At 39.0% G+C, this 119,429-nt stretch overlaps 7 protein-coding genes across 7 annotated transcripts; 5 read left to right on the top strand and 2 right to left on the bottom strand.

The window, feature by feature from the left end:
* The first annotated feature begins 14,940 nt into the window (after window positions 1-14,940).
* Window positions 14,941-22,096, top strand: LOC139710543 (cytochrome P450 2U1-like). The gene is made up of 7 exons (XM_071622478.1): window positions 14,941-15,298; window positions 17,224-17,366; window positions 17,957-18,260; window positions 19,460-19,668; window positions 20,344-20,525; window positions 21,232-21,350; window positions 21,915-22,096. Exons 1-7 carry the CDS (start codon window positions 14,941-14,943, stop codon window positions 22,094-22,096), a joined length of 1,497 nt encoding a protein of 498 aa, XP_071478579.1.
* Window positions 22,097-25,789: 3,693 nt separating this feature from the next.
* LOC139710542 (cytochrome P450 2G1-like) lies at window positions 25,790-31,029 on the top strand. Its single transcript, XM_071622477.1, has 5 exons — window positions 25,790-26,147; window positions 27,400-27,428; window positions 28,337-28,640; window positions 29,925-30,133; window positions 30,883-31,029. The coding sequence occupies exons 1-5, from the start codon at window positions 25,790-25,792 to the stop codon at window positions 31,027-31,029; spliced, it is 1,047 nt and encodes a 348-aa protein (XP_071478578.1).
* Window positions 31,030-34,873: 3,844 nt separating this feature from the next.
* Window positions 34,874-40,138, top strand: LOC139710524 (amine oxidase [flavin-containing] B-like). The gene is made up of 4 exons (XM_071622459.1): window positions 34,874-34,958; window positions 37,021-37,132; window positions 38,630-38,692; window positions 39,885-40,138. The coding sequence occupies exons 1-4, from the start codon at window positions 34,888-34,890 to the stop codon at window positions 40,041-40,043; spliced, it is 405 nt and encodes a 134-aa protein (XP_071478560.1). The 5' UTR covers window positions 34,874-34,887; the 3' UTR covers window positions 40,044-40,138.
* A 7,271-nt stretch (window positions 40,139-47,409) lies between these two features.
* Window positions 47,410-52,873, bottom strand: LOC139710541 (cytochrome P450 2J6-like). The gene is made up of 6 exons (XM_071622475.1): window positions 52,486-52,873; window positions 51,719-51,861; window positions 50,537-50,834; window positions 49,890-50,098; window positions 48,912-49,093; window positions 47,410-47,479 (listed from the first exon to the last, which is right to left on the bottom strand). The coding sequence occupies exons 1-6, from the start codon at window positions 52,871-52,873 to the stop codon at window positions 47,410-47,412; spliced, it is 1,290 nt and encodes a 429-aa protein (XP_071478576.1).
* A 5,156-nt stretch (window positions 52,874-58,029) lies between these two features.
* On the top strand, window positions 58,030-77,078 carry LOC139710529 (cytochrome P450 2U1-like). Its single transcript, XM_071622463.1, has 7 exons — window positions 58,030-58,438; window positions 59,534-59,676; window positions 60,282-60,585; window positions 64,219-64,427; window positions 74,433-74,614; window positions 75,955-76,073; window positions 76,677-77,078. The coding sequence occupies exons 1-7, from the start codon at window positions 58,081-58,083 to the stop codon at window positions 76,856-76,858; spliced, it is 1,497 nt and encodes a 498-aa protein (XP_071478564.1). The 5' UTR covers window positions 58,030-58,080; the 3' UTR covers window positions 76,859-77,078.
* Window positions 77,079-80,227: 3,149 nt separating this feature from the next.
* LOC139710540 (cytochrome P450 2U1-like) lies at window positions 80,228-87,823 on the top strand. Its single transcript, XM_071622474.1, has 7 exons — window positions 80,228-80,585; window positions 81,519-81,661; window positions 82,794-83,097; window positions 84,684-84,892; window positions 85,671-85,852; window positions 86,683-86,801; window positions 87,642-87,823. Exons 1-7 carry the CDS (start codon window positions 80,228-80,230, stop codon window positions 87,821-87,823), a joined length of 1,497 nt encoding a protein of 498 aa, XP_071478575.1.
* Window positions 87,824-91,668: 3,845 nt separating this feature from the next.
* Window positions 91,669-115,033, bottom strand: LOC139710551 (CMP-N-acetylneuraminate-beta-galactosamide-alpha-2,3-sialyltransferase 2-like). The gene is made up of 7 exons (XM_071622485.1): window positions 114,606-115,033; window positions 111,093-111,674; window positions 98,234-98,424; window positions 97,525-97,704; window positions 95,868-95,913; window positions 94,355-94,474; window positions 91,669-92,746 (listed from the first exon to the last, which is right to left on the bottom strand). Exons 2-7 carry the CDS (start codon window positions 111,417-111,419, stop codon window positions 92,564-92,566), a joined length of 1,047 nt encoding a protein of 348 aa, XP_071478586.1. The 5' UTR covers window positions 111,420-111,674; window positions 114,606-115,033; the 3' UTR covers window positions 91,669-92,563.
* Window positions 115,034-119,429: the final 4,396 nt, after the last annotated feature.

Genomic DNA, 119,429 nt, shown 5'->3' with positions numbered 1-119,429 from the left:
GACGTATTTTTTGACAGTACCCAAAAGTCCGTTGCCATGGTAACGGCATATTATGGGCAAAAATGGGTACAAATCTTGCGTCGCGAACTCCTCCCACAGTTTTTGATCAATTTTTATGAAATTAGGTACAGATGTTCATCTGAATATGTTAATGTGCAAGACACATATTTCCGCAGTGGCAAAAAGTGCGTTGCCATGGTAACGGCATGTTATTGGTAAAATATAGGGCAAAATGCTTCATGGCAAAACTGCTTCATCAGTGTTCTTCCAATTCTCATGGAATTCATATTGAATGTTTGTCTTAGGATATAGGTCAGCATGACACATTTCTTGACAGTGACAAAAAGTATGTTGCCATGGTAACAGCTCACATATTATGAGCCAAAATGATGGAAAATTTTGTGTTGCAAACTACTTTCTCAGTTTTTGCCCAATTTCCATGAAACTTGGTACAGATGTGTGCCTTTGGTTGTAGATGTGCAAGACGCATTTTTCGACAGTACCCGAAAGTACGTTGCCATGGTAACGGCATATTAATGGCAGAAGATCAAGGAAAGATCTTGCGGATTTAACTACTTCCTCAGTTTTTTGACCAAAGCTTATCAAATGTTGTTTTGACCAAAGCTTATGAAATGTTGTTTGGCGGGGGTATAACCAGTTGCTGTAGCGACATTTCTAGTTTTTTTTTTTTCTGCGGATTTTGATTTTTCGTGACTGCAAGCAAAACACTCATTTCAATGACATTTGCAAAGTACTCTGTAGTAATTAGACACAAAGACTATCCGGTATTAATTTCCACTCAAAGATTTTACTCTATATTCTTTGTATGCCATTTATACATGACGTATTTGTACTTTTTAAGTCATTTAATGTTTTCACATAATCTATTTTTTTTGTATAGTACAGAATATATCACACTACTTATGCATGAAATAATGTCACTCATGAAATTATGTATTTTATACAAATAAAGACTATCAGTCTAAATAAGAGAATGTGTACCTGTAGTCTGGAAGATGTACTATTATAAGGTGGATATACCAAAGTACACTTGTACATGTTTATTGTTGACACTATGAGACAGTGAATAAAGCAAGACTAATAGTATGAAATGTTTTCATATCAGCTACATTCAGTTTACTGTGTTTCATTGTATTGCCCTGTTTTATGAGTCTAGCAATGAATCAGTGCAATTTATCCTGTGCATGCATGAGTCATCCATGAGAAACAAATGGTATGCATCAACCCTGACTACAATGCAAACATGCACACACACACACACACACATACACATACACACATACACATACACACACACACACACACACCCACACACACACACACACACACACACCTAGTAGATTTGTTCTCACATTGATTTGCACGAGAATTGTATTGTATTCTCCTTTTCGTTTTTATATCCCACAAGTATTCTATTGTTTTATACAATGTATATCATATGCCAACAAGCATGAGGGAATAAAATTGATTTGTACTCTACTGTTCATTGTTCTCCACCAATGAAACTCGTCATCTCCGACAAACTAAACAAATCAAACTAATGTAGAGCCAACTACAAAATTGAATTAATTGCAAAACAAGAAACATGATGGAAAATGAAGGGTCAACACGCAGATATTCAAACATAAGGTAATTCTGAAAGAATCTTGAAAGTGGCAAGAACACGAGATATTTTGTAACAGGGAAGATGAAAGGGTGAAATATAAACAAGTGCCAGTAGAGTGAACGAGTTGCTGAATTCGACGAGTCGACTCGCTCTGAACTTTTATACATGAAAGTACCATGCAGTTAATAAAAACGTTGACTTGTTGAGAACAGAAACACAATGGGACGACCTGTTAAAAATTGACTGGTCGACATTCTAGGAACCAGTACACACACAAAATTATGTTGGTCAATCTTGCCGGTGCATTATCATCTTGTCTCAACCATGCTTGCTTGTCGAGTAGAAACAACTTTTAGCGTTTATTACGAATTCATCCCGTTTACTTTTTGTCTCGCTGTCGAAAAGAGAATCATCTTTGTACTTCAGAAAAATTCAGGCTGGAAATCAAATTGGCACTGTGGATCGAGTTTTCTAGAGAACTTATAAAACAAAAGCAGAGGGCCTAATAATCATGTTTGAAATGTGTAGCTCAGCCTTTGTGGGCCACTCAAAGTGAGATTATGCACTGACAGAAAAAAAAAAGAGGTTTATATTTGCCCTGCTCATGCGATAACCTCTGTACCTTAGCATCTACTTGGGATAATCACTTATTAGGTAGCTGTTTTCCTATCTCAATGTAGCCGTTTTATCCAGGTTTATCTATCGAAATTCAATCATGGGCATACATCCTTATTATAATTCAATGATATCTACAAGCCAGGTCAAACCGTCATCAGATGTCATCCCATGTAACAAGCCGTAACAACTATCTCGTATGGTTTGGGGACACGAGAAAGCACGAGGAGGACCGTCCAGCGAAAGGGTCTCGGCTCCCTCCGGCACGGACACCCGATGGTGCTGCAAAAGGGTGGTGACGAAGAGAAAGAGCTCCTTTTTTTTCGCCAGCTGCTCACCAATACACACACGCTTTCCTATAGAAGAAACAGACAAATAAGATAGATGGATAGATTACTACGGCGTATTACAGTGATTTTTCCCCCCACTGGGCTATTTATCATTCTACATCAAACGTATATTCAGCTAAACACATAATAGGCTACATCATGATATATCAAAAAAGCACTTTGAAAAACAGGCAATGAATTTATTATCGTGACTCAGACCCTTAAAATATGCATATCAAGAAAACAGATGTCTAAACAGACACCATCTTTTTTTTCTGAAACACTTTCAGCTTATGATTATTTCTTGCGATAATTTTTCCTTGTCATAATATTCCCTTATACAATCTTTACATAAATAAAAACGAGATGTTACTCTTGTTTTAAATCATAGATTTCATTTCTTATAGGCATTCGATTGTAATACAATAGTGAATGCCGAATTTCTAATACCCCCCAACAAAAAAAAATGCTTTATTTTCCGTCGTAAATGTTATTTCTAAACCCGCATGGATATCAATCCATTCTCTTACTTCAGACCATAATCTATCAACATATTGACACTCACTAAACAGATCGCCATCACTGAGAGAGAGAGAGAGAGAGAGAGAGAGAGAGAGAGAGAGAGGTGGGGGTGGGGGAGAGGGGGCATTTTAATGGACAGCATCGCTACAAACTATGGTGTAGGCCTACGCCCATGTGAAAGGGAAATCTTACATCTGTAGCAAATAGAGTTAATTGCAAGATAAAGAAATTAATTCCTGCATCATGTTACCGACGAGAGCTGAAGGTGACGTAAAAGACTAAATGGCAGAGCAAAATGGGCACCCTCCTTCAAAATTCACTTTGTGAATTTAACATTCATTCTATATGATTTTGCAGTAATACAAGTTAAAGTGGCTACCTATGGAAAACGGCAAGAAGTTATTCAGTTGTTCCATCGGCGCCTATGAAACGGTTCGGATCGAACCGATCTGGCACAGGCCAAAAATCTGGATTTCGATGAATGGCCCTGTAGTGAAAAAAAAAAAAACCCAACCAACCAAACAAACAAACAATACTGAAAAAGATGACATTACGGGGGACGAATATGACGAAATGTCTTTTTTTTAGGAGTATGTTGCCGTTTATGCATGATACATAGGAAAAAAAAACAAGAAATAAGGACCAAAAAAAAAAAAAAAATCCAGCTTGATATTATGCGCATGATAATCTGGAGATGTTGTCTAGACTCTGCTAAGTTCAAGGTAGGGATTACAAAAATCTCTAAACTCGGAATAAACGAGAATCAACAGTCTAAAAATTGTAGACATCTTTAGCTGTGTAGAAAACAGAATTGGAATGACCGAGTACCAAAATGTGATGCCATAGCCATTCATCGCCATGGAAACTGGTTCTTTAAAAACAAACAAAAAACACCTGGCCCGAGTGTTTATGTGCGCACCTGTTTTCAACCCAAGCTAGAACAAAAGGCCGTGACATCATCATTCGGCATTCTATTGACAAAATGAGCTATAAGCGCAGGCCCGTAGCCAGGGGGGGGGGGGGGTGCGTCGGGTGCGTACGCACCCCCCCCCCCCCCCCCAAAAAAAAAAAAAAAAAAATCTGAAAGGTCCACTTTTTCATAATAACGGTTTTTAGCAATTCTCAAGATAACAATCCAAATAAATATAAAGACACATTATATGCTACGTAAATGTGGAAGAGTACGTTTAACAATGTTAAAAATAATTGTACGAAACCCTTTTGTTGTATGAACCATCGGATCGTCCCCATGCACACAAACACAAATGTTATGTATCAATTTGTGCGAGCTATTACATATTGAAAACTTTCGGTCATCTGCGAAGCCGCGCTTCCGCGCGAACGCTATAACTACAACACGTAAAACGGGTCAAAAATCGACGCATTTTTCCACAAAATCTGCCATAACTTTTAAACTGTTTAAGAAGCAAACTTGGGGCGCCCGGATTCTGAAAGTGGACACTTTAGGGATTATTTATGTGTATATATCTTTATTTTAACATTTGTAGCAGTGACGCAAATTAGATCAGAAAAGTACCTTATGAGTAGAATTGTCTATGGCGAACAGTCCAAATTTGACGAATTTGAGCATATTTTGCCGTCTTGCAATTCTTCCAGACGGGATATCTCGAGAACGGAAGATCGCACAAACTTGGGGCGCACGGTTTCAGAAAGTAGAGGTTCTGCCCATTTTTGTGACATACGAATCTTGTCCATTGGTTGAGCAGTCCTGACGCAAATTTGCAGTAAAGCTAGACTACCCATTCACAATTGCTGTCATATAGGGACGTGTACAATCCATACAGAACTATCACGTGACGAGGCTACCAACGAAAATTTGAGCCGTTGACCTTCACTGTCTGCCGTTGTCAGCAGTGTGAATTCCTGTGATTTCAAGCTTTTGTTTCTCGCCAAATATCATTTTCAACGCAATATCCAGATACAGTTGTATGTGAGACATTATCTAGATACGTAGCAGCCTTATTGACAACATAACTGTTAAGTTTGGGAGCAAAAACGACCAAATACATTCCACATTCCATCTCATTTTTCGATGATTGCTGTAGTCGGACTGGTGCATTTCCTTCGGAGGTGGTAATAATGTAAGTAGTTGCAATGGTCACCTTGTCACCTGCTGTCTGCAATCGGGCGCTTATATACCTACAGTACTTCAAGACGTATTAGTATAGTGATTTCTTGAGCCTGCACCGTTTCAGGCTCTGTTCTGGATACGGCGGTAGAAACTCATTCTTTTTTGTTGTTTATTTTATCATTATTTACTAATCTCTTTTCTAACTTACAGGTAGTGGATTTCTTTGCAGGCCAAATTCGGAAATGTACTGTTGATTATTACTTATACATTTTCTCATGTTGTGACAGTTCTATTGGTTCTCATTTTAAAGTGAGCCAAAACCTAAGAACATTTTCACTTATAATTTCCAAAGAGTATTATGCAGGCACGCAAACTCATTTTAGTTGTATTTCATTTGAATGTAATGGGTAAGAGGGTATGAGAGAGAATGGAAAGTGCTGAGCTATGAAGTAAAATGGTAAAGTAAAAAGTTTGTCAGATAGTATTACAAAAGAAACTCATTCTTTTTTGTTTGTTTATTTTATCATTATTTACTTATCTCTCTTCTAACTTAAAGGTAGTGGATCTCTTTGCAGCCCAAATTCGAAAATGCCCAGAGACAGCTAGTAACCAAATATGCTACTATAATTTAATAAATAAGAAATAACCATTCCAGTATGTATCTTAGTGTGCACAGTAAGACAGATCAAATCAAATAGGAAAACATCTGAGCACTAAGCCTGAGGTCTGAATTTGCACTCAACTTCTTCCAATGGCTAACGGATGTTTAATTTTTGAATTTCACTGACCTCCAAATTTCACAAAGAAAACCTTCTTAGCATGATGGTTAATATGACATTTGACTGATATTGGAGATGTTTGCGAATCGGATCTACTACCTTTAATATTATTAAATCTAAAATGATTATTTGAAAGTTCGGAAATGCTGGAAATATCCTACCACAAGGAGGCAAAATATAAATGGTTCACATTTACAATTCATTTTGTTTTAAAAATTCTCTTATTTATTTTCGTCATTGACAAACTCGCATACCAACGGCTGATATACTGTATAGTAAAGTGAATGTTTCATCTTCCAAACAGCATCCAATGGGATGGAAAACTCCAACTGAAAGGTGGACACCGTGACCATACTCGCTAAAGAAAACGCGTAATAGGGGTCGTTTTTTCTCACGGATTAGATGGAAAGTGTGATGTACGAGCGTATATAATCAAAGGGTATCAAAAAGGCCGAAATTTGGGAAAATGGTATATTGTTCAATCATGATGAAGTACTTCTTTAGGGTGCAGGAAACATTTAAGGAATACTTGTTTTTAAGGCCCGAAAAAATCATATGATCATTACTCGTTTAGGGGCCATTTTGAAAGTCCATGTATGAGCATGGTGTCCACCTTTTGATTGTCGCTACCCCTCCCGGGATAGTATCAAAGGACCGTTTTGTTAATTAACGCAATTCCCCCTTCCTTTAAAAATCCTGGCTTAGGCCATATGTAGGCCTGCTAACGCGGGTATACAATAGAAAAAATAAAAGTTAAAACAACACCAGGAAAATCTCTATTCTAAATTTTGCGGCGCGCTACACGCGCAGAGTCTCGAACACAATTAAACTTTGCAACTTCCTGGCAAAATTAGTTTTTACTATTTCCTAGATAAAATACCGTAACGCGATTGCATGCAACAGACAAAAATACAAATTTCCTCGAGACTTTAAAACGTCATTAAAACAGTCAAAATTTGCACGCTTCGCGCGCAAATTCTTATACAACTTTTGTAGTTCGGTCGTCCAAAGAATATATATATATATATATATATATATATATATATATATATATATATATATAATTGTGTGTGTGTGTGTGTGTGTGTGTGTGTGATCATTGGTATTGGTACCGAAGGTCCGTTTTTTTTTAGTGACCAGCACCCCCCCCCCCCTTGAAAAATCCTAGCTACGGGCCTGTAAGCGTAAACATTTAAAAACATTTGTCACGTTTCTGCAAGTCTCACCACCTGTTACAAACATTCCAGATTTCTCTGGTGTAAATTCCGAGTGAACTTGTAGACAAATTTGTTTGCAACACGTTGAAAGTAGGGTCCCTGCAGAGTCTACATGTCGATTGATACATATACATCTCGTTCGGATATTCAAAGGTTGGAAGAACCACCGTGGGATTTGTAACATAACCGATGATCTTGCCATGCTAGTTAACATTTACTACAGCTGCCTGTTTAATATTACATTGACATAAATATTTTATTCAAGACATGTCGATTTAAGATATGTTTAATTCAAATCTTGTATCTAATTCAACAACTAATATTCTATGTCATTATGAGCCAATCAGTGCGGACTCAATAGCGGGCTTGAGATCTGCGACGCGAACGCTAAGGCAACGCCGTCTCCCGGGCTGGACAACAGAAATGGCCGTCTTGCGCGTGTGAAGAACCAATGAGCTATAACTCCTTGGAAGAACACCATTTTTTTTTTTTTTTTGGCTTAATTAACGTCGTCTTAGCGTTCGCATCGCAGATCTAGAGCTGGCTGATGTCCGCCAACATTATTTTTCCTCATTTGGTATTCCGGAATACATACCTATCGAATTCTATCCAGCCCAGAAATTCAATTGTGTCTAGTTAAGAGAAGTATATAATATGCAATGATTTGCGGTGTTTATGATGTTAAAGCATGAAGCTCTCCGATTGCTTTTGAGTTTCTGAATACTTTATGATGTAACGTGCGTCAAGAAACGTGCGTCAAGTAACATTTGCCTAAAGTGTCCCGATTGAGGGAGAAAAAAAAAGGACTCGTTTTAATATTTTATAGAAATAGATTTGCAAAACGAAACGAAATTCGCGGGGTCTTTCTGCTCCTGTACGAGATAGGCATCGACGAAATCCTTCCCTTGCGGATCATCTGCATCAATAAATCGTATGTTAATTGTCTCTTCTTTTTTTGTCGATGAAAAATCAGCCAAAAAGATGAAGTATACAAGCGGAGAATATGATATGCTTTACAGAATCTGATATAGATTAAATCAAATCAACTCATGAAAACAGATCTTTAATTTCAAGTTTAAAGGAGACCGCCGCGAAAAAAAAGATGATGCCTGTCATAGGAACATTCCCTAGTGCGACTGCGTCGATGTACAAGCAAGTGACAAGAGCAATTAGACCTAATACACATAGTGCTTACGTTTCCAAATGATCCTTTTTTTTATGCCGGGTTTAATTATGGAGTATGTGAACCAGCTGTGCAAGAGGCTAGACTTTATCTAGCCCTCAAACAAGTTACGGGGTTGAGCGTCGAAGAAACGACTGTTGATTTTGATATTTTCGGGCGTAGCCTCCGGAGGTCTTACCTATTTGATTCAGTCGTCCCTCACGCTCTTAAACCTCACGCCGCAGAAAGTCCATGACTTTGTCCCACAACTGACGGACCGTCCTCCACCTCGTAGAGTGCTTGACAACGGGCCACATCAGTGGGATAAACATGACGAGGGGGTCGTCGCGGAAGAACATTAGGTGCCTGATGTTGCCCATGAGTTCGTCGTCGCGCTCGGAGTCGAACTGCAGCCGACGTCCGAACGCTGATTGCCAATGTTGCTGCGGAGACGTAAAGGCACGGTTGGGGATCGAATGAACTGCCAATTTGACTGTGGAAAATTAAGAATGGAAATTACATTCCTTGATGTTAGAATTATTCTTTAGATTTCTTTACTCATGACGACTGAATCGAAAATGCTTGTCAGAACTTCATTGATGACCTGATAACTGTCGTGGCTCTTCGTTACCAATGTGTACTGGTGCAATTACTGGCAATGTCGCTATCGTCCTTTTAAAAACAACGAAGTGAATGCCTTCCCAAGTATCCCGTGCCTATCGAGGGGACCACTCTGTATCTTATCACATAGAAGTTACCTTCGCAAAAAGGTCTTGCCAACACAATGTCATGTTAAGTTATGCAACAAAGAGAATTGTTCGGTCAGAGAAAATGATACTATATGCAACAATTCAAATCATCAAATTCGCTAATAATCAATTATAAGCTTTGACCAATTAATGTTGAAAGCACGTCTTTGTGCAGTGTAATGATGTGATATGATCTGAATTCTTCTTCTTATATCTTATTCTTTCATTCACTTTATCAGATCAAAATAATGTTAAGGATATGATTTGTATTGTGGTCCTGTGAACATGATATGTGAAAATTTAAAGTTATCTTGAATGGAATTCTTTTGTAAGATCTGGATAATATTGAGAAAACCAATGAGGTTAATGCTCACCGATTGATATTAATTCTTCAATGCGTATTATCGTAATAGGCGTGGTTTTCGAGCATAATTTGTGTAACATTGATGACAATTTTAAACGCTACATATTTAACAAGGGTCGTGTACAACTTTGGTAAGTTGCAATTCCCTACAGACGCCGTAAAATCTAAAAGGGTTTACCAACATTTACAAAATAAAATTTCCAATCTGAGCATGTCTCAGTTTTGCACAAATTCAAAATCTGAACGTAGACGTCTGTATTCGATGCGTTCATTTTGCCAAACCTTCTCTTGTGATAAGCTTTCCATTAAATAATCAGCTGCAGGCGGAAATTACCTCGAAGTGTGAGAGCAGCTCGTTTGCTTCATCCAGGATGATAGTTTCCATTGCAGGGAAACGGATCCAAAAACCCACGCCGCGAAAGGACGCATGCGCGAACTTTCTCAAAGTTTGCCAAGACCGACTTACGGGGGCGCTAAATATCCCTGCATGCCAGATTGAGAATATCCCTTAGCTATGTGCACTGTGATGTCAAGTGAAGTCGAATAGGTGCAGATATTTCAGTCATGAAAATAGTAATGAGAACTTTCATAGATAAAAGTGACTTTTTTTGTTGACCGGAGTTTTGCGTTCACACTTTCTTACCAGCCAAATGAAAGGGAATTTACTTGATTCATATCTTATTCTGTCAAACAGGACTTACACTGTAAATAGACAACAAATGCGTATCTGTGAGCCTAAACTTGTGTGCTATATGTACACACACGTTATAATACATGGATACAAGTATGCGCGTATATTTTGTTGTACATATATTATATATATATATATATATATATATATATATATATATATATATAGCTTTGTTTAATGTATTCTAGAGTACAATTAACTCTTGCTGGAATATAGCAACAGTCACTCAGGATGCTAGATTTGTGTCATTACCATGGCACTTGCCATTCCAGCATGGTGTTGCTATCATATCAACTTTTTATGAAAATGGCGCCCTGATTTTTGTGGGAAGGTATACAAAAAAAAATGTAGCGAATTTAACCAGGGGGGTTTGTGAGTCCGCATGGAATTACAGGAATTATACATACAGTTCTTTCTTTGCTGATGACCATGTAGTTACCAAGACGCTTTGGATCATATTCGCCGTGCCATGCCTGTGTTTGCACCAAGAATTCGTCGTTCGGCTTCAGCGACAATGCGTTGCCGAACAGCGAAACAGCGCCGGGAACGGCCGGGGCACTGTGCGGTGACCACCGCTGCTGGCCTTGCCCTTGGCTCGGTTCGCAAAGATATACAAGGCCAGCAGAAATGTGACGCTGAAAACTAAGAGGGTAGGCAGCTCTGTTTCATAATATCATATCACGGATCCATCGTGGCAATCAGGAAACTCACCACCAGTTGACCACAGGGGAACAGGATAAAACAACCTCAATCAACATGGGTTTAGCAGGCATGCACGAAAACTCCTAAGGTTTCGATGTAAAACTTATAGGCGGTCTGAAATAAATATGATAATCATTTGTCCGCTGTGTGTTCCGTTGTGGGCAGCGGCACGGGACTCATGCCATTGTTGAAAAAAGAAAAAAACAAAAACAAAAACAAGCCTAAGGCGACAGTATGACCTATGACCTATTTTTTCTTTTGTACGATACAATACCTGTATACCTGTTAAACAATTTGTGTTCATTGTGTCAATTTAATTCAATTCAATTCAATTCAATTCAATTCAATTCAAATTAGAGTTTATTTCCAATATCGCATTTTGTCGATACAAGTTCAAGAGAAAAAGTACAATATACATGTATAATAATACTTGATATACATAATCGATAGGCCCTACATGTGAAACTAATGTTCAAAATAATTGTGTTATTTTGAACGAAAATAATTGTGTTAGCCATTAGATAAAATCCCAAGGGTGAGGAAATGAAGCCGATGATATATGGACTGAAAAAGTTGAGTATAAGAAGAGATGCGAGCGCAATGTCGGTGGAAATTCTCTGTACATTCTAGTCTCTGTACATACAAAATAATGTGTAAAATTAAAACGTCCATTATACGCACACACGTACCCGTCACACACTATATATCGTACATAGCCCAATATTGCAGACGGGCCTCGATCGTGTGTGTGTGTGTGTGTGTGTGTGTGTGTGTGTGTGTGTGTGATGTGTGTGGGGGGGGGAGGTAAAGGTTGATTTTGGCAAAGGGTCAACTCTCCCTCACACCTTCCCCCCCCCCCCTGCCAGGTGCCTGTCTTTCAAAAGAGTGTGGGAGAGGGGGGTTAGGGCTTGTGAGGGGGCTGCACCCCCCCCCCCCCAAACCGCCGGTTCAGTGGTCCCTTTGTAGGTCAATCAACATGGATTCATACGTCCGATCGAAGTGTGAGCAGAGAATTATGAATGTAAACCTAATTCAATACGCATCGAACAAAGTTCATGCTTCAAAGGCGGAATTTATGTTTGCTAATCCCGACGTTCATCTGATTATAGGGAGGTGAGACTCGCCCACCTTTCTGGCGTGATTTTGAATTTCTCATCACGTGCAAACACCCTCTGTATCAAACGCAATCTATGGAGTATTGGGGAAGAGATAAAGGCTTACACACTTTCTGGCAACGTGCATGAATGAGTGTTGAACGTGTCATTTACTAGTAATACGTATCCGGATACACGTCACAGGTGCTTGAGAGCCCCCCCCCCCCCCCCCTTTGATGACAACATTGCACGCACGTCATTAACAGGCTAAATAATATTACCGAACGAAATGTCAACATGGAGCTTAGCTATAGACTCCATTGCGTAATTGCATATCTATCATTATCATTCTGTGTGTGTATTTGTTTGTTTGTTTGTTTGTGTTTGTGTGTGTGTGTGTGTGTTTGTGTGTGTGTGTGTTTGTGTGTGTTTGTGTGTGTATGTGTGTGTGTGTATGTGTGTGTGTGTGTTTATGTGTGTGTGTGTGTGTGTGTGTGTGTGTGTGTGTGTGTGTGTGTGTAAGCCAAGGTTTAGGGACACTTGCAAAAAAGATTAATGGTTTTAACTTTTATGGTGCTAGCAGTGCAGAAAGAAGGGGTAACTCAGACACCAGCAATACAAACAATAAAAACATAAAATATTTAGCCAGACAATACCTTTTAGAAATTACGTAGAAGGCCTACATATATAGTATAGATACATATACATAAACGTATTTATATATCATATATATAAGATATGTGTGTGTGTGTGTGTGTGTGTGTGTGTGTGTGTGTGCATGATGTCATCATTATTTCGTTGTGTTTGCAAACGTAATGTTGTTACCGCGTCCTTCAGTTTTCAGTTAATCTATATGACAAAAGATATACAGGAAAGTTTGGAAACGTCACGTTTTTCACGTATTTACAGAACGATGATCATTTAGCACAGCATCCACAAACGCGAATTAGATGAATTGATGTTAAAAGTTCATAGAACCACTACAGAAATGTCGATTTAGGTATATGGCGTTATCACCCCATTCCATTTACACACAACAGATACGACCTCAGAGTGAAAACATGAGAAACTGAAACTGAAAACTTCAAAACTTTTCTCGACATTATGTGGGAAAATGAAAGCTTACATCACGCTATATTGGTAGGAGTTTAAGCCTATTACCCGATGTCGCTGCCTTCAGTATGGAGCTAGAATCACAGATAGCGATGATGATCATAATAGTTATGTATTTGTAGTTATTCATATTTCACGAAATTTTCAAATACAATGTATCATAGTATAGAGCATAGAGAAAGACAATACACGGATCATAATCTATAACATACAGTAATTATACCAATAAAAACAAAGTCGAAGGGTCTACTGGGAATCTTAGCTTGTATATACGACGTAGATCTTCTGGATGTACATGTATCAACACACTCTGATTAAAACCAGCAATAAGTCAGCGAATTTTATGAAGAAATGGAAACAAACGCTTGAACATTTCTTTTTGGATGTACATTTTTTTGTGTGTGCAAATACTACCTACAGTTTTGTTCTGACTCTAATTTTAGTCAAAATTAAGTACTGCAGTCAATACAAAAATGCATGAGGTATCTGATGGAATCAGCATAATTCTTTTTTAAACAACTGATTTAAATCTATTATGAGTAGCTGCCGTTTTTTGTTGTTTTATCTAAAGAATTCTGGTCTTTAGGAAATGTGAAAATCCAGTTTTGCTGGAAAATGGAGATCAAATTGATATATGTATGACAATGTCATCCTATATAGTAGTAACCGCGAAAGATATTTTTTTTTCAATACAATTCGGTCACCCGCGAGCTGTTGTGGTTATACTCGACCTTCATCACGTGAATGCGGGCAGATGTATAATTACATTTACATGTCTATTGACAGTTTGTCGCGTGACACTGGATCTCGAACGTTGATCAAATACAATGATCACGTCGATGGGGTTGCACAATGCATATAGAGTCATCGTAAATTGAGAAGCTACAATGCTCGTAAAATACGACGACACGGAAAGGGGAGAAGTACGTGAAATCTATACAGCAAGGGCCCCTGCACAGACTTCTTAACTTACTTACTGTCAATTAAAGGAAAATGTAGGTCAAACAAGCTATCACACACACACACCAAAATATATATCCATATACCAATGCAAATACAATATGGCATTACAAATCATCATTATAGATCCGATGGCGTTGATGATGATCAACATATGAAACTTTAGCATAATTTCTAATCATTATTATCATCATCCTTATTATTGATAATAGTAGTATAAATACAGCGCAGTACAAAACAATTATAGTTATTATGATTATTGTCGCTGTCCCTTCAGTTTTTGTATCCCCACTTCATCCAGTTATATTATTGATTCCAGTCAAGAATTCATTTATGTTATTCATTTGTTAATCTGTTTCTCTCTCAGGTTATGCGCCGCAGTTTACAAATTCCTATATGGAAACTGCGCAATACAATGCACAACCATTATCGTAATCATGATTACTATTATTGCATCACTATCGGCCATCAACGTCATCGGACGTCACAATTGCATATCAAAGAGGGACAATGAATTTCTGACACAAATATAAAAAACTCGTCAATATGGTGAAAGGTTTCTCTGCTCGCTTTCAAAGTTATTTCCAGCAACTCCAATGTCTGTATCCATTCTATAATCCGTTCGATCGCTCGAAATTTTCCTCTGCAGTGGAAGAGGGAAAGCTGCAAACGCATTTTATTTGAACAAAATAATGCACTGGGCCGTGTAGAGCTCCATGGTATGCCCATTGAGCTAGCTGGCTCCTTGAGAAGTCATGCGCATGAAAGATCAACACATCTTGGCCCTGCTTCATAACGAGTACTACTTACTACATGTAATAGTGCACCGACCCGCCGGAGCGTCATTTCGGACGAGCCGCCTGTGATAGCGCAACAGATAATAATATAGTACCAGCGAAAGGTCGTCTCACGTATACGCGCAACATGGAGACTCAAAGCTTCCTCGAGTCAAACTGGACAACGTTATGTCTGTTCAGCCTCACTGTAGTGGTCATTTGGACCATCTTAAAGCCCGGGGCAAGAGGTCGACTACCGAAGGGTCCTCGACCTCTGCCTTTCTTCGGGAACCTGTTGTCGTTTCCAGAACACGACGCCTTTCTCAACATGCTGAATGAGCTTGGGAAAGAGTACGGGCCCGTGTACACAATCTATCTCGGCAACAGACCAGCTGTGATCGTCAACGGATGGGAAGAGATCAAAGAGGTGACGGTGAGAGCGGGAAACGATTTCGGTGACCGAGCGGAGTCGATCATCTTCAAGTCAGTCAACACCAAGCGACTTGGTAGGTATAGGTGACTCCACGAAGATAGTCAGAAGTATAAAGTAGCTAGTATGTGTGGTAATGATAATCATAGCGGTGAGTATAGTACATGTATGTTCACGTGAACTCGATCGATACCATAGTATGCATCATTCCTGTACTGTATCATACAACACTGAGATAGATGTAAGTAATATGCATGTAGTGCAAAATGCATGTTATTGGCAAGAGTCGTACATCGACCATGGTAGTATATACATGTAAGTAGTAGTAGTAGTAGTAGTAGTAGTAGTGTAAGATGGAGAAATATCCACCCCAAACCCTGTTTACAATTCCCACAGTTTCAGAGTTCCTATATTCTTTCATTAGTCGGCAATGTCATTGAACTTCCCATGTAAACTCCTGTTTACAATTCCCACAGTTTAATAGTTCTTATATTCTTTCATCAACAATGTCATCAAACTCCCATGTAAACTTCCTGTGTAAAAGCCCACCATCACAATATACTCCTTCCTCTAGTAATCCGCAATGAACTTAATACTTAATCCTTCCTCTTGTTCTGTAAGTAATTCAGACTAACTTTGTTTACAATTCCCACCGCCAGTCCCTTACACAGTACTGTTCAATGAACCTATAATCCCCACATCATAGACCCTCTCCTACTAATATCTTAACTTCTATCCATGTCCCTATGTATCTTATGCTTCTGGAGTTGAGGAATCAATCTTACTCCGGCCCCGACTCTGTTCGGTCATGTGCCAAGAAGGAGTGGAACAGTATTCTTTATATATACTACCGGCAATATTCCCTCGTCAGTATTATGCACCATTCTGGAATTCCTGATCAACGAGTTAGGTATCTAATCAGACACTTTACACTGACAACGGTTGTAATGAAATCCTTGGTCTGATTGGCTGATAGCAAATTTGTCGGTGAAAACTCCGACGAACTCGTGTGAAACTGATCATTATATCTGCTTGGAACCACCACCTTGTCTCCTGCACTAATATTCGACTGTGGCTTGACATCGTATACTACAGTTATGAGTGCACACCACGCTACCAATACATAAAACAAGCACTCTTACAGTAGTAGTAGTAGTAGTAGTAGTAGTAGTAGTAGTAGTAGTAGTAGTTAGTAGTAGTAGTATAGTAGTTTGCAACTGTACTAACACGAATGTTTAGTTAATTGCAAAATGGCTGTACACTGTAGTTGTGGTAGTAAAATTAGGAGCATACCACTGAGTATCAGGCTGTGGCTATCACGACCATATTCTATCGGTACCTACAGCAATATGTTCGACATCATGCAGCGGTGGCAATTCAGAGGTCTCCCCTCCAGAAATGCCACGGGAAATAGATATCAAGCCACCAACATTTGTGGATGTGTAGGCCTACATTGTTTCATGATTTTTTTCTCATCCAGAAATTACATAAAGGGAAAATTAAGTCGCGCTGTTCTTGATAGACGTACATTGAATTTGTAATTTAGAATGGCTGCTATAGCTGCGCCGCGACAAGGATTGCAAAATTACGGCTAGTGCTTATGACCAAAGTTAGTTTATTTCTCGGGTCAAATTCAGCCAAACTTCATCTTTAAGTAGAACTAGAGAGGAAAACCTTTATAATATATTAAAAACTCATGTAAAAATGTGAAGAAAAAAAAATCAGTTTATACCAGCTTGGTTTACAGAAGTGTATACCTCAATTCAATATTGAATAATAATTATTATGTTTGATTTTCGTAGTGAGCTTAGTCACAGTTCGGCGTACTTATAGTATTTTAAAGCCATATACTTCCAGGTATTCACTGACGTGAATTATGCAGTCATTTGCGTTTATGATATCAAAGGGTAATTTACCTCAAATATACACGGGGATTCTGTAAATGCGGAAATATTATTGCCTACGTGAATATATATTATATTCTGAATGGATATTTTCCAGGTATTTTCGACACCCGAGCTGACGAGATGTGGAAACAGCACCGTAAGTTCGCTCACACCACCCTGAGAGGTATGGGATTTGGAAAGGTGTCCCTTGAACCACTCATCCAGGAAGAAGTCAACCACCTCGTCAAGTACTTCAAGGTTGTAGTTCATTACCCTTTATTTGGAGTAGGAAGGGGGTATATCATTTTGCTATGCATATTCATCATCGCTTCCGTTATTCATGCAGATTTTCTAGTCGTTACCTCCGCATTATCAGCTCCAATTTATTTCTACAATTTATTTTTTCCAAGAATGCGCTGTACAAATGAAAGTACAAAGATAAAAGGGACAGAATGGCAAGTTTTAAAAACAAAGGGAATATATGTAGAAACAAATTAAAATAGATCGTGCCATTTTCTCTTCCGTGACATGTTCCACGTTGCAGGGGTCGTCACTATAAGCATGTGTAATGATTCTTGATGGAATGACAGCCCTTTCATCGCGACAAAGCGACTAAAAACTAGCTATCCTCAAGAAATTATACACAGAAACAGAAAAAATACTGCAAGTACAGGGAATCACGACTGACCTCGTTTGATTTTACTTTAAAGACAAGATCTGTAAAGATTATGCTTTATGAAGTGACTTTTATTTGAGTAAGGTTTGTTGACATTAAATCAATTAATTTTCATGAAACTCCATCGTTACAGTGTAATTAACTCCCACCCCTCCCCACATTTATTCCACAGAGCACCGGAGGTTCAGTGATAGATCCTCGAACAGCTCTTGGGGTGACTTCTTCCAACGTAATTTGCACCCTTGTCATGAAGAGGCGAGAAGAACATGGGTCAGACTCGGCCAGCGAGCTCATGGAAAACGTCCGACACCTCATGGTTGGCAACGAGGGAGCCTTGTTGACACTCGTGCCGTCCGCCTGGCCGATCATGCAATTCTCCAAGAAATGGCGGGATTTGCTCTCGACATGGGAGGTAGTGAAGAAGATCTTCAACGAACAGATCGAGAGTCACCAGGCGAGGTTGGACGCGGCGACTGGTGAGTAAGTGACTCCGAGTAACCACGCCCAAGCGACCTGCTGGATGAATAATATCAGCGTTATAAAAATTCCTTTGTCATAGTCAAGATAGGATAGTGGAATGAGAGATGTCATAATCTTTATTTCATAATTTGTCTCCAGTGATTAGAATTAAGCTAAAACATTCTATCCCTCTGACGGAAATAGAACAAAGGTCTCTTGTGTAAAGGAGTGGCTGCCTACCACCTCACTTCTCGCGAAGTGTACGGTGAAAACAAAGTAAAACAATACGGCGGCGCCCTGACGATCCCCTTATTTCACCTGAATTGACTCTTGAATACCAAACATAGTCAGTGAACCACATCACCCAAACACTTGTCTTTTGAGAAAAGCTAGACCACTGCAGGAGAGGTTATTTCAATGGAAAGGGAGAAAGGGAGGCTGGCTTTAAGGATTGCTGTGAAATGAACCAACATTCGTTAGCCAAGCAGGGAGGTGGGAATCTCTTCCCACCTCCCCGAGCCAAGCTATCACGAAACAAGACAAAAAGCCTCCCTGGAGACAGGTATTGAAACAAGGCCATCGCATTGTCTGCTGGATAATGACGTCACAAAATTCTTTCGTTTACCTTGTCAATTTACTGGTTAAATATTCTTAATCGTTTATGTTTGGATGAATCACGTCAAACCCTTTTTTTCATGAAGAAGATATTCCGCTAAAAATTAATCGGCTGTTGCTTGCAATACACAATTAAATGCAGTTGACTTATACCTCATGACGTAACCTCTTCAAACATTTTCGTAGAATATAAATGTATAACTGTTCATTGACATTGTATATTCATCCATTAGAATTATGTATGAGCATTTTCACTATCTGGAGATCATCGTAGATAATTGGCAATTATTCGTATTAAAATGATTGAAATTATTGTAACGGTTATAGCAGTTGTAAAACTACTACTTATAGTCATAATGTTGACAATAAATACAATGAAGATAATCGAAATGATTGTATAGATAATCGTGAATAATTGTATTATGTTTATAATTGTTAAACACCATTATTGTAATTAATTATTGTATGATCATCATCATCATTGTTATCATCAATATTCGTTCATAGTAATTATCATACCTACTTTGTTCGTGTATATCTTTATTGTGATCATCATTGCTCTCGTAGTCATAATTTTCCAATGTTATATTCAACTCTTCAGGTGAACCGGAAATCCACGATTTCCTCGATGCCTACCTGGTGCACCGGAAGTCTGACCCGGACACGTTTACCATTGAGGCACTCCACTTCGACCTGCTGGACCTGTTCTTGGCGGGCACGGACACCATCTCCCTCACTCTCTCCTGGGCCATCAAGTATCTTGCCGTCCATACCGATGTCCAGCAGAAAGTGCATGACGAGATAAAGAAGGTAGGATCGAGTGGGGAAGGGGAGGGGGTGAAAGGTCCGGGAATGGGTGAAGTGGACCAATGAAAACTCATGGGCGTGGCACTAATTGTTAAGGGGGAGGGGAATGAGTGAGATGGAGCTATATGGCTACCACAGGACAATGCGACCAGCAGTCTTCGTGGGCGTGGCACCATAATGTTGTTCCCTTGTTTGACAGAATTGAAACTTATGTTAGGCTCCGACTTGGCTAGAAAACACTGTTTTCTCCCACCGTCACTGGATGGATATTTTTATGGTTACTAGGTATTTTTATATACATAATCATGATTATACGTTGTCTCAAATCTTGAGAGTACAGGTTTTATGACCTGTATTGATAAAGATGATTATTTGTGTCATGAGATTTTAAGATGATGATGATGATTGTTATCGTTATTATCATCTTATTATCATTTTTATTATTATTTGGTCAGCAATTGTAATATAACATACATACATGAAGAAGATATAAGGGAATGACACACGTTAGTACAATAAGTGTATTGTAGTGAAGATTACCTCTGCATCGAACAAACTTTCAATCAAGCTCAAATTGTATATTATAGCACACACGCCTACAATGTTATCCTCCAGCGGCAACAGGATTTCGTATTCATTATCTGTTTTGATTGTCTTTATTTCATCCCACGTATATAGATCGTTGGAGACCAGCAGGTATCCATGTCACACCGTGGGCAGCTTCCTTACACCGAAGCTACAGTGCTCGAGATTCAGCGGCTTGCCTCCGTGGCACCGATCGTGCCCCGTATGACGGTCAAAGACACCTCGGCAGGTGGTCAGAACATTCCTGAGGGAACAGAAGTCTTACTCAATCTTTGGTAAGCGTTGTGCCATTAGTGAAAAAAAGAAGAAAAAGATATGGAATCTTCCTTACTAGTATCTGGAATTATTTTAAATGTTTAAAACTACATGTACTATTGTACGTATCACTTTTTGAGTGAATACACTTGCGGAAGATAATGTTTTTAAGATTCTGCGAAACTTAAATTTGTATTCTTCAATTATTTGCCGGACAGGTTATTTATTTGTTTTCCATACATTATTCTTTTGGAGGATATATATCTCCTTTCTCGCGATCAAGACGCAGTTCTATAAAAATGCATTCATTTCTGTGTACATTGTATTGTGTGTATATCGTGAAATGTGACTGTCAAAAATCCGTAAAAACAAGATCAATCTGCATGTATTCAGCAAAACATTCCAGTATATATACAATCTTACGTATATATGCATATATATGTATATATATATATATATATATATATATACACACAAACCAATGGGAGAATATTTAACGAGGTGCAACACGAAAAATTTGAAGTACCGAATGAAATCGCATTCACACCTCATCTTGGACAAGCTGTCTCGTGATTAAATTTGTTGTTGGGCCTACAATAATGATTGCATTCAATTATTTGATTTTCATTGCATAGAAAGTTGCATTAACTCATCGTAGCTTGGCAGAAAACGAAACATTTGTGGATTTCTTTTAATGAATAAAATGTTTTATTTTCATCATGAAAGGTCTCTGCATCGTGATCCAGATGTGTGGACTGACCCAGATAAGTTCAATCCTGAGAGATTCTTGGAGGATGATGGGACTGTCGTCAAGCAACCGAAGAACTTCCTCCCATTCTCTGCCGGTAAATTGACCCCCCCCCCCCCCCCCCCCCCACACACACACACACACATGGGCGGTGTCCCCTCCATACTTTTTGTATAGATGGCAATTCATAGGAATTTTTAACCTGGAGTTTCAAGCACATAGTGATACAACTTTCGTTTTGATGGCTGTAGTTTGCGGCCCACTGCAGCGATAATGGATGGAATGGCGTTTCTCACTTCCAACTTTTTCGAGTTAGTCTCTCACTTATCTGAAGATGGTCCTTTTTGGCCCACTTTTATCACTATGCAAAGCTCGAAACTACCTTCAAAGGCTTAGGATCGGGAATTAGTACAGAGCCTTACTCGCTCATGTTTATCACACCAAGTGCTCATACATCGTCTTAAAATACACACACACACACACACACACACACACATACACACATCAGCAACCTCTCACAATCTAACTGCAAATCCACAAGTGTTCGCCTTATACATTAAGTCAAGGAAACCAATGATTTATCTGCCCATATTGCACATTGATGATTTTGTCTTTACTCAAATAATTGCCAATACTGTTTGTTTTGTATTCTTCTTTCAAGGGAAACGCGTCTGCATGGGTGAGCAGCTGGCCAAGATGGAATTATTCCTCTTCTTCACGACCATCATGCAACAGGTCAAGTTTTCACTTCCGCCCAGCGAATCAGTCTCCTTCGAAGGTTTTATGGATTTGACCCGTGACCCAGCACCGTTTGGAATCCAGATTTATCCCTGGAATGACTAATTCAATGACATCCTGGATTATGCAGAAACTCTAAAAGAAGAGATCCTGCTTAGAAACCGGATAACTAAATTTGTTCTATATCTCACACTTTTGCTATCTTAGAGGCGCAAACAGCACATACACTCATGCATTTTCAGATATGTATGTATGTTCATATATATATATATATATATATATGAAAAAAAAACCCACATTTTTTTTTTGTCAGTCACTAACCCCCCCCCCCCCAAGAAAAAGCAAGCAAACAAACAAAAACCAGACATTGTAATGCAACCACCATATTATGGTGTATACAGTGTAGTTATATACATGTGGATCGGACACTGCATGAGTAAAAATCACTGTAGTCATACTGGCAACCAATAGCAGACTTTTTTTTTCTTCCGTATTTACTTTGATTTGTTAGAGGTTAGGGCGGGGTTTCTTTTATCAGCGATATAACTTTAACCAACAAAGGATCATTTCTCCCCAGGATCAGAGGGGTAATACTCGTGAGTTATTTGTATGATATTCGTGTTATGTTCCTTTTTACATTCCTGGGATGTCATCTTTCGTACGGATTAAAGAAAAAAAAATGTTTTTCACGATAATAAGTGTTCCACAATCAGAAAGAAAAACATCAGTAGTTTTTTTACACAGCTGAATGCAAATAACATGACATAATACTGTACAATATTGTTAACTTAAACCATTTTATTTCTTTTCATCAAAAAGGAAATAAAATGCAAAAAAAAAAAGACTGAAGAAGAGAGATGATTATAGAAGAACTTAAAGAATAAAGGTAGCCAAAAAAGTTTGTTTTTTTTCCACAGGGTATACCTCCAACCCTGCATTCCAATCATTACGCTTGCAAAGAAATGCACGTTGAGAAGGAAAGATATTATGCAATTAAAGAGCATTATTGTACTGTTGTATATATGTCTTACGATGATAATGATTAGTGAATAGAAGAGTGTGTAATTGTTGAGATTTCATCTATTTTTATCATTTTATCTTGAATGAGCATAAGTTTATATCAAATCATTATCATTAAATATACATGTATATACAATATATAATAGTATAACTCGGATGGCTGATGTTGATAATTGAATTGTATTGCATGTGTTTTAGTCTTTGTCAAAATTGTACTGTACACATTATAATGCACATAAGAAAGACTTGGTAATACTGTACTGTACAGGGAATCCCACTTTTTAGGCCAGGCTGTGACGTGCGCAAAGTGATATTTTCGTGTAAAAGGAAGCAGTTTTCATAATTGTGTCATTGCGCCCATCTCATACCAAAGCTGTAATGTGTACATGCAATCTTGTAATAAAACTGAATTGTTCATCTATACGGAGGTGTCATGCACTACTATTTATGCCTTACTTTGATCATATTCTCTACATGTACTCTATATAAGTATAACAGAGGTGGATTATGATTTGTGACGTAGCTATAGGACTAGTTTATAGCAATGTCTATGGACAGTTTTTGTATTTGTTTTCTGGGAGCTGACATTAACCACTAATAAGAACAAAAACCGCCACACAAAAAGTATAGAATCGCACGCACTGCACCGAGAGATAGTGATTAGTGGATCATACCAATTAGGAGGTATAAGAGATGAATTCCTACTGAATGTATTATTCAAACATCTGTCAGTTTTCTATAAATGTGAAAAAGAGTTCCACAGGTGCATTTTTGCCTTCATTGCTGTTGTCTTTGTGAGCAATCTGAAGATTCGTTTTCAACACTAACATAATGTCGGCTATATTTTGCTTGTTTTTTATGAAATGAAATAAATTTAACTTAATGATAAAGCATATGAAACGAAAGTAAATCCAGTCCAGAAATATGTGCCAAGGTGTATATAAATCTGAGCTGTAGTCGTGAAAGTATTTTAAACTGTTTTACCTTCACTAAAAAGCCAATTTTATCATCTTTCCAATCACTTCTGACATATCGAACTGATATGGTATAATCTCCAAGTATAGTTCTTTATTCATTTATAATGTTAATTAATGTAAAATCATGTAAGGTCGAGTAATTTCGATTTTTTTTTTTTTTTTTTTTGGGGGGGGGGGGGGGAACAATTCTGCGCAATTTTTATTCGCACATCTCCGTGTCTGTACCTGCACCTCTCATATTTCTTGAGAAGGGACGGCGAAGAGTGTGACTACGGTAGTCATGATGCAATGACACATGGATCAATAAATTGTCTTCCTATCTGTTGGGCAGCCCAAGTTTTGCTACATACCCGTACATACTTCAGTATTTCTGCGTGGAGGTATCAAACGTGGGATCAAAGGGAATAACAAAAACTGTTGTCACTAAAATCTCCTTTACAAGAGTCAACTCACTGATTGACATAACATTGATTGACGCCAGCAGATTTCTCACTGACGCGCAGGCGCGCATGCCCCCAAATGTATGATTTTCTTTTTTTCTACCATGTGCGCAAGTTTCTAAAACAAACAAATGTTTCGAAAGAGAAGTGATTGTCAAAAGAGAAACTATTTATATTGCTGTCAAACGAAAGTTTAGGTCATACAAATAAGTATCTGGCACAAGCACGTGTCATTACAAATCCATGCATAATAGTCACCCATGCAATGCATACAATGCTGTACAGTTTAATAGGTTCATATTTGTGTTACTAAAGACCAGTATTACAAATTAGCATTACGATGATGATGGCTTTGATGATTATAGGTCATGTCATTATTGTTGTCATCATTAATTATCACCGTCATTTGGCGCCTTTGAGCGTTCCGTACAGAAAATGGCACAATAGAAATTATGTTCGTCATTATGAGCGTCATTGATAACAGCATTAATGGAGTAGTATAGCAACATCATCCTTATCATTTTTTATGTTACCATGAACACATCATCATTATCATCGTCGGTCATCAGAAAGACTTAATGAGTACATGTAATTTGTACCGTAGAGAAGATTATATTACTCGTTATAGCATGCAGACACTTTTTCAAATTGTGTAACAATATATTTTGACAAATGTATTTATTGTTATCATCATTATTATTATTATTATCATTTATTTATCTATTCATTTATTCATTCATTCATTTATTCATTTATTCATAATTTATTTATTTACTTATTTATTCGGCATTTGCAAGGCACTACAAGTGATAACAGATAAACAAATAAAAGAAGCGAAATACAAGGCTACAAGATGTCAGGCTTTCCCTAATGCGGTTCCCTAAGTTGCCGGGTTGGAAAAAAGCAATCAAAATCACTATGGCCCTTAATTGGGCCTCTCCTTTGTGGGCGAATTATTACCTTTTGTTTGATGGAAATAAAGTATAATTTGATTTAAACTGAACAATGAAAAACACGTTCTTCGGAAAAGTTTGCTGCGCCTGCTTTCAAACATATCCCTTCACATACCCAACAAAACTCGGGATTCTCCCTACCATGGCAGAGATCGATATTGCATAAATGCACTGGGCCGTGTAGTGCCCAGCTCATTGGTCAGACGAGGAAGGTCACTTCTCTGATCAGACATTTTCTATAGTTTTTCATGCATGAAAGGTCAACGTTTATTAGGTCCTGCTTTGTTGTCCACTGCGACTCGCCGGAGCGTCATTTCGGACGAGCTGAAGCCTAATAGATATAAAACCAAGCTGAAGCCCAATAGATAAACCAAGAAAAGATACGGAGTCTCTCGTTGTACACGCAACATGGAGACCCTGGGCTTTCTCGAGTCAAACTGGACAACGTTATGTTTGTGCAGCCTCACTCTAGTGGTCATTTGGACCATCTTAAAGACCAGGGCAAGAGGCCGACTACCGAAAGGTCCTCGACCTCTGCCTTTCTTTGGGAACCTGTTGTCGTTTCCAGAAAACGACGCCTTTCTCAACATGCTGAATGAGCTTGGGAAAGAGTACGGCTCCGTGTACACGCTCTATCTCGGAAGCAGACCCGCTGTCGTGGTCAATGGATGGGAAGAGATCAGGGAGGTCACAATAAGAGCGGGAAACGATTTCATTGACCGAGGGGAGACCGTCATTTTCATGAAGATGAACTCGAAGCGACTCGGTAGGTGACTCCGCGATGTTGGTTGTGAATGGAGTGGTATGATTGGTAATAATTGTGGTGAGTATAGAAATCCAATAGCTACAACTCGATCGTCACCATAAGGAAACGAACTATGTATTTCTTTTTCCATGTGAGAGAAGCTTAGACGATAAGACCCTCGATCTGTTAGCTGATGGAAACGGTAAAACCTTACCAGTAAAGCAAACAAGAATAATACGTGTATATTGGGGAATGGGTGGGATAAGTTGTAACAGCACACGGGGATTTCTTTTTCTTTAACAATTTAGAATTAAATTATACATGCGGAATCGGGTAAAAGCAGATCTGATTTCGAATAAATCATGTTAGTAGGCCTATTTATTGTATACCCGTGTGTGTATGCATGTTCGTTCATGCATATCTCAGTGTTTGTGTATGTGGAGGGCAGGTGCTACGTTTTTACAAAATGAAGGGGCCCACTTAATGATTGTATAGAGTTAACAAGAAAGTGGGGGCGTTACCCCCCCCCCCCCCCCCGTCTCCGCAACTGTACTGTGGTACCATTACATCAGTATTAAATATGATAGATGTTGCAGGGATGGTTATGGTAAAGTAGCAACAGTATGCAACTACACTATCTGCATGTAATGATAAGTGTCAGGCAACTAGTAACAGTCAGTGATGTATCAGGACAGTGGTATCAGTTATACCATGGACCATACAAGGTTACTCTCTAAAAAAAATCGAGTGAAAATTTTCACTCTAAATAGAGTGAATACAAAAAAGAGTGAATTTCGAGTGAAATTGGAGTGAATTTTGAGCGAAAATGTTCATTTTCACTCATTTTGGAGTGACGTCAGGGATCACTCCAAAATCTTCGAGTGATCCCTGACGTCACTCCAAAATAGTGAAAATGAACATTTTCGCTCAAAATTCACAATTTCACTCGAAATTCACTCTTTTTTGTATTCACTCTTTTTAGAGTGAAAATTTTCACTCGATTTTTTTTAGAGAGTATACCTACTTGCCTACAACGGATACCACGTCAAGAGTTCGACACTCACGAGTCATAGAGCCCGCGAGTCACACAGCCCATGGGCTTGATAACAGGCATATAAAACCCATGGATCCGACACTAGGCATAAAGGCCCACGGGTCTTACACTGGGTACAAGGCCTATAGGTGTCGAACTTGGCATAGTATCGAACTCGTGGGCCTTCTTTGTTGGGTACTCTTCTATTTTTCGTGGGTATTTTCCAGGTATTTTTGACAGCCGAGCTGACGATATGTGAAAACAGCACCGTAAGTTCGCTCACACCACCCTGAGAGGTATGGGATTTGGAAAGGTGTCCCTTGAACCACTCATCCAGGAAGAAGTCAACCACCTCGTCAAATACTTCAAGGTTGTAGTTCAGTACCCTTTATTTGGAATAGGGAGGGGATATATTTGTTGTGTATACGTTCATCATCGCTTATGTTATTCTTGTAAATATTCTAGTCGTTACTTCCTCAATATCAATTTTTCACAACTTTTTTTTTCAAGCAATAGTTATAATAACTACAGAATTTGTAATGCATTAATAATTGCAAGTATGTAGCCTTATGTGATGTACAATGAAAATATAACAATAGAGATTGTGGTATTTTTAAAACGAAAAAACAAGATATACAAACAAATATTGAATAGATCATGTAGATGCAAAATACGTTAGATTTTGTCATCTCTTCTAAGATATTATGTTCCACTTTGCGTAATGATGTCTGATAAGATGAGAGCTCTTTTTTTTTTCGTGATGAAACGAAAGAAAGAAAAAACTGTTCTAAAAGATTTACACACAAAAGAAGGACGAGAGGTACAAGTGAAGGGTGAGGAGAAAAGAAGAATCACTAATATAGGCATAAAAGATTAAATTATGCTTAAAGTGACCATAAATTATTGCTACTCTGCGTTTCCGTTATAGTTGTCAGTGCTGCAGTGTATTCCGATATATTTTGTTTTTCAAAGATTGTTCGGTCATAGAACAATATGTATCAATCATCATTGTCTTTAATTTTCAGATTTTAAGGACGCCAATTGCTTCAGATTGTTAAGGAGAGCGTTTTTGTACATCAGGTCCATAGTGTCTTTAAAAAGGATTTGTGAGCCAACATGATTCTGTTGTTATTTGAATTGATTCTACATGTGGGGACCTCAACCATTTCTTCCACAGAGCACCGAAGGTTCAGTGATAGATCCTCGAACAGCTCTCGGGGTGACTTCTTCCAACGTCATTTGCTCCCTTGTCATGAAGAGACGAGAAGAACATGGGTCGGACTCGGCCAGCGAGCTCATGGAAAACGTCCGTCACCTCATGGTTAGCAGCGAGGGAGCCTTGTTGACGCTTGTGCCATCCGCCTGGCCGATCCTGCAATACTCAAAGAAATGGCGGGATTTGCTCTCGTCACGGGAGGCAGTGGAGAAGTTCTTCAACGAACAGATCCAGAGTCACCAGGCGAGGTTGGACGCTGCCACTGGTGAGTACAATTATTTGTGATTCGAGTGTCCACATCCAAGCGTCCTGCTGGATTAATGATGTCAGCATTATAATTTCTTCCTCGTACTTAATATAGACATTTAGGTCAGTGCAGGAAGGTGGTGAGAGCACACCTTCCTGCATGGTCAGTACAGGGCCCTACTACACATGGACTACTAACAGAGATCTTTCATTGATCCCATCTGATCACCACCGCGACCGCCGCCGCCCGATTACGAAGTGTAATGTGCACTGCAAGTGATTGACAAATTTCCCAACATCGCAAATGCTGGTTCTAATCTCCGTAGCATGCAGCGGCTACTGCGTATAATCATTCAAATTCATGAAATTGGTTTGTCGAAATGTCGGGATGAAGCTGTGATCTAATGTGACATGAAGGAACAATGCATGTCTCATTGAATGGATGAGATCTGTCACTGGAAGTGGCCAAATAAACAGGCCAGCCGGTATGAATACAGGCGTGTGTGTGTTTAGGATTTTTTTTTCTAACATTTTATGGTCCATAACCTTTAACATGCATGACCACATGTCCGATAACTTGGTTAGAAGAAACCCTAAACACAAACCTGCAGTCATGCAAGCTGGCCTGTTAATTTGACTACTTTCATTAATATATCTCATCCATGTAGTGAGACATGCATTTTTCCTTCACAATAATAACCCTCAAAAAATTAGGAAAAAGTGCAATTTACCATTGCTGTCTTAAGTTCATGTGCTCAGTCACACAATATGACATTTGTCAACATAATTAGGTATCAATAGAAAGAGGTAGAGTTCCCCTTTCCTCACAACCAATATTGCGCTCTCCATAGCTGACGATTATGAAATAGTAGCCCTTTAAGGTTGGATTTCCTGTTTTGATTCACACTGCATAGTTCGAGTTCCAAATACAGTAATATAATTAGTTTCATTAACATTGAGAATCAGATTATTTGTTGTCATCCTTTTGCTATACTTCATATAATTTTTCTTTAACATGATGAAATCAAGTTTTGCTATCGGAACCTTTACAACGTTTACAGAATACACCTGTATCCTCTGCTAGTAATATGTAATGAAGATTTTAAGCTAAACAAGGTAAGATATTGATATATCTCAGAAATAATAGAGGTCATAGGATAGATCCTGAAGAATGGTGTTGTCAACATTATCGTCATTATCATCACTATTCATTCATGATATCCTACCCACTTTCTTTGTGCATATGAGCATGATCAATACTATTCAATTATTCAAATATCATCATCAATATTCAACTATTCAGGTGAACCGGAAATCCATGATTTCCTCGATGCCTACCTAGTGCACCGGAAGTCTGACCCTGACACGTTTACCATCGAGGCGCTCCACTACGACCTGCTGGACCTGTTCTTGGCGGGCACGGACACCATCTCCCTCACTCTCTCCTGGGCCATCAAGTATCTTGCCGTCCATACCGACGTCCAGCAGAAAGTGCATGTCGAGATAAAGAAGGTAGGATCGGGTGGGGGAGGATGTGAACGATCCGGGAACGAGTGAAGTGGATCAAGGAATACTCATGGGCGTGGCACTATGATTATTAAGGGGGAGGAGAATGAGTGAGATGGAGCTATGTAACTATACAACAGGACAGTGCGACCGAGGAATCTTCGTGGGCGTGCAATATTAATTGTTTAACAGAAGGGGACGGGAATGTGTGGAGTTTAACTATGAGACTACGACGTGACTGTCCTATCGAGGATTTTTCATGGCGTAGCACCAAAATCGTTTAAGAGAAGGGGGCGGGAGTGAGTGAAGAGAAGCTATGCGACTACCATATGACTGTTCGATCGTGGAATCTGCGTGGGCGTGGCACCATAATGTTCTTCTCTTGATTTACAGAACTGAAATTTATAGAAGGTAGCATATCATACTCCGAATTAGATGCGAGATCATTTTCGTCTCCCAACTGAATTGCCACTTGTAAGCCTACTGGGTCACCTTTTCACGTTGTATCAAATTCTGCCATTACAGGGCCTATGACCGATCAGTAATATTTAAGATGATTATTTGTGTCGAAAGGTTTGAAGATTGTTTGTAATGGTTTACCTCTGCATCGAACAGACTTTCAATCAAGCTCAAAATTTACGTATGATATATAGATATGCAAGTACAGGACTTGTATATACAGTTGTACAGCATACATGCCTATGACGTTATCATTATCAATTTGCATTTCATTTCTTTTTTTTTTCATGATATAGATCGTTGGCGACCAGCAGGTATCCATATCACACCGTGGGCAGCTTCCTTACACCGAAGCCACGCTGCTTGAGATCCAGCGGCTTGCCTCCGTGACAATAAAACTCCATCATCATGTTACCATAAACTCTCCTCAATCCGGTGGCTAACGATACACTCTGCTTTTGTTTTTGTCAGTGTCTCAATGTTGACAAATCAAAGCTGTTTCCAGCAAGTAGACAGAGATGTAAAATTCCATTCACACCTCCGTTCTACCGCAGGTTCGTAGCTGGAGATGCGGCCAGAGAATGCTGTGAAGTTTCTAAAGAAGAACGGTAAGAAGTTGTCTGATTTTGCTGCCTCTTTTTTTTTTTTCTGCAGGCTAAGCAATGAAATATTTTTAATCTCAACAAAAACTTTGCATATGTCTTCTCTTAGATAAGTTTTGTGTCTTGCAAGACAAGTTGATCATGTTTTTTTTTAATTGTCAGATGAGAAGAATGTTTAAGAAGACAAGGGATATGGTGTGTTTCTTGGTTTGTGAGCTAGAATAACGACACAGTATCATTCTGTGCACCTTGAATGTCTATGAAATACCCCCCCTCAAGGTGTATAACTGCCAGTCTGTGGATAGTTTGTAGCCTTCTTATTCACTTTACTTAGTTTGTTTTGTTTTCTTTTGTTTTTCTTTCTTGCAGTGTTTCCTGATCTACATCCATTGGTTACCATGTTGAACAGTAATTTTGCAAAAATTATGTTAGACGCACTGATCTACCTTTGGAGTCTTGCAATAAATCAGTTATGTCTCTTGATATAAGGATTAACTGCTGTGTTCTTTTTTTTCCCCTGTGCTATTCTTGCTTCATCATTCCTGCCTTCAGAAAACAGAAGATCTGTCAACATTATGCCAAGATACTGAAGAGTGATGAGGCCCTGAAGGTAATTCACTTGCTATTAGAGAGCTGCCAAGTCTCCCTGATTCTGCGGGAGTCTCCCTGAAAATGTCAAAATCTGCCCCTGCCTGAATAAGAGAATAATAAAATCTCTCTGATTTGGGAATTATTTTTGCCCATTGAAATGCATGTAATACACAGATATCTCCCTGATTGCTGTGTGGAATCTCCCTGATTTGGATGTGGGAATGTTGGCAGACCTGCAGTTATAAAATTAATTCAGTTGTGATGATAAAGTCGTCAAAGGGACACCTTTATGGTTGAAATAAGGACAAGAATGTGCCATGCCTTTGCTCCGCAAATCAGATACCAAAGAATGAGTATACTTTGTACATGAATGGGCAAGAAAGGCAATGTATACCTTTAAGTGAAACATTATAAAAATGCAATTCCAGTTCGTGTTCAATTTGACTTCACAGTACACTCAAACAGACAGAATCATAGCAGTTTCATCAAATTCAGGCACAAAAATAAATAACAGTCTGGCTCTATGTTGTTGTTTTGTTTTTGTTTTATACAAGAAAGCAATATATATTGCTACCACAAATGGAAATTACATGAGGTGATATCATTGCCTAAGAATTCTCATAGTAAGTTTATTTTATTATTATTTTTTACTTTACATGAAATGAAAGAGAAGAACCTGTATCTTGGATCAAAGTATTTCTTTTTTGATAACCCAACAATGTTGACTCACAGGGGTATGGTGTTGAAGTTGCTAGATCATTAACCACAAATGTGATTTGAATGATGTTCATGTGTGCACACTGACAGGAGAGTTGTGAAGTGATCACCATTTATTTAGCTACTGTGCACATAATTTTGTTGGCAACCAGTAGCAAGTGCTTCTTCATAGAAAGCATGTGCAACTGTGAAATTCCATAGCTCCAGCGCTGTATGTATGATTTGGATAAGACCTTTACCATTCTGTTGGTCTGATTCTATTCCGATTGTGAAGATAAAGTTAAACATGCACTTAAATGTTGAATTCACTAAATCTTGGAAAAGTAATTTCTTTTAGTGAAAGTTTGTCTCAATTCATGCAGATGATGACTTGTTCATCGTGAGATTAAACTAAAAGTATTTCTTTCCAAAAATAGAAGAAAAAAAATCTTGCTGTGACTTCTCAGTAACTTTCAGACTGTTCACAATAACATAAGATAGCAGTACCTGTTCATACAAACCAGGGGTGGTATTCTGAAATCCTTCGTAGGAAGAAATTTCTTCCTAAGTCAGGATTTTTTCCTAAGTGGTATTCTGAAAATCTTACTAAGTTTCTTCCTAAGTCTGTTCCTAAGTTTTTTCCTAAACTTAGGAAGAAACTTAGGAAGATTTTCAGAATACCACCCCAGGGGTGGTATTCTGAAATCCTTCATAGGAAGAAATTTCTTCCTTAGTCAGGAATTTTTCCTAAGTGGTATTCTGAAATCTTCCTAAGTTTCTTCCTAAGTCTATTCCAAAGTTTTTTCCTAAACTTAGGAAGAAACTTAGGAAGGGGGCAGGAGTATGCAAATTTCTGACTTAGGAAGAAGTTGGTATTCTAGAATGCACTTAGGAAAGAAATTTAGGAAGATATTTAGGAAAGCTCCACCCCTGTCCTAAGTACGTTGTTAAGAATAGCAATCTGCAGATATCGTGATAGGCGCGCTTGTCATTCACTGCGCGCACATGTACTCTGATGCGTGAAACGAGCTTGAGAAAGGGGACATGTCGCGCACACGTGTATTTGACCCTACGTCATAGTAATATGCGATTGTCATTGGTTGGTTCCTGATGATACGGCATTTCGTATTGGCTTAAGAAAGGACGTGGGCGGGGATAAGGATGGCCTAATTTGCATTAAGAAGTGCCTAGGAAGAAATTTCAGAATACCAATTTTGTCTTTCCTAGGCACTTCCTTAGTTTCTGACTTAGGAAGAAACTTAGGAAGAAACTTAGGAAGATTTTCAGAATACCACCCCAGGGGTGGTATTCTGAAATCCTTCCTAGGAAGAAATTTCTTCCTAAGTCAGGATTTTTTCCTGAGTGGTATTCTGAAAATCTTCCTAAGTTTCTTCCTAAGTAGACTTAGGAAGAAAATTAGGAGGGGGCGGGAATATGTAAATTTCTGACTTAGGAAGAAGTTGGTATTCTAGAATGCACTTAGGAAAGAATTTTAGGAAAATATTTAGGAAAGCTCCACCCCTGTCCTAAGTACGTTGTTAAGAATAGCAAACTGCAAGCATCGTGATAGGCGCGCTTGTCAGTCATTGCGCGCACATGTACCTTGATGCGCGAAATGAGCGTGAGAAAGGGGACATCCCGCGCCCTCGTGTATTTGACCCTACGTCATAGTAATATGCGATTGTCATTGGCAGACATCGGTTAGTTCCTTATGATACGGCATTTCGTATTGGCTTAGGAAAGGACGTGGGCGGGAATAAGGATGGCCTAATTTGCATTAAGAAGTGCCTAGGAAGAAATTTCAGAATACCAATTTTGTCTTTCCTAGGCACTTCCTAAGTTTCTGACTTAGGAAGAAACTTAGGAAAAAACTTAGGAAGATTTTCAGAATATCACCCCAGGCCTGCAATTTTCTGTTGTCATGTATAAAGATGCATGTTCATTACCAAAGGACTGCAACCTTTCGAAAGCACATTCTTGACAGATATCTACTGCTCAGGCATGTCCCTTTCAAACTCACCTTTCCCATAATCCTTTTATTTCTTCTGGGTCAAATGTCATTCATGTTCTTTGCGTTGATTCTAAAAATGCAATGATTTTTTTTTATTTTATAAATGTTATACAAATCGCATGGCATGTGATTTCATTGCGCAAACAAAGGCAAAGAAAGGTCTACCCAGGCCTTGTGGACCTGTATACATTGTGTAGATATAAGGGCTCTGAGTACAACATACGGCAATTTTTTGCTGGTAAGTAGGGAGATAGGATGTGGGTTTGATGTTGATTTTTGTTTGGTTTATCACTGTGTATTCCTTCATTTTTATTTGTGTGTGTGTTTGTGTGTGTTGGTGTTGGTTCCTGTTCCCTCGTCCATGTCATTTCAAGCCTGTGATGTACATTGAAAAGAATTGGATGGAGGAGCCATACATTGGTGGAGGTTACGTGGGCTACACCGTTCCAGGCATCATCACAAAATACTGGAAGTGAGTTACATAGTCACCGGTGCCCAGTTTAAATTTGTTGGAATTCATGGGAGACAGACAATAAGTCATAGATTGTAGGTTCAAAGGTACAGTCATTTTGGGAGATCCTCAAAAAAGTACAGTCAACCTTGCTTATTACAGTCGACCTTGCACAAGACGAGTAATCGCCTAAGTCGAAGGTCTTTTCAAGTCCTCTTCACTTTATATTCTATTGATTTTAATCCCTCATAAGTCTGATTTTTCTCTTAAGTTGAAGCTCTTTCTTCAGTCCAAATAGTTTCGACGTAGGTGAGGTTGACTGTATTCGTTTTTTTTTTGTTGTTGTTGTAAACATTAGTAATAACTCAATAACTATTCTTCTTTTTTTTTACATTAGTAATAGAAAGATTTTTTTGTCTTTAAGATACTACTTTAGAATTGTCAAATGTTTGTCTCATGATTGGATGACAGAAAGCAGAAATGTAAAACCAGAAATGTTCATGTGCATTTTAATTTTGCGAATTTCACAAGAGCCAACAAAGATTTGGGTAGTCAAACTGCATGCGAAAGTTCTTGTCTACACTGTAATGCGTTGGACGCCAGTGGCAATAAGCAAAATTTTCATGCAGCGAAAAAGGTCGTCAACTGCAATTTGTGAATATTTCTCTTGCTTTACGGTATGTATCGTGCTCAAGTGAGTGTATCTCTATCACAGCCAAAAGCAAGATCCTAGCATGATATACTGTGCAGCTGTAAAAATTTATAAGTGTGAGCCAGAGAGGATTAAGACAAAACAGTTGCTGAATAACCAAGTTCCTGACAATGGAATTGTCTGAATTAAGTCTCTGTTTGTGACTAATCAATGTATTGATCCTTATTGTGCACATCTAACTGTTAGGTTAGTTTGGGCATGGTATGTGTGATCTTGGCGTGTTTTTGACAGTTTTCAATGAATGACGTAGTCATTGATATCATAGATGAGTGTGAGGAAAATTGAAATAATTGACTTTTCACAACAAACTGTTACTGGTTTCTGTCATGATGGATTTTGTAATGACAGCAGTATAGTCAGGTATCCTATCACCGAACGGTATCCTATTACCGAACGCGTACTTTGTCAATGGAGCGCATACAACAACTCGAATACACATTCATTGCACTACGCGCTGTTATCTCACAGGGGAAGCCAGTGCCGAAAATTGCTAAACTGCAGCAAAAAAAAAAAAAAAAAAAAAAAAAAAAACGTAATTTACCTCAAATTTACGCAATAATTGCTAAAATTTCGATGTTCGTTGTCCTGCGTTAATAAACATTGACCGAAAATACAATGTACAATTTTCCCCACACAGAGGGCGCACGTTCGGTAATACAATACGATTTGCGTCAGTAAAAAGAGACAATTTTTGTAGAAGGGTTATTTGAAATACGCATTTTTTCTAGAAGTTGGCTTATTTTTCAAGTATTTTCATTACAGCTAAAGTCATCAGCATTTCAATTATCTAAAGGATATTTTTGGCTGAATTATTGCATAATGTTGCCCGTTTGGAGCAATAAAACAAAAATCATTCGGTAATAGGATACACCTCCATACCATTTCTTGAGGCTGCCATTGTAGTGCAGAAAAATTGATAAATGGAAAAGAAATGTCCATCATTAACGAGTTATTACAGTTACCATGTATCATTGTGTACAGTCTGACATTAAATTACCTCCTCTTTCTGCAGTGGAAAATTGAAATGTCTCATCCCAGAATTTCCTTATTTCCTGTGAATGTGATTACTCTAGACATTATTCTCTAACACAATAATTATTGTCATTTTTCTTTATTTTTTTCTTTATTTATCTATTTTTTTTTTTTTACGTAGACAGTACCTTCCAGCATAAGAAGTGAAAGTCATTTTCAAATAGATCAATTGTTATTAAGTAATATTGATGTTTGAGTCTATAAACAGTAATTTGCATGCTAGGGACTTTGTTGCTTTTTTTTCCCAAAGAATTTGTTAATGTGATATTGCCAAGATGCACAAGAAATACTAGAAATATTTCCTAGAACTTGTTCCTTTGTTGTACTTCTGTTGGGCAGAGCCCTGCGAGAACCTATCGGTCGGCTGTACTTTGCTGGAACAGAGACAGCCACTAAATGGTCTGGATACATGGATGGGGCAGTTCAGGCTGGAGAAAGGGCTGCCAGGGAGGTCGGTAGTCATTCTTTTCTTTTTTTTATTCAAATGTAGCATGCACAGTGATTATTAAAGTCTATGTTATAAAATGGGTAGCGAGAATCCTGCGATCTGACTGGTCGAGAGCTATGCGTTGATTTTTACTGGCCGCACGCCGAGTCACAGTGGTAAACATGTAATCGCGCACTTTTCAAGAGTACGCGTACTTGTAACAAAGGTTCGCGCACTAAGCAAGCGTTCGCGCACTTAGGTTGGCCATGCGTCCAGTAAAAACTAATTGCATGGCTGGCCGTGCGTCCAGTAAAAACTGATGCATGCTCGTTTACGGCAAGCCAAAAGCAAATGCATCCAGTCATTTTGTCATCGGGTAACACGATAGAAAAATAGGTTTTTGGCAAGAAAATTACCCATTCTATAAATCAAATGACGCACATGTCTTTTCGTGCGTCAGTCTGAATATAGTGTGCATGCGGTAACTATGGAATTTTATAGCCTAAACCCACCACTCGGCTTCGCCTCATGGGTTAAGCATTCCATAGTTACCTTATGCACACAATTCCGACTGACGCACTCAGACCTGTGCGTCATTTGTATATTGATTAGCCTCATAAGTTGCGGTGTGATAGGCTTTGTATTGGTCTATCCAAGGACTATCATTCTTCCTAGTACATACATCTGTGAGAGAGAAAGAGATGAAAATTAATTAATAGGTCAAATAACTTGAATCTCAAGCAAGTGGATTGTGAATACTCAGAAGATAAAGTGTAAATTTTTTTAGAGTGTCTGGACAGAAATTGTATGTGCCACAGAGAAAAGAAAGATAGAAATAAGATGTAAATGCAATGGTAAAATGCATTTGAATACCTTTGTATGGGCCTTCATCTTGCATGCAGTACACCTGTATCTTCATTACAAGAGACTCAATTCACAGATTTGAATGCAAATCCTGTGTGGATGTTATAGTGATTTATAGACTGTGCTGAGGTGATCAGTGGACCAGAGATGCCAATTGTTCCTTTTTCACATTATTTTGTATTTTGTTTGTTTGTTGTTTTTTCTTTGTCAAGAGCACTGCAAGGTTCATGGAAAATAGTGTTTTTCTCAAATTGTATTATTGCACTTGACTGTTGTAAGTAAGATAAGAATATTGTTTTTCCTCCGAATATGCACCTATTCGGGCCTCAGGACTCTGCAGTGCTATTTTCAGGGTTGGCATCCCTGTAATATGGACCACGAAAGTTGGAAATATGTAAACATCAGGAAGTCATAGAAGATGTGGTGGAGGAGGAGGGTGATTAAGGTCAAGAAGAAAGAAATATCATTGGGGGTGGGGGGGAGGGAGGAATGAGAATAAGGGAAGAAGGAGGGTGGAAAGGGGTAAGGATGAAGGGTGAAGAGGATTTACTTGCTGGTGATTGTTCCATGTCAATCGAGGACCACCTGTCACCTGACTGTCACATGACCTAGCTGTCACATGACTTCAGTCAATGATTTTGCATGTCTCTTGTACAGATTTTGCACAACATGGGGAAAATATCCGGGGATGAAGTATGGCAGGAAGAACCAGAAGCACAGGTGAGACTGGTAATGTGAAAGATTTTGAAGCAACAGCTGCTGGAGTGGTCAGTTTTGGTTTTTTTTTAATCTTTTTATCTATTTTTGCAGCATTGTCATAATTTTCAGCAATTTCTTTTTTACTAATCATCAGCCTACTTCACATCAGTATTTTCATATCATCATCATTATACTCTTAGTTATTGGTATCATAACATAACATCATACATGCATTTATATAGCACCTTTTAACCACCAGGATGAAAAAACTCTCTTAACACATCAGTCAAGTGTGTACAAACTTAACATTGATTTATTGGAAATTCAAAGTCAGATAGAGTTGGATAGAGTTGGATAGAGTTGGCATTCATCATTATCATCTTTATATCATTATCTTCACTACCATCATCATTATCACTGATACCATCCTCATTTTTGATCCTCCTATTCAAGTAAATGAATTAATGATGCAATAGATCTGTGTGAAAGATTACAGGTCATTCAGTGTGTTGGTGGTAAATAGTCATGATCATTTGATATCAGCCCTCCAACAAACACAACGCACCATCGTTGCCTCAAAATGGCTGTCTTGAATGTGAGTCTTACCAGGAAACACAGGCATCATCAGTCAACACATATCTCTTGAATTTTTTTTTTTTCAAATACAGAGGAATAAACACCCTCTGTTTCCATGCTTCTTAACCCTTTTTAATCCGAGGCCCACTTGGGCTCTCGCAATTTTATTTTATTTTTTTTTGAGGCCCACTGATATTGAATAAGAACCCTTTTTTATTTCATTTTTGGCCGACATCGTGGCTCACCTGAGAGAGCCTACTGGTTGAGAAGCACTGCTTTATTGGGTATGCACATTATTTCATCACTGATATATTTTTGTACCTTTCATAGAGACAGGAGGTGAATGGCAAATGTTAAAAAAAAAAATAGAAATAAAAAAACAAAGAAAAAGGGGGAGGAAAGGCATAGCTACCAATACTTCATGGTGAGAACAGAGAAAAAGAAAGAGAGTAGAAAATTAAAAAAAAATTAAAGGGCAAGCCTGAACAAAAAGAGAGAAAGTGTGATGAGGTAGATTTAGACAATGGACGTATCAGCAGGATTAGAGGTTTCATGGTAAAATGCATGCAAGCACACGTATGCAAACCGATCAGCTGTATAACATTTTAACTTTGTTGTGCATTACCACTTCTCGCAGGACATGCCCGCCCTGCCGTTTGCCGTGTCGTGGAAGGAGAAATTCATTCCGTCGGTCTCGGGCTTTCTCCGTTTCGTTGGGACCTGCGTCGTTCTGGCGGGTGCAGGGGGTGCCGCCTGGGTGCACAAGGACAAGCTTCAGAAGGTCTTTGCCAAGTAAAGCATGTGGGTTGAAGTGTTTTCGCCGCCAATCAGGACGGGGTCCACTGGGTTCTAGAGGTGTTCCAGACGTGTGAGATACCAGCACATCATGACAGAGAGATTTAATGAAATGAGATTCGAATTGGCCTTATTTTTGAGATTGAGTGCAGGAAGCTGAACATCCTTTACTGTTCAGCACTTTTTTTCTTAAAACCACAGAGGGAGTGCATCTGTACTAACCTTGCATGGAAGCAAAATGCTTGGTGTTGTGGAGGCATGTCACATAACCAATAAAGGTTGACGCAAGACATGTCTCTATGTATGTGTGTACAGTGTCAAAATGGGTCTCGTTATTTAATCCATGTCCTGCCCTGTACCTGCACTTGCAAAGAAATGCCTGGTTGACTGGGAGTTTCTGCGTTATCATTTTCTCTAAAATTGATGCAAAGTTTCTGGAGTTTTGAGGTTTGTATTTAAAGGTGTGCAATTTCAAATCAATAATTTCTTTTCAGCACATACTCCAGGTTCTTATGATTATGGGTAGATTATGTGTCATGTCTTTTTAGTTTAATGTTCTGTGACATTGGTATGAAGGGAAATAATTCATATGTGAACAAAGATCTTTTTTTGTTTTAACTTGAAAAGTTCTTAAGTGTGTGTGTGTGTGTGCAAACTAGTTATGCAACTAAATTTTATGTGATATATCAAAATAGTACTGCATGTTTGTTATGCAAATTGTACATATTTTTGTGATATAATATCTGCTATCTAGAGTATGTTCTACACAACATGGAGCTCAGGCTGCTTTCTACTTATGTAATTCTTATTCTATTATGGGGAATATTAATGCAGTGTTCTTACAGGTGTACATTTGATGAAATTATCGTTGTGTAAATCTCATATTTCACAGAGATATTGAGTGAGTAACCTGCATATGTTTCACTGATGTGGATGAGGTCACACAAGTAATATACAAAGGGAATAACTTTCATGTGTTTCGATCAATGTTACAAGAGTCATGAAGTAATATACAGTGAATGGGGAAATCCACCATGAAATTTAGTTTGAAAGTGAAAGCTTTATCATATTTTGATGAACAACGAGAAAGTCATGATTTCTTGTAGGTGAGATCAGTGAATTCTCTTGGTCACAATGCAAGCTCATCCACCATTTGCTCTGTGCTATAAAATAAGAAATTGTCAATTTTCCAGTCCAGGAAATTTCCAGTCATTTATGAACCCTTAGTGTTATCATTACAAATATTTTTTTTTTCTACACAACCCCTTTAAAAGAATATTCTGACATTAATGACAGAAAAAAAAAGGTTTCCATGGAATTTTATGCACAGGGTAAAATTTATCGTGAGCTCTCATGCTACTTCATGGAGTTGCCAATTTGTGCCTGATTGAACACAACTTTAAACGTACCTGTCTTCATTCTAATCAGAATATCCTCAAACTTTCACTGTCCTCTTCCTTTCACTCTTCTGCCTCTATTCACACACACACTGATTTTTAGGATGGGCTTTTCACGAAATGATAACTCTTATAGAGGTTTTATATTCTGTGTATACAAAGGTATGGTTTAGCTTTGGTTGATATAGGGGTTGTGTTTTTTAACTTTTTTTGTAAGATATGGAGAAACCACTTATGAAATATGAGAGATCATACAATTATAAGAGGTCCCACCTTTTCTTAGGGCCACTTTGTTTTTGGATATCTCAGGCATTTCAGAACTGAATTTTATGAAATAAACTTTGATTTCCTATTAGAATTGTATACTTTTTTTCATAATTCATAAGTAGTCTCTCTTTATCTTACACACACACACACACACAAAAATAATGAATAAAAAAATCTGAAGCCCCTTGTAAACCAAAACTAAATGTCAGCCTACTGATGACCAAGCTAGGTCAGCAAAATCCCAGAGTCACATGTGTAGAGCATTTATTTTTCATATCAGTACATTCTTTTCCTGACCATTTTCAAAATTTCTCAAGAGGATGGTGATTTAGGTAACACTGGACTCACATGCACACAGCATTCCTTTGTTTTCCACATGACAAAGTCTTTCCTACTCTAGATATTAGGGAGTTTTTGCAAGCACGATGTGGCTGGGAGTTGAGCGTGCCGTGTGCAAAATTTGCTTCTGCGCATGTTCAAATCCAAGAAACGTCCCATCCTGAGGAAAATGAGTACGGTACTCGGCCAAAATGGCATTCGGTCCCGATGCTGGGCACAAGTGAGCCAGCCAATCAGTGATCTTGTCCCCACGCCTCCGTCCTGTACAGGAAAGCGAAACTGCTTACATATGGGGACGGGAGTCCGAGTACGGGGACTGTCACAGCTGATTGCTTCCGTGTATTCTCGGTCTTCCCGTCGTGTAGAGAAAACTCCCTGCTATGTCATGAGAAAGGATGAAACAATTTTGGCCGAGGTAGAGAAATTTAACGAGTAATACGATGTTCATCAGTGTAAGGAGACCACTAATCTTGGTGCAGGGGTCATAGGTTGAAGTAGTATTCTTATCATTCGTCAAGGATAATGACTGTTTCAGAGCCAGAGGGGCCTTATTGCAAATCTCAGATACTTATATTGTTACATATGAACTCACCATGCGTGAACGCCCGTCTAGCATTTAAACAGAAGGGAAACTTGCCTTTTGATGTGATGTGCAAATAGATTAGGTTGTCTGAAGATGTTCAAATTCTATGTGCACTTTTGAAACAAGGGTTATGCCTGATAATAATGGAATAAAATGTGCCTGCAGAGCATTGCCTGACATAGCAACAAATGATGGGATGAAAACCAGGGGCCACATTATGAGATACTGTATATTCAAAAGCAATGGATGATTAGCTCTCGACTATGTCATTGAGGAAAATGTATCCGTAAATTTGAATGCAGATTGCAGAATGCAAATTTGAATACTTGTTATTCCCCCCCCCCCTTTTTGACAGCTCATATTATGTGCATTAGCCCCTTCCTTGGTCAAACCAAAGCAGGTCAATTCAATTCAGTTCAATTCATTTATTTTCATTCTTCTTCCTTTTTTTTTTCAACAAAAACATAACACAAGATAAATCAGGTTTTACATCATAAACAAAGAACATTTGTCTTAATCAATAAATGGTATCAATAAACATAGGAGCGCATACTGGCAAAAAAAAAATAATACAAAGTCATGCTTCAGTTGAAAAAAAAAGGAAGAAAGAATAGAGAGGTCCACTAAAAAGCAAAGCTTGTAGATTGTGAACCACTCATAAAACCTATAAATTACTTATTTACAAACACTTGTGACGAATATAATATACGACAGGACGGGACAAAACAGAAGAAACGCAACAACATGACACAACTTGCCAGAATAGATGAAAAGTATGGAAGGAAAGAAAGAAGAAAAGAGAGAATGAGAGAATACCTACACGCTGAATAAGGGAAATGGAACAGAGGATGGTAGAGAATGTGCTTCATAGAGTTGGTGCTGCATGCAGCTGAGCAAGGATTGTAATGGCTACTTCTTTACGTAATAATAAATTCAGTGTTTGGATGATTGGTGGGTGGATGATGAACTCTGAGGTCAAAATTATTGAGAGTGCCTTTTTTTCTGTTTGATACTTCATCATAATTATTCAGGGAAAATGTAGAAATGGTGCAAAATTGAATCAATTTCCTTCTGGTTCATGAGTGACAAAATGGAAGTTAGCTGTCATTTTCAGGGACTTATCATCTTTTCCAGTTGTACCAAGAATTCCCAAGACATTCCAATTTCCGTGTCTGTTTGTGCCCACTTGCGTCGAAAACAGAAGATGAAAAAAGTAACAGAATGATCTTGTAAAAATATGTTTTGTAAACAAATCTTGCCTGTCCAGATCACAATGATAAAGTGTCAGATGTTGCAAATGACAGCCTGTATCTTTACAGACATGTGATAGAATATCATGTAGGATGATTTAAGGTGTAGAAGAAAATTATGTAGAGTGATGTAGTAACATTTGATGCAGGACCATAAACTTTCTTTCGTCTGTGAAATTATGAATACTGAAATATGACTACATTGTATCACTTCAAGCATGATATTGTACTTATGATGCACTCGCTGTTGATGCATGGCTAGATTTACCATATGATTCTTATTGTGCGTAGTGATGAACTCAACTTTTTTTTTTTCAGATTCACTTTTTCATCTAATTTCACGCTATGTCAAGAAGTATCCATTCCAACTGCCTTCTCTCTCATGATTCCAGAGGTTATTATTTCCCTCATAACAAATGTGAAAGGCAAGAAGTTACGTATAAAAAACAAAGAGGGTTGTCTGAAAGTTTTTTAATATTTGAATACTGCCCTCTTGAGTTTACTAATGAAACAAAGCTGTAATTTCCACTTTCTTTGTTCATCATTATTTGATCATCACTGATTTATTTAGACTTTTTAAAGCTGTACATGAAAGGTATCTTTACAAGAGTGTCTGGGTGCTCTTTTTGTGCAAGGAAATTTAGTGCATATTACCATCGAATTAAAACAAGCAGTTTCACCTTCTTAAAATAGTCCTGGCAAGTAACAACTTTCTCTCTTGCTAAAATGAAGAATGAACATGCTTCATGTTGTTGCAATTTCTTGTGTGAAATCCTGCTCATAGTGAGTGATTAGTAGTGTTATCAGTGAAAGTGCAGAAATATACTCTTATATTTGCCTTTTGATAAAATGATTGCTCTGAAACCAGAATTGCCAAGTGATTATGTTTGTATATGGTCATACCTTTCCTATATCTTGAGTGATTATCAGGAAATGCTTTTTATGTGTTTTTTTTTCCTGCGAATTTTGATTTTTCGTGACTGCAAGCAAACACTCATTTCAATGACATTAGCAAAGTACTCTGTAGTAATTAGACACAAAGACTATCCGGTATTAATTTCCACTCAAAGATTTTACTTTATATTCTTTGTATGCCATTTATACATGACGTATTTGTACTTTTTAAGTCATTTAATGTTTTCACATAATCTATTTTTTTTTTGTATAGTACAGAATATATCACACTACTTATGCATGAAATAATGTCAGTCATGAAATTATGTATTTTATACAAATAAAGACTCAGTCTAAATAAGAGAATGTGTACTTGTAGTCTGGAAGATGTACTATTGTAAGGTGGATATACCAAAGTACATGTTTAATTGTTGACACTGAGACAGTGAATAAAGCAAGACTAATAGTATGAAATGTTTTCATATCAGCTACATTCAGTTTACTGCGTTTCATTGTATTCCCCTATTTTATGAGTCTAGCAATGAATCAGTGCAATTTATCCTGTGTATGCATGAGTCATCCATGAGAAACAAATGGTATGCATCAACCCTGACTCCAATGCAAACATGCACACACACACATACACATACACACACACACATACACACACACACACACACACACACACACACACACACACACACATACCTAGTAGATTTGTTCTCACGTTGATTTACACGAGAACTGTATTGTATTCTCCTTTTCGTTTTTATATCCCACGAGTATTCTATTGTTTTATATATCATATGCCAACAAGCATGAGGGAATAAAATTGATCATTTGTACTCTACTGTTCATTGTTCTCCACTAATGAAACTCGTCATCTACGACAAACTAAACAAATCAAACTACTGTAGAGCCAACTACAAAATTAAGGTAACTGCAAAACAAGAAACATTACGGCAAATGAAGGGTCAACACGCAGATATTCAAACACAAGGTAATTTTGGAAGAATCTTCAAATTGGCAAGAACACGAGATATTTTGTAACAAGGAAGATGAAAGGGTGAAATACAAACAAGTGCCAGTAGAGTGGACGAGTTGTTGGAATTCGACGAGTCGACTCGCTCTGAACTTTTATACATGAAAGTACCATACAGTTAATAAAAACGTTGCCTTGTTGAGGACAGAAACACAATGGGACGAGCTGTTAAAAATTGACTGGTCGACATTCTAGGAACCAGTACACACACAAAATTATGGTGGTCAATCTTGCCGGTGCATTATTATCTTGTCTTCTCGTCTCGACAATGCTAGCTTGTCGAGTAGAAACAATATTTGGCGTTTCATCCGAAATCATCCCGTTTACTTTTTGTCTCGCTGTCGAAAAGAGAATCATCTTTGTACTTCAGAAATTTAAAGTTGGAAATCAAATTGGAACAGCGGAGTTTCCTAGAAAACTTGTAAAACAAAAAAACAGAGGGCCTAATAATCATGTTTGAAATGTGTAGCTCAGCCTTTGTAGGCCACTTAAGGTGAGATTATGCACTGACAGAAAAAAGAAGTTTACATTGGCTTTGCTCATGCGATAGCCTCTGTACCTTAGCATGTACATGGGATAACCACTTATTAGGTAGCTCTTTTCCTATCTCAAGGTAGCCGTTTTATCTAGTTTTCTCTATCAAAATTATATCATGGTGATACATCCGTAAAGTTCAATAATATCTACATGCCAGGTCAAACCGTCATCAGATGTCATCCCAAGCAGTAACAACTATCTCGTATGGCTTGGGGACTCGAGAGAGAACAAGGAGACCGTCCAGCGAAGGGGTCTCGGCTCCCTCCGGCACGCGTTTTTTTTTAAGACGGCACAGATTGGGGCATGGCGCGTGTTAAACCTATGGGAAAAACGTTGGGTTAGGGTTTTTGGTTATGGTTATGGTTAGGGTTAGGGTTAGGGTTGGGGTTAGGGTTAGGGTTAGGGTTAGGGTTACGGTTTGATGGTTAGGGTTAGGATTAGGATTAGGGTTAGGTTTAGGGATAGGGTCCCCGATAGATATTTAGTTTCCCCAATCTGTGCCGTCTAAAAAAAACACGCCTCCGGCACGGACAGCCGATGATGCTGCAAGAGGGTGGTGACGAAGAGAAAGAGCTCCTTTTTCGCCAGCTGCTCACCAATACACACACGCTTTCCTGACAACGATAAAATATAGACAAGTAAGACAGATGGAGAGATAACTATTACAGTGATGATATCATTATATTCATCACTATCATCATCGTCATCACTGAGAGACATACTAACAGACAGCATCACTATAGACTAAAAGATTATACGGTGTAGACCTATATGCCTATGTAAACATGGTAAAAGGGAAGGTTATATTTGTAGAAAATAGAGTTATAATTGTAAGATAGGGCAATAAATTCCGGCATTATGTTACTGACGAGAACTGAAGGTGATATGTGAAAGACTAAATGGGAGGGCAAAATGGGCCTCCTCCTTCAAAATTCTATTATGTGAATCTAACATTATGATTCAGTCTCCATGATTTTGCAGTAATAATAAGTTGAAATGCCTACCTATGGAAAACGGCAAGAAGTTATTCGGTTGTTTGATGACTGCTCCATCGGCGCCTATGAAACGGCCTGAGCCAGATCGAACCGATCTGGCTCAGGCCAAAAATCTGGATTTCGATGAATGGCCCTGCAGTGCAAACAAACAAACAAACAAAATACTGATAAAGATGGCATTGGGATGGGGGACGAATATGACGAAATATCGCCATTATGCAAGGGGCAGCTTTATAAGCTCGAGTCGCATTGCGTCCCCATCATGCATTGCAGAATTTTGTCTTTTTAGGAGTATGTTGGCGTTTAAGTTGATACAAAAGGGGGAAAAACCAAGAAAATGCAACAAAAAAAAATCCAGCTTGATAATATGCGCATGATAATCTTCAGATGTGATCTAGACTAGAGCTGCAAAGGTCAAGACAGGGAATACAAAAATCTCTAAACTCGGAATAAACGAGAATCAACAGTCTAAGAATTGTAGACATCTTTAGAAAACAGAATTGGAATGGCCGAGTACCAAAATGTGATGCCATAGCCATTCATCGACATGGAAACTGGTTCTTTCAAAAACAAACAAACAAACAGACAAAAAACACCTGACCTGAGTGTTTATTTGCGCACCTGTTTTCAACCCAAGCTAGAACAAAAGGCCGTGACATCATCACTTCGGCATTCTATTGACAAAATGAGCTATAAACGTAAACATTATAAAAACGTTTGTCAACATTTCTGCAAGTATCATCACCTGTTACATCATTCCAGATTCCTCTGGTGTAAATTCCGCGTGAACATGCAGACGTAAACAAGTCAGAGTTTGCAACACTATTGAAAGTAGAGTCCAAGCAAATTCTACATGTCGATTGATACATACAAATGACAGATATAGAAATGCCTCGTTCGAATATTCAAAGTTTGGAAGAACCACCATGAGATTTGCAATAATGTTATATTGATGATCTTACCATGCTGGTGAACATTTGCTATAGCCGTTTGATATTGCACTGACATATTTTAATCAAGACGTGTCGACAGCGTAACTAATATATTATAACGTGACTGTTTGTGTAGGCATGCATTGGTGCGTGTGTTCAATTCAAATCTTATACATGTATCTAATTCAACAACTAATAATCTATGTCATTATGTGCCAATCAGTGGACACGACAGCGAGCTTTAGATCTGCGACGCGAACGCAAAGACGACGCTGTCTCCCGGGTTGGACAATGGAAACGGCTGTCTCACGCATTTTTTCCCCTGCCTACCGGTAATCAATGCCGTCTTAACGTTCGCGTTGCAGATCTGAAGCTCGCTAATGTCCGCCAACATTATTTCTTTCTCATTCGATATTTCGGAATACATACCTATCGACTTCTATCCAGCTCAGAAATTCAATAGGGCCTATTTTGTCTTAGGCTTTTAAGAGAAGCATATAAATGCAATGATTTGCGGTGTTTAAGATGTAAAAGCATGATCCTATGTGATTTTCTCCCTCTTTTTTTTTTTTTTGGGGGGGGGGGATGTTTGGTTTGTTTATTTATTCATATTCATTCTCCGAAAGGACTTACCACACGTTGAGATACACGTTCCAGTCCTTAGATATATGAAAACCGCACAATTCGGTGTCGGTCATAGCTTTGTGAGGTACCATCGGGGCGACACAGGCAAGCCGCTGAACCTCCATGATAGCCGCCTCAGTGTACGGTAGATGCGTCCGGTGTGACCAGAGAACGGGTCCTTGTTGAACCACCTGGGAGTTAATAAGAGGCCATTGTTGATGTTTTGATAATTAATGTTACTTGATATCAAATCAGTTTTATTAGTTCTCTCTATTGGTTATCATCGTCCGTCATGGAGGTTACTGTATGCTTTTTACATCATTTGTTTACTTGTTTCTTTATGATAGTTTATCTGTTATCGATGACTGTCGAAATCTAATGAACTAATTTTCTGGAATGTCCTAAAAAGAATGAAGGGAATACCCGGAGGGAATATATTTTCGTAGGTGATTCGGAACATTATGGATAGGATATTCCAGGATATTCCATGGACGATATGCGTGCACGGCCCAAGTTGTAAGTCGCGGAATTATTTACCCTATGGACTTAGTGGAGGTTTGTGCTCTCCGATTGCTTTTGAGTTTCTGAATACTTTATGATGTAACGTGCGGCAAGAAACGTGCGTCAAGTAACATTTACCTAAAGTGTCCCGATTGAGGGAGAAAAAAAAAAGCTCGTTTTAATATTTTATAGAAATAAATTTGTAAAATATTCTGCTTGTGCTAGGTTTGATACTGTAGGCCCTATTGTGTGTACTGAGCTGAATACTCCATATAGCTTTCATTTAACATTCCAGGATCATATTCCTTTTTATTCATAAGGAATGAGAGAAGTTGTTAAACAAAACTAAAGAGCGTCATTCATGCATGACACATTAAAAATTCATTAGAAATCCTGCTGGCTTTACAGATATCATTATGAGAGGGAATAATTTTCGATGATATCTAACAAAGACAAGCTTGTCAAGAAAAGGACTTCATAATATACTTGGTTAATCTCGTCGTGGATTCGTTTCTGGTCTTCAGGATGCGTGACCAAGTAGAGCAGAATCCACGATAAGGTGGCCGAGATCGTATCCGTTCCGCCAACGATTAGGTCCACCAAGACTAACTCAAGGCGCTCGTGGTTGAAATTCGCGGGGTCTTTCTGCTCCTGTACGAGATAGGCATCGATGAAGTCCTTCACTTGCGGATCATCTGCATCAATAAATCGTATGCTAGTTGTCTCCTTTTTTTTGTCGATGAAAAATCAGCCAAAAAAGAAAGTATACAAGCGGAGAATATGATAATGCTTTACAGATAGATTAAATCAAATCAACTCATGAAAACAGATCTTTAATTTCAGGTTTAAAGAGAGACCGCCACGAAAAAAAAAGATGATGCCTGTCATAGGAACATTCCCTAGTGCGACTGTGTCGATGTACAAGCAAGCGACAAGAGCAATTAGGACCTACTACACATAGTGCTTACGTTTTCAAATGATCCTTTTTATGCCGGGTTTAATTATGGAGTATGTGAACCAGCGGTGCAAGGGGCTAGACTTTACCTAGCCTTCAAACAAGTTCACGGGGTTGAGCGTTCGAAAGAACGACTGTTGAGTTTGATATTTTCGGGCGTAGCCTCTTGAGGTCTTACCTAGATTCAGTCGTCCCTCACGCTCTTTAACCTCACGCCGCAGAAAGTCCATCACTTTGTCCCACGACTGACGGACCGTCCTCCACCTCGTAGAGTGCTTGACAACGTGCCACATCAGTGGGAAGAACATGACGAGGGGGTCGTCGCGGAAGAACATTAGGTGCCTGATGTTGCCCATGAGTTCGTCGTCGCGCTCGGAGTCGAACTGCAGCCGACGTCCGAACAGGAGCTGATTGCCAATGTTGGCTGCGGAGACGTAAAGGCACGGTTGGGGATCGAATGAACGGCCATTTTTTGACTGCGAAAGATTACAAATGGAAATTACATTCCTTGATGTTAGAATAATCTTTTAGATTTCTTTACTGTCTATGACGATTGAATCGAAAATGCTTGTCAGAACTTCATTGATGACCTGATAAAAAATTGTGATTCTTCGTTATCAATGTGTATTGCTGCAATAACTGGCAATATCGCTATCTTCCAAGGGAAGGGGTCCTTTTCGAAACAACAGCGAATAACTCCCCAAGTATCCTATCGAGGGGACCACTCTGTATCTTATCATATAAAAGTTACCTTCACAAAAAGGTAATTGTCAACACAACGTCCATTAAGTTATGAAACAAAGAAAATTATTCGATCTGAGAAAATGATACTATATACATGCAACAATTCAAATAATCAAATGCGCTAATATAACCTTTGACCAATTAATGTTGAAAGCACGTCTTTGTGCAGTGTATTGATGTGATACAATCCGAATTCTTCTTCTTCTCATATTTTATTCATTCATTCATTTTATCATAGCAAAATAATGTTAAGGATATGATTTGTATCGTGGTTCTGTGAACATGAAATGTGAAAATTTAAAGTTCTCTTGAATGGAATTCTTTTGTAACATCTGGATGATATTGAGAAAACCAATGAGGTTAATGCTCACCGATTGATATTGATTCTTCAATGCGTATCATCGTAGGCGTGGTTTTCGAGCATAATTTGTGTAATATTGATAACAATTATAAACGCTACATGGTTAACAAGGGTCGTCTGACAACTTTGTTTTAGTTTTGCGCTAATTCAAAATCTGAAGAAATTTGTATTCGATCTGTAATCTGTATTCATTTTGGCATATCTTCTCTTGTGATAAGCTTTCCATTTAATAATCAGCTGCAGGGCGGAAATTACCTTGAAGTGTGAGAGCAGCTCGTTGGCTTCATCCAGGATGATGGTTTCCAGGGTAACGGATCCAAAACCCACGCCGCGAAAGGACGCATGCGCGAACTTTCTCTGAGTTTGCCAAGGGCTACTTATGGGGGCGCTGAATATCCCTGCAAGTGAGAATATCCCGTTGCAGTGTGCGCTGTGATGTTAAGTGAAGTCGATTATGTGCAGACATTTCAGTCATGAAAATAGTGATGACAGCTTTTGTAGATGCCAGTGGCATTGTTTGTTGACCGACCCGAGTTTTGCGTTCACACTTTCCTGCCAGCCAAATGAAAGGGAATTTACCTGATTCATATCTTATTTAAACAGGACTTACAACAAATGCGTATCTGTGAGCCTAAACTTGTGTGCTATGTACACACACGTTATAATACATGGATACAAGTATGCGCGTATATTTTGTTGTATATATATATATATCGCTTTGTTTAATGTATTCTAGGGTACAATTAACTCTTGCTGGAATATAGCAACTTCCTAGCTATGCTGCCTATAGCAACAGTCACTCGACCAGGATGCTGGATTTGTGTCATTACCATGGCAATTGCCATTCCAGCATGGTGTTGCTATCATATCAACTTTTTTATGAAAATGACGCCCTGATTTTTGTGGGAAGGTATACCAAAAAAAAAAAAAAGTGTAGCGAATTTAACCAGGGGGGTTTGTGGGTCCGCATGGAATTACAGGAATTATACATGCAGTTCTTTCTTTGCTGATGACCATCTTACCGAGACGCGTTGGATTCAGTTCGAAGAGCTGCCTGGCGACGGGTCGGTTGCCGATCTCGATTGCTCGCTTGACGGCGGCCTCCCTTACAGCCACCATCCCATCGACGAAGACAGTAATCGTGGGCCCGACGAGCAGCGAAAACACAGCGCCATATTTGCCGTGCCATGCCTGTGTTTGCACCAAGAATTCGTCATTCGGCTTCAGCGACAATGCGTTGCCGAACAGCGAAACAGCGCCGGGAACGGCCGGGGGCACTGTGCGGTGACCACCGCTGCTGGCCTTGCCCTTGGCTCGTTTCGCAAAGATATACAAGGCCAGCAGAAATGTGACGCTGAAAACTAAGAGAGTAGGCAGCTCATGTTTCATAATATCATACCATGGATCCATCGTAACAATCAGGAAACTCACCACCAGTTGATCACAGGGGAACAGGATAAAACAACCTCAATCAACATGGGGTTCAGCAGGCATGCACGAAAACTCTTAAGGTTTCGATGTAAAACTTATAGGCGGTCTGAAATAAATATGATAATCATTTGTCCGCTGTGTGTTCCGTTGTGGGCAGCGGCACGTGACTCACGCCATTGTTGGAAAAAAAAAAAAAAAAAAAAACAAGCCCAAGGCGACAGTTTGACCTATGACCTATTTTTTTCTTTTTATGATACAATACCTGTATACCTGTAAAACAATTTGTGTTCATTGTGTCAATGTCATTCAATTCAATTCAATTCAATTCAATTCAAATTAGATATTTAGATATTTAGACATTTCCAATATCGCATTTTTGTCGATACAAGTTCAAGGGAAAAAGTATGATATACATGTATGATAATACTAGATATACATATATACATAATAGGCCCTACATGTGAAACTAATGTTCAAAATGATTGTGTTATTTTGAACGAATGTTCAAACTAATTGTGTTAGCCATTAGCTAAAATCCCAAGGGTGAGGAAATGAAGCCGATAATATATGGACTGAAAACGTTGAGTATAAGAAGAGATGCGAGCGCAATGCGGGTAGAAATTCTCTGTACATTCTAGTCTCTGTACATACAAAATAATGTGTAAAATTAATAAGTTCATTATACGCACACACGTACTCGTCACACATTATATATCGTACATAACATAATAGCCCAATGTTGCAGACGGGTCTCGATCGTGTGTGTATGTGTGTGTGGTGGTGCGGGGGGGGGGGGGGGGGGGTAGAGGTTGATTTTGGCAAAGGGTTAACTCTCCCTTCATCCTACAACTTTTCCCCCTGTCTTTCAAAAGTGTGTGGGAGAGGAGGGTTAGGAGTTGTGAGGGGGCTGCACCCCCCCCCCCCCCCCCCCCCGCCGCCGGTGTGAGCAGAGAATTATGAATGTAAACCTAATTCATTATGTATCGAACAAAGTTCATGCTTCACAGGCGGAATTTATGTTTGCTAATCACGACGTTCGTCTGATTATAGGGAGGTGAGACTCGCCCACCTTTCTGCGTGATTTTGAATTTCTCATCACGTGCAAACACTCTCTGTATAAAACGCAATCTATGGAGTACATGCAAATGTGGGAGGAGATAAAGGCTTACACACTTTCTGGCAACATGCATGAATGAGTGTTGAACGTGTCATTTCATACGTATCCGGATACACGTCACAGCCTAGTGCTTGAGAGGCCCCCCCCCCCCCCGCCCCCTTCGATGACAACACTGCACGCACGTCATTAACATTAACATTATTACCGAACGAAATGTCAACATGGAGCTTAGCTATAGACTCCATTGCATATCTATCATTATCATTCTGTGTGTGTGTTTGTTTGTTTGTTTGTTTGTTTGTTTGTGTGTGTGTGTCTGTGTGTGTGTGTGTGTGAGTGTTTGTGTGTGTGTGTGTGGTAAGCCAAGGTTTAGGGACACTTGCACAAAAGATTAATGGTTTTATGGTGCTCGCAGTGCAGAAAGAAGGGATAACTCAGACACTGATACAAACAATAAAAACATACAAAATTTAGCCAGGCAATACCTTTCAGAAATTACGTATAGGCCTACATTTATATATATATATATATATATATATATATATATATATATATATATACTTATATATATATGTGTGTGTGTGTGTGTGTGTGTGTGTGTTTGCATGATGTCATCATTATTTCATTGTATTTGCAAACATAATGTTGTTACCGCGTCCTTCAGTTTTCAATTAATTTATATGACAAAAGATATACAGGAAAGTTTTGGAAACGTCACGTTTTTCATGTATTTACAGAACGATGATCATTTAGCACAGCATCCACAAACGCGAATTAGATGAATTGATGTTAAAAGTTCATAGAACCATTACAGGAATGTCGATTTAGGTATATGGCGTTATCACATTTACACACAACAGATACGACCTCAGAGTGAAAACATGAGAAACTGAAAAAAATTTCAATACTTTTCTCGACATTATGTGGGCAAATAAAAGCTTACATCACGCTATATTGGTAAGAGTCTTACCCGATGTCGTTGCCTTCAATATGGAGCTAGAATCACAGATAATGATGATGATCATTATTGTTCTGTATTTGTATTTATTCATATTCGCGAAACATTCAAATACAATGTATCATAGTATAGAGAATAGAGAAAGACAATACACGGATCATAATCTATAACATACAGTAATTATACCAATAAAACAAAGTCGAAGGGTCTACTGGGAATCTTAGCTTGTACGACGTAGATCTTCTGGATGTATCAACACACTCTGATTAAAACCAGCAAGTCAGTGAATTTCATGAAGAAGTGAAAACAATTAAACACCGGAACATTTGTTTTCGTATGTATATTATTTACAAATACATATATCTACGCTTTTGTTCTGACTGTAATTTTAAACAAAATTAAGTACTGCAGTCAATAAAAAACGCATGAGGTCTGATGAAATCTTTAAATATCAATTAAGCATACTTTTTTTTAAACAGGTGATTTAAATCGATTATGAGTAGCTGCCGTTTTTTTAATGTTTTATCTAAAGAATTCTAGTCTTTAGGAAATGTGAAAATCCAGTTTTGCTGGAAAATGGTGATCAAATTATATGTATGATAATGTCATCCTATATAGCAGTAGCCGCAAAAGATTTTTTTTTTTTTTGTCCAAATACAATTCGGTCATCCGCGAGCTGTTGTGGTTATACTCGACCTTCATCACGTGAATGCGGGCAGATGTATAATTACATTTACATGTCTATTGACAGTTTGTCGCGTGACACTGGATCTCGAACGTTGATCAAAATGTGACCGTGCACCTCAAAACGAACATAAAGTCGCACACACTGATTTTGCGTGAGGACTGAAAATAAGTGAAATGGGTCAACCTAGCCAAACTTGACTTTTTCATATTTTCTGAAAGAGCGGGTCTTCTTTTATATTATGCTAAAATTTGGTATCATAAAGCGGGCAGAAAAGTGCGTTTTTTAGCAGTTTATCTCGAATATTTTTGGTAGAATAGTGTGATTAGGTGTGTCTTTAGAATCCCTTTTTCATTTCTGAAAAACCTTGTCCACACTCTTCACTTTCAACTCTAATAACTTTTGAAAGGATAGTGCTACTGCTTTGAAAGATGGCATTAATTATGGACACAATATGTTAATGAGGCATGCCTAATTTCAATTTATTCTAATAATCCCTTCATTGTTGTTACTCTGGTGGTTTACTTCCTGTTTTTTGTCCCATTCATCGCACAGCCAGCACGGTTTGGTAGAGATTAAGCGCTTGGATAGACACTGTACTTCAGAGCCTCTTTTCTCAGTTCACACTTTTCCTGAGTTTGTGCTTTCTTTCCAATATTTAGATAGGTTAGGAGAGTCCATTTGATTTGAGTTATACATCATTTTAAAGCTTAAAGTCTGCTCTTTCAGAAAATGGTCTTAACTAAAAAATCATGTCTGGCGACTTTTTGTTTGTTTTGAGGTGCAGGGTCACAAATACAATGATCACGTCAATGGGGCTGCACAATGCATAGAGTCATCGTATAATGCTCGTAAAATTCGATGACACGTAAAGGGAAGAAGTACGTGAAATCTATACCCAAGGGACCCTGCACAGACTTCTTAAATTACTTACTGTCAAAGGAAAATTTAGGTCATATATATAGCGAGGTGCCCGCACCTCGTCAGGGGCCCGAATACCGTCACCCCACTAAAAATTGTTTTGAGCGCACTAAACAAAAATGTATGCCCGGGACTGTGTTCTGTACGCTTGAAACTTGGCAGGGCTACCACAATCAAGCAAATTGTGGTGAAAACCGAACAGTTTTTCGCGAAAATCTGAAATTTTCATAGGGCTATAGGAATACGTCTTAAAGTCACCCGCACGCATCTTTTACGTGTATGTCTATGGGAACATCACTGTCACCCGCACAGGTCTTTTACGTGCTAAGTCTATGGGAGAGCGGGTGACGAGTTGCGGGCCCCTTCCTTAGCGCGCAACTTTTTCGCATCGTTCGCGTTCGACGACGATAGCTGCAAATTTTCAATATCGATCAGTGAACTTGTGATTCCATTGGAATTTTCAGCATTTTTCCTGTATGTGAGTTGGATTTCAAAAAAATTCAGTGGCGAAATGTGATTAAAATATGGGCAAACATTAACTATGACGAGGTGCGGGTCACCCAAGTATACTAGCTATCACACACGCACACCAAAATATATATATCCGTATACCAATGCAAACACAATATATATATATATATATATATTAATATATATTAATTCTTATATCTGGCATTACAAATTATTGTAGATCTGATGGGGTTGATGATTATCAGCATATCCAACTTTATTAGTCGTAGCATAATTGCTAATCATAATTATCATCATCCTTATAATTGTAGTTAAGTATAAATACAGCAGTACAGAACAATTATAATCATCATTATGATTGCTGCTGTTATCGGTCCGTTCAGTTTCTGAATCCCATTACACCCTTATAGATTTCCAGTCAAGAATTAATTTATGTTATGCATTTGTTAATCCGTTTCTCTCTCAGATTATGCGCCGCAGTTGACAAAATTCCTATAGAAACTGCGCAATACTATAATGCACAATTATCATCATAATTACCATTACTATTATTACATCACTATATATATAGCCATCAACGTCATCGGACGTCACAACTGCTATTTAAAGAGGGAAAATGGATTTCTGAGACAATTATAAAAAACTCGTCAATATATGGTAAAATGTTTCTCTGCCTGCTTTTAAAGGTATCCTTCTTCAGCAACTCCAATGCCTGCATCCATTCTGTAATCCGTTCGATAGCTCGATATTTTCCTCTGCAGTGCAAGAGAGCAAATAATGGGAAGCTGCAAACGCACTTTATTTGAATAAATGCACTGGGCCGTGTAGTCTCCATGGTTAGATAACCATTCAGCTAGCTGGCTGGCTCCTGGAGAAGGCATGCGCATGAAAGATCAACATATCTTGGCTCTGCTTTATACCGAGTACATTGTACTAATTGTTGTCCACCGACCCGCCGGAGCGTCATTTCGGAAGAGCCGCCTGTGATAGCGCAACAAATATACCAGCCAAAGGTCGTCTCACGTATACGCAACATGGAGACTCCAACCTTCCTCGAGTCAAACTGGACAACGTTATGTCTGTTCAGCCTCACTCTAGTGGTCATTTGGGCCATCTTAAAGCCCAGGGCAAGAGGTCGACTACCGAAGGGTCCTCGACCTCTGCCTTTCTTTGGGAACCTGTTGTCGTTTCCAGAAAACGACGCCTTTCTCAACATGCTGAATGAGCTTGGAAAAGAGTACGGACCCGTGTACACGCTCTATCTCGGCAGCAGACCAGCTGTGATCGTCAACGGATGGGAAGAGATCAAAGAGGTGACGGTGAGATCGGGAAATGATTTCGGTGACCGAGCGGAGTCGATCATCTACAAGTCATTCAACACCAAGCGACTTGGTAGGTACTCCAAGCTGCACGAAGATAGTCAGAAGTATAAAGTAGCTAGTATGTGTGCATGTAATGATAATCATAGCGGTGAGTATAGTACATGTATGTTCACTACTCGATCGACACCATAATATGCACCATATCCTGTACTGTATCATACAACACTGAGATAGATGTAAAGTAATGATATATGCATGTAGTGCAAAATGTATGTTATTGGCAAGAGTCGTGCATCGACCATAATATGGTAGTATACAAGTACTAGTAGTAGTAAGTAGTAGTAGTAGTAGCAGTAGTAGTAGTACAATGTAGTAGTAGTAGTAGTATAGTAGTTTGCAACTGAACTAACAAGAATGTTTAGTTAATTGCAAAATGGTTGTACACTGTAGTTGTGATAGTAAAATTAGGAGCTATCACTGAGTATGAGGCTGTGGCTATCACGACCATATTGTATCGGTACCTACAGCAATATGCTCGACAATTCAGAGGTCTCCCCTCCAGAAATTCCACGAGAAATAGATGTCAAGCCACCAAAATTGGTGGATGTGTAGGCCTACATTGTTTTCATGATTTTTTTTTCTCATCCAGAAATTACATAAAGGGAAAATTAAGTCGCGCTGCTCTGTTGCAGTTCTTGATAGATGTGCATTGAATTTGTAATTTAGAATAGCTGCTATAGCTGCGCCGCGACAGGGATTGCAAAATTACGGCTAGTGTTTATGACCAAAGTTAGTTTATTTCTCGGGTCAAATTCAGCCAAACTTCATCTTTAAGTAGAACTAGAGAGGTATACCTTTATAATATATTAAAAACTCATGTATAAATGTGAAGAAAAAAAAAAGTTATACCAGCTTGGTTTATACCTCAATTCGATATTGAATAACAATTATTATGTTTGATTTTCGTAGTGAGCTTAGTCGCAGTTCGGTCTACTTATAGTATTTTAAAGCCATATACCTGCAGGTATTCGCTGACGTGAATTATGCAGTCATTTGCTGTCCTGATATCAAAGGGTAATTTACCTCAAATATACAAGGGGATTCTGTAAATGCGGAAATATTAGTGCCTACGTGTATACATATATTCTGAATGGATATTTTCCAGGTATTTTCGACAGTCGAGCTGACGAGATGTGGAAACAGCACCGTAAGTTCGCTCACACCACCCTGAGAGGTATGGGATTTGGAAAGGTGTCCCTTGAACCACTCATCCAGGAAGAAGTCAACCACCTCGTCAAGTACTTCAAGGTTGTAGTTCATTACCCTTTATTTGGAGTAGGGAGGGGGTATATTATTTTGCTATGCATATTCATCATCGCTTCCGTTATTCATGCAGACTTTCTAGTCGTTACCTCCGCATTATCAGCTCCAATTTATTTCTACAATTTATTTTTTCCAAGAATACGCTGTACAAATGAAAGTTCAAAGACAAAAGGGACGGAATGGCAAGTTTTAAAAACAAACGGAATATATTAGGTAGAAACAAATCAAAATAGATCGTGCCATTTTCTCTTCCGTGACATGTTCCACGTCGCAGGGGCCGTCACTATAAGCATGTGTAATGATTCTTGATGAAATGACAGCCCTTTCATCGCGACAAAGCTGTTTAAAACTAGCTATCCTCAAGAAATTATACACAGAAACAGAAAAAAATACTGCATGTACAGGGTGTGGGGGAGAGAGGAATCACGAATGACCTCGTTTGATTTTACTTTAAAGACAAGATCAGTAAAGATTATGCTTTATGGAGTGACTTTTATTTGAGTAAGGTTTGTTGACATCAATTAATTTTCATGAAACACCATCGTTACAGTGGAATTAACTCCAACCCCTCCCCCATATTTCTTCCACAGAGCACCGGAGGTTCAGTGATAGATCCTCGGACAGCCCTCGGGGTGACTTCTTCCAACGTAATTTGCACCCTTGTCATGAAGAGGCGAGAGGAACATGGGTCAGACTCGGCCAGCGAGCTCATGGAAAACGTCCGCCACCTCATGGTTGGCAACGAGGGAGCCTTGTTGACACTCGTGCCGTCCGCCTGGCCGATCATGCAATTCTCCAAGAAATGGCGGGATTTGCTCTCGTCATGGGAGATAGTGAAGAAGATCTTCAACGAACAGATCGAGAGTCACCAGGCGAGGTTGGACGCGGCGACGGGTGAGTACGTGACTCCGAGTAACCACGCCCGAGCGACCTGCTGGATAAATAATTTCAGCGTTATGATTATTTCCTCATAGTGAAGATAGGATATCCTGGAACCAAAGGTAGTGTATATCATAATGCTCTCTCTGTGATTGGGATTAAGCTAGCACATTCTATCCCTCTGACGGAAAATAGAACCGAGGTCTCCCATGTCGGGAGTGGCTGCGTTCCACCTCACTTCTCGCGAAGTGTGTGGTGTAAACAAGGTAAAATAGTCCCTTGCAGCGGGTCATTGCAAACACGGCGGCGCCCAGGTATTCGGACAATTACGGACGATCCCCTTCTTTCGCTTCAAGTGACTCTTAAAAGATACCAAACATAGTCAGTGAACCACATCACCCAAACACTTATCTTTTGAGAGGACATTTTGGAGGAGCTAGACTATTGAAGGAGAGGTTATCTAAATAGAAAGGGAGAAAGGGAGGCTGGTTTCAAGGATAGCTGTGAAATGAAGCATCATTATATAGCCTAAGCAGGGAGATGGGAATCTCTTCCCACCTCCCTGAGCCAAGCTATCACGAAACAAAACAGGATGCCTCCTGGAGGCACGTATTGAAACAAGGCTATCGCATTATCTGCTGGATAATGACGTCACAATACTCTTTCCTTCACCTCGTCTTATTTACTGGTCAAGTATTCTTAATCTTTTATGTTTTGATGAATCACGACAAACCTTTTTTTTTTATGAAGAAGGTATTCCGCTAATGAGCACATTAATCGCCTGTTGATGACAATAAACCGTAAAAGCGCTTGACTTAAACGTGTATATACGTCAAGACGTAGACTCTTATATCTTCATAGAAGAAAAATGTGTTTATAAATTATTGCTCATTGTCGTTGTATATTCATTCATATGAATTATCTATGAACGTTTTCCCTACTAAAGATCATCCTCGATGATTGACAATTACCAATATCAAAATGATTGCAATTATAGTATACAAATATACTTGGCCTTGAGAGTTTCTTGTTAAAACTATGGGCAGAGGTGACGGGGGCATCCCACGAGACCGACACCCACGAGTCATACGGTCCACGAGACCGACATCAATAATAGGTCCATGAGTCATACAGCCCACGAGTTATACGGCTCAGGAGTCATACAGCCCATGAGTTCGACACTACGCACTAAAGGCTCATGAGACCGACACTAAGAAACATAGCCCACGAGACCGACACTAAGCAATAAAGGCTCATGAGACCGACACTAAGCAAAGAAAGCCCACGAGACCGACAGTAGGCAAAAAAGGCCCACGAGACCGACACTAAGCAATAAAGGCTCACGAGACCGACACTAAGCAAAGAAAGCCCACGAGACCGACAGTAGGCAAAGAAGGCCCACGAGACCGACAGGATAAACAGCGCCATCTACATGTCAATCACCTGTACAGGGTGTTCCATGAACGGAAAAATAACATACTGGCGGGTGTAATTTCGTAACCCTATCAATTGAAAGATGGTGACCATCTACATAATTATGACCGTCATCAAATATGTATTTCTACATACTTCTAGGGAGGGGGGAAAGTGTGTCAGGGAGCGACATTGTTATCAAGTAGAAAAATTGAATTGTATTCTTCATGCCCCCACCCCCAAAAAAAGAAATAAATAGAAGAATTAGTATTCTTAATCCCCCAAAAAGAGACAAAAAAAAACACAAATGAATTTAAAAGAGGACAATAACGATGTATGGATTAATTTTAGGGCTTTGATAATGCCATCGTGCTATTTCTAATAGGCTTTCCCAGTTTTTAGCTAGAAGATGGACAAGAAATAAATTTTACCTCTTCTCCTTCCCGATTCACTAGTTACTTATTCTATTTTAGATATTCTACCCTCCTGCTTTGACGTTTTGCAGTAAGATCTATTTGTAATTTTCTCTGTAACTATAATGCAATTCTATTGATTAAAACGTTTTACATCACAGAGATTCAGCTCAATTTTGTGCTTGTGTTATTCGCCTCCGAACAGTACATTTTATCGTGAAGTACAATAGCTGTTTTCATGGATGCATCTGGTTTTTTCCGAATTCCTAACGCTACATTAATAGACGATTACGTTATTTTTTTATTTTTTATTAATACTGAATCAACACCCTCGCAGGTTTATTGTGGAAAGATCTGTTACACACTTTTACTGTACTTTGTTCATTTTTTTTTTCTTCACAAACACACACCCATGCAAACACAATTAAAGATCCTGATCATTTCGGGGGGGGGGGGGGGGGGGGGGGGGCAACCGATGGGGTAACACCCTGCCGGAGATGGCAACTCTTCTTTTCCATCTCTCATATCTTCCTATGCTATTATCAGGACACCCTATACAATTTATTGGTCTATAGGTGGCGCTGTTCATCCTGTCGGTCTCGTGGGCCTTCTTTGCTTAGTGTCGGTCTCGTGAACCTCTTTTGCGTAATGTCGGTCTCGTGAGCCTTGTATGCGTAGCGTCGGTCTCGTGGACCATTTAAGTGTAGTGTCGGTCTCGTGGGCTTTGTTTGCTTACTGTCGGTCTCATGAGCCTTTTGTGCGTAGTGTCGGTCTCGTGAGCCGTATAACTCCTGGGCTTATTTTACTTGATGTCGAACTCGTGGGCTTTATTTACTCAGTGTCGAACTCGTGGGCTGTATAACTGGTGGGCTGTATGACTTGTGAGCTGTATGACTCGTGGGCTGTATGACTTGTGAGCTGTATAACTTGTGGGCTGTATGACTCGTGGGTGTCGGTCTCGTGACGTGCACCCGAGGTGACTCCAAACTAGTACTATTCACTGAGGGGCGCAGCCCCTCAGTGAATAGTACTAGTTTGGAGTCACCGAGGCCCATAGTTTTAACAAGAAACTCGAAACTAGGCAAAGTATATTTGTTTTATATTTTGGATCAAAAATTTGAATAAAAAGTGAAAATCATTATATAGGCTTAGCCGCACTGCGATGGCAGCGCAGCGCCTGCAATACGCAACAGTGCGAGAGATCGGAAATTGAAAAACGTAGTAGCCGTGGCACCGCCAGAGTTGCCCGTCGCATGTATCCAAGCGCTCGTATGGCCGCTGCAAACCTGAACACTAGAATTCGGGACCGGAAGCGGACTGGTACACTTGATTGTGAAGAAGGGTGATTGTGACATCATTTTGCAAATAGTATACTATTTGCAAAATGTCGTCATAAAAGTGACGTCATTTTGCAAATATTACTTCATGGAGTGTCAAACACACCAACACTCTAGAATAGTTCAAAATACCTATAATCACGTGAAGCTCTTTTAACCAATCAATGGAAGACAAATCTTTGATCCAAATTATAGCAATGATCATAGCAGTAGTAAAACTACTACTTATAGTCATAATGTCGACAATAAAGACAATGAAGATAATTGAAATGATTATAGAGATAACCGTGAATAATTGTATTATGTTTATGACTGTTAATCACCATTATTGTAATATCATTGTATGATCATCGTCATCATAGTTATCATCACTATTCATTCATATTAATTATCATACCTACTTGTTCGTGTATATCATTCTTGTAATCATCATTGCTCTCGTAGTCATAATTTTTCTATATATTATGTTATATTCAATTCTTCAGGTGAACCGGAAATCCACGATTTCCTCGATGCCTACCTGGTGCACCGGAAGTCGGACCCTGACACGTTTACCATCGAGGCTCTCCACTACGACCTGCTGGACCTGTTCTTGGCGGGAACGGACACCATCTCCCTCACTCTCTCCTGGGCCATCAAGTATCTTGCCGTCCATACTGACATCCAGCAGAAAGTGCATGACGAGATAAAAAAGGTAGGATCGGGTGGGGGAGAGGAAGGGGGTGAAGGGTCCGGGAATGAGTGAAATGGAGCTATGTGGCTACCACAGGACAGTGCGACCAGCAATCTTCGTGGGCGTGGCACAATAATGTTGTTCCTTTTTTTTAAACAGAAATTAGAGGAGAATGATTGAGATGAGCTACACACTAAGAAAAAATGATTCATTCTTGCACCTTTTAAGGGTGCAAAGTGATGTCACACTGGTGGCTCCCTATGGGTGTTATCTTGCACCCTCGAGAAATGGGTGCAAAAGTGGTACCTTGCGCAAGGGTATAACTTTGCAACCTGTGGGTGCACCTTTGCACCGCCAAAGAAGGTGCAACATTGCACCCTTTATTGAGGGTGCGAAGTGGTTCCCTTGGGTGCATATTTCCACCCACACTAAGTGGTGCTAAGTTGCACCCTTTTCTTGAGGGTGCATCTTTCCACCCACACTAATTGGTGCCGAGTTGCACCTTTCTTGAGGGTGCGATCTTTCTCCCTTTAATTTTCGGCGCAACTTTGCACCCTCTCTTGCCTCTACTTTTGGTGCAACTTTACACCTTTCGTGAGGGTGCAAAGAAGCACCCTAAGTTCCAAGATTGTAGCCTCTTTTGAGGGTGCGATTTTGTGCCATATATATAGAGGTATAATGTTGCACCTATGTGGTGATTATTTGATCCATGACTGCAGCAAAATTGCTTCTTTAAAGGAGCCAGTCAGTGTCACTGTCTACGCCTTTAGAGGCGCAATGTTGCCCAGTATAACCTCAAGTGAACCTTGAGATTACTGGGCAATATTACGTCTCTAGAGGAACAGGCAGTGACACTGCCTTGGCTCCTTTAAAGAAGCAATTTTGCAGCAGTTATGGATGAAATAAGCACCACATATTTGCAACATTATACCTATAAGGTAAATATACTTAGCATCACATAACAAGGTACAATTTGGTTTCTTAACTACTTTAAACCTTGAATAGTGCGAACTAATGCAAGCCTGTTTGCTCAGTATATCAAACTTATGCTGTTGTTGCACTCTGCAAAGTAAATAAGATTGGTGTAATTTGGATCCTGTGAATCATGAAATGTGTGCGTGGAATTTGTGAGTTTTGAAATGTTAATGTAGAAGTTAACTTATAGTTGTGTTTGAATGACATACTAAAACCAAATATTTACCCAATTACCTTTCCAGTGAGGTGAGCACTATCAATATCTATCAAACAAACTCTCTAGGCAAGAGCATACATCTGCATGAAGGAAGAGGTAAAAATATGATATACATTTGTCTGGATACGTTTTATTCAAAACGTACTTGAATACGTACTTATTCACATAATCTATAAGAATAAGATATGCTTTTTGCCAGTACACAAAGCCTCAAAAAACAAAAGCATGCTACGTACATTTCTAAAGTATGCACCATATCTAAAAAAAAAAGAAAAAATGTAAGAGGATTTAACAAGTTGTTTGTATGCATTTAAACGAATAGGCCTACATATTTCCATGCGTACAATATTAATGTAACAGTGACGTCATCATGAATCATCAAAAAGATATGTTTCCAGCATAGACATGAATTTATCTAAAATTTAAAACATGACATTGTCTTACAGTTAGGAGTTTGTTTTATAATGACGATGCCAATTGTCTTACAGTCCTTATCACGACATGTCTTGGTGTTCACACTTATTCAAATCATGAGATTCTTGGCACTTAGATTACGACTACAATTTATTATGGTTTAGATACTTAACTGACATACGCATACCATATTCAGGTATACGGGCATTTCGATGAAAACATCTAAATACAAGGTATAATTATAATATGAAATCGAACTTGATACCAGCCCCTATGGGCTACCAATGGAGACTAGGTAGAATCGAAGTTATCATGGTTATGTATTCAGATTTTGTTTTGGGTGATCAATTCGAGTCCCTCGAGCTGAGATTCCGGAACTGCAATGAGCAAATCATCATAATGACTAACAAAGTGACTGAGAATAATACATGCACCAGTTTCTGTTTCGTTGTTCTATACATAGAAAGTTGTTACGTTTTCCAATCCTCTGTAGGCACACAGGGATTTGCAGATCACCTTTGGCTGTAACGCCATGGTCGCGTGCAAAATGATTGCAGCTTATCTAACTTGTAGTTTCCGAATAGGGGACTACCGTGCTTATACATATTAATCGGATGATAGACCCCGTCAAAGAGTAAATTGCGGATATCGTATACCCTTGTCAAATCCACTTTTTGTTCTGTGCACAGTTTCACTGGACTCTTATGAACCACTTAAGCATTACCACATCATGGAGTATAAGAATAATCTTATGTTATTTCCTTGAAACGGCTGCATTTGTATGAGCGGGAACAGTTTGGCATCATACATGACTAAATGCATGTATTATACAAGGTTTCAGGACACTTTGAACCGTGTCCCCCCCCCCCAAAAAAAAGACAAACAAACACAAAACAAAACAAAGCAAAACAACAACAACGAGTGAAATGTTGTATACCCTAGGCCCATTAGTGTATGATCTTTGTCCTTTGAATACATTGCCCATATTTTTCAACGAATAGGCATCTGGATGCAACGTAGGTATATATAAAATGATTTTTTTTTTAAGGAAAATACATTTAACCACTTCAGAAATAACTATGGAACAAATAGCATAATATTGACACGTTCCCTTATTCCTAAATGACGTGACAGAAAACTTTCCTCACCGAAATCATTCTGTCGTTATTCAAGTACAAGACATTGATGATTATATACCTAGTTCGATTAAAAGTATACATGGAGTCATTGCAAAAGTATCTAATGAATAGCATGCTTCAGAACTACATCATTGTCATTTATTCTATGACGCTAATAATAGAGTAATTGTTCCGCCATACTGCCAGGCAGGTTGTAGTCCTCCTACGACGTTTGTTCAGCAAATAAGGCACAAAATAAAATTTTGCGAATTTTACACGCTGTTGCCAAAGTATCTAATCTTCTTTACTACTATTCTCCGACATAAGGTATGCTGATGCTGTATGAATTAGAAACGGAAGCTTCACAAATATTCACCATCTAACAAGGTAAAAGCGAAGTGATGTCTTGCCCACATATCGAATTTGTGATTACACTGATTTTCAAATGTAAGCTCATTGACTTTTTGACTGTTGACGGAGTCGGACTTCACCAATATCAACACTTGACAGCCATCTTTAGATGTTCTGGGGAGTGAATTTGGTGGTCATATAGCTCAAAAGTGTGGAAAGTTATTAAAAGAACACTACAATACTATGTCGACAGTGCTTACAAGGTGAGATACAAAGAAAGAGCAAGAAATGACATTGTAGAATTTGACAATGACCTACAATATTTGACCTTGAACGCTGGCACCCACAAGGTGGTAGAAGTAACTTCATCCAATCGTACATACATATGCAAAGTTTCATTTGGATACCTCAAACAGTACTTAAAGGGGAATGAAACCCAAATGTACCCGTGGATTGGAGCAATATCATAAGAACACATAAGTGAACATGGAAAATCGTATGATCCAGTGGAAGTTATGCATTTTTTAAGTTTCAGTGTCACTTTCATGTATGGAAACGTATATGAAGAAAATATCAAGGGAATTCCATAAAATCTGATTCTAAATGAAAAGTACAAATTGCCTCCACTTATTTGTCGTTGCCATAATGTTAAGGGTAATATTACCCCCACCCCCTTCTGGAAGAAGAAAATCAAGTGCTCCTTTTGTAATGCTAGAAACGTGAAACTATGCCTATTTTCTTTACATTTCTTTATATAATTTTCCATGGTTGACGTCAAAGACGTAGCTTTCTCATCTCGTAATGGCGGCACTGAAACTCTAAATATATGTGTATATATAGCTCTTCAACGGATTTTCCGATATTCCTCAATTTGTGACGATGTGTTCAACTGCTAAAGTAATCTCCCTGCATTAACTTGTCCACTTGTACTTTTCGTTTCATTTCCCGTCGTGATACAACGTTGCCATAATTGATAACAGACTGATGTACGAACGGAGGGACAAGCTGAACAACATCATTTCTCTGGTGACAATTCCTTGTAAAAGTATACACCATGAAAACTTTAGGCTGGTAAACTATATCAAGACAATTATTGAACAATATTGTTAATGAAATGCCGTAGGTTTTTCTTCGTGATAGTTGCCTGTTCAGATCAAGGCTTGCAATGTACTGCTGAAGTATGCATCGGGTGTTTCTGCCTTGTCTGGGATACTGAAAGCCACAGAGCACAGAAGGCCGGAAACATTGTAGCGAAGGAAGACACGATTGTATACAGGAATTCGGGCAGATATCACAACCATCCAGCCAAATAGTGCGCAGCATTCACAGTGAAGATTGTGGGATTTAGTCCTGCCAGGTTCTGAAAGAGATTTTGGCATGAATAAATAATGACTGAATAAAATTTCGAAGGAAATAGGTCGTTTACACTATAGGCGGTTTTGTTGCTTACATAAACTAAAAGGTTGCAACTATGACCATTGACCAGAAAATGGAAAATTAAATTGATTGCATAGATCTACTTCAGGTTTCTAACGTCTTTTGCTGAAATAATGAGAAATGGTTTTGAAATAGCTGCGATATCCAAAACAGAGCAATAAAAATATAATACAGGATTCACTTTTTATCGCGATCGCTGCGTTTTATTTTGTTTTTGGATGGCTCATCCATTTAAAAACCAATTTTCATCAAATAATCTTTAGAATTCCTCTTAGAATGGCATACTCTCTATTATTTCATAAGTAGGTTCTTGGTATATCACAAAAAGTTAAAAGCCCAAATCCTCACCTCCACCAATACTATACCATCCCTTTAAGCTTTGATATTGGTTTCTAAACAAATCCGGTCGGATAGATTCATTTCAGCTCTTTGTCATATAAGTAAAACATGATAATGTTGCAAAGAAATATTCCTCTTATATTTCTAGTCACAAAGCAGATGGAATAATACTGGTTACAAGAAAGAAGATTACCCCCCCCCCCAAAAAAAAAAAAAATACATAAATAAATAAATAAATAAATAAATAATAATTATAAATAAAATAAAATAAAATAAATAATATATAAATAAATAAATAAATAAAAAATGAAAAAAAATGAAGATTCTTGCGGGGTAGAGATGCTGCCTGTATGAGTTACAATCCATCATGGAGTTTTCAGGAAAAAGTCCAAAAAAACTGAGAAGACGTAGAACGGAAAAGGCAAGAATGAATGATCGCAATGGTCCACTTGAGTAACATATCTCTCGATTATAGATGGTATCAAAAATTGCACTATAGTCTTATCAAATTTTCCGCAACCCACTAAATGGTGGCTACGTTATAGTAACTGATAAAACTGCGTTCATGTGTAATAATACGCTTTAATTTAATATACTTCACGGATATCACATGCTGAAAATCTAGATGAATCAATAACCTGAAAATACATATACAAGTGTACATGTATTACGGATTAATCCATTAATGAAACTTACATATTCTGTCGAGGAATCACTCTGTCCTTCAGAATTGCATATCAGTTTACGTGATCAGGAGAATGCGCGCAAATTATTGTATCTTGCTTGAATACCTGAAAAGGAAAATCAAGTGTCATGAGTTCAAGGCCACTGTTCATGCGTGTGTAATAATTTTGCAGAAGAGCTAACTTATGTAAATGTGACTACATAACTCTCTCCATGGCAGCTTAATGTATAGTTCAATTCTTATGCGCTGCCCTGCTGCATACAGGGTGTACCCAAGTCCACCACTAACACTACCTGACTACAGAGAATTATCCCAGCATAAAAATGAGCGTGCAATGTTTGCCATTATAAGTTTAGTTAGTACACTAGTCTATTTATCCATAAGTTTATCAACAATTATTCATCAACTTCAGTTCCGTTCCTTTTATTCGTTATTAATCAAAAGTGGTATGGCACGACGCGATGTATTATCCTTGGGGATGTGTGTTTGTGTGCGTGGGGGGGGGGGGGGGGGGGAGGTGGCGTAAAGGTTATGTTAAGGATACACTTCCTATATAGGAATATCCGATTCCACGTTTTCTTAACTATTTTGTTTTGTTGTTAATCGGTAAATATAAAGAATTACTTGAAATTTGTGATTATGTATGTGTTCACTGTATTGTGAGTATAAATTATGCTTGTATAATTGTGTATGTAGTGAAAATTGTAACATTTATAATGTGTACATGTACATGAATATATGTGAGTTTATGCATGTATGTAGATATTCCTATGTGCACGCCCATGTACCAACAAAAAGAATTTCCTAAATGAACAATAAATGAATCGGAAATCGGAAATCGGAATGCCATGACGTCTTTAGCAAGACATTTTATCGCTAAAGCTGCTCTAATTCCACAGAATGGTTACGAAACAAAACAAAATAGAACAGAAAACAGCACGCATAAAACTAGCCAGTTTTAACAGTACTCTAAAATGAACATTTCAATATTACTGCCTGCAAACCTACATTATAAGACATGGCTATACAACCAAAAACATAACAGATACAAGAAATTTGATGAAGGGTAATATCGAGAGTAAGGCCTTGGTCGAGAACATTGTGGATATTTCAAATCATGCTTTACGATGATGTTTTAACTCACCATTTTCCACGTGGTAGGAATCTGCGGGGTCTTGATATTATGAAGTGGACAAAATAATTTTGAAGTCAGAGTTGCAGTAAGCCGCTACGAAGAGCCTCAGAAGAGCTGATCTGCTATGGAAATGGAATTTGCGTTAGATGCTCAGCTCAAACACGCATGAACGAGCTGTACAAAGAGCCATCTGGGAGTCAACTTATGTGCACATAAGTTCGCACGACTCAACAATTCATTGAATTCATAAATCATGTTCAAGAAAAGAATGAACATGCCCACACCAGGTGACCAAACTACTGGGTCCGTGAATTGACACTCTAGGAAACATCCATGTCATTATTTTGCATCGAATGTATTCTATGGATTAATAGGCGTTTAAAAAAAAATCCACTTTTGATTCTTAATAATTCAGTAACTATATATCAGATAACACTATCATTGATATGGGAGATAGTTGTATAGTGTACAATTTCGTTGGAGGTGGTTTAAAACACAAATCAGTTTCATGAAATCCATGATCAATTTCACAGTAAGGTTACAGATTTTGCTCTATTTCCAACCCTCTGTACAAAATTTTCACTTTGCACAGGGGTCAATGGGTGTGTATGGGAGTATGTGGTTAACACCCTGACAATGGTGTTGAACAATAGCCAGGGTTTTAATGCTTTATTATTTATTCATGAGAAATTCCATTATCACAGCTAGTCTTTATTCATTCTAAAATGTGGTGTTTGCCAGGACACGGAAACATGTGCTTACATTTTTCATGTGCATGCATTTTACCCTTAGGCTTTACCGTGCATGAATCCATGAAAAAAAAAAGGGGGGGGGGGAATCGACCCTTACAAAGAAATCGTGTAGTTTGCACCCTTGTAATTACATCCGCGAGTTTGCTCTCTAAATGATTTTAGTTTATCATTTCCTTTACGTTCACTTAATAAAATATGCATATATAAAATGTAACAATGATATGAATAAAATGACAATGTGACAAACAAACAAACAAAGCAAACAAACAGCAAAAGATATCAAGTGAAGGGGTGAGTGAGAAGGCAATTGGCCTTATCTAAAACTAATCCCGGAAAAGTAAATACATTGTATATCATACAGAGAAAAACATCGGCACACACACACACACAAACACACACACACTCACACATACACACACATGCATACACAGACAAAAACATGGACCAGCGCATATTAGCAATACACAAGATGTCATTTTCACAAACACACCCTATCTTGCTAGTCTCTTATAAATTCGTAAAATGATATTGGTAACTTCCAGAAAACCTTTCAAGTAAAATACGTTTGAAAGCTTCCTTAAAACTTTGTACCGTTTTCTTACATTTAACTGACATTTCACATTAGAGTGGATGGAATTCCAGATTTGAGGGCCTTGAAAAAATACTGACTTTTTTTTTCTGTCCCGAGATCGAGTCGCAGCGAAAATCTTTAGCGTGTAGTAGGGTTTTATTCCATCATCGCACAGTAAGCATGCAGGGAATGCTGTGACATATTCCATTTCCATTGGTCAATACCAGACGAGCAGTCAAGTATTCTTCGTTAGCTTGTTCGCAGGCCCTTTCATCAAAGACTCAACTTCATTTAAAAATGCTCCGATGAATGATTATGAAATTATGGGAGAACATCAAGTTTTATGATGTCTTTAAAAAAACATGTACATAGTAGCACCACGACGGTATGCAATATTGTATTCAAGTGTCGATCAACACCATATGGGTCTTTCTTTGAGACTTGTTATGGGCTCAATGTGCACCTTAGCAAGAATGAACCACAAACAGGAAGATATGTCTTTGTAATGGTAATTACGTTTCGACATCCCAACCAATAATAAATAGGTTAGGTGAATGTTAAAGACACGGGGATACACGAATAGAAATTGCTCAAAAAATGAAATAAAACGAACATTATTCTAATAGGCATGCCTGGGCAATAATCTGATGTTTCTATTGATAGAGAATTCTATTTGAAGATTCATATCAGTTTGCTTTGTCAGAATCATGAGGAAAAGTGATAAAATAAACCGGCTATCCAGGGTACAGTTTAAACACTTTCACATGAAACAGCTCTGATTAACACTTTTGCACAATAATATTTCTGTTCAGAATTGACTTTTGTTTTATATGCTTTTATCTTAAAGTATAGGATTTCATTTTAAGCAAGAGATAGCCAAAATTATGTAAACGTCCAAAATGAATCTTCAGATTGCTCAGTGAGACGGCGGCATTGAATCCCGATCGGCGAAGGCACAAATGCACCTGTGGAATTGTTTTGTACAGCAAAAGAAATCTGACGACTATTTGAATAATTACATCCAGTTGGAACTTCATCTGTTAAACCTCCTAGGTTATGTGTACAATGTGATTGGTCAATACCAGACAAGCAATCAGGTATTCTACTTTTGTTTTTTTAGTAGACCCCTTTCATCATGGAGTCAACTTAATTTGAAAATATACTCTCGATGAATGATTAAAGAATATGAAAGAAATTTAAGTTTCCTGATATCAAAAAATATATGTTCATAATATCAGCACAAGGATATGTAATATTGCATTTTAGTACCGAGCAACACCATAGGATGGCCTTTGTTTTGAGACTAGTTTGGGGCGTAATATTGCACCGTCAATGACCGTGGCAAGATCGAACCCAAAATGAACCATATAAGAAGCAAAGTTCCACCATTTTCTCAAATCGTGTAGTTTGCACCCATTTTCGCGACTTCCAACCCTTCTAGCTCCCTTATTGAACCTTTTTTTCTTAGTGTGTACGTGACTCCCACATGGACTTAGTTACCGAGGAATCTCCGTGGGCGTGGCACCATAATGTTGTTCCCTTGTTTGACAGAATTGAAACTTATGGTAGAATTAGGCCCCGACTTGGCTAGAAAACACTGTTTTCTCCCACCGTCACTGAATGGATATTTTTATGGTTACTAGGTATTTTTATATACATAATCATGATTATACGTTGTCTCAAATCTTGACAGTACAGGTTTTATGACCTGTATTAATAAAGATGATTATTTGTGTCATGAGATTTTAAGATGACGATGACTATTATTATCGTTATTATCATCATTATTATTATCATTTGGCCAGCATGGCCAGCAATTGCAATATAACATACCTACATGAAGAAGATATAAGGGAGTGACACACGTTAGTATTGTAGTGAAGATTACCTCTGCATCGAACAAACCTCCAATCAAGCTGTATAGTTATTATAGTACACACGTCCACAGTGTTATCCTCCAGCGGCAACAGATTTGACTTAAGCTGTATTCATTATCTGTTTGGATTGCCTTTATTTCATCCCACGTATATAGATCGTTGGAGACCAGCAGGTATCCATGTCACACCGTGGGCAGCTTCCTTACACCGAAGCCACAGTGCTCGAGATCCAGCGGCTTGCATCCGTGGCACCAATCGTGCCCCGTACGACAGTCAAAGATACCTCGGCGGGCGGTCAGAACATTCCCGAGGGAACAGAAGTCCTGCTCAATCTTTGGTAAGCTCTTTGTCATAAATACGAACTAAAAACAAACAAATTATACAACTAATGTTGGTCTCCCGATAGCAACAACGCATATCGTCCCCTCTTTCAGTAAACCAATTTTATTATTCTGAATTCCAGCCTATCTGCCATTGTGCACCTTCAAGCACCTGCACACACATTCACCACCACTACCATCACACACTAGAGTTTATTTTCCCCTGCTACCTTCGCAGCAGAATTTATATTGTTACGAATCTAGTACGTCCTTATCTTTTCCTCGGGCCGGCCATCTTTTCAAGCAATGCTTATAATGGCGGCCCTCCGCATAATCGTTTCTTAACTATAAATGTTATTCTTATCACTGCTGCATAGACATGCATATTGTATATTATATTTCTTTCATATCGTTGTTTATGCAAGTCTAAAGACTGTGTTAAATATATTTTATATATTTCCTACATGTTCATGATTATGTACTTATATGTATCGTGGTTTATGCAAGTCAAACGACTCTGCTTTAAATTTACTTTGTATATTTCCTGCATCTTCATGATTATGTAACTTATGTATACTGATTTGCAGAAAATAAAGTATCTATCAAACAAACTATCAAACATAAGTGAAATAAAAAAACTACGTGCTTATCACATTTTGAGTGAATTCATTGCGGAAAGTATTTTTTTTTTTTGTGCTTCCGCGCAACATGAATTTGTATTCTTCAGTTATTTGCCTAACTAGTTGTTTATTTCTGTTCCTTGTATTTTTTTTCCTGGGATATAAATCTTTCTTCTTTATATGGCACAGTGATAGTGGTTTCTCGAGATCAGGAAGCGATTCCGCTAAGATACATTGATTTCTGTATATTTATGGTTGTGTATCGTGAAATGTGATTGTCAAAAATCCATAAAAACAAGATCAAGATCTATGTACAACAAAACATCCCGATAAAGATACAATCTTATGTGTATTATTGAATTTGTTTCTCGTCGTTTTCTTTTATCCGTTCCGAGCAAATTCTAGGTAAGTTGAAGTTTCACGTGCAATTTACTGAATCATCGATCAAGAGCATGACTTTGTAACATTGTGTATGTAAGTGTGTGTGTATGTACAAACCAATGGTAGTGATGTCCTCTCTTCCCATTACTGTGTAATTGAAACGTGAAGAAATTGAAGTACGGGATGAAATTATATTCGTACCTCATGCTGTGCAAACTTTTTCGTGATTGCATTTGTGTACATATACATTATGTATATTATTTAGTTCTCATTGCACAGAAAGTCACACTGACTCATCACAGGTTGGCAGATAACAAAATATTTCTGGATATTTTTAATGAATATTTTTTATAAAGGTCGCTGCATCGTGATCCAGATGTGTGGACTGACCCAGATAAGTTCAATCCTGAGAGATTCTTGGAGGATGATGGGACTGTCGTCAAGCAACCGAAGAGCTTCCTCCCCTTCTCTGCCGGTAAAAATGTGAATTGACCTAGCTCCCCTCCCCTCCCCCCCCCCCTCCCATGGGCGGTACCCCCTCCATGCTCTTTGTTTAGATGACAGTGTACAGGAGTTTTAACATGGCGTTTCAACACATGGAGATAAAACTTTCGTTTTGATGGCTGCAGTTTGCGGCCTTCTGCAGCGATAATGGATGGAATGGCGTTTCTCAAGTCTCTCGCTTGTAAATGAGATGGTCATTTTTGGCTCTCTTGTATCACTTTGCAAAGCTCGAAACTATCTTTAAAGTCCCGGGATCATGAATTAATACAGAGCCTTACTCACTCATATTTATCACATCAAGTGCACATACATCCTCGTATATCGTAATAAAAACACACATACACACACACACACACACACACACACACACATACACGTCAACAACCTCTCACAATCTAAAAGCAAATCCACAAGTGTATACGTTAATTTAAGGATACATTTGCGATTTAAAGCCACAATGATATATTTGCGATTTAAAGCCACATTACATGCATATTGACAGGAGAAAGAAAGTTTTATTTGATTTTGTTTTTATTCTAATAATTGACAATACTCTTTTATTTGTTCTTTCAAGGGAAACGTGTCTGCATGGGTGAGCAGCTGGCCAAGATGGAATTATTCCTCTTCTTCACGACCATCATGCAACAGGTCAAGTTTTCACTTCCGCCCGGCGAATCAGTCTCCTTCGAGGGCTTCATGGACTTGACCCGCGACCCAGCACCGTTTGGAATCCAGATTTATCCCTGGAATGACTAATTCAATAACATCCTTGATTATGCAGAAAGTCCTGCTTGGAAACCGGATAACCAGTTTTATCTCACACTTTGCTATCTAAGAGGCACAAACAGAAAAAATACGCTCATGCGGTTTGCTCTTTATATAGATTTTTATAACACCACATTTGCACTGTGTAGTAATCCCTTTATAATTTACTTGATGACATTTAGTGATACATTGTATATTTCCTGGGTGTGGTGAAGGGGAGTAAGGGGAGTATATAGTAATACTGTACATGGTAATATAACTCGGATGGCTGATGTTGATAACTGAATTGTATTGAATGTGTTTTAGTCTTTATCAACATTGTGCTGTATTATAATGCACATCAGAAAGAGTTGGTGATACAAGGAATCCCACTTTTTAGGCCAGGTTGTGACGTCGGCAAAGTAATATTTTCGTGTAATAGGAAGCAGTTTTCATAATTATGTAATTATGCCCATCTCAGACCAAAGCTGTAATGTGTGCATGCAATCTTGTATAATAAAAGAATTGTTCATCTATACGGAGGTGTCATGCACTACTATTTATGCGTTACTTTGATCATATTCTATGTACTCTGTAGTAAGTATGAGAGAGGTGGATTACGATTTGTGACGTAGCTATATGACTAGTTTATAACAATGTCTATAGACATCTTTTTTTTTCTGGGAGTTGACAATAACCACTAATAAGAACAAAAACCGCCATACAAAGAGTAGAGAATCGCACGCACTGCACTGAAAGATAGTGATCAGTGAATCAGACCAAAGATGTATAAGAGAGGAGTTCCTACTGGCTATGATTATTTAAACAGCTATCAGTTTTCTATTGATGTACAAAGAAGTTCCACAGGTGCATTTTTGCCTTCAATGCTGCTGTCTTTATGATCAATCTGAAGATTCTTTTTTTTTTAACACTAACATAATGTCGGCTATATTTTGCTTGTTTATTTATGAAATGAAATAAAATTTATCTTAATGATAAAGCATATGAAACAAAAGTAAATCCAGTCCAGAAATGTGTGCCAAGGTGTATATAAATCTGAGCTGTAGTCGTGGAAGTATTTTAAAGTGTTTTACCCTCACTGAAAAGCCGATTTTATCATCTTTCCAATCACTTCTGACAAATCGAATTGATATGGTATAATCTTCAAGTATAGTTCTCTATTCATTTATAATGTTAATTAGTGTAAAATCATGTAAAGTCGAATAATTTTGATGGTTTTTCATCAGTTCTGCGCAATTTTTATTCCCACATCTCCGTGTCTGTACCTGCACGTACCAGTCATATTTCCTGGGACGTATTTACCTTGAATTCATAAAGACCTATCTTCCTCAGAGTGTGACTACGGTAGTCATGATGCAATGACACACGGATCACTTGGCTTCCTATCTGTTGGGCAGCCCCAGTTTAGGTACAGCCGTATATACTTCAAATATATCTGCATGGAGGTATTAAACATGGGATCAAAGGGAATAACAAAGACTGCTGTTACTCAGTCTCTTAAACCTCTTTTTATAAGAGTCGAGCTCACTGATTGACAGCACAGTGATTGACGCCAGCAGATTTCTCGCTCACGCGCGCGTGCGCATGCCCTAAAATGAAAGAGAAACGAATATGTTTCAAAAGAGAAGTGACAGTCAAAAGAGAAACGTTTTTCGCAGGAGAAACAATTCTCGCAAAGAGCGAAAGAAAGTTGCAAGAAGAATGGCGTGGAGAGACGAATCATGGCGCCGGTTATGTGCAAAGACGAATACCCCAATGTCTCTCAAACCATGCTGAAACATACGAATGCTCTCTGCAAAGACAAATGACTTGTTAAATGAAGAATGATTATGAAAAAAAAAATCCACACAGTTAAAAAAAAAAAAAAAAAGGTGAATGATTTGCAAAAAGAAGAAAAATTTCGAAAAGAATGAGTGAATGTTTTACAAATTGTGAATTGTTTGCAACTAGATGTTGCAACTAGATGCTACAAGAAGACGAATGTGAAAGGGGAATGGTTTTCTTAAAAGCGATATGATTGTACATTTTGTTTTTATTAGAAAAAAACGAATAGTGTAATACACAATGCATTTGATTCCTTTCTGGCGTGCCATACAAGGGCCCCTGCACAGACTTTTTATATTGCTGTCAAATGAAAGTTTAGGACATACAAATATCTCGAACAAGCACAAGTCATTATAAGTCCATGCATAGTAATAAGCACACATGCAATGCATACAATTCTGTACAGTTTAATAGGTTCATATTGTGTTGCTGAAGACTATAAGTGTTACAACTTATCAGTACGATGATGAAGGCTTTGATGATTATTACTATATCAATATTATAGGCCATGTCATTATTGTTGTCATCATTATCACTGTCATATGGCGCCTTTGAGGGTTCCGTACAGAAAATGGCACAATATGATTCACGTTCGTCATTATGAGCATCGTTATTATCAGCATTAATGAAGTAGCATTACAGCAACATCATCATTATTATTTTTTATGTTACCATGAACACATCATCATTATCATCGTCGATTATCAGAAAGACTTGATGAGTAATTTGTACCATAGAGAATATTGTACATGTATTACACTTTATAGCAGGAACTTCTTTTAGCAGGAACTTCTTTCACATTGTGTAACAAGATATTTTGACAAATGTATATTATTATCATTATTATTATTATTATTATTATTATTATTATTATTATTATCATCATCATCATTATTATTATTATTACCATTATCTATTCGGCATTTGCAAGGCAAAGGAAGTGATAACAGATAAACGAACAAAACAAGCAAAATACAAGAAAATAAAAAACGTCAAGCTTTCCCTGGAGCGGTTCCCTATTGTTGCTGGGTTGGACAATAGCAGTCCAAATCACTATGGCCCTTGGGCCTCTCCTTTGTGGGCTTAATTATTGTATACAGTAGTACCTTTTGTTTAATTATAATAAAGTATAATTTATCTAACTGAACAAAGAAAAACATGTTCTTCGGAAACGTGTCAACATTTGTCGACGACGGTGAATGAAAAGATTGCTGTGCCTGCTTTCAAACATAAATCCCTTCACCAACTCAACAAATCTCGGGAGTCTCTCCTGCCGAGGCAGAGATTGATATTGTATAGCTATTAACGCATTATTTGTACAAATTCACTGGGCCGTGTAGTGTCCAGCTCCTTGGTCAGACGAGGAAGGTCACTTCTCTGATCAGACATTTCTATAGTTTTTCATGCATGAAAGGTCAACATTTGTTAGGTCCTACTTCGTTGTCCACCGCGACTCGCCGGAGCGTCATTTCGGACGAGCTGAAGCCCAATAGATAAACCAAGCAAAGATATTGAGTCTCTCGTTGTACACGCAACATGGAGACCCTGAGCTTTCTCGAGTCAAACTGGACAACGTTATGTCTGTTCAGCCTCACTCTAGTGGTCATTTGGACCATCTTAAAGCCAAGGGCAAGAGGTCGACTACCGAAAGGTCCTCGACCTCTGCCTTTCTTCGGGAACCTGTTGTCGTTTCCAGAAAACGACGCCTTTCTCAACATGCTGAATGAGCTTGGGAAAGAGTACGGGCCCGTTTACACGATCTATCTTGGAAACAGACCCGCTGTCGTGGTCAATGGATGGGAGGCGATCAAAGAGGTCACAATGATAGCGGGAAACGATTTCATTGACCGAGGGGAGACCGTCATTTTCATGAAGATGAACTCGAAGCGACTCGGTAGGCGACTCCGCGATGTTGGTTGTGTGAATGGAGTGGTATGATTGGTAATGATTGTGGTGAGTATAGAAATCCAATAGCTACTACTCGATCGTCACCATTGATAAGCAAACGAACAGAACATTTTACGTGACTGTATTTTTTTTTTCCATGTGAGAGAAGCTTAGACGATCAGACCCTCTGTTAACTTAAACTGGAAATGGTAAAACTTTGCCAGTAAAGCAAACAAGAATAGAATATTGGGGAATGGGTGGGAAAAGTTGTAACAGAACATGGGGATTTCTTTTTCTTTAACAATTTAGAATTAAATTATACATGAATCGGGTAAAAGCAGATTTGATTTTGAATAAATCATGTTAGTATTTATTGCATACCCGTGTGTGTATGCATGTTCGTTCATGCATATTTCGGTGTTTGTGTATGTGGAGGGCAGGTGCTACGTTTTTGCAAAATGAAGGGGTCCACTTAATGATTGCATAGAGTTAACAAGAAAGTGGGGGCGTCACCCCTCCCCCCCCCCCCCCGTCTCCCCAACTGTACTGTGGTATCATTACATCACTAATATGATAGGTGTGCAGGGATAGTTATGGTACAGTAGCAACAGTATGCAACTACACTATCTGATGTTATGATAAGTATCAGGCAACTAGTAACAGTCAGTGATGTATCAGGACAGTAGTATTAGTTATACCTATACCTGCCTACAGCGGATACCACGTCAAGAGTTCGACGCTCACGAGTCATAGAGCCCGCGAGTCACACAGCCCATGGGCTTGATAACAGGCATATAAAACCCATAGATCCGACACTAGGCATAAAGGCCCACGGGTCTTACACTGGGTACAAGGCCTATAGGTGTCGAACTTGGCCTAGTGTCGAACTCGTGGGCCTTCTTTGTTGGGTATTCTTCTATTTTTCGTGGGTATTTTCCAGGTATTTTTGACAGCCGAGCTGACGAGACGTGGAAACAGCACCGTAAGTTCGCTCACACCACCCTGAGAGGTATGGGATTTGGAAAGGTGTCCCTTGAACCACTCATCCAGGAAGAAGTCAACCATCTCGTCAAATACTTCAAGGTTGTAGTTCATTACCCTTTAATTGGAATAGGGAGGGGGTATATTTGTTGTGTATATATTCATCATCGCTTATGTTATTCTTGTAAATATTCTAGTCGTTACATCGTCAATGTCAGTTTTCCACAACTTTTTTCCAAGCAATAGTTATAATAACTCCAGCATTTGTAATGCATTAATAATTGCAAGTATGTAGCCTTATGCGATGTACAATGAAAATATAACAATAGACAGGGCTCGACACTAACGGTGGCCCGGTGGCCCGGGGCCACCAAAAATGAAAGTCGGACCACCAAATTTCAGAAAAGGGCAAATTTGGTGGCCCACCTCGGGCCACCAAAATTTTTTGAAAAGTGCGTCAATAAATTCGTAACTTTTTGCGCCGGAAATGCATAAATGCATGCAGTGAGTGTTCGACTTATTAAAAAAAAAAATGGACTTTTATTAATTTTTTTTTCGGGCCACCAAATTTTTCTCTCGGGCCACCAAAAATTTGAAATTGATGATTTTGGTAGCCCCATCGGGCCACCGAAAAATAAAGTTAGTGTCGAGCCCTGCAATAGAGATTGTGGTATTTTTTAAAACGAAAAAGCAAGATATGCAAACAAATTGAATAGATCATGTAGATGCAAAATACGTTCGATTTTGGCATCTCTTCTAAGATATGTTCCACTTTGCGTAATGATGTCTGATAGGATGAGAGCTCTTCTTTTTCGTGATAAAACGAAAGAAAGGATAAACTGTTCTAAAATATTTATACACAAAGGAAGGACGAGAAGTGCAAGTGAAGGGTGAGGAGAAAAGAAGAATCACTAATATAGGCATAAAAGATTAAATTATGCTTAAAGTGACCATAAATTAACGCTACTATGCGTTTCCGTTATAGTTGTCAGTGCTGCAGTGTATTCCGATATATTTTGTTTTTCAAAGATTGTTCGGTCACAGAACAGTATTTATCAATCATCATTGTCTTTAATTTTCAGGTCTTAAGGACGCCAATTGCTTCAGATTGTTAAGGAGAGCGTTTTTGTACATCAGGTCCATAGTGTCTTTAAAAAGGACTTGTGAGCCAACATGATTCTGTTGTTACTTGAATTGATGCTACATGTGGGGACCTCAACCATTTCTTCCACAGAGCACCGAAGGTTCAGTGATAGATCCTCGAACAGCTCTTGGGGTGACTTCTTCCAACGTCATTTGCTCCCTTGTCATGAAGAGACGAGAAGAACATGGGTCGGACTCAGCCAGCGAGCTCATGGAAAACGTCCGTCACCTCATGGTTAGCAGCGAGGGAGCCTTGTTGACGCTTGTGCCATCCGCCTGGCCGATCCTGCAATACTCCAAGAAATGGCGGGATTTGCTCTCGTCACGGGAGGCAGTGGAGAAGTTCTTCAACGAACAGATCCAGAGTCACCAGGCGAGGTTGGACGCTGCCACTGGTGAGTACAATTATTTGTGATTCGAGTGTCCACATCCAAGCGTCCTGCTGGATTAAATGATGTCAGCATTATAATTTCTTCCTCGTACTTAATGTAGGCCTATAGGTCAGTGCAGGAAGATGGTGAGACGGGGTCATCCCACTAGACCGACAGCCACGAGTCATACAGCCTACGAGTTCGACATTGAAGACAGGTCCATGAGTCATACAGCTCACGAGTCATACAGCCCATGAGTTCGACACTAGGCAAATAAAGCCCATGAGTTCGACAGATACAACGCCGGGCTTAATGTGACGGTCTCGTGGGCCTTGTTAGCTTAGTGTCGAACTAATGGGCTGTATGACTCGTGAGCTGTATAAGTCATGGGATGTATGACTCTTGGGCTGTACGACTCGTAGGTGACGGTCTCATGACGTGCATCCGGTGAGCACACCTTCCTGCATTGTCAGTACAGGGCCCTACTACACATGGACTACTAACAGATATCTTTCATTGATCCCAACTGATCACCGCCGCGACCGCCGCCGCCCGATTACGAAGTGTAATGTGCATTGTAAGTGATTGACAAATTGCCCTACATCGCAAGTGCTGGTTCTAATCTCCGTAGTATGCAGCGGCTACTGCATAATCATTCAAATTCATGAAATGGGTTTGTCGAGATGTCGGGATGAAGCTGTGATCTAATGTGACATGAGAAACAATGCATGTCTCATTGAATGGATGAGATCTGTCACTCGAAGTGGCCAAATAAACAGGCCAGCCGGTATGAATACAGGCTTGTTTGTGTGTATAGGTTTTTTTTTTTCTAACATTTTATGGTCCATAACCTTTAACATGCATGGCCACATGTCCGATAATTTGGTTAGAAGAAACCCTAAACACAAACCTGCAGTCATGCAAGCTGGCCTGTTAATTTGACTACTTTCATTAATATATCTCATCCATGTAGTGAGACATGCATTGTTCCTTCACAATGATAACCCTCAAATTAGGAAAAAGTGCAATTTGCCATTGCTGTCTTAAGTTCATGTGCTCAGTCACACAATATGACATTTGTCAACTTAATTAGGTATCAATAGAAAGAGGTAGAGTTCCCCTTTCCTCACAACCAATATTGCGCTCTCCATAGCTGACGATTATGAAATAGTAGCCCTTCAAGGTTGGATTTCCTGTTTTGATTCACACTGTATAGTTCGAGTTCCAAATACAGTAATATGATTAGTTTCATTAACATTGAGAATTAGATTATTTGTTGTCATCCTTTTGCTATACTTCATATAATTTTTCTTTAACATGATGAAATCAAGTTTTGGTATCGGAACCTTTACAACGTTTACAGAATACACCTGTATCCTCTGCTAGTAATATGTAATGAAGATTTTAAGCTAAACAAGGTCAGATATTGATATAGGCCTATCTCAGAAATAATAGATGGAGGATATACACTAGATCCTGAAGAATGGTGTTGTCAACATTATCGTCATTATCATCACTATTCATTCATAATATCCTACCCACTTTCTTTGTGCATATGAGCATGATCAATACTATTCATCAAATATCATTATCAATATTCAACTATTCAGGTGAACCGGAAATCCATGATTTCCTCGATGCCTACCTAGTGCACCGGAAGTCTGACCCTGACACGTTTACCATCGAGGCGCTCCACTACGACCTGCTGGACCTGTTCTTGGCGGGCACGGACACCATCTCCCTCACTCTCTCCTGGGCCATCAAGTATCTTGCCGTCCATACCGACGTCCAGCAGAAAGTGCATGACGAGATAAAGAAGGTAGAATCGAGTGGGGGGGGGGGGGGGGGTTGGGGGTTGTGAGGGGTCCGGGAATGAGTAAAGTGGACCGAGGAATGTTCGCGGGCGTGTGGTACTATAATTGCTTGACAAAAGGGGAGGGGAATGGGTGAGGTGGAGCTATGTAACTATACAACAGGACAATGCGACCGAGGAATATTCGTGGACGTGGCAATATTAATTGTTCAACAGAAGGGGGACGGGAATGTGTGGAGTTTAACTGTGTGACTACGACGTGACTGTCCTACCGAGGATTTTTCATGGGCGTAGCACCAAAATTGTTTAAGAGAAGGGGGCGGGAGTGAGTGAAGAGAAGCTATGCGACTACCATATATGACTGTTCGATCGTGGAATCTCCGTGGGCGTGGCACCATAATGTTCTTCTCTTGATTGACATAACTGAAATTTAAGGTAGCATATTAAACTCCGAATTAGATGCGAGATCATTTTCGTCTCCCAACTGAATTGCCACTTGTAAGCCTACTGGGTCACCTTTTCACGTTGTATCAAATTCTGCCATTACAGGGCCTGTGACCGATCAGTAATATTTAAGATGATTATTTGTGTCGAAAGATTTGAAGATTGTTAGTAATGGTTTACCTCTGCATCGAATAGACTTTCAATCAAGCTCAAATTTTCGTATGAAATACAGATATACAAGTATAGGACTTGTATATAGGCCATACAGCTGTATAGCATACATGCCTATGACCTACGTCATTAGCATCAGTTTGTATTTCTTTTCGTTTTTCCCACATAGATCGTTGGAGACCAGCAGGTATCCATATCACACCGTGGGCAGCTTCCTTACACCGAAGCGACGCTGCTCGAGATCCAGCGGCTTGCCTCCGTGACGCCCGTCGTGCCCCGAATGACGGTCAAAGACACCTCGGCGGGCGGTCAGAACATACCCGAGGGAACAAAAGTACTGCTCAATCTTTGGTAATTAGGCTCTCTGCTTTAAGTGAGATAAAGAGAAATATGAACTCTTCCTTATCTGTAATCATCATAATGATTGTACAAGTAGCAATAATGTTGATGATAATTATAAATGGTGACAATAGACGCAATTATACAATACAATTGAAATGATGACAATAATACTAGTAAATAATTATAGAATCATGTTTATTGTTGCTAATCATCATTGTTGTTGTAATTCAATTGAATTGAATTGGATTTATTTTCACATCGGGAATATCATTGCAGTCTTTACTGTAGCTTTAAGAGCCCTAAATATCCCGACCTAGTAATATAAGAGATACTAGCGAAGAGCCAGCCGCAGCTTGCGCGTGGTGAATTTTTCGAAATATCAGCAGTGTGCGTGAAGATCAAAGATACATCCCACCAACCATTTTCTCTTTCGTGGTTGTCTGATATTTGCGCAGGCCCTATTTCATAGCAAAGGGGTTGGGGTGGGAAAGGGCCAGTCTGAACTACTGAGAATAAACAATATGCTCCAAACTCGCAGAAAGGGGATGATCTTTTTTTTCTGAGAAAGTGTGATCCTCATTGTTTCCTTGTCATTTTTTTCTTCCCTTTAGATATGCAGTGTTGATTATTGCAACGAGAAGGAATTTATGTAGGCCTACCGAATGAAATCATGTCTCTTTATTCTGTACAAGCTTTTTCGTGGTTTAATTTGTGTACAATTGTATTCAATTACATGTATTCAGTTCACATTAGAAAGTTGCATTGACTCAGCTTGGCAGGTAAAGAAATATTTCTGGATTTTTTTTAATGAGTAAAATGTTGTGTTTTCACCATGAAAGGTCGCTGCATCGTGATCCAGCTGTATGGACTGATCCTGATAAGTTCAATCCTGAGAGATTCTTGGAGGATGATGGGACTGTTGTCAAGCAACCGAAGAACTTCCTCCCCTTCTCTGCCGGTAAATTGCCCCCCTCCCCTCCCAATGGCCATTTTCCCCTTCATGCACTTCGTATAGATGGCAATTCAAAGGGGTTTTATGTGAAGAGGGGTTTCAATCATATGGAGATACAAAATTGATATCAGTGGCTGTCTTCTGCGGCCAATCAGTACAGAATCAATGAATGATATTTCTCAGTGCGCGCGCGCTCTCCCCTCTCTGTCTTCTAGATAGTGTCCCATTAGTTGATAAAAAGGGTTTTTTTTTACCCCATCACTATATGCGGTGCTTGAAAAAAAATCAGACTCCACCTGATCACAATTGATCTATCTGATGGACAAAAAGTATGGACATCTGATCCATTTCATCAAAATGTGCACCTGATCGTTCAATTTCAATTCTACAGAATGCAAAAACTCCCTCGAGAGAGAGCGGGACACCCCTTCCCACACTCTCCTCGTGAGGTCCACCTCCATAAACTTTAGTACAGATTGAAGACGCACACGCAGATCAAGAAGTGACAGATAAAACGAATAAGTCATTCACATATTCCCCGAATATTCACTTTTCATACTTTTTGCTAGATTTTTTTGTGAAAAACTTATCTGTTTAAGAGGGAGTTACACTGACCCTTAACATCGTCCCCCAATCGGGCCACCGTAATCAAAGGTCCGCTTTGATGACCTGCGCACCTCCCCTTAAAAATCCTGGCTACGGGCCTGTACTTGTTTGTTTATTATACGATTTAAAGCCACATCGCACATTGATAGCAGGAAGGAAGTTTTGTTTGAGGTTTGCTTTTCATAATTATTCATTTCGCTAATATGCTTCATGTACTTTGTTTTTTCATTTACTTTCAAGGGAAACGCGTCTGCATGGGTGAGCAGCTGGCCAAGATGGAATTATTCCTCTTCTTTACGACCATCATGCAACAGGTCAAGTTCTCACTTCCGCCCGGCGAATCCGTCTCCTTTGGAGGCCTCCTAGACCTGACCCGCTTCCCGGCACCATTCGGAATCCAGATTTTCCCATGGAATGACTGATTAAGTAACACCCTGGATAATAAAGTATATAGCAGAAACTCTTGGAAAAAAAAGGTCATGGGACACCGGGGAATATACACAGTCATATCTCTCACTTTGCTATAGAGAAGTAGCAGAGCACTACATTCTGATCATGCATTTACTTCGCTATACTGTGTCAGTTTTCTTTACATAGCACCATGTTTGCACTGTGTAGTAAACGATTTTTTTTTCCAATGACATATTTAGAATTGTTACAGCTCTTCGGACAGATCATACATGTATCAAAATACACAGTTAGATGGAAATTAAGGAAAGTGAGGACAGTGATTGTTTCACATTATCATTGCATTTATTCATGGAGACGATTCGGAATTCGATGGAGACGTTTGCCATGTACGATTTGCCACATTATAAAATTATATTACCACATCCGATGAACTTACATTATTTTGATTGTGGATGCGGATAAAAAAAAATCTCGTCAGCTTCTAAAGAAACTTGAAGCACTGGCTGTAATGACAAAAGAAGAATAACTATCACCTTGGAATCTTTTCTTTACCAGATTTCGTATAAAACCCTGATGCCATCAAGCATGCTAATTAAAAAGAAAAGGAGTTTGCCACGCCCTCCTGACGACAGAAGGTCACGTGAAGTGCGCGGATGCGCACGATTCCATTATTGTGGCTGAAAACTACACTGGTGGCTCTTCTTCTGTACGTGCAAATTTGTGGCTGCTACGAGGCATACAGTATTTTTTACAAGCACAAATATATTTTTATGCTGGAAAGACTTTTTCTTTTCTATCTTTTTTTTTTTTCTCGCCGCCACTAGTACCTCTACAAACCCTGCGTTCCGCTACCAGAAGACATGACCTGACTACGTCACAATAGCACATTCACCATCATTTTATGTGACCTGTAGATCTTTGTTTACACAACATAGATAGCAAGATACATTGGCGTAAATTGACAAGCTCAAGCACATAAAACGCCCCTAAAAAACCCCACGCACATCCACAACTTCACATGATATTAATAACACCCATGAACACACGCTCTTATACATGATAACTTGGCCCAATGCTTAATGTACATCCAAAGCATCCCTCTATACACCAAGACCACCCCAAGACAACGCTTACAATCATTTGGCGTTGCTTTTGCTTTCACGATAATAGTTATAACGAATTAGAGTTGCATTCTGTATACAGGCAGGTAGATAAAACAACAACAACACAAATTGGCACAAACACTAGCCATCAAGGACGTCTAAAGTAGTTCGATTGCAGTAGTAGCTAGTTTGATCATGCGTAGTAATTTCAATTTCAACATTTCGATAGTACAAACAAATGCATGCTTTCAATAAATATGATAGCGTAAAAAGTCTGACATTGGCATCAACATTACAGTTTGTTCAGTCATTTTAAGGTACTGTACGTTTACCCTGAAAGACCTCTGAAAAAATGAAAATCTAGACTACAAGTATAATTATGTATAATTATATAACATAATTCTCTCTATATACGGCCATCCTTAATTTAAATACTTTTAGTCACCAGATGCAGCAAAACAAACGCGTCCCAATTTATGAGGACATGTCTATTTAAACAGAGGCTCAAACTACTGTCTTGTTTTCTCATTTGGAATGAAAGTGCTCTTTGAGTATTTGAACATTTGATCTTTGGATCTGAGAGTAAACACACCTGACCAAACATTCAGACATTTTTTTTTTCGCAAAACAAACAGAACTAACATACACCGTTAGTTACCGACTGATATCAATTTCTACCAGTGACCAACCCTTGCTTTGGTCCTCAATTTTGATTATTTTCTTTTGATTTGTTTTAGTTGTCTGTTTGTTTGATTAGTTGGCAACATGTCCGAATGACATCTGATGGCGAATCACGTCATGAGGAATATTCTTTCAATTTTGTAATAAAACAAATAATGCACACTGTACTATAATCAATTTCAGTTGAAATTATAATGCCTCCAGCAACGTCGGAGCAGCTCGTACTTAAGTTTCCTCCTATGGACGATGTCTGTTCAGGTCTCCACACAGTGACAGAACTTGGGCGATATCCTGATCCACGGCATTATCGCTTTTTTTTTGGTCGTAAGGTACTTCACATATACATGATACGACGCATATATGCTAACACACGCAGTGAACTCACTGTCAAACATGGAGAGCTGTGTTGGCATGCAGGTCCGTGGTCACTGATCACACGACTAAGGGTGCGTTTATCAACTCTTTTTCTCGGCAGAAACAGGTTTTCCAAACAGCTTTCAAGGAATTTTTACGAGTTGATAAACGCAAAAGCTGTTTTGAAAGCCCTTTCGGAAAGCCTTTTCGAAAGCCGCAAATTTGTGCTTTCCGAAACTATTTTGGAAGCCGTTTCTAAAGGGCTTTGGAAACGGCTTTTGAAAGCCGTTTAAACAGGGGAAAGATGATCAACGCAGCCTTTGTGCACTCAGTCCTTTCTCCTTACACAATAGATTTATACATGTACTCAACCCAGACATACCTTGGATACTGAAACCACTCTTTGTCTTTTACTCGTTAGATACTGATTTAAAAAAATGACACATTTGCATTGACAAAACATAATTAGCCAACATAGAAAAAACACCACAAGAGACCTGCCGGGGTCTCGCGCTCAAGTGAGCATCGCAAGTTCACCTTCCACGCATTCTTGCAGACTATTTCTTACCCGGGTACCTGAAATTATAGGAAGGAAACTGGGGGAAGAGGTGTAATCAATTTGTATACGTATACTCCGTATATTACATTGACAAACATACCCGCAAAATATGTGGAAAAAATTATATGTGGCTTCAAAACAACCGAACAAACTATGCCAAAATTTGGTTATCCCCATCTCCCCCGCCACACACACACACATGGCATAGTTCCAGACCTGCCTTGAACAGACTAGAAACTGCGGACACAGATTTCCTTACTCATAGCACTAATTAGGCTAATCACTTCTGTTTCTAGAGAAAGATTCCTCCCTTGGGGCTCCCTAAAGTGGCGAATAGATACATACTGTAAACCCTAGCAATAATGCTTACCAACTTTGGTATAAAATCTGACCATGCGTTTTCAAAAAGAATATAAAAATGTGAAAATTGGCCATAATTTGGTCTTCCCGGGCCTTATCCACAATCTGCCATGAACAAACTTGAAATCACAGTCGCTTATCTACAACTTAGAACGACGCGCCACGCACGACGGACGACGGACGCCGGACGACGAATGATCTCAACAGCTCACTTGAGCCTTCGAAACGAGCTCAAAAAAACCCAACACCAACAACAACATGATTTCTACAGCCTATGTTACTCTGTTAAAAATATACTTAGTACTGAATACGAGAATTTCATGCGACCCGACATTGGACCTCCAGCCACCTGGTCAAAGAGGCCAAGAGTTAAAATATGTGAACAGCAGCAATAGGTACACTTTCCTCGTGTCCGTGATTTTGAATTGAAAACAAACTTTGTTAATCTTGGCAAACGGCTTCTACCGGCATTTCTTGATGCAACAATGTCAAATCAAGTGTCTGTAAGCTGTTGCGAGCTCTGACCCCACAGTTATCGCACGATGTTGAGACCTGCACTATAGGACATGTGCGCACGTGATGCTTGCGAATACATTTAATACTTTGGGCCATTGCCTGATCCCCTCAGCATGAAGCACATAGCATACACAGAAATCGACGCCTTGTCAATAGTGATGGTTATACAGAAACCGCGTAACGCTGGCAAAACTTCACTTGCACTTTAAATTCTCGAAGTTGGGCCAGTCTGAACGCAATTCCCCCCCCCCCGGATGTCTTCTCGTTAAACGCCAACCAAAACAAGGGAAATTTCCCGAACCCACACAAGTATTCTCAAAATTTGTCAAGTGACTCGTTCACTTCCTAATTGCGGTGCCCCGTCAGATGGCTCGCGCTGTCTTCTTTGTTGCTGGCGCCTGTGTACCAGTGACCCAAACTTATCGAGAACTGAAACATCAAAAACTGAAACTTAAAGAAGTTTGGACGAGCCAACTTCGCGAAGTGTTCTCAAAAGTCAAACTTCTCCAAGTTTTGCCAGTGTGATGGCGGCTATGGTATGTGTATTTCGGCGACGAGTTCACAGCTGACTTGAGCTGAATTGAGGTCAAGTACTGCAGTCGAAAAATAATGCCCCTGCTAGCACTTCCGGTGACCCAAAAGCATTGCTGCATTTAATCTCTATCACAGATTATGCAGTAACATGGAAACAGTGTGCCTGACACGGCAGTGTATGCTGTTTGTGGAAAAGAAGTTGATATCTTCCACTTCGTATATGTCCGTCTATGAATGATAATCTTGGTTTAGTAAGTGTAAGTGATACAGCCCCTTATGGTCAATGGTCATACGGGCTGTGATAATTTCCGCGTTAAAAGCTTCCGTTGATCCACTGACAACTTCTTCTATACGCACATAGTCTTGAGTTCTCGCCATAATGGTTCCCTCATGGTTCCGTGTTCATATTCAACTGTGTACGGTCCGTCTATACATCTCAAGACGACTTCATTGTGAGACTACGTGATACTTTTCGAACTCCAACTTGCACCCCATTTGGTGCGCAAAGGTCAACTTTGATCCAGATTCTTAAGGAATAAAAGGAAGGATTTACGTTTAAAACGCTCCGTAATTCATCTGGGTGTCGTTGTGCGAAACTCCCATGACGACGTGCGAACCAGTCGACGTCTTTTGGTTCTCGACTACTACCTGACCCCTTTGAATAAGGTGATCTTTTGCTCCTCGGCTAGTCGAGTGATAAGTTCCATTTCGTGGGTGGAGTCGTGAACCCTGGTCTTGAGGAAAGCGGAATTTCTGGCGCCGTCGTCCTTTTGCCAGTAGTGGTCCCAGAATCCTTTGCTGTTGGCGCCGAAGCCAAATACACTCACCTGCGTTCGGAAAATGCCGGAGCACACAAGAAAAAAAGGGGAGAAAAGGATAAAATTAATAAAATCAGGACCACTGTGGTGTAGCAAATAAAGATCTTGGCTCTCAAGTATTAGATCCTATGTTCGGTCCCCCCCCCCCCCCCCGTGCTCAGTCTTTCGGACATGATGTGTAAATTCATTATAAGTCCCGTCTTTACCAGAAGAGTAATTAGGAAACTGGTAATGCTATGAGGGGGGGGGGGGGGGTTGATGGGGTTGGGGTGTGATGGCTGTTGGGGGCCTCTGGAGGAACAATGTTAATACTGAAAAGACTCTACTCTTGGGATGATAACACCACCTCCCTGACAAATCCATCTCAAGAACAGAGGTAAAAGGAGAGGAGAGAAGAGTATATACCAGAACAGAAGACAGCAAAGAGAAGTGAGGAGAGATGAGGTGAGGAATTACAAGAAGTAGGCCTACAAACAAAGGGGGGGGGGGAGGGTTGATTAGGTTACATTCCTTTCCAACCTAAAAGAAAAATCGGGGATACAAAGTAGGCAAACAAAATAATATGAGAAGGTATGAAAAATCACCCAAGATGAAAGTCTTGTAAAAGTATGGAAAAGAAAGTATTCGTCATATGTAAAATAGCATGCAGGCAGTCACTTTCAAACCATGAAAGTAAAACACGAGTGTGTGTGCGTGTGCTTGTGTGTGTGTGTGTGTGTGTGTGTGTGTGTGCGTGTATATGAGTAATACAGCCCAGGGGCTCGACACTAGGTAGCCTTTAAACAAGGCGACTCGCTCTGCGTGCCCCCGTATAGCGCGTTTACCCCACAAACCTGTTGGCCGGCGAGTGGAGCGAGCCGCCTTTATCCACTCGTTCAGGGATGTGTACTTTTGTCGTTTTTGTTGCTTTATATTCTTTGACAAATTTACGTACAAATTTGACGCAGAAAATACACACGGCACCAAGGCAAGCCTCGTTAATATTAAGTAGAATAAGAATAGTTACTTAATATTAACGAGGCTTGCCTTGGTGCCGTGTGTATTTTCTGCGTCAAATTTGTACGCAAATTTGTCAAAGAATATAAAGCAACAACAACGACAAAAGTACACATCCCTGAACGAGTGGATAAAGGTGGCTCGCTCCACTCGCCGGCCAACAGGTTCGTGGGGTAAACGCGCTATACGGGGGCACGCAGAGCGAGTCGCCTTGTTTAAAGGCTAGACACTAGGGGGGAAAAGATCCATGAGTTCGACGTTACGTCACGGGGCTGGTTTAATGTACGTAGCTCATGGGCCTTTCTTTTGAGCTCGTGGGCCTTATTTGCCTAATGTCGAGCTTATGGACCTATCTTGCCTGGTGTCTACCCCACGGGCCTGTTTTAACTTAGTGTCTACAGCTAGTGGACCTGTTTTACTTGTTGTCTAGCTCATGGGCTGTATGACTTGTGGGCTGTATGACACATGGACCTTTTTTTACTGTCTAGCTCATGGGCTGTATGACTCGTGGGCTGTATGACTCGTGGGCTGTATGACTCGTGGACCTTCTTTTCAATGTCTAGCTAGAGTACCGTACGACTCGTGGATGTCCAGCTCGTGGGATGACCCATTCCTACTTACCTCGTCACAGAACTGCAGGGCGAAGAAAGTACCGAGAGTTCCCGAGGAAGGATATCGCCCCTTCTTGTCGATCCAGTCGTGGTGAATATGCCACATCAGCTCAGGGTTAAAGAACAGCATCTGCACGAATTCAAACACCCAAAACTTCGTAAATGCCTCCCGGCTTCACTCCAATCAATGATTATGAACGAGACCTTCAATCGCATTTGTTTTGATGTCACAGCTATCCGCGGATTTTATCACTTATCGATCACCTTGCGCGGTCATGTAGGCCCTACTCTAAACTTATGATATGCCTTTTGATATCTAATTGATCTGAACCGTTTTCAGTTGTTTGATTTTGATTTAGTTTCGTCTTTTTAAGGATGACCAGGTACTGCCAGTCAAAAAAGAAGTATACGGTCATTTAGGTGTCATTTGCATGTCTATCATCACGTATAGATACTCTGCATTCATCTGCTTCCTACACTGCAAAAAGTCCGGTGTTAAATAGTGAACACCGAGCTGGTGTTAATTTTTCGGTGCTCATTTATGGTGTTAAATTAACACCCCCGGGTGTCATTTCCAAATTTTAAACTGTTTTTTGAAGAGTTTCTTAGTAACTGCACTTCTTGTTGATTTTTAATTTAAACAAGACGATCAAGAATTTTACGTTAAAATACTAGATTTTCGAGAAAATGTGAAAATAAATTTACACCAAAGTAACACCAGCTGGTGTGGTCTCTTATTGAAGCTGGACGGGTGTTAAACCATTGATATAAACACCAACAAATATCAAATCAACACCATGTGGTGTCATTTTTGAATTAACACCAGTACAGTGTCAAAATAACACCAGGTACAGTGTCAAATTAACACCACGAAGTGTCAGGTGAACACTTTTCAACACCATCATAGTGCATTTTTAACACCTGTGGGTGTGGTCCTTTATTGAAGTTTGATCGGTGTTAGATTTAACACCCGTGGTGTTAAATCTAACACCGATGTTTTTACAGTGTATATCCACACTTGATTACGTTCAGACTGTGATCCTTAAGTTCGAGGATAAGCTAACTTCGAGAATAAGCTCGTAGTTAAGCATGGATCGCCAAGTGTCGCATTGTTTCTTTCGTCACAAAATTGTCATTCTATCACGAAACGATAATTTTGTGACGGAGATGTTCTCCGTTGACAAGTGACAACGTCAATTTCGTCACGACATGACAAATTGTTTTTTCGTGACGAAAGAGAGACAATACGACACTTGGCGCACCGTTATTAACTAAGAGCATAGCTTATCTTCGTACTTAGCTTATCCTCGAAGTTAAGGATCACCATCTGCACGTCATTTTAGAGCTTCAGTCCATTTCATTGGTACAAGGACACTACTAAAAAAAACCCCACACCTTTATAAGAGACGTGTATTTTGGCTGCCAGGCGTTCTCTACGAACGAGAAGCATTTGCTACCTCTTACATTCTAATCTTACTTTGCGACATTGTACCCATGGGGAAGAGGAAAAGGGTTTCACTAACCTTTGACGGGGGAACGTTTATTTTTGATCTGACGGCCATATACGTTCTGCAAAGACAAACGAAAAAAACAATAAGAAAGGAAGTAGGTAAAAGTGAAGAAAAGCAAATGCAGTAATGTGCAATATTGAAAGAAACGAAATCACTTTTCAATTTAATTTGATTAAATATATCATTATGACTGTCATAAAGTCTAGCTTCGATTGGAATTGTTTGTAGAAGCGTCTCAGAGAACAGTATACACATAACACTATCTGTGAAATCATCAGGAACAACTAGGGAACAAACACAAAAATCGAATACTGACCACGATTTTTTTTTTTCGGGAACAGTGTATGTAGGCACTCAATTGATTAATTACTCATATTTAGTTTTTGAGATTTATAGCAAGACTAATAACTATAATTTCATATTCCTTGACAACATTCAAATGGATGCACTAATGAAGATATATCTCTCTCTGGTAGACTTGCGGTGAAAATATAATCACAAATTTGCAAGTATTCTAACAATTTTAGTCACCACTGCACGATCTTATAAGATCACAGTTTACTTGAATTAGTATCCGAACAAATTAGTTTGAACCCGTTTTGTGCCTCTCTTCAAACCCTGCTGAAGTATCTTGCATAAATCTTATGTAAAGTTGAGTAATAGTGATCCATCCTGTTCATACTTTGGCGTTCATTTTTTGACCGTTATGTACTTTGATTGTGCCAAAGTAGGTATATATGTATATATATATATATATATATATATATATATATATATATATATATACATATATATATATATATATATACTCAGAATTAGCGATGACAGAAGTCACAATTTATAATCTATTCTGTCTTGCCTTTCCTTTCAAATATTCCTTACATTTTTGAAATTTCATAACGGCGATTTCATTGCACGATAATAAAATAATGTATTGTTGATTTTCTACTGAGATGAAAAGTTCATTTTTTATAGACTTCGTAACTGTTAAATGATATAAGAAACTTATGAACAGTGTTTTGCCGTGAAAAGTAAAATCAAAGAAATCCTGGAAATAAAAACAGCCACAAACTATCAAAAAAGTCCTCCCAAACGTTGTTCCAAAGTACTTTCCACATGGATTGGCAGTTCAAACAGACACAGGAGATGACTAAACAATTTTGACAAAGTTCACTTCACTTCATTTGGGGCAAATGGAAAGAAAATGTAAATGAAGAAAAACTAGTGTCTTTTGCCTTATGTTTGTCAATGTTTGTGTGGGTGTATGTTTGTGTACGTTCGTCTTGAACCCCCTTGGTCTGTGCGTGTTTATGTATCACATGTATGTATCGCAAAACGCGCCGACTCCATTCTTGTTAAGTAAATTTGTGATATTTGCGATTAAATACTGCTGAAAAGACCCCCCCCCCCCCAAAAAAAAAAAAAAAAAAAAAGATAAAAAATGGGGGATAATTCTAATCATGTCTTCAAAAATACCCTAAATGTTTTAGATGAGGTATTACCGGAAATATTTTATTTCGCTCAGTCCGAAGATGGATTTACGGGTACTTTCAAATATTCATAAATGGTGCTTAGCTCATTTTGCTATGAAACTCTCCATCTAGGCCCCTATTCGTATTTTTCTATTTTTGTTTAAATCTCCCAGCGTTAGGAAGTAATAACATCGTACCGTTTCACCTCCCCCGTAGTGAGGGCGCTCGTGGCCCATTTGATGTCGAGTATCTTGAAGTTGAGCAGAATGAAGTTACTCTCGGCGGGAATGTCCATGTAGCTCTCCGGGTACATCAGGCGATAGTCCTCCCGGCCGCCCACGTCCTTCTCGAACCCCTTTGTCTTGGCCTGGTTAATTCTGGCAGGGAGAATTCATCATTGTATATCATGATTACGCTGACAAAATAATGATGAGAGCTACCAACAATAGAACAGCCATATTTCTTTTCGATTTCGATGTTGATGGTAACAAATATCATGGTTATGATAATGTACTACAACGACTTAGTAACTTCTACGACCACTTGCTATGAATACTATCAGAACTATCATCACTTTTATTATCTATTTTATTAGTACATGTAGTATTGCCGGTGATGCTATACTGATTGATAAGATAAGGATGAATTATAGACAAATATGATAATGAAGATTATTAGACCTATGCTATTAAAGTCGTTTCAGTTCCTTTGACTGTTTGTTGATTTACACGATACAATCGTTTCTGGTTTGTGTTCACCAAAAATGGATTGTTCAGTTTTTCTCAAACTCTTCCTGGTGGGTTTCGCTCCTCTTTCCTCTTACTGCATTCAATGAAAAGAAAGCAGGAAAAACTTCCCCCTTTAACTTCAATACGGCGTGGAAGCTGTTTAGCATTCCATAGATACCTTATGACTGCGTCGTGTGAGTCGATCAGTTCGCCGTATCCGCTGCCCCGCAAATTTCCGGAGTTACCGACGACGGCGCACCGCAAGCATGTTGATAAGTTCCGCGTCATAAACCGCTGGGGGTCAGGGATCACCTCGAATGCCTTGGTCAATGCGTCAACGTAATCCTTATCAGCGTTGCCTTGTAAACCCTGCAGAGCGCGAGAAGACGGCAGAAACATATCATGGTAAGTGCCAAACAATAAAAACAAATCAACAAACAAATCGAAACAGTCTTTGTCAGTATGGTGACATCAAAATGAATTGCCATTGCAAGTTAGTATGTGTAAGAGACACATTTTTATATTGCCGACATATTATACCCGAATTATCTATCAGACACCACCGTATTAGACACATCACAAGCAAAAAGAGAACGAGGAAGTACCTAAGGATCTGGCAGAGATAGACCACTGTCACCATATCTTCACATTGAGCTGAGCACTTCCGGCTTGGGAAACAATATACAAACATACCAGTCATATATTTCGCCATTTTAAGTTACCAAGCGTATTTTACGTTATTTATTGCAAAATATAGCAGATTGAAATATACCGAGTTGAAATAGATACTTATAAACACATCCCCCACCCGCTAGTTTCCTCAAGACTTGATATCGGTAAAGGCCTACTTTCTGATATTACGGAAGCTACCTACAGAATCACAGTGTACATTATTATTGGAACATCTTCCTAGTATAATTAGTATCGTTGAATATTACATTTTTTTTCATCACCATCCCCACACAAACATTAACCTCCACTTCCAGTCTTGTATATAATTCGTTCTACAGGAGAAGGGGGGGGGGGGGGGGCTTTTAGCCATGCTGGGTCAACACATGTGAAACTCGCTTCCGCATCCGTGTCTGAAGAACCAACAATTCTTCCTTATGTCTTATAATTGTGTTGTTTATCTGTGTGCGCTGAGTGACAGACTGACAGATTAACAGACTCTCAAAATACTCAAATTATTATTTTCTTATTAGTTTGAATTTCTTCTGATCTTTTACTTGGTTAGTAAAGCGCTTTGAGCATTTAATGAAAATGGAGAACAGCGCTATCAATTTTGCGCTATACAAGATCACATGAATCTATATTGTCATAATGTTATTAAACACGAGTTCAGGTGGTCCACTTAGTTGCAGGTATCGATTATTTTACGCAAATCGATTCTGATATTTCCTGAAAGAGTAACAGGATGCAAGGTTTGGCTTCACTATCGATTGACATCAGCTGAAATTATTTGCCCAGCTTTAAAATAAAAGTTGAACAGTTTTTCGAGGGCTTGCCTGCATAGAGATCTGATGGGATGCTCGAGTTCGTTGCTCTGTCAAGTAGATGGAGATGGGGACTTGTACTTGTCAGGCTTGGATATTATTACGTCATCTAATTTACATTAAGTGGTTGCTACTCATTATATTCATTTCGTTGAAATGAGTAAAGCCTTGACATAATTGCATACCACTTCTTGTTCTTCGATGTTGGTGAAACAGAAACACTTCTGTTTGTTTGATTCTACTCGAATATGATTGTGCATTGATAGGACCCTGCTTTAAACACAATCTTTGTGACGAAGGAGATTAGACTTTAAAGATAGGCAAATTGAGAAATGAGACTAATGACGTCATGCCTGTATTTGACACAGTTTATCGTTGTGAGCGTCACCTTTAGTTCTCTGTCACACCTGTACATTTTTGGTTGTTGTTTCAGTTCACCAAGAACGATGTAAGAAAAAACAAACAAAACGAAACAAAAAACAAAAAACGAACACATGTGTACATGGGGACACGTGTAAGTACGATGATGAATCATATAGCGCGGAATGTTTACTTCGAAATCATTACACACCACCATGTCACGTGCTGTGCGTGGAAGGCGATAGGTTGAGAAAGTGTGGAGAACGAAAGCACAGTACAATGTATATTCGATCTATACATCGGTTTACGAAGTATTGACTTGTGTACACAAAGACTAGTACACATGTAAGTAGATTTTCCATGTCTGCATAGAATTTGCCAAAAAGGCCAAGTGTTTCTTAAAGGGCCTGTATCATGGGGAGACTATGTATTGCGAAGGTCGGAATATTATGATTCAGGAATCCCGCAACGATTGGGGAGACTCTCACTCAACAAGCTCACGCGAGCTTCAGTCCAATATGGAAAACAACGTCGAGAGCGGTATCGGACTTCTTTCGGCCAGACTACCAGCCTCCTGAGGTGGTAGTCAAGATTCTAAACGCTTTTATCAATCAACACCCTCACCATCGGTTTTTATCAGGTATTATACAAGGTTTTCTGATTGATGCCTTCACTAACGACGTTTTATTTAGCCTTCTCGACGATGATGCGTGCGGCATTTCGTTATCCGCGTCACGATGCATCATGCTATTAGCCTTGTTTGAATGCGGGCTTCTCATCGGCGCGAATATGAACACGAAGTTTAAAATGGTTCCTACACTTGGTTGCCATGGGAAGGTGTATTTCGGCAGATGTATCATCGCAATCCTGATTACGAGTCGGGACGTGACAAGAATCGAAAAGATGGCGATTAGTTCAAAGAATTACATGTAAAAGAATGACCTGCTTAATGTATTCGTGTGACTGAGAAATTGTTTGGTGTAGATATCATCTTTGTTCTGTCTTTGTCTATAAAAGAAAAAGTCTAAGGCACCCAACACTCCTAATATATTATACCGTGTGTGTTGTAAGCCCAATAGTTCTTCCATACAACGCCGTGTGCATCTATATAGCCAGGGAGGTGCTCACCTCCCTGATATAGCAAACACTGCACTGAGAGACATTCATCTGCAGTTTACGGGCCGAGATCATAAACAGCTCCGCAGACAATACACCTTAAACAATCTAATTTGCCCAGTGGAGATAACCAGTCAAATACAGATGTCATAAAAACAACGCACAGGGACACAATTAGAGAAAATATCACGGCACGACACATGACGATGGGTCCATTAAAGCACACGACAACATGAGCATTATTATATTTATGGGAGAAAATAAAAATATTGCTGTAATCGGCTTGCATATGGAAATGGTTAAAGGGATGGTATAGTTTTGGTTGAGAAGGTAAATTCAGATTTCGACCTTTGGCGAGATAAGGGGAAACCATATACAAAATATTACAGAACATAATTCCTAGAGGATTTCTAGGTTTATCTTGATGAAACTCGGCTTTTGAATGGCTGAAATATCCAAAAACAAAGTGGGTCTAATCAAAGGTGGGTCTCATCTTTTGATAAGACCTCTTTGGTTTTGGATATCTCAGCCATTTCACAACCATTTTTTAAAAAACAAATAAACTTGGAATTCCTCTTAGAATTGTATCTTTTTTTCATATTATTTTCATAATCTCATTATCTCACAAATATGTTGGAAACCTGAAGGCATCTTACAAAATGGTAGCAATATCTCGTTGTCTTTCAAATTCTTAGTCTTCTTTCTTTCGATTAAAAATTTGTAAATTTCTGCTGGGTGGTGCTGTGTGTTATAGCCTAGATCGGGTATCCCGGTATTATGCAAGAAAAACATAATTCATCCTGGTGGTAACCCTCCTACACAGGCAGTCAGAAGATTTTCCCATCAAATTCGCGTTATGTTACTTATATGCTCTATACCACCTGCTTCTCTTCCCCTTTCCCTCATAAGATTACCCCTAATTATGGAAGCTGTACACAGGGTTTGTTTGTTGTTGTTCCAAAATCATGCACAAGTTATTCACATCATTCCCAGTTAATGACGCCTTTATTACACTTGTTAGTGTTTACAGCACATAACGCTGTACGAAATAAATCGTCGGGATACGAATTCGAATACAGATAAACAGTATTCTTTTAGTATCTGTTTTCTTTTTCTTTTCTTTTCTTTTCTTTTCATTTTTCCCAATGCCTTTTCCCCTTCTACGCAAACACAGTGAATTCGTCATTTTTATCGATGCTTCGAGATTAGATACAGCATCCATCTATACATATACAATTGAAGACAATTACTATCACCTTCAAAAGTTACAGCATACAAAACACATTTTGAGACATTGTAACAGTTGTTTTCGCTCGAACTCCCCAGTTGGCTTTATGAAAATTGAATCCCGAAATGTAAAAACTTATTTTTCCGTGCCATACGGCTCAAAATGATTGAGCACTTGATCCGAACAGATTTCGTCACAATCTGAATCAAAACCACTATAAATCATATAGAGGTTTATGATGCGGCTTTTTATCTGAGTAATCATAATCGCTGCAAAGTTGATATGCACAGCTGCGCTAATGTTAGCACTAGCACTTGGGCTGCCATTTTGTCTGTTTTCCTCCAATAAAAGTGACCCGGATAGTTCTCTTTCCACTCAGTGAAACAACGGTTGCCACCAGACCTCAAGAGAAATTACCAGTATATTATATTACCAGAATATAATTCCATGATGATTGCTTCAAACATGCATTATAAGCACATGAATCATCTAATAAGTTGCGAAACACATAATTATATCACATAATGTGCAAGCAGGACAAATTTTATTGGGCTTGTATCCGATCAAAAAAACAAACAAACATACTACAAGGAAAAGGAATTTGACAATTTGTTGATGTTCATCGTGGCGGCATGTAATAGTAAACATTAATAGGCAACAGTCACATTGCCTCTGCAAATTTGAACTACTCGCTAATGTACAATTTTAATTGAAGTTGAAGAATAGAAGGGAAACTTAAGCGCGGTAACCAGAAAATATTTTGAAAAGGTGTCAGTACAGTGGCTAGTTGCATAAGTGAATGCAGACAAGATGCGTAACTTTACGAGTTTTCATGACACGATTATGATATTTACTATATTATTATGATATAAAAAATTGATGTAAAAAATCTGGAATGGTGGATAATGTGACCATGCATGGCCATAGTCAGCCTTGAATGGTCTCCTCATTTTCAAGAGAAGAGTTTTCAACATCGTTGCATGCACTGGTAGGATTAAGCATTGTTCGAGGAAATCTTGCCATCACTGCATAAACAGGTAGAACTGACCACCATCGTACTTGTGTACAGTAGATGATGACTGGCGGGGGAGGGAACATACCCATTGTTTTGAGGGAGGTTATAAGTCCCGAGACGAAGTCGAGGGACATATAGCCTCCCGAAATAACATTTCAAACCTTGAGGGTGGAACGTTTGGTACATGTTCCCGACAACAAAAGTCATCATCTGTAATATCATATGGGTTAGTCATGGGTTAGGCAAATTTATCCTATCGATTGCGTGAAATCGTTTGGTATCGTTTGTGATTTGTTACGTGAAAATGTTTTCCCATAGGAGAACATTATAAAAATGTTCTGCCCATGGGCGAACGTAACCAATATGCCTCCATCACGTGACTGTGTTTAGCCAATCACTAACCGATATTTGACTAACCCATTTAATATTGGGATAATATTGTATGAAATTAGAGAGTATAATAACATATGTAACTATACAAGTGCGCACCGCACGCTCTAAACCCCACCTACCAAAACTTTAGAATGACAATAAAAACGTTCTCTTTCGCATTTCACACATGACTGGGCAAATTAAAGTTTTAGCTCATTTATGAGGTATACGTATAGTCCAAACGTTTATACCTAGCTTAAAAATGAAAACTGAACTCCAACAGGATTAATCTGCTTTTAAATCCTAGAATGTACCTCCCCATAAATCATCTTATATCTGTCTGTTTAATGTGAATGTGAATGTGAATATTGATAGATTCTGGTTCCTTAATTCATCTTTATTATTCTCGATAAGATAATTTTCATGTTTTCCGATGTCACTGTCCAACTCAAATGTTGATACGCATATTTTCACATTTCACGATGGCTAAAAACCATATTTGTTCAAAACAAATAAACAAACAAACAAACACAAACCAACATATGAATCGTAGCCAGGTTTCTACTGCAAGGCACCCTAAATCAGGTATGAACGAACCTTCGGAATAACGAACTGATGTAACGCTCTTTGCAAGGCACAGAAAGGGACTCTCCTGAATTGAGTGATGGCGCGAATTGATTAATGACAAAAGAAAACACGTCACATACATGATTTATTTTATCCGATACTGTACAAAAAACACGGTTCAACAACGTCAGAGTAAACACACCTGGCATGTATTATTGATTGTGGTAAAAGGCGTAACTCTGCTGGTCCGTTACTATAGTTATGGATCACATTTCCTATATCCGTAAGTCGTCAGCAAACATTGTTAAAGGTGGAGAAGAGAATAATAATTTTGCCTGTCAACTGTTTTTTTTTTATCGTTTTGCATCCATAGAAACAAAATAAAGTTGTACAAATATCTGTGCAGTTCGTATATAAATGGCTTTCAGGTATCTTTGAAATATCGTTTTGCAAACATGTAAAATACAGCTGTACAAAATAATACCTGTGCATAATCATCCTATGGCTTTAAGGTATTTTTGAAATCTGAAAAAACTATCAGAAATCAGAAAACAACAACAGCACCAACATTAGTAGATTACAATTTAAAAAAAAATACTAATGTTCATGCATGTACAGTCCGACCTCTCCTACCCGGCCTTCATTTACTATCCGAATCTCTCAATTACCCGGATGCGGTCTAAGCGTGATGTTTTCCCAGTGTAGTAATTACGGGGAGAAAGGGGATTTCAAACTCAACAAAATTCCTTACCTCACACAGATTGCATATATTATCCTCAACAAAAGTGAGATATATTCACACCTAATTTTCATCATCAAATAACATGCATTCAGACATTCACTACCTCCAAATCACCGCAGAAACATGGACAGAAAACTTTTCATTAAATCAGAGCATGGTACGTACAGGCAATCGTTCATTGAGCAAATTATCAGAGAATTCTGAACGCAGACTAGCTGACGATGACGGGACATGTTCACCCAAAATTGATGTTTATACACACGTTAAAGCTACCATTAAGTAGGCATCTGTGTGTAAAATATCCAGTCTCCCATATCCGGCCAAATCCTTTATCCGAATTAGCGCCGGTCCCGACATTTCCGGATAGGGGAGGTCAGGCTGTATGTGTAGACGCATACGTATACATATGTATACTAGGTCCGTGTACAAAGGCGGATTTGATGAGAAGTCCATTCGTTGTAGCTCTATTGGATAAGGCAGATAAAAAGTCAAGAGACGCGGCGGGTGCGAAGATACTTAGTATGAGAAGTGACGGCCTCAACGCACCCTTCTCAACGCAACACGAGTCACATGATCAAAACTCGACGTACATCCTCGAACTCTGTTAGGTTCGTTTGTTTGTTTGTTTAGTTGTAGTTGCTTCTTTGTTTGTTTTGTTGGGTTCATTTATTCTGTGCGAAATAGTGAATCAATGCTATAATGCACCATCAAGCCATACCGGAAATTACATTGATATTATCGACAAGCCTCGAGAACGTACTTTGATCACTGCTATATTATGATAACGTCATTTTCTGTTTTTGTTTTTATTTTTGTTTTTGTTTTTGTTTTGTTTTTGTTTTGTTTTGTATTTCTAATCTGAGCTTTCAGTTCAGATCGTCAATTGCAGTTTCTTTCGCCGCTCAAAAATCTTCAAAGCTTCATCTCTACGCAGACTGTCAGCTTTTGTGCGGGTTTATCATTATTCAAACTTAACCTCATTATGAACTGTGGGAGAAACAAGTTCGCTTGAACATAACTCGAACAATTATCCAACTCCCCTTTTCTCATACTCTAGTCAGGGAAGTGGAAGAGAGGTTCCACCTCCCTGCTCTAGTCGTACGTCAGTGCGCTGAGCATTGAAGAAGGTGGTGGTAACAAAGAGTGGGTGGGTGTGGTTTTTATACCAGCTTTTCTATCGCAGTGGCTACATGAATTGCAAACAATCTTCCTGTAATAAAAAGGCCCGGTAAGAAATTGTATCCGCTGTGCTACAGTTCACAGGACAGATGATTTGATAGAGTCTGAAAAGTAGGCCTACATTGTAAGAAGAGCACATTATGGGGGTGGTGTGGGAGTAAGAATCGGGTGTGTTTGTGTGTTTGTTATGGTATATACGTAGTCAGAGCCACGTTTACTGTGATCAGGGAGGTGGAAGCCACCTCCCTGCTGTGATACATGAACTGTCGTATCTCCACACTCTTTGGGGACTCGCTTACAAATTCACACACGAACACGCACACACACACACACATAGATATAAACACATAGATTTTTGTATGTATAGAAAAGTAAAAGTATATAAATGTATATACACGCATGATGCGATGATATATGCAAGGCATACAACATCGATAGAGTCGAGAGATACTTTATATTTCTTAACATTATAATCAATAATATGTACGATGAAAGGGCGAAGAGATAGGCCTATAAACACGTATTACGAATGTGGAACTGAGTGTATTCAAAATTCAGCTGATCTTAACGGAACGATATGGTGTCGCTTAAAGGGTATGACTAGTAACTGATCAGTGGGAATTAGTGGGAATGCTGGATGATGATTGCTCCAATCCTTGTGGGATTCACTTAAGAGTACATTATAAATCTATTGTTGTATGAAAGTTATTTGCTTCAGAATGGTCTCATATTATTCAAGTAATGTGCAGTTTAATGTTTCCAGGTTAACATGCCTGTACAGTGACGGGGCATTAAACTGCACATTACTTGAATATGATGATGATGATGATGATGATCCACAGCATTTGTATGGCGCCATATATCTGTCACAGAAACATTCAAAGGCGCAGACTCCTCCAAGACAGTTAGCAATTAAATGTCTGGTGAAAAATGTGAGACAATATGAGACAATTCTGAAGCAAATAATTTCCACACAACAATAGATATATAATGTTCTCTTAAATGTATCCCTAAAGGACTGGAACAATCATCCCCCAGCATTCCCACTGATTCCCATCGATCAGTTACTAGCCACCCCCTATTTTAAGTGGCAAAACAAAAGCATACAGCAACAACAACAGCAACTGTCACGGTACCACGCATACAGCCGTCATGACTCAATTGCAGCAAAAGCAATGCGCTCCGCGAGCTCAGAATCTTGAGCCAAGATAGAAGAATCCTCTCCCCCCCCCCCCCCCCCTCGCATATGACAAGTATGTCTCTGGGATAACTGTAATCAGGGATTCAAACTTTGCTATGGACAAGTACAGAATAACAGTAAACTCTTTGGCCCGTATCCGACTTTTGTTGCATGCTTTTTCCAAATTCATTTTTTTTTTTTTTTTTTTTTTTTTTTACTGATAGCCTAAAAAACAAACGATAACTGGCACTGGAAAAACCATCACCTTGGCGAGCCTATTAAAGTTCACCACAGATAATCCTTGTGCGAACTTTTTGAAAATTCGCCAGTAAACTGGTGCAATGACGTGATAATAGCGTATGTGTCTATTGAACTCCAAAGTATGCATGCTCTCCACAAATCTGATTAAAGCCCCTCAAATTCGAACGTTTGATCCGTCAATTCGAAGTACACCACATTTCCAAGTAGGCCTATATCATTTTGTCGGTCCCCTCCCCTTAAAAAAAAGAGAAAAATTTTATAGTTATACAGTGATTGTTCCCCGTGCTTAACCTTAGGAGCTATCGTAGCTCCATCATGGTTCAGCAAAGCTCCAACTAGTCACTGTGCACCATGTTCAAGAACGAGCAACGCCCCCATGCACAGAAATGAAGGAAACAACAGTGACTCAGAACAACAGGGAATGAAACGGGGTGGGAGTAAAAGCACTGATTTCTATGTAATAAGTTACATAGAGATCAGTGGGTAAAAGACACAAAGTGAGCAACCTTGAAATATAGTGTAACCGTTTTCTCAGGCGTTGCGGTGATATACGAATTGTATGGTTGGACCTACTACTCATCGACCGCCTAATGTCTATTTGCTTGATAAGAATATCTAACACTGAAATTCACGTAAAAAACTTGACCTACGTGATTGAGAAAATCCAGCTCTATCAAATGCCGTTGTTCCCTTTTCGATTCGAAGTTTCAGTGCAAAAATATCGCCGACGAACTTGCGTGGCCTCGTTTCAGCTCCCCGCGGTAACGCTCGTTGTTAGGATCGACCGCTGTTTTTGCATTGACAATCCACTCAAGCCGAGTTGTATTGAACACCGTGTTGTACGAAGCTTTTTAGAAACTTCCATAGACATTACATTACGATTCGGTGAAAATATTCATTCGAAAGTTTGTCCTGGATTAAAACCATTAATGAGTGAATTTTCGTGTTTTCCCCACACCATCCTCATCAACAGTCAAAGCCAATCCATTTTTATGTGCTTTGCGCGCAGTGAAGTGCGTAATAAGCGTTCAGTGCGCCAATTAATACGCGGTCGGTTTAAAAGAGGGTGGTCGATATGTAGTTAGGGCTATCATACTTTATCACGCCAATAACTACAGTATGCCTATACAGTATACTTATCATTATCATCACCATAGAGCTACAACACGTAACTCTATTATCACCATGCTTTTGCCTATTCTTGCGTACTGCACCGTGTATAGAGTGCTGGCATTGTTAACTCCGGTGAATTGGAGTGGAAAACAGGCTGGAATATCAGTGAGTGATATCACTGACTTCCGTGAAAGGAGTATATCATATTCAACACTATAAATCATGAGGCAGATATGCACTGTCTCAATAACGCGCGCACACACACACACACACACACACACATACATACACACACACACACAAAACATTGAACATTGTGAAATTATATCGCCCAAGAGCCCCGTGGTGTACACGCCCACCGTGTCTACTTATTGGTAGAATATCTCTATAGTGATAGTGATGCTTTATGATGTTGTCATAAACGCTCTTCTAGTATCCTGATATCCCACAGCTACCAACTTCCCTCACACCTCAGTGCATCAGGGGAAATTATTTATGGTGCCATCTCGGGGTTTCATCGGCTGACAGGAAAAAACAAAGCAAGAGACCCGGGGGTCTCGCGCTCACCTGAGTATCGCAAGTTCACCTTCCATGCGTTCTTGCAGGCTCGTACCTAGGAGCGTTGGAAACTTGGGGCGGGGGCAGCTTTGAGAGCTGGAGCATGATGTCCATTTGCATTTTCTATCACACTGGTAAAAATACCTGCCAAGTACATTGTACATATACTTCATAGAAGGTTGGACTATGCATTTTGGAAGAAAAGAATGACTTAAAGCTCTATCACTTCTGATTCTAGAGAAGAATACTTGTGAGTATTCCTTAATCTAGGACAATGGTCTACATGATTATGAATCCCTCCCAACTCCAAGGGGGGTGGACCCTGAATTCGCAATGAAAAACTTGGAAATAAAGTTATCAATGTACAAACTCATGGTATTATCTTTGCTTTATCACTTTTGGTTCTATAAGAACAAGACATATTTACATATATTTACTTGAGCCTATAGGTCTTACCTTTTCCAATACTGCATCAAGGCCCTTGGAAAGAGAGTTTATGAACTTGCGGCGCTTAAATTGTTCTAATTAGCACTGGCAGTAAGTAACTACAAGCGATAATACCGGCAAGTAAATTAATGATTATTATTCAGCAGCAGTTTTCTGGGTTTTAACATGGCGCGTGATTTTGCCAGCTGTTTGGTTTGGGACCAAAAGGTTTCCAAAAGGGATGGTACAGTATTGGTGGAGATGAGAATTGGGCTTTTAACTTTTTGCGAGATACCACGAAAACACTTATTATATAGTACAGAGTATACCAGTTTAAGAGGAATTCAAAGTTTATTTGATGACTATCGGGTTTGGAATGACTGAAACATCCAGAAAACAAAGTAAAACAAAGCGATCGTAAAAAAAGTGTGGGTCCCACATTTTATCAGAATCGGTCTTTTCGGATATCTCAGCCATTTCAAAACCGATTTTCATCAAATAAACGTTGAATTCCTCATAGAATTATATTCCCTTTCATATTTCAGAGGTTTCTCATGATCTCACAAAAAAAAACAACGTTAGAAACCTGAAATTAGGTCTTAACTAAAACTATACGATCCCTTTAAGTTGAAGGCAGGAATCTGTATGGGACGATAATCATCTCCATCTACAGGCCCAATTCTTGGTAGTAGGAATCTAACTCTGCATGCCCCATGTAGTTCCAGCTATATAGCACATGTGATACTGTGGCTCGACACTAACCTTTTCCTTTCGAGGCCCATTCGAGCCACTAAAACTTGTCAATCTGAAATTTTGGTGGCCCGAAATAAACGGAAATATAGCATTTTTTTTTTTTTTGGGGGGGGGGGGTAGCCTTTTGGAAATTTTGGTGGCCCGACATCAATTCTCAGTGGCCCCAGGCCACCTGGACCACCGCTAATGTCGAACCCTGCGTTTAATACTCGCATGTTAAGAGCGAGGGGGCGTGCCCATCATGCCATGCCATGACAGGTAGCCGGTGTTTAACCATATTACGGTATAACGAACAGCTGAATGATACCATGGACCTACAACAAAAATATAGGTCCATGATGATACCCAGGCATTGGCAGACAGAGATCCGACTTTTGTCTGTACTGTTTTTATTTTAAGTGATGATTGTCTATAACCCTCTAGTATTATCGCAACTTGAATTGTCGCCTATTCGCACTATAATGACACACCCTCACCCATATTACTGTTTCGAGAAAATCTAGTCCGTGTCAACGGTAAGATTCCTTTCCCTTTTCCTATTGGTTTGTTCCCATTTTGAAAAAAAAAAAAAAACGTCTTGCAGAGAGTGTTCCCTTCAAACTGTTAAACTTCAAACATTTTATAACTAATATCAAAAGTTTTGTTTTGATTTTTGGCGCCGCCATAAGACTTACCACCCACCACTTGGCCACTTCATCCGGCAATTTCGTGTTCTCCTTCACCCAAACGGGGAGCAGTTCTGGCCGGAATTTCTTGTCGAACCACGCCGACGTTCCTTTTTTCCACAGCCGTCGACACGACGTCGGCTGCGTGGCGTTCACGTGGCTGACAGCGGTCAACGAAACGGTATGCGTGTGTCTTGAGGCAGACAGTTTAACTCGCTGCGGGTACATCGTCCTGTAGCTATCACTGTTCGCCAGTCGGTACACGACTCCGCATAATAGCAACATCGATGCAACTGCTGCAGTGGTTCTAGCGGTTGGCCTGGCCATATCGCTCATTTAAGGTACAAGAAACTAATTTGTCGTCATCCACTCGGATTTTTGTGATATTGCACGAAGGTATCTAGCAGTCCTCTCCTTGGAACAGTATGACAAGCTAGGCAAACCGCATGGGTGAGAGTATAATACGTCTGTATGATCAAATTTGACTCGGCGCTGGCATGTTTCCCTGTGATGTTGAGAAGTTGAATACTGGTCTTGTGAATGTTCCGCCTTCAGACATAGTTCTCCATGAGGCATGTTCAGCTGGAAGATCTTTTGGAAAAGAGAAATATAACAGAGAATGAGACATAAGTTCACAAGTATAGTATTCTAACCATAGGCAAAGATAATCCCATTCCATCCCCTCCTCCTTTACAAAGTATGCTTATATATACCCTCACGAGTGACGCTGAAACATTGACAAGTATCTCGGGTTATAACAGAGCAAATAGCTTAAATGTGCAGTGACTATATCTTCTCTTGGTTAATCTCATATACTCTCGCCTCTTTTATCTTATTGAAGCACACCTCGTGCTGCCGAGTTTCAAAATATCAAGACATATTATACCCTTTCATGACAGCGCGTTGACTTTTGCACCCACGTGTAATGTTGTTCATTGGCACTCACCGCTATACTTCTCCCCTTTATATATTGTAAAGTTAGTTTACCATCTCCCGCATATGCTTTCAACATCAATAGTTTACGGGACCAGTTAATTGGTATCAAGCAGGCCTGATCGCATTTCTTATTTCGTTCAGTTCACGATCATTGCCTTAATGTCACCATTAACTTATACTCTTGTTTCAGTTTCGTAAATCAATTTTATCATAATTATAATTATGTTATGTAACATCGAAACATCATCTCCATTTGAGAAGAGCGAATGACATTGAAATAAAAACGAAAAGGAAATATGGTAAACTCTCGGCTTGTGACCACATCGGGCAAAAATAGCACATAGCTGAACAAACAACACATATGAGAACAAGATCGATTTTCTGATGAAAGATGGGAATAAGTGACAATAAATGTACATCGATTTGCTACGGACTATTCTTTTTTAAAGGGAGGTGTTTACGATCAAATGGGTTACGATTTCAGTTTCAGCTACTTAAACCACAGCAACATATCACAGTTGACTATCATAATTGACTTTGAATTTCGGTTGAATAAACAATGGAGCTGCTTAGGCGTCCAAGAGACGAGATGCTTGTCGTGATCATAAAAATAGTACATGGACGATCAACGTTTGCGTGCTTGCCATGAAGTCGAACGTGGAAATGTTGATATACAAAATCTATAAATTTGCAGTGCTGCATGTAACCCATGTGAATCGTAGCCGTAGGCAGGTGTGATTTATGAATGCGGGGGGGGGGGTACTAATCTAATGGGTGTATACCGTACGGTCCATTATAATTACATACTGTGCAGGCTCTCGGAGCGCCATTATCATGTAGGGCCTACACTTTAATAATGGTGTTAGATACGTATCACATGTGCGTCAAATTATCTCCCTTGCTATACGTTATTAAACGAGATAACTAAAAGACCATGTAATGCTCTCGTCGGCGTGGCGACAGAATATTATCAACAATGACGCAACTTGGCAGCATAATAAATTTATATTAGACCATGGACCGCTATGACTAGACCAACAAAACGTTGAGTGCATGCCCCATGACAATTCTTGAAATTGAATAGTGAGAGCTCCTGAGCACTGCAAAGGGATTACATAAGCTCAGCAAATACTGTACATATACTTTTTGTTTTCAAGTAAATGAGCTATTAATTGACATAAATGCAAATTTTTGCAAATATTGTAGACATTCCTACTTCAATCTCGTTTGACCTTATAAATGCTACAATTTACTTCATAACGACCTCCTTGGCATCACTGACAGTTTGAATACAGTAGGGTTTTCCCGCCTATTTCCGTCATCTTTGCATTCAATAATTGAAAGTGAGTTTTCGATGAAGTCCCGGACTATCTGCAATGTGCGAATTTTGTCCTTTCTTCATCAATACTGTATGAGAAATTGTTCAGGTTTGTGCTTTGTTTCTCGTTTTCGTCAACTGGAATTCATATTCGTCGATCATATAGCTGAGGACCACACCTTAGCAGAATCAATGTCGTCTTCTGAGTGGCATTCATTTTCGTCAAGTTTTCACTCGATCATAATCATTCCCCAGGTAGATTATAATTATGGTATAATCAGGGAGGTGTATTCCATCTCCCTGGTACAGTTTAATACTGTAATTACTGCCTTAATCGAATCGTCTATACTGATCACATTACTACGTCGCTTTACCCATACATTATATGACATTTCCCTTTCACGGAAATCACTCAAATATTCACACTTGACTAGCATGGTATAGAAGATGCGGTTAACACCCTCAATAGAAAAGAATAAAAAGGCCCATTTAATATTTTGACGAATTTGAATGACAAGATCACGAATGTGTTTGAAAAATGACGATTTTGATCTCACTCATAACTCGCCAAGAATCGCAGAAACGGATTTCAGTGACAGTTAACTAATGTAAACCAAACTTGATTGTTCATTTCAACTGACAAAAATTTAAGCTAGGATTTGAGGGCAGTAAGCTCCTTCGAACGAAACTTAATCGAAATTGATGAAATTGAAATATTAAGAGCTAGGTGACGAAAATTAGCGAGAAACCCTTTGTACACCCATCTACACTACTGTACAGCGGATCATTTATCTGATTTCTTTGTACAAAGATATATGGACGTGCAACTGAAAAGATAATATCACTGGAAAATGATAAACATCAAATTGCTTTTGAGGGTTTCTTTTTTTTTTTTTGCTACGTTTTCCCTGTTTTCCTACTCGGCCTCGAATTTTAAGCAAAACCGATTGTAGTCCTGACGTAGAACGTACACTTCCGATGGTACACAGCACTATTTCCTGCTACTATACTTCCAACACCACTTATACAATGATCATGGCCTAGTGATTCCACTGTGCCTAACAGAAATCTGTGTGAGCCAAGCTCAAATATAAACATATACAGTGACTAATAACACGTAACAAAACTATACAATGATGATATATCCTGGCATATTGATATGCCACTATCTGCACTATAGAGCCACCCGGTAAGTTGAATGAAATAATTATATTGTGGACTTGTTTATCTTGTTATAGTAGCAGCGGTATTGAATGTAATATACTCACGGGGCTCCTATATTCCCACTGGGAGAACAAGACAGTGATTTATCATGATAATGTACAAGGCTGCTGAACACCACCACTACACGGACAATCGTTCTGCGAAATCTGATGACTTGTGTTCCGGGAATGGAAACGCCGCGTCGAGAGCATCAAATCAGACGGGATATAAACGAGTACAATAATTATTGATAGTGGTCATCGAAGATCAGGTTAAGTTCTTTGCCTCCACTTTCATATCATCACCATCACCATCGAATCTGCATACTCTCAAAGCTCTTGTGTCGTTGTGATGATTGAGACAGTACCGTGGCTTGCGAGCACATAATGAGACAGAAAAGGATGCAAAACGCCAAGGCAACGGTGTTTCACACGACCTAGAATCGTCAAGTGGACATAGAGGTATCTCTCCACTAACACTTACTTATGATCCGTCCGCTGTTGGCTGCGCAGAAAGTCGCCTCCGTCGTACCATGCCGTAGGTATACCTCTGCATCATAATGTTGTGCTTCGACCCTGTCTGCATCATTGTAATGAACTTGATCTTCGCTTCGTCGCGAACGTGCGCGTTATCCTCGCTACGGGCTTTTCGTCCGTGCAAGCTTGGTAGCACGCACTGTACTGCTCACGTGCACTGGAATATGGTACTTTATTAAAACGAACCACCATGCATGCGAGCGTACAAAATATACGAAAATACATGCCACTTATTCATACATCGCTCGCTGTTCTTTCGACCTCTTTTATTCAGACATTTGTAAAGATATCTCGACAAATGATTCGACATTGCCCTCGTACCGACTCCGCATGGTAATTACAACTATGCGCTCTATGACCACTACCTAATGGATTATGCAGATAGATTCGCGCTGACGAGAGCGATAAGAGGAGATTAGGGTATTTTATCTTCTGGATGTTGACTCAAGGAGGCTGGGGACGCATAATGATAGTGACGGCAAATGTTCTCCGCTTGTTCTGGCCGGTACACGGTGGTGTTTGATCTTTGAATCACTTATATCAGGGGCGGTGTTTGTGAATTGGAGCACATATTTTTTTTTAATGTAGTAGAGGTTGAGACAATGCTCTTTAGTTCAGTTCAGTTCGATTTTATTTCTGCATTTTTTTCAAGGAAATCATATATGAAAATGAAAACACGTGTATCTGACAACAGAATAGGAAAAAGCAATATTACATTCATAGTATCACAATCACAATCTTTAAAGCATAAACATAACAACAATGCATGAGATCAAAGGAATCGACGATATAGGCCTACTTGTTTCCAAATAAAGAGGAAGAAGAAAAAATGCAGAGCCTGCCGTCTTTAAGCACGTGCTTGATTGTGATGGCAGCCTCAGAATCTCAAAAAGGAAATAAGAAACATGATAATACATACACATATAATTATTTAGGAAGGAATAGATCTGATCACGTCCCTCGTTGATTTGACACTATAGAATGCACGCACACACACACAACACACTAAGTTATACAGACAAACAGACAGACAGACACACAGACACACACACAGACACACGCACACACACACACACACACAACCATACTCACACACACACAGAGACACACACACAACACACAAACAATAACGTTGAATTACTGCTCACACGCACAGGCACTCTGGGGAAAAAAAACCCGCAAACATGAAGACCCTGCATGCTATTGAAGCTAGACAGACATGCATCGCGACTAAAGACTATTCTAGTCTTGTTAAAGGGAAATGAACTCCAAAGATATAACTGGATTCACGGTGAATGCACGTGATTTTATAATATAAAGTATCACATCAACCAAATTTGAAGAAAATAGGACAAAGAAAAGTATCGAATCTAAAAAGTTGTGATGAAATTCATGTGCCGTTATTGGTTGATAAGAAAGAGAAAAGCATTTTTTTTTTTTTTTTGCTCAGTGAAACCAGGGAGGTGAGACAAAAAAAAACGTATACGCATCCAAACGACTTGTCACTGACATGATATCTAAAGGGTCATGTTATTTCCCCTGCCTTCTGAAGGAGGCAAGTCATCTGCTCTTTCATTATTCCATGCAGAAAATGAACATTTTAATGAATTTTCGCTGTATAATATCTTTCCATTGTATAGCCTATGGCATCACAAACTGTTGCAACTATAAACCAGCAATGACGGTAACAATTAACTGTCCAGTGTCTACATTTAAATACGGGATAAAGTAAAAATCAGGTGCTCCGCAATTGTGATATAATTGACGCCAACAGCCTATATTGTTGCGTGATAAAAGTGAGGTTTATTCTTCTTGTTCACATTGTGAGAGAATCCATGCTAGAAAAGGGAAGTAAACACCTGCTACTGACGATCATAATGTTTCCAATAATCAATATGTAAGATAGTGTAGCAAAATGACCATCAATATGTCTGTTGTATGAGGCGAAAGAGCATGGAAAGATCCCACGCAAATGACGTCATCACAAAGAATGCCAAATTATTCTTTTAACAATGGCAAGGTGTGATATCAACGAGGTCAGATCATTAATGTGACCTGAATATAATTGTTAGATCTATTCTTTTTTATTAAAAGGAAAAAGAAACAACAAGGTGACTGAACTTCAATGCATGTAATGTGTATAAAATGGAACAATAATGGGCACTGTGGACACTGTGCATCTATGTATGTTGTAAATGTGTCCCGAAGCTTTTCAGGATCGGAGGCATACTCTTTTCAATATAACACACTCATTAAAGGGATGATACAGTTTTAGTTGAGATGGGAGATTTAGATTTCAACGCAAATCACGTAGAACGCATTTTCAAAGACAAACAAGGAAAACAAGGTAAGACATCATCGCTTGGACACTTTTCTGAATATTTTTTTTTCCGAAATGACATATGTTTGATTTTTGTTTTGTTTTGTGAATAAATGCTTGCCATTTTCTTCTCTATTGTCAAGTTTGAACATATGTAGCCACTCATACTATTTATTATAAATTTCTCATATTTTGCCTCGATATATGAAAGCGGTCACAATGGAAATACATGTAGGAGGCAGTAATGTCATCAACTCACAATCTACTTTATCTGTACACAGAAATCTAAAAGTGATTATTTTTTCGTCATTTAATAGAGCGATTGGAACCGTTAGCACAATTCACTTCCATCCTTCCCAAGTCGTTACAATTTAGAATACATTTGTAGTATATACGGTTAACCTTTGTTTACTGTAATGAAAAGAAAGTATACATTCTAATAGTGCAAAATGAGTGAACATCTTTGGGAAATGCCTATATTATGAGGAAAAAGATCTATCGTCTATAAATTTTATTTACATTTATATCATGTGATCGTGACCAGTTATATCACTGTTTTGCAAAACGCGCGAAACCATGTATATCTTCCCTTTTAAAAATATGTTTTTGCCCCATATCCACAATACTTTTTTAGTGTTTTACTGAGTGACTTTAAATCTGGTTAGGGTCAATATAATTCAATAGTAACTGTATCAAATTGAACACTGACTCACTTGGCGTTCTAAAGAAGGTGTATGGATGGCAGGCGGGGTGGGCCAATGGGGATTGGGTATCGAAATGTTGATGTTGTAGCGAATCACAGACTGCTAAACATTGATTGTCGTATTCGATCAAGGAGGCACAAGAGATTTAATTCAATCGCCTATGATTATTTAAACAGCTGTCGGTTTTCCGTGGATGCTCAATAGGACTCCACCGCTGCATTTGATCTTGGCGTTTGCTACGCCATCGATGTTGAGTAATCTGAAGATTCATTTTGAACGCTATATGTTATTATGTAACACAATGTCGGATATATACGTTGCTTGTTTATTCATAAAATGAAATGAAACTTCATCACATGATAAAGCATATAAAGAAAAGTCATTCCGTCCATAAACAACGTATGCAAATGTGTAAATCTGAGCTGTATGTTGTGGAAGTGTAAATTGTACTCTCCTGGAACCCCAATTTTGTCAAATTTTCAATTAATACCGACAAATGGAACTGATATGGTATAATCGTCAAGTGCAGTTCTTTATAAATCAATATGTCAGATTCATGGCCAGACTGCCAGCCGAGTAAATCATCATTATCATCATCATCATCATCATCATCATCATCATCATCTTCTTCTTCTTCTTCTTCTTCTTCTTCTTCTTCTTCTTCTTCTTCTTCTTCTTCTTCTTCTTCTTCTTCTTCTTCTTCTTATCATGGGCGCATAGTCCTGTCAAGACATCCGACAATGCCTGCGCAATTTCTATTCGCGCATCCCACTGTCTTTACTATATAAGTACCGCTCATTTTTTCTAAGTAGGGATGCCGCGAAAGAAATGATCATCATAAAACATATTCTCTTTCTTAGCATGCTTAGAAAGTACCTGGTTATCATGCAATGAGACATAAATTTGTTGTTTTCTTATGTGTGAGGCAGATCCGACTTATTATTTCCAATATTTTCAGGAGGGGGCATCTAACATGGGACCGAAGAGAATAGGACTGTCGTGACTCCATCTCTTGAATAACCTTGATTCGATACAGACATCAATATTCTATATAACGCCACTTCTTGATAAATTGTCGTAGACCCATCCATCATCACAATGTTTGTTCATGCACCCTGAGTCATGTGGCATACAAGACTCGAATTCTTTATACACGTTTGAATGTTGAAACATAAAAATCAATTAAAAAACCGAATTCTTTTTACATCAAATTTTGTTTTAGGAAAATGGATTATGTTTGATTTTCTTTAATTGGTTTTGAGCATATTAGCTTGCATACAAAGGTGATTCAACGTAGAAACCGTCAGAAAGCGCACCTCGAAAACCATA

This window comes from Diadema antillarum, unplaced genomic scaffold (genome assembly GCF_040938485.1).
Source record: "Diadema antillarum isolate AM-2024a unplaced genomic scaffold, OU_Dant_1.0 seq00001539_RagTag, whole genome shotgun sequence".
Taxonomy (NCBI): Eukaryota; Metazoa; Echinodermata; class Echinoidea; order Diadematoida; family Diadematidae; genus Diadema; species Diadema antillarum.
Note: the sequence above shows the minus strand (reverse complement) of the source record. Positions and strands in the feature narration are given on the sequence as shown.

Coding starts and splice junctions, on each gene's coding strand:
- LOC139710542 (XM_071622477.1), top strand. CDS start 25,790: ATGGAGACCCTGGGCTTTCTCGAGTCAAACTGGACAACGTTATGTTTG. Junction 26,148..27,399: donor GATGAACTCGAAGCGACTCG/GTAGGTGACTCC, acceptor TATTTTTGACAG/CCGAGCTGACGATATGTGAA. Junction 28,641..29,924: donor GAGGTTGGACGCTGCCACTG/GTGAGTACAATT, acceptor TCAACTATTCAG/GTGAACCGGAAATCCATGAT.
- LOC139710540 (XM_071622474.1), top strand. CDS start 80,228: ATGGAGACCCTGAGCTTTCTCGAGTCAAACTGGACAACGTTATGTCTG. Junction 81,662..82,793: donor ATCTCGTCAAATACTTCAAG/GTTGTAGTTCAT, acceptor TTTCTTCCACAG/AGCACCGAAGGTTCAGTGAT. Junction 83,098..84,683: donor GAGGTTGGACGCTGCCACTG/GTGAGTACAATT, acceptor TCAACTATTCAG/GTGAACCGGAAATCCATGAT.
- LOC139710524 (XM_071622459.1), top strand. CDS start 34,888: ATGGAGGAGCCATACATTGGTGGAGGTTACGTGGGCTACACCGTTCCA. Junction 34,959..37,020: donor ATCATCACAAAATACTGGAA/GTGAGTTACATA, acceptor TCTGTTGGGCAG/AGCCCTGCGAGAACCTATCG. Junction 38,693..39,884: donor AGGAAGAACCAGAAGCACAG/GTGAGACTGGTA, acceptor CACTTCTCGCAG/GACATGCCCGCCCTGCCGTT.
- LOC139710551 (XM_071622485.1), bottom strand. CDS start 111,419: ATGAGCGATATGGCCAGGCCAACCGCTAGAACCACTGCAGCAGTTGCA. Junction 95,914..97,524: donor ACTACGGGGGAGGTGAAACG/GTACGATGTTAT, acceptor TTGTCTTTGCAG/AACGTATATGGCCGTCAGAT. Junction 94,475..95,867: donor TAAACGTTCCCCCGTCAAAG/GTTAGTGAAACC, acceptor GAATTCGTGCAG/ATGCTGTTCTTTAACCCTGA.
- LOC139710543 (XM_071622478.1), top strand. CDS start 14,941: ATGGAGACTCAAAGCTTCCTCGAGTCAAACTGGACAACGTTATGTCTG. Junction 18,261..19,459: donor GAGGTTGGACGCGGCGACTG/GTGAGTAAGTGA, acceptor TCAACTCTTCAG/GTGAACCGGAAATCCACGAT. Junction 19,669..20,343: donor TGCATGACGAGATAAAGAAG/GTAGGATCGAGT, acceptor CCACGTATATAG/ATCGTTGGAGACCAGCAGGT.
- LOC139710541 (XM_071622475.1), bottom strand. CDS start 52,873: ATGGATCCATGGTATGATATTATGAAACATGAGCTGCCTACTCTCTTA. Junction 50,835..51,718: donor AGCTGCTCTCACACTTCAAG/GTAATTTCCGCC, acceptor AATCTTTCGCAG/TCAAAAAATGGCCGTTCATT. Junction 49,094..49,889: donor TCCACGACGAGATTAACCAA/GTATATTATGAA, acceptor ATTAACTCCCAG/GTGGTTCAACAAGGACCCGT.
- LOC139710529 (XM_071622463.1), top strand. CDS start 58,081: ATGGAGACTCCAACCTTCCTCGAGTCAAACTGGACAACGTTATGTCTG. Junction 58,439..59,533: donor ATTCAACACCAAGCGACTTG/GTAGGTACTCCA, acceptor GATATTTTCCAG/GTATTTTCGACAGTCGAGCT. Junction 59,677..60,281: donor ACCTCGTCAAGTACTTCAAG/GTTGTAGTTCAT, acceptor TTTCTTCCACAG/AGCACCGGAGGTTCAGTGAT.